This window comes from Perognathus longimembris, chromosome 5 (genome assembly GCF_023159225.1).
Source record: "Perognathus longimembris pacificus isolate PPM17 chromosome 5, ASM2315922v1, whole genome shotgun sequence".
Lineage (NCBI taxonomy): Eukaryota > Metazoa > Chordata > Mammalia > Rodentia > Heteromyidae > Perognathus > Perognathus longimembris.
In genome coordinates, this window is record NC_063165.1 from 59,628,916 (window position 1) to 59,750,811 (window position 121,896).

A 121,896-nucleotide genomic window follows, 5' to 3' on the forward strand; every position below is an offset into this window, starting at 1 on the left:
CCCCCTACCTGCACACAAAAACAACATTGATTAAATCTTTTCTCTTCTGCTCTTCTCCAGATGCTTCTTAAAGCTTTTTCCTAAGGTGACAGCAAGATGCCCTTCTGACCCCATCTCCTGATGATGGAGCAGCAGGATGAGTGAGTGCTGTGTTCTTCTGCATGTGTGAAACATGTGTGTGCAAATGTACATCTGTGTTTGGATGTGTATGGAGGAAGGAAATAATTACAGCCATTCTGAATTAGCAGAATATGAAATCTGGCAATGGGAAGGAGCTGGAAGAGAAATTTGAAAAAAAAATAGACAGACTGTATTTCACAGGACATTACATGCCAAACTTAGATAAATGAGATTTATGTAGAAGATTGACATAGCCAGATGGTCAGTGAAAAGATTATTCTGTCTACATTGTAGAGAAGACACCTGTAGGACCAGGATAGAACAGTCTACTGGAGTACTGTAAGAGTTCAAATAAGAAATGATGAATGATGCCTGAGCAAATGAGGACACAAGATGGAGAGGCACAGAGACCTTCAAGAACAGTTCAGGAGAGAAACTTGGCAAGGCTTCAAGACTGATGTGGAGTTTGAGGTAAAGAGAGCATGTGAGGATTTGGCTAAAGTGATAGGGTAGTGGGCAGATGCAATATCTCCAAATAGTTGTCACCACAAGAAAAGTTTTATCCCACAGCCTCCTTTGAGCCTCTGTAGGAAAAGTTGATGCATTAACTATGAGAGTTGGTTAGAAGCAAGATAAAGAAAACATTACTTACAGGCCAGGATTATTAACCAGCAAGGTTGGGATCAGCTGCATGTAACCTCAGCTCATCTGTTCCTGAAAAATGGTCCAGTGAGGATGCTGGGGGAAGAGTATGGGCAGGACCTTTTGCAAATGCTAAGGGAACAGCTGAGCTCAGACCTCGGTGACACTTGAGCTTGATGGGCTTGGCACTTGGACTCCAGTTACTGGAATCCTCAGGGTACCAAATGCAGGCCCATTGTCCAAATGTCACTCATGCCTCCATTCCACTAATTACTGGTGTCTCCTTTAGCCTTACTGCTGCACTCCATTAGAGGGTGATTGGTGACACACACAGGAAATGGATGGAGGCCATTAGGATATCCAGGTTGAGAAAGGTCAGGTCTTGCTTTCTGAGAGAAAAAAACAAAACATTCACTTTATAATCTAGTGCAGGAACAAGACAAAGTTCTCAGAAATAAAAAGGGGTAAATAAATTCTTGTCCTAGCCCCACCATAGGATGTTGGGCATGTAAACCATTTCCCTTCACACAGCTTCTAATTGCTTCCTCCTACTCCAGAATGTCAGACAATGCCAGGGGCCCTAAATAAATAAGCCTCTAAGTAAATGAGCTAAAAGAGCTGTTATGACTGTTAATGCTATTTCTTAACATAAACATTGAGATATGTTGAACTTGGATTGAAGAAAACAGGATTTTATGTGTATTTCTTCCAGTAACAGTTGTATGGCCTGGACCAATCACTTCTTTCTATGCCTTGAAACTCCCATCTGAAAACTAAAAAAAAAGAAAAAGGAAGTAAGAGAGAAAATTGATTTAGATCACTGATTCTTAGTGAGAGTTTTATTTTAAAAAATGCCCATCTGCACTAAATATATGCTAGGTAGATTCTCAAGGAAGTCAGATCTTTGTGCCAACTAAGAACCACTGAGTGAATATTAGTCTTTGCTCACCTCTCCTGTGCACACCTGCTTCCTCAACAATAGGAACTACTTGAGCACCACTCTCAAGGGGAGACCTACAACCTCCAGCACTGATTCTGTTCTCAAGTTAAAGTTCTGAACTTCAGCCTCTAGGCTACATGACACTGAGTTGCCTCTGACCTGCTGGGTCTTCCCACATTAAAGTCACACCAATGCTCCCTAGGTGAGATTCACGATGGTCTCCTCCAGCCCAGCATTACATGGATTGGTCTTGCTATGTTCAGTCTAAACCCCTGAGTGATGATAGAAGACCTGTGAGTAGCTCACGATTAACTCTGGACCACTTGCTGGTGATCCACCATCATGTGCCGCTGAGCCCCTCCTTTTATCTTGCTATCAGCACTCAACCCCATCCTGACTTCATATGAGACACCATAATGTACTCCCATTTCAGAACTCAACTCCATTTGATCTTTTGCCCAACCAAACCGGTGGCATTTTCTCCCTGTAGGTTGCCTTCTCTAAATCTATGCTTCATTCTTTCCTCATTCCCATCTGAATCCTACCCTGTCAAGTTCATTGCAGGCCCACTGTGCCCCACTGTGGCCCCACTGTGTGATTTTATTGGTTTCTAACAACACCCTCAGCTGAAAAGTCAGAAGCAGACTAGTTGCTCTGTAACTCAGGAAAAGCACTGGGCCTCTATATCTTAGTTTGCTTATCTGTGAAACAGAAGTGACAATATTTGCCTTGTGAAAGCATTACCCAGCTCCTATCCACATCCCCATCTGTAATCGTTGTTTATTAGTTTGTGAAAGAATCCCACTATGTAGCCCATAGTAGCCTCAAACTCACATTTCTCCTGTCTCAGCTTTCCAAGAGCTGGAATAATAGGGATGGGCCACTCTGCCCAGCTGTTTGTGACAGAGTTAATATTTCAGTAATACTATGGTTTGAACTCAGTGTCTCATGATTGCTATGCAGGTGCCCTAGCTCTTGAGCAACACATTCCAGTTATGATGGTTAATCTTGATTGTCACCTTGATTAGATTTAGAGATACCTAGAAGATTAGTAAAATACACTTCTGAGTGAGAAAGATTCTGATGAGAGAGATTTCAAGATAGCAATGGTTGAGGGGGGAGAATGTCTCTCTCTCCATCATGATGTTCTGGCTCCCTGTCATGGAGTCAGCCAATCATGAACTAAAAGTATAAACCAAAATAGATCCCATTTTCCTCTAAGTTGTTTATCTCAGGTATTTTGTCATAGCATCAGAAAACAAACTAACCCAGCATCAATTAGTTGAAGAAACTCTTCATCCTTCAGTCTTAGGTCTTAAACATTGCTTCCCATTGAACCTTCACCAAAATTCTACCCTATTTTGTGCTTTAGTAGGAACCTGTACTTTGATTTTTTTTTTTTTTTTTTTGCCAGTCCTGGAGCTTGGACTCAGGGCCTGAGCACTGTCCCTGGCTTCTTTTCTTTTTTTCATTTTTTTTTGCGCAAGGCTAACACTCTGCCACTTGAGCCACAGTGCCACTTCTGGTTGTTTTCTATATATATGGTGCTGGGGAATCGAACCCAGGGCTTCATGTATATGAGGCAAGCACTCTTGCCACTAGGCCATATTCCCAGCTGTACTTTGCTAATAATCCCCTGGTGATCTCTGTAAGCATTCAGAAGTGAAAACCACCAATCGAATCTAATTGCCGTTTTTCCTATGCGTCTCCTTAAACTCATGTAATAACTAGTTATTGGTTTAAAGTCATTCTCTAGATCATAAATTTCATGGAGCCAGAAACCTCTTTGTTCATCACTATTAAAATCTCCTAGCCTGGCACACAGTAAACTTGCACTATATCTGATTCCCAACAAATAAAATGCTGGATTTTCCCAACATACTGCAAAGGCCCAGTGAATGTTGCTCACTCCTTTCTTTTTGTTCATTTATTTTATGCTAAATTTATTCCTATGCCATAAGTTTTTCTTTCTTGTGGGATACCTTTTTCTTCTGGGCAACCTCCTCTTCTGGTTTAGGAACAATTTGCTTCTTTTCAGTAATAATCATCTCAATGTGACAGAGGTGTTCATGGATGGCTTAATCCTACCATGGGCTCCTTACGTTTGGTGGCTCATCTTGGCTCAACTTTGTTCACCTGGATGTGTTCAGTAGTCACAGAATCTGCATCTACACCCTTCAATTCAGCACTACTTTCTGCATTTTTAAGCATGTGTGCAGCAGAAATTCAACACTCTTTTGGGGCCACCAGCCCTGTGTCCGGCCCCACTGTTTGCCCTGTGCCCACCTGCCAACTCCACCATTCCTAACACCAGAATGGCACGCATTGCTCCTTTAAAGTGATATCTATCAGACACTTGGTAACTTTTCGGATATGCATACCCCTGATGGCCTGGGCTGTTTCTCTGGTGTTCTTAAGGTGAACACAAAGATTTGAACCTCTTGACTTGCATGATTTTGTGGGGGTTTCTGGGTCAAGAGAGTAGAGAACCATTTTGACAGGTCACTTCAGGCCACTTACAGGAAGAGGAAGAGTTGCTCCCTCCTTCCTGCAGCAAATAGAACATCATTTTGCTGGTCACAAAGGGGAAACATGAGTGCTGGGAACACAGGACACACCTAAGTTAATGCTGGGGGGGCAGGTCTGCCTTCCTCTGACCCCTGTGCAATTTGCAACCCAAGCAGGAGCCTCAGCAACCAGAATAAAGTCCAGATCGGTGATTAGTAACCCTGATACTTTCAGAATAACCCTAATGAAGGTTATTTTTAAATACTACAGATAAGGCTGAGTATGATGGCTCATTCCTATAATACTAGTAAAAATAATTCATACATAGGGACATCTCAGTCCAAAACTTACCCTGGAGGAAAAATTAAGAAACTCTCTCTGAAAAATAAATAAAGCAAAACAAGGATGGGGCATGACTCCAGTGGTTGAGTGTCTGCCTAAGTAAGCACATGGAGCTGCGTTCAAATCTTACAATCCTATCTACCAACACCTCCCCCCCACAAAAAAAAACAAACCTATGCAGAGCTTTTCATTTGGTTGGTTTCAAACATTGTCTGGGTTTTTTAATTTTATAGTAAGTCCCGCAGGTGATCCATATATATAGCCATGGATGAAAACCATGTGCCTGGGTTTAATCCCCATTTTTCAGACAGAGAAAAATCTGAGGTTTGGGAGCAAAAGGAATTAGCCTGAGAACCCACAGAGCTGGAGCTAGAATTTAAAGACTGACTTTCTACCCCTGGCTTCTTCCACAGCCCAAGATAACAGAATAAATAAAATCCCATTATCAATGGCCAAGGCAGCTTTCCTGGCATCAGACAAAGCTGAGGGCAGAGAACTTGTTTCATCCACTCTGTCAGTTCTCTTATTAAAAGCCTGTTTATGCAAAAAGGATATAATTATAAACGAATGAGTGTAATTCCTTTATCGTGAAGAATATTAATTGAAAGTAAACACAGCATCAATATTCATTTAGAGAAAGATTGAAGCTGAAAGGCAGAATTATCATACTAAAATTGTCAATCACATTAGAAAACCATGAGATGAGAGAGCCCCAATAGCAAAATATATCTCTATTTTCTTCACATTCTCTTGATTCCAGAAGTTAGACAAAATGCAAATCTGCCAGCAGGCTTGAGTTCCCTAACTGTGCTTGTCTGTTTGGGCACAAAACTGACTTGCTCAGAGCACAGACCTCAGAGAGTTTTGGTCTATAAAGATTACCTGATATGGGGACAGGACACTGGAGGGGCAGCAGGCCTCTTTAGCCTTCCTAGAGAGATGGAGCCAAACAGACCCAGTGACCAGCCATGTTGCTCTGGACTTCCTCCTTCCCAAGGAAGAATCTGTAGGTCCCCAAGGCTGGTAAGTGGGACTCACTGGCACTCAGTGCCAGTACTAGGGCTTGAATTCAGGGCCCAGGCCCTGTTATGAGCTTCTTTGCTCAAGGCTACTGCTCTACCACTTAAGCCACAGCTCCACTTCTGGCTTTTTTGGTAGTTAATTGGTTATAAGAATCTCATGGGCTATTTTTGCCTGGGCTGGCTTTGAACTGAGATCTCAGGTCTCAGCCTCCTGAGTAGGTAGGACTATAGGCATGAGCCACTGGCACCAGACTAATACATTCATATTTTAAAGCTAAGCAAAACATACCCAGTGTAGAAGTTGCAGCAAGTTCAGAAAAGAAAATACATTGAAGGAAAAAAAATCCAAAAATCTACTAAAGCCAGCAATAACTTATGAACTGTGGCTTAGGAAGAACCATCTATCAGGAAGCAGGTAACTGGCCCATTCTCCCTCATCTCAGGACTCTGTTCTCTCTGAAACAGGTGCATCTTGACTTTTTTCCCTATTGCTTGGAGAAACATGATTGGCTACAAAACTGAGTAGACCTACTATCTCAATGAGCCCAGAAGGGCCCCAGTTATGCCCGTTCATGCTCTCTTTCTGTTAGTTATACTGTATGAGTCCCTGATTGCACAGTCTTTCAGAGCTCAGGAAATCAGTCTGCGTGTGTGTGTCAGGGTCTCAGCCCCCAGCACTCTCCTGGCCTGCGGGAGAGACAGGGAAGCTCGCCCCAACAGAGGAGGGCCAAGAAAGAAGGGTCGACAGACCTGCCGCACCCAACCCCCCCTCGCCGGAGGACAATCAGATGGAATCAGGGAGGAAATATCTGCCCTGGCCTCTGCTTTAGTGAAAGAGCTCTGCTCTTAAATAGGTCAGAGAGCGGCAGGAAAGGGGGGAAGGTGTAGGAGGTGTAAGTGCACCTATCTAGGGATTGTGAAGGGAGGCCTGAGCTGTCCATCAAGGGTGGAGGGCCGAAGGACCAATCCTAAGAGACGGCCTAATTCTACGTCATGTCACAGCCCACAGAACCGCCTCCGGGTTCATCACCAGGGCCATCTTGGCCACACGTGGTCCCAAGGCTGGGAGGCTGGGCCAGCTAGAACCGCCTTTCCAGGTTCCACATAATAGCCACACGTGACTCCGTGACCCCAGGCCGGAAGACAGGCGGGGCCAACTAGGACTGCCTTTCCAGGTTGCAGCATAACAGCCACCCAGCCCCAGGGCTGCGAAAACAGGTGGGGCCAACTAATTGCCTCTTAATGTTCCAAGGCGTCGGGCGTGCCCCACGTGTGTGTCTATGTGTCTGTGTGTGTTAGTGTGTCTGTGTCTGTGTGCCAGTTCTGGGGATTGAACTCAGGTGCTGTCCTTGAGTTTTTAGGCTCAGAGGTAATGCTCTACCACTTGAAACACAACTCTACTTCTGTCTTTTGAGGTGGTGTTTTGTTTTGTTTTGTTTTGTTTTGGCAGGGGGGGGGGTTGTTTTAGTTTGGTTTGGGTGCTTAATTGTAGATAAGTCTCAAGGACTTTCCTGCCTACTCCATCTGGCTTCAAGCTGAGATCTCAAGATCTCAGCTTCCTGAGTAGCCAGGATTGCAGGCACCAGCAATGAAGAACCAGCACCTGGCGTTATTCTGCTTTTTGGTTGTATTAAAATACTAGTGCATCTACTTCTTCATTATGGGTGTTGGGGGCATGTTAAGACTGTTCTGGGGACAAAATTATGAGGGTTTCAGAGAGGTCATTATGCCCACACTGCCTGAAAAAACAGTTCTCCAAGAAGTTTCACTATCATGGCCAGGTATAGTGACACATGCCTGTAATCACAGCTACCGGAGAGAGTGAAAATAGGTAGATTTGCTGTCTAAAGCCAGCTCCAGGAAAAAATCAGAGACTCCCTCTGAAAAATAACTACATCTAAATAAAAGAAAGACTGGGACTATGGTTCAAACTATCTAGCAAGGGCTTGGCACTAAATTCAAGCCTTAATTTCACAAAAGAGAAAAGGAATTTGAAATATTACCTCCAACATGAAATCTGCCTTCTATCCAAATATTTGATTAATGCCACTCTCATGTCCCATAGCAATTGAAACATTTGTCACTTATAGAATTTACAGGAAATTTGTTTATTTCTAAGTCCATTCTAGAAAATCCTAGAAAATTTTCTAATATATGAAATGAGCTTAATAAAAGTTTGACAGTGAATGAATACGTTAAACATTTGAATAAATATCTTTTATTAAGAATACTTACCAGGGCTGGGGATATAGCCTAGTGGCAAGAGTGCCTGCCTCGGATACACGAGGCCCTAGGTTCGATTCCCCAGCACCACATATACAGAAAACGGCCAGAAGCGGCGCTGTGGCTCAAGTGGCAGAGTGCTAGCCTTGAGCGGGAAGAAGCCAGGGACAGTGCTCAGGCCCTGAGTCCAAGGCCCAGGACTGGCAAAAAAAAAAAAAAAAAAAAAAAAGAATACTTACCAAATAGTTGTGAGATATTTTGATTAATATCAAAAGGCCTCTCTCAAAAGAAATAAACCAACTTAACCTATCATACTAAACATGATGTAAACAATAGTGTATAAACCATGTGTATATTGTAACTAAAACATTTTGTCTAGTCTTTCTTCCATTAACATACTCATTAATTCCTGGATGTATCTAGAATCAAAAGTGGAAGGCTGTGGTAGTAACTTGCTGCAACATCACAATCATTGATTGAAATTTGTTCTACAGAATCCCAGATAGTTGACCATCTCAGTTCCTGAACTTTCCCAGGTCGATGTGCTTCGACTTTGCAACTCATCCAATTTCAAATTCAGGAATACACTATTTTTCAAAGTATTTTAGGAGCTAGAAACAGAACAGAAGCTAAAGTCAAGGGCTTAGGTTTAAAGTCAAGATTTACTACTATCCAACTGCTGGGTTTGTCTCTTCAGCATTTTTAGCTTTATTATCTTATGGTGAAAGTGGAAGGCTGGTGTTAAAACTCACAGAACTTGGGGGGCTAAGGCAGAAAGATGATGAGTTTGAGGCCAGTATGGCCAGTACATAACAAGACTGTCTCAAAAGAAAAAAATAATAAAACAGGAGTGATAATTGATATCATAAAGTGAGAAATGAATATAAAAGATTTGCTGAACAGTGAGACCCTTCATACTTTTAAGGGAAGAAACAAAAGGAAAATGAAGGTAGGTAGAATAGAATAGAAAAGATCCTTTTCTAAGCTGGGTATAGTGGTGCACATATGTAATCTCAGCTACTCCTAAGGCAAATAAATGTAGGAAGATAGTCATCTGAAGCTCAGGCAAAAATCACAAGACTGTCTGAAAAAACATAAAACAAAGCACACACACACACACACACACACACACACACACACACACACACACACACACACACAATGATGGCTGGGGGTCTGGCTCAAGTGGTAGAATTGGAACGCCTATCTAGCAAACCAGAGACCCTGACTTCAAGCCTCAGTACTGAAAAAAAAAAAATCCTTCTCCAAAGAGGAAAAAAAGTATTGCTGTCATGGACTGTCATAGGACCTAAAAATGCATTGCTTATTTTTACAAGAGTAACTGAGAGAATGATCTCCAGACAAAGATGCAGTGCTATCTTCCTGCTTTTGCCCTGCCATCTTTCCAATTGGTGTCTCTCTTGCAACCAGCTAAAGCATAGGCTCTGAGTCACACTGCCTGGGTTTGGATTCTGGTTCTGTCATGGATGGACTCTCATACAGCCATTAACTGTCCTGGGTTTCCCTTTCCTGATCCAGCATCTCCACATAGTGCCCTTTCTTCCCTCGTACCTAGTATTTCCAGGACCCGTGATTATACCTTCCTATCTCCTCTCCCTTGTCTATTCTCTCCCAAATCCTATACTTACCTGGTAAGACCACAGACCTCCTTACTCATAACTCTCTTTCCCACATGCTGCCGCATGGGGCGTGAAAACAATTTATAAACACATACAAACTGTTCTGCTGAAATTCTAAGACAGTACCACAGGTGTACCTTTTAGACTGCCAGTCTGCCTGGCTGCCATATTGCATTTCCCTAGTCTTCTCTCTTGCCCAGCTGCTAGAAACAATTTCACAACTCCTCTTTCCTCAGTTCACCATCACTCACACCTTCAGCTAACAACTTTGCTTTTTTGTGGAGAAAATTGAAGCAATCAAAAGAGCATTTTTAGGAACGCGCACAAATGTATCTGTAAACCTGGCAGCATTTTCACACAAATAGTCTATTACTCATGATGAATTGTCCGTTTCCTGTCAGAGGCTGTGATGTTTTGAGCTTTGTACTCTGGAAATTCATATATTGGGGTCTTAACCCACTGTACTTCAGAAAATGACCTTATTTGAAAATAGAGTTGATGCAGATATTAGTTGAGATTATCCTGAAGCAGGGGGCCCTGAATTAAATATGATTGGCCCTTAAAGGAATGGAAATGTTTCCTAACATATGGGGAAATGTCCAATAACAATGAGGCTGGGATCACATTGATGTGCCTCTAAGCCAGGTAAACACAGACTACCAGCAAAACCACCAGAAGCTAGCAGTAAAGCATGGAGTACATTATTCCTCCAAGTTCTTAGAAGGACTAGCTAGTACTAGCACCTTGACCTGAACCTTTTTGCCTCCAGAGGTATGGGACAGGGAGTTTCCACTATTTCAGCTGCTAAGTTGGTTGTTCTTCGTGTTGGAAGCTTAGCAGCTTCTCCAGAAGACAACCCAGAAGTATCTGGGTCTCAACACCTTCCCATGGTACCTGCCTGGTTCTCAGAAGCATCCTCATGGGCTCTTACGTATCTCATTCTTATTTATTTGGTTGTTTCTTTGTTTATGGAAATACTAGTGTTGACCCAAGGCCTAAGAGTTGCTATGCTCAGACTCCTTTTCTTGCTTTTCAATTATTGTAGTTATTTAGTTATTTTTTGATATGGCCTTGCACATTTTACTGAGATCCACATAGACCATAACTGAGATAACAGGCAGACACCATCATTCCCAGTTTCTTTTGTTGACATGAGGTTTAATTTTTGCCCTGGGTGGTCTTGAGCTATCATCCTTCCAGTCTCTGCCTCCTGTGTAGTTAGGATTACAGGTATGAGCCAGTATACCCAACTTGGACTCAAAGGTTAACCACATTGTATATGACAATATTCGTATGTTTACACCTTCAGTTGGACTTCTCTGAACTCCCTACACACATGGCCAACAGTCCCTGTAATAGATACCACAAACAGCATGTCCCAAACTGAAGTCTCCATCTTCCTCTAATAGAGCCTGTTGACCAACCTTTATCTCCATCTCAGTAAAGGACAATTCCATTCATCCGGGCTCTCCAGTCAGAATGTGATATCATTTTTAACTCCTGGCTTTCACTCAAATCCACTAAGTCAAGAAGTCTTGTTGGTTCCAGTCTTAAAATGCATGTAAAAAAAGCAGTCCTGCTCACCCTCTCTCGGTGGAGCTATCAGCAAGCCCCTCCCTTATGCCTGTCATCAATAGCTCCCTAACTTGTCTCCCCCTGTCCTGGCATCTTATAGTCTAATCTAACACAGCAGTCAGAGAGATTTTATAAAAAAAGTAACTGTATTAGGTCAGGTCCCTTTCAATGTCAGTGGCCCCCTTTCTTGTTCAATTTGACTTGGAGAGAATGTGGAGCCTTGCAGAGCCTCTGCGGCCTCTGTCCACCAAGGGCTCTGTCCTTTGTCTCTGTCTATACCCTTCTGTTCCTCTCCTCTCTTCACATGAGCTACAGGGTTCCTTCTTGACCCTGAAGCATCCAGATTGCTGTCACCTCAAAATCTTTGCTCTGATAGATCCCTCTGCCACAAACACTGTGCCCTCAGGAACCCCCAGGGATATTCATCTCTGCTCAGATGTCATTTCCTCAGTATTTTCTACCTGGAACAATCTCCACTTCCCAGAACTCCCTTGTCCTTCTCCAATACCCTCTAACATATACTTTACAGATTCATTATGGCTAGGGTATGCTTTCTGTTCCCTTGTTCCAGACTGTAAGCTCTGACTTTTATTTTATTTTGTTTCCTGAGGTATTCAGTGAGTACTCAATATATAGCATAGAATGGGTGAATACAAAAATAGTGAGTGAATGAATGAATATAAAATATTTATAGAGTAGTGTCTGGTACCAAATAAGTGATTAATAATCATTAGCCACTACCCATATTACTATTATTAGATTGGCTTCTTCAGTACAAAGATCTAGGAAATCAGCTGGCAGAGCACCCCAGGAAGGGAGAACAATGGATGAGGGGTGAAATACTGGAATGAGGCAGGGAATACTGGCAGGTTAATGAAGCCTAGCCAAGACTCATTTATTTCCCGTTGACTTCGTAGGGGTTCTTTCAGTTTTCATCCAACTACTCTCCTGTGCCAGCTTTAGATGGACCCCTTGGACCTAGCTTGGCAGGGCTCTGCTAAAATCACTGTTCTGTGCTTCTCAGGAGACCCACTGGCCCAATTTAGCCGGCAGAAAATAAAAATTAATAACCTCAAAGAAATCTCAGCCTATTTCTACTATTACCTCATTTCCAGGATTCTTCAGTCATTAAGAATATATAAGAGAATTAAACCCAAAGCTAAGAGCCAGCAGTGGTTAATGCCACTGAACAAAAGACCAGCAGATTCTGTGTAGCCTGCCAGAACATTTTAATGATCAGCAGAAAATACAAATTTTTTAAAATATTTTTTGGAGAGAAAGGTTTATTGATTTCATGTTACATTTTTCAAGAACATTCTAGCCATGAGTTTTCAGAATGGGGAGAAAGGTTAAGAGGCCATTTCCATCATCCCAGAATGATGATGGCAGCTCTGCTCACAATGGTCATGATACAGGAGGTGAGAAATGGGTTGGTTCTGGGTATGGTTTGGTGGGGATACCAGGATATACTCACCCATTGGATCTGTGGCAGAGAGAAGGAGAGGGGTCCAAAGCAATAGCATGCTTTAGAGGCTGAGCCCTGGAAGGGTAGCAGTGCCCTTAGATTTCATGTAGGAGCTGTCCCACACACAGGAACTCAGGACATGAGACATTTGGGACCTATTGAATTGTTTTGTACATAAGCATGTCGCATTTCCAACCCATGAATGTTTTTGCTTCTGAAACAGAAATGAAAGGGACAGAATCATCCTCAAAGTCTCTAACCTGTAATTCCTCCCCTCCCTGCCTTTGTACTCTGTCCAGGGAAATGACTTTTTTGAATAATTGTCACAGAACAGAAGCTCAAAGGCCAGCACTCCACACATCCACTCTCTCTTCTGGGTGAACACAGATCATGGACATACACCTTTTTCTCAAAAGCTCTAGTGTGGGCTGGGGGTATGGCCTAGTGGCAAGAGAGCTTGTCTCCTATACATGAGGCCCTGGGTTTGATTCCCCAGCACCACATATACAGAAAACGGCCAGAAGGGGCGCTGTGGCTCAAGTGGCAGAGTGCTAGCCTTGAGCAAAAAGAAGCCAGGGACAGTGCTCAGGCCCTGAGTCCAAGGCCCAGGACTGGCCAAAAAAAAAAAAAAAAAAGCTCCAGTGTCCACTTAATGATCCCCAGGAAAGGTAAGTCAATACTTTCATTGTAGGACAAGCAATCAAAGAAAGGTAGAGATAGTATTTTATACTTCTAAACATATGGGGCAAGGGAGAGACCCATTTTCCAGCCAAAAGTCTTCTGGGCAGGTGCCTGTGCTGCTGCTCAGCTGTCATCTGTCCACTGGCATCTCCTTGCCCAGAGACAGAGCTAGCCCTTGGGAGGGGACCTGGAGAGATGAAAATAACAAGTGGGAAATGGAAGCTCAGGGTCTCTGATCTCCTCATTACTTATGTTAGCCCACATTATATACACTGCTTCTGCTTATGGAAATTTAGGAGCATACAAAGCAGCAGGATCAAATGAGAACCCTATCTTGGTTGTTTAGGAGAGTCAACTTGCCTGGCAGGCTTAGGACATGGTAAGTGGGAAAAATGCATGCTATACAAGAATGTGTGGCTGTTGCCGGCACCCAAGAGGCCCCAGTTGAGTTACAGCCAGGAGAGAAAGAGCGGCCCTACATTCAAGAATTATGCTGTGGCAATATTCAGAAGGGAGGTGTGCCGCACAGTTCTCAAACTCACTGACTCATGGCTCTCCATATCAAGGTACAATCGTGATTATTCCTTTAATAGCATCACCCTCTTCCCCTTCCCATTTACCTACTAAAGGTAGCAAAAGGTGCATTTGACTCTTCATACTGGAAGTGCTGGTAATCCTCGATAGCATTTCAGGGAAGTGACATCACTGAAAAAGTGAAGAACGTCTTCAGTGGGACCTCGATCTCCATCTGCCTCTCAAACCAAGAGAGACTCACATCTATGTCCAACCACAGCAAGGGGAAAGAGACACTAATAGGAAAAGCCGCCATGCTTGCAAGACAAAGGATGAACTAATGCAGTGATGCTACTCTTTAGACACTGTGCTGGAAATGAACTTTCCAACTTTGGGGGGGAGGAGGAGATTGGGGAGGGGAAGGTGAGGAGGATAATGGGGAGAATAAAATGAGGGAGGGGAACTGTTCAAAAGAAATGTACTTATTACCGTACTTACATAACTATAGCTCCCTCTTCATCACCTTTACAGTAAATACGCATAGAAAAAAGAAAAGCTGTCATTCTCTAGGCTTGTCACTAGGAGGCGGTGTTTCCATGTGCTTCATTAGAGAGACAGATGTAGTATCATCCCAGGGATATGGTGGTTTGGTTTTGCTTGGTTTCGTTTAGCAATTATCTTTAGGTAGTTATGCAAAGGGGTTGACATTTAACAATGCAGCTTATGAACACAAAGCATTTTGATCAACGTCATCCTTTCAGCACTCTCACCCATCCCTCCCAACCCACTCCTTCCCTTAAATTTCTTCCTTTTTCTTTTCTGCATTTCTTAATTTCACAGTATACATATTGAGCTCCTGACTGCATTCTCCCCCTCCCTTCTCCTCTTCATTCATCTCCCCTTCTCCCCTAGGCCCCACCTGACCCCTTATAAGTACATAAAGCAGTACACTGAAGTAATCCTATACTAGTCGATTCTGACATTTGAGGAAAGGTCTTGAAACTTTTGGAATGCCACCCCTCCCCCCCACCCCCAAGAAGGGATCATAGCCACTCTCTACCAGGAAAGAGGATATGGGTTAACACTTTAGAATGTGAGAGGAAAGTCAGTGGAAAAGAGCCTTAAACACAGAATCCAGAGGTTTGTTTTCTAGTCTTGGGTGAATGAACCTACCACTAAGATGTTGTGGGCCTTTCTGTGCCTCTGCTGTTTCATCACCTGTGAAATGGGTAAGATAATTCTGATGATTGATGTCTCTTCAGTAAAAAAAATTTATTTGATTTACATTGGATTATGGGGATATAGCTTAAAGATGAGTTACACTGAATATCAATGAATTAGGACAACCTAAGAAGGACAGGAAAGCAGCACAGTTGTATCAGCTATTGACTGCTATTTAACAAGTCATCCTGTAACTGTTATTTTTCATAAGCCTACTCAGCAGCTAAGTGGTTCTGCTGGGCTCTTAGATATACTTGACTAAACTAGACCGGGGTTAGTTAACTAGCAGGTTTCTGGGGCTCTGTCTACAACTCTCATCGTGTGTTTATTACACAAGCAGTAGCAGAAGTCCAAAAGAAAACCAAGATCTCCGTAAAGCCTCTGCTGGCACTATGCTTCTGTTCCCATTATAAGCCTCCAGGCGAGCCAGGCCCTGATGACTCATACCATTAATCCTAGCTACTCAGGAGGCTGAGATCCGAGGATCACAGTTCAAAGCCAGCCCAGACAGGTAAGTATGTGAGACTCTTCTCTCCAATTAAACACCAAAAATCTGGAAGTAGAGCTGTGGCTAAGTGGTAGAACTCCACCCATGACCAAAAAACCTAAGGGATAGTATGTAGGCCTTGAGTTAAAGATCCAATATTTACACAAAAGGAAAGAAGAAAGGAAGGAAGAAGTAAATAAGGGAGGGAGGGAGGGAGAGGGGGAGGGAAATGGGGGGAGGGAGGGAGGAAAGAAAAGGAAATAACTGTCTCTTTCGCTGTCTCCATGGTGCTTGGGATAGTGTGTGGTATAAAGCAGGCAAATGCTTAATATTTATTTGTTAAATAAAGAAACCGTGAGGCAAAAACTAGGAGTCATTATCTTCATTGTATATTTGAGACTCGGAGTCCCACAGTTAATAAATGGCAACCAGGATCAGACAAAGCTTTCTAATCCCAAGGCATGGCTGGCTGTGCTGTCCTACGATGCTTCTGGGCTACTGGCTTTGGGAGGCCAAGAACCCCACAGGCCCAGACAGGGATGTACGAGTAGAGCTCTATAGTAGAGAGCAGCAGGCAGAGTCCGGGGGGGGGGGGGGGGCTTGCTAGCACCGTAAGACCCAGGACAGAGGTGTGGATGCAGATCAGCAAAGAGTCTCCCACTGTAACCAGCAGGCAGGTACTGTTGGAGACATGCGTGGCTCTCTAGCACCCCCTGCAGCAGAGCTTCCCCATACAACTTCCCAACAAGGAAGCCAAGAAAAATGGTTGGCTCATAGCCAGGCACCCGTGGCTCATACCTGTATTACAGCTACTAGAGAGGCTGAGATCTGAGGACGACTGCAGTTCAAAGTCAACCTGTCCAGAAAGTCCATGAGACTCTTATCTTCAATTAACCTTCAAAAAAGTGGAAGTGGAGCTGTGCTCAAGTGATAGAGCACCAGACTCAAGTGAAAAAGCTAAGTAGTCCACTACCTGAGTCTCTGGATCAAAGGGCTCAGAGCAGCTAAAATAACATGCACATTGTGAGCCTTTTAGAATGGCAGGTCCACAATACTTCTCAGATCCACAGAGGGGTTTCTGATTCAAGTCCAGCCTCATGACAATCTAGAATTACCACTTCACCTCATAACTGCCCAAGTTTAGCAAGACAGCCATGTTGTTCACGGTGTTCAGGTCTGTTCCCCACAGAGTGGGGGGGGGCGGGGGCGGTGTGAGCAGTTGCTCCCACTTCGCCCAGAGCAAAAAACTTCTTTCCTGCATGTCTACCACGTGGGGCTGAAGCAGCTGTGGAGTGAGAGTACTGGGACAGCTCCCAAATGCACCTGCAGGTACATCTAATGACCAGTTTCGTTGTGTCTCCCCAAATTATTTCTTCATAAGAATTTCTACCCATTTATCTCAATGGCTTTACATTAAAGGTTAGGCATGTCCCCATGGAACACTCAGGAGAGGTTCCAGTACTTCAGACAGAAACACCAACTTCAAGCTGAAAGAGATCCTCGCTCGCCATCTGGTGGCTGCTATTATTACTGCACCTTTCACAGAAGTACATTTGTACCTGCCATGTTTTTTATCTTCTCAAAGATTCCAAAATTGAAATCAGTGCCTACTTTTCTTACATGTGAACTGCGGCTCAGGAATTTTGTAATCAGTGTGGCAATCAAATAACTTGTCAATGGCAGAGCCAAAGCAGGCTTAGACCTTCCCTCTCTTTACAACCTGTCATAACGGCCCCATGTTTAACCTTGCCTATCGTTTTGTTCCTTCCCAGGGTAGGACTTTCCCATTTGAAACAGAGATCTGGCTGATTGCTCCTCCTCACACTATTAGTTTCCTAAATCTCCCTCTGCCCCAGGAGGTCATTACTGACTTTACAGTGTGTCAGCAGGAGGTACCCCAGGGCCCATCCTGGAAGCTGGCACCATACACAGATGAGTGGCTGGCACTCATCACACTGGAAAGCAGCACCCCTCATGACACCTACCATAATGACCAATCACTTTCTACTCTGGAGCCTGGGAAGAATGGGCTGTGGTCCTGTCATGCAGAACTTGCAGCAAGGCAGGAGGCCCAGCAAGCCCACCACTGGTCCCAGCACTGGAAGGTCTCACACATGGCACCCTGAGCACTCAGGCTGTAAAGATCAAGCTAGTTTTGGAGACTGGATGGGATGACTTTGGATGCACCTTGCTAGAGGGGGTTGAGAAGGACCAAGCTAGGCGGTGTGAGCTGTGTATAGGTTGAGGGGTACCTGAAACACAAAATATTTGAGAGTGTAGGGGCTACCTAAGAACGTCACAAGGCCAAATCACAAAAGGTGTGCCAGGATACAGAGCTTATTGCCTGGCCTGGAAATCCACCAAGGATTTGAAGAAGGTTGGGGAAGAGAAGCTGTGGAGACAGCAGTGGGGATTTGTGTGGGAAACATGGTTGGAGCTCATGATTGGAGTTCTATCACTTGAGCCATACCTCCAGTTCTGACTTTTTGGTTTTGTTCCTAGTTAATCAGAAATAAGCATCTCTCAGATTTGTCTGGGCAGACTCTGAGCCCTGATCCTCAGATCTCAGCCTCCTGAGTAGATGGGATTGCAGGTGTGGGCCACCAGAACCTGGCAGGAGAAGCAAGTTATAGTGAAAATTCTTATAGCTCCTCCACAGCCATGGCTTTTTCATTTAAATTAGTTTCCATTTTTCTTTTCCTTTCTTTCTCTTTATCCTTTTAGTACTGGGCATTGAACCCAAGGCCTTGAGCTTTCTGGGAAAGTGTTCACTTGAGCAACACCCCCAGTCATGTTAACATTGTCTTTAATTTACTTTTCAGATGGTGTCTTCTGCTAACATTGTCCCAACCAGCCTCCAATAGCTTTCCTATCACCCCTTTCAAGTTAGCTAGGACTGCAGGCATGTATCACCATACCCAACTTATTTTTGAGACAAAGTCTTACTAACTTTTTGCCCAGATTAGCCTGGAACTGCAATTGTCTTGTCTCTACCTCCTGAACACCTGGGCTTACAGGTATATGCCAACTGCCCCAGCCTTCCACAGCTTCTGATACAGAAGGTAAGAGCTAGGACCCAGAAAGTTGTTGTACCTACAGTAAACATAAAGCTCTTGGGGTGCTTCAGATACAAATGGCTCCTAAGCCATATAGGAAGAAGACTTGAAGATGGCTGAGAGGATAAGAGCCAAAGACAGTGTCAGGAATGACAAGAGAGAATTGGAAAGGAGGTATGTCAATGGAAAACGGGAAAAGTGATGCTGCCAAACTGGAGGATCATAGTTTTTAAAAGGAGAAAGTGACTCTAAGCCCAACAGAAAAGTTAAGTTAGGTGAGAACAGAAGTGACTGGATGTGAGTAAGTGCAGGGTCGTTTATGTTGTCTGGGATAGAAGCTAGACAACAGAGGGGACTAACTAGCCCAAGAACTAAAACGTTGACACTTGGGAGATGGAGTCCTCTCTCCAGATGCTTGGCTAAGGGAAGGAGTGAATTGTTGTTGTTGTTGTTATATTTTATGTGCGTGTGCTCATCCAGGGGCTTAAACACAGGACCTGAGCATTGTCCCTGGGCTTCTTTTGCCCAAGGCTAATGTTCTACCACTTGAGCCACAGCTCCACTTCTGGCTTTTTTTAAGTAGTTTATTAAAGATAAGAGTCTCACAGACTTTCCTGTCCCAGCTGGCTTTGAACACTAATCCTCAGATGTCAGCCTTCTGAGTAGCTAGGATTATAAGCATGAGCCACCAGTGCTCAGCTGCTACCACAAAATATTGAATTGTTTGGGTTTGGCTTAGTTTGCTTAGCATAAGATCAAGGAAGACTGTCCTCATTGATACTTGAATAAATAATTTATTCTTTTTTAACTCTTATATGACAGTCTGAAATTCATCTTTAATCATAGGCGACTGTGTCCTTTGCTCTTTTGTGTGTCCCTCCTCACGCAAGGAGGAGCTGGCTTTCCTCTCCAGACAAAACAAAGGAGCATTCTAGATGCCAAAAGGCTCTGACACAATGATGGCATCTTGCTGAGAATCTTATAAATAACCCCACAACATATGAATTGTATTTCCCTCAACTTACCCAGGAATGTAATAAGCCAGAGCCAGGGAGAAAGGCTGCCACCCAGCCCGTGCACTCTAAACACTTGAAAAGGTTGTCATGTCCTCAAGACCAGAGACTTTGTGCCCTGGAACAATCCCAGCCTTTTTAACTTCCTACCCTCAGCAAGGCTCAGAGCACGTGGCCCTGGCCCTGGCAGGCAGGCCCCCAGCCCTCCTTTCAGAGGAGATGTGTCTCAAGGCTCCCTCTATAGCAGTGTCCTGCACCTGTTCACTAGTTCACTCATCACCCTTAACTAAGTTCATAGTCACTGCATGATGGGTTAAGAACACAGCAAGCAGTAAGCCAGAAGACATAGTCCGCCTTTAAAATTTATCACAATGATATTTTGATCTTGCTAGCACACAGCTTTTGGATAGAGGGTGAATTTCCAACACCACAAGTGTTTAGCCAACTAAAAGTTGGTAGAGGTCCAATGTAAGACAAACAAAAATGGTGGCTGGCCACCAAGATCTCTCCAAAGCAAGATTTCAGGGGATTTTCGGGCTGTGCAAACTGCCCTTGGCTCCTCCTTCCTGCCTGTGCTGGTCTCCATTGCAGTACCTACAGGTGGACACAAGAGGTCTCAGGAGAAGCAGGGATGGGTGGGTCTGCCCACTTTTCCTGCCTGAGAATACCCTTCTATTGGTTGTTTCTTTCTTCTTTCCATTTCTGTCCCCTCTGAAGAGTTCTGGGAGCTTTCTCCTAGATGAGGTTAGGCATGATTAAAGAAAAAACACACACAAAAAAACAAATACACAGGGTGTGAATAAGACATTCTCACCGGGGAAAACGGATCCATAGCTAGTTTCTGCAGACGTCTATTACTTATTACTGAAGGTAAATCTGCAAGAACCTCAAATAAAAAGCTCAAGGTCATCATGGCAGGAAGAATGAGGGAACATAAGGGAACTTAATATACATGATTTTCAAAACTTTTCTACAAATTCAAGATTATTTTAAACAAAAAGTTAAAAAATGGTTTTCTTGCTAGGCACTGGTAGCTTACACTTGTAATCCAAGCTACTCAGGAGGCTAAGATCTGACGATATCAGTTTAAAACTAGCCTAGGGCAAGAAAGTCTGTGAGACTCTTTCTCTCTCTCTCTCTCTCTCTCTCTCTCTCTCTCTCTCTCTCTCTCTCTCTCTCTCTCTCTCTCTCTCTCTCTCTCTCTCTCTCTGTCAGTCATAGGTCTTGAACTCTGGGCATGGACACTCTCCCTGAGCAATTTCATTCAATGCTACTGCTCTACCACTTTGAGCCATAGCTCCACTTCCAGTTTTCTGGTGGCTTATTGGAGATAAGACTCGTCTTATGGCCTTTCCTGCTCAGATTGGCTTCAAACCATGATCCTCAGATCTCAGTCTCTGGAGTAGCTAGGATTAGAGGTACAGGCCACCAGTGCCCTGCTGTGTGACTCTTTTCTCCAATTAACTAGCAGGAAGCTGGAAGTGGAGGAGTGGCCCAAGTGGTAGAGTATATTGAGTAAACCAGCTAAGGAACAGCCCCTGGGCCCTGAGTTCAAGTCCTTGTACCAGCATATTTGTTGCTTTTTTAAATTATATTTTTATTATCTTTAAGTGGTTGCATAAAGAAGTTACTAGTCAACAAATGAGTTTATGAATACAATGAGTACAATCTGTCTTGATCAATATCACACCTTTTGTCATTTTCCACCATAACCTCTTAACACAACCCCTCCTCTCAATTTTCTTAATTTTATAGTATATGAATTGAATATTATGACTTCATTCTTTTGTCTGCATCTCTTCATTCATCTAGGCTCTCCCTTTGACCTCATTTGCCCCTGTCCACATGCCTCTCAAGAACTTGTTTCCTGGGGTTCATTTTGTTCAACTGTGAATTTGTTTTTTAAGGAATTACACCATTTAAATTCTTCCCTGTAAATCCCAAACTTCAGTTAATATGTGGGTGCTCACTTGCATACAATCCTATATGTCTTTATTTGTACATTTATAAATTAGTTCTAGCTTACACATATGAGAACAAAAATGCATTCTTTGGCTCTCTGGGACTGATTTACTTCACTTAACTCAATTTTTTCTAGGTCTATCCAAGAAATTATTTACAGATACACTGTAGGCAGAGCTCTGGGTTAAGAATTCATCAACATTCACTTCCCATGTGATCTTGGACAAGCTCTTCCTCCTTTCTGACTCTCAGCTTCTCCATTTGTTAACGCAAAAGTATAAGCAAGACATTCTCTCCCAGTCCTTCACACAAGATCCATCCTCTGTGTTCCAATCTATGATCCTTTTCCCAAGCCCAGTTCTTCAGGTTCGCCATCTAGAAATACAAACAAATAATAGATACTTTGCAAAATCCACCCCCAACCCCCACTTTTTCTGATTTATCTTGGGGCTTGAACTCAGGACCTGGGCTCTGTCCCTGAGCTATTTTGCTCAAGGCTAACACTCTACCACTTGAGCCACTTCTGGCCTTTTCAGAATCTCACAGGCTTTCCTGCTGGAGATAGCTTTGAAATGAGATCCTCAGATCTCATCCTCCTGAGTAGTAGCTAGGATTATAGGCATGAGCCATCTGTGCCTGGCTACAGAATTCTTAAAGTAAAATGAAAGAGAAGAGTAGATGGCAAGTGCCGGGTCCAAATTGATGCTGCTTTTGCCTGTTCCTCTCCCACGGAGTAGAATCAGCCACCTCTCCCCTACCCTATGTGTCCAGACACGCACACAGCATTTATTGAAAACTTCAAAGTCCGCATGGGGCTTGGCAAGAAGCTAAGTGGAATGCTCAGGCTCTCTGCTTATTTTATAATATTTTCTTAAAATAGAATTCTTCAAGCTTGTTTGTGTGTATGAGTGCCTTGAGGGGCTGGTAAAAACACATAGTGCAACCAAGTGCTAGTGGCTCACGCCTGTAATGCTGCTACTTAGGAGGCTGTGGTCTGAGGATTACAGTTTGAAACCAGCCCAAACAAACAAGGCTCTGGAGATTCTTATCTCCAATTAACCAACAATAAAGCTGGAAGTGGAGATGCGGCTTCAATAGTAGAGCACCAGTTTTGCGTAAAAAACACACACAAAAAAAACCAACAAGCAAGAACGAAAGGCCCTGAGTTAGAGACCCTGAGTTCAAGCCCCAGTACTCTGTGTATGTGTGTGTGTGTGTGTGTGTGTGTGTGTGTGTGTGTGTGTGTGTGTGTGTGTATGACAGATTGCTGGACCCAACCCCTAAAGTTGTCCTTCCAGGATATGGTATGAGAATCAGTGGATTTGCATCTCCACCTGCTGCTGAAATGCTTGAGCCAATGACTAGACAACTACTTCCTTGGGTTCTAGAGTGAGTGCAGACTTCAGGGAAATGAGGCCCTAGGGACTGAGGCAAAACCTCTGAGCAAAAGAGCAAGAGAACCAAAAGCCCAGGAGGGAGCAGAAGTCCTACAGAAATGGGGCAGAGAGAAGAGTTGCTCCAGCTTTTTTTCGTTTCATTCTCCCTTCTGACACATACTCCCATTCTGTCTCCCAGGGAAGAAAGGTGAGGGGGCAAGGAGAGGGGGATGTGGCTGAAATCTCTGCTACAAGGGCAGAGAAAGAAGGAGGGAGAGTAAAGCAAAGGCCCCCAAACATTTAGGAAATCTAAGCTGGGAAGGAAGTGGCAAATGGACTTTCCACACTGAGAGTAGGGAGAAATGCTGCTGGATGGTTTGGGGAACTGTGCAAGTTAGAGGTTGCCCAGGATGGTGTCTGTCAACACCATGAGCTGTAGCAGAAAGTGAAGAAAGTGTTGTGGATGGTGGAGGAGAACAACTATCAGTAACATTTAAGGGAACGCCCCGCCCTGTGCTACATGTTACATATCCTCCCTTCATGAAACGGGTGTTACTCCCATTTACACACAGGGACTGTCTATAACAGAATGACCCAGGCTGGCTAAGTCCTGGCATCAGACCCTTGCTGTCTGCATTGAGTTATTCATAACCTCCTGGGTTCTGTTATTTCTTGCAAGTTATCTGATTGACAACAAATGGACTTTTCTGAGTGTCAATCTTTCTCTGAATAAAAGAAGTTATGGCCAGGCACTAGTAGCTCACACCTGTAATCCTAACTATTCAGGATGCTGAGATAAGAGAATCCTGGTTTGAAAAATCTGTAAAATAAGAAGGAGGAGGAGGAGGAGGAGGAGGAGGAGGAGGAGGAGGAGGAGGAGGAGGAGGAGGAGTTGTTGTTACTGTTTTTATGGCAAATATCCCCCCAAAAGATTTTAAGACTCAGATAAAATAGCAAGGAAAATCTGCTTGCTGAAATGCAGGAGGCTGTGTGAATCTCAAAGGCCAGCCCTAGTGCTAACTAGGATTACCAATGATAAACAAGCCTGGGACTCTCACAATGGTCTCTACTTCATGATTTAACATTTGCTCTGGGCATCATTGAGTTAACAGTTCACCCTGTTTTAAATAAAACCATCACACACAAGTGTAACTAATGTTTTATTATTACTAATTCCAGAACCATTACACCATGGAGCCTAAGTTTCAAAAGAATTCAATTGAAGACCAAAACATGCTCAGTAGCAAATGCCTGGTTTTGTAAATAATTTCTATTCCAAAGTCTAACTGGGTAGAAGTTATTTTGGTATATTCTCTCTTTTTTTTTTTCAGTACAGTGATACACAATGTTTTCATTGTGTCTCTTTGTAGAATTCTGAAACGTCCAGAAAAAAGTCACAGTAACAATCCCTCACATTTGTAGTATGGTACAGTTTAAGCTAGAAGTTGGCTAGGGTTCTGTCATTGTGGACAAGTTAGAAGAATGTGTAGGTCCCAGGCAGGACTAGAGCATGTGCATTCATTCAAATAGCTTTGGGCTCAGGCTCAGGGCTCTTTGCCTTACACCATGCATCTCTCATAGGATAGCTGAGAAAAGCACATTCTATCAATCTTGCTTTTTCCCTTGTAAGGTGCCTCTCTTGTCATAAGGGAATACTTTAGTAATGAGCCAGGACATGGTCCTGGAGAATCAACACCATGTCAGAGCTGTAAAAATCCTTGGAAATCACTTTATGATATGCACAAAGTATAGAAATTCTGATAAATCTAGAGATAACATAGCTGGAAGGGGATGAGACCCCTGACTTGATCACTGTGGGTCTGAGAAGAAGCTTTTTGCAGTTAGCTCCATAACTACCAACAGAAGATGGAGGATGTTAGTGGAGTTGTGGCTCAACTGGTAGAGTGCCAGCCTTAGGCTAAAAAACAACAACAACAACAACAACAACAACAACAAGAGCATGAGGCCCCGAGTACAAACCAGAAAGAAGAAAGAAAGAAAGAAAGAAAGAAAGAAAGAAAGAAAAGAAAGAAAGAAAGAAAGAAAGAAAGAAAGAAAGAAGGAAGGAAGGAAGGAAGGAAGGAAGGAAGGAAGGAAGGAAGGAAGGAAGGAAGGAGAAAGAGAGACAGAGAGAGAAAGAAAGAGAGAAAGGAAAAAGAAAGAAAGAGAAAAGAGAATTGCCAGGTGCAGATGGCTTTTGGCTCTAGTCCTAGCTACTCAAGAGACAGATCTGAGGATCATGTTTTGAAACCAGCCCACCAGGACAAAAAAGTTCATGAGACCCTTTGCTCCAATTAACCAGCAAAAAGTTGAAAGTGGAGCTATGGCTCAAGTGGTAGACTGCCAGACTTGAGCAAAAAAGCCAAGGATGAGCATGAGGCCCTGAGTTCACACTACAGTACTAACATCAAAAGGAAAACAAAAAAACAGAAGGTGTAGAACCAAAAGACTCTCAAGATACAGCTGTTGGTAGATTTCTGGACATAAAAACGTAACTATACAGCTTTTCGGGAGAATGTCTCATAACTAAATTATAATCCATGTCTTTGGGTTATTAGTTAATTTGTAGAACTATCAATGGTTGGAGCTGAATGAGATCTTAATCTATTCATATTCAAATAGAAGTTCAAAGAACAAAGTCCCGTGTACTTCATCATGACAAAGACAGTAATTAGTAATACTGTTTAAGTACAAGATCATGCACTAGATATAGTACCAGGAGATTGTTCCTGTTCTGTTTCCAACAATGCTCACAATGAGAGTCAGAGGTTCAGGGAGTAAAGGCTCCCCGAGGTCAATCATCTAAGAACTGTTCGAGTTCAGATTCATAACCAGCTCTGTTGGTCTTCAAGTTCATGTCTCCAGCACAATTCTGTCCACAATCACTTTTTATCTGTACTTAAGGGTTGACTGCCAGTGGGTGTAGTCAGAGATGCATTGAAAGACAAGAGCCTAGAAAAAGGAAAGCCAGTTCAGACATGCTCACAAACGTCCACTTGATAGCAAGAGCTTCAGTAGGGATGACAGAGTCATAGTAGCATTCATCTCACCTGCCTATTAAGACCTGGCATGGATGCTAAGATGAGTATAAAAGACACTGGCCACAGGAAAGTCCTTATGGTCCATGGTATATGTGTTCATGTTTATTCATGAGATACTGACTCTGAGAAGGATGGTTGGTAGTGTTCCAAATCTTTCTGAGCAGTCTTGGAGTGCATTTCTATTAAAACTGTAACATTCTGTTGCAACTAGGCACAGTGGAGTATATCAATAAAAGTGGCTACAATTTTTTAAATTCTTCAAACCAGGGCAAAGTGTATGGCTCACATGGTAGAATGCCTACCTAGCAAGCACAGAGCTCTTGAGTTCAATCCCTAGTGCTGCTAAGTAAATAAATCCCCCCCCCCATCAACAGGAATACAAATAATATAAACCCATCAGATTATAGATCTTTACCTGCGACCAGTAGTCTCTGAAATATGTAAGTCAATATTATAATAACCATTCAGATACCCTTTAGGTGACTCAACACATTCATGGACTGTGAAGCAATCCCGACTATGTGAAATATTGTAAGTCACCTTGGAGAATTTGCTAAGGAGGTACTTATAGATGCATTGCTCAAGGAGCTGACAGCTTAGTCAAAAGCCTAAGATGCACCTGTAACACCAGGTGACTTTTGATAGGGGACCTAACAGTTCTGAGAGTTTAAAGAAAGCACTTCTGGCTGAAAAGGTGTGAAGGAGGAAGCCTTTTTTCCTAAAGGTGATGGCAAACAACATCAACTTAGAGAATTTTCAAGAATGTTCACTTTGTGCCTTCACAAAGCATCAGGAAAATCTGAAGGGCAAGTTGGGAGAGCACTACAGAGAATGGGACTAAGATCCACGAAGGTGAATTTGTTTGTAAAAGTTCACTGCACCAGAAACAGCACCGATGACTGGAAATGCAATGCTAAAGCCTACATCTCTGTTCCTCGTTCTATCAGGAGTGTGACCATGCCCCTGAAAATATTTGGAAAGTGTACCCCCTGCCCTCAATTTTGTGGAGCCATTCCTCAGAGCCTGGGAATGACTTTGGGCTGGTCTTGACCAATTAGCTATATGGAAGAGCTTTGATGATCTCTCTGGGGAGCTATATGGATTCATAGGGCCCCAGGAGTTTCCTGTTAGGCCATTGTCCCGGAATGACTATTAAATTACTTAAGTTTTTCTCAGAAATACAAGCATGAGGCATTTCCTGGAGTCTCCATTGATGTGTCCCTTGACTATTTATCATAATAAGCAATTGGGGTAGTGTGGTTAATATCACAGACTCTATCATTGCAAGAATGTCGTCTGTTGCTAGATGCATGACTTTGGATAAGAACCTCTAAACCTTGGTCACCAAAGTCTGCACAATGGAAATAACAGTGCTAACTCACAGGGCTTTGGGCTTATACTACATAATTGACATATGTGACCTCTTCTTTTAATTATGCTTTTCCTAACCCCTAAAGTATATAGAGTCATCTACTTCTGGGGGAATATTTTAAAGAATAACATGAACAGAATAAAATCTTTTCCAGATATACAAAACGTTGAAAGAAAATTTATCACCAGCTGACCCACATTAAAAGAAACATTCACAGAAATGTTTCAGACACTTTTTTGAATAACACCAAATGGAAATCTAGAACACACAGGAAAGAAGAACACTAGAAATGGTAACAAGGATAAATGCATGAGACATTCTTCCTTACTATCTAAATCTTTCTAAATAAGTTTAAAACTTACTAAATATGTTTTCCTGCTTAAATAAAATAAAAACAACACATTATGCATGTTATTCATTTAAATTTTATACACTAAATAGCAATTAACAATATGGAACAGGAATATATTCTTGCAGTTCTTATAGTTCACTTGAACTAGGATGCTATCAGTTGAAGTTACACAATGCTAAGTTAAACCATAAAACAAACAAGAAAATAACAAAACAAAGCTAAATAGCTAATAAAGGGAGGTGGAAGAGAGTGCTCTTCGTATTTATTGTGTGTGAGGCCTGGAGTTTAATCCCAGTACTGCAAGAAGAAAAAATTAAAAAGCAATTATCTAATAAGCTAACAGAAGACATAAAAACAAATACACAAATTCTAATCTAAATGAATCTAAAAAAATGTAAGAACAAAGTAGGCCAAAAGAAAATAGGAGTGGGTAATTGGGGAGGAGGGAAGGTAAGAGAAAAATTAAGGAAGAGGTAACAAGTTTGACAGGAAATGTACTCACTACCTTACGTATGTAACTGTAACCCCTCTGTACATCATCTTGACAATAAAAATTTTAAAAATTTAAAAACACAAAACTAAATTTGACAAGTGCCAAGACAATAAAAGAGAATAGGACAAAATAGAATACTAGAAACTCTGTAAAATCGTGAAATGCAATCATATCAATAACCACATAAAATGTTAGCTATCTGGGTAGCATGCTGGTCTCTGATTGTATCCCTGCAGCAAGAAGAATCTGATAAACACACATGGACAAAAAATATCCTTGTGGGGACTTTGAGATCCAGGGCTCCACAAGAAGAGACGACCCCTTGTATTCTAGAAACAAAGGCTCATCTTTGTTCCAGACAAAATGCTAAATTAGCTCCATAGCTTAGCTCTGCAACCTCCCCTCTGTAGTCTGAGAGTGGCCCTGCCTTCCCAGGGGCCCTGCCCAGTGACCCAAGGAAACCTTTCCCGGGGACCCAGAAAAACCACAGCTGTTTCTTACCTGTTACATACAGGTACCAAAAGGATCCAAATAGAAAAGGCTGAAATAGTCCCTCCATGCCAAACTTATTGTCCTGCCTCCCCAGGAACAAAAAAAGATCCATGCCCACTCAGGCCCCTGGTATCAGGCTCAGCACCTGCAGACACCCCTGCACACTCAGCAGAGGGCATGTAACCCAATTCCGTGGAGATCCTCGAGACCACCCTATCTGGAAAGCCTCTAAGTCTTAATTGCATGGGTAGGGAACTGACCTTGACAGAGGTATTCCCAAATGGGGATAAGCATAGTGGTACACACCTATAATACCACTACTGGAGAGGCTGAGTAAGCAGGATCATGAGCTCTGGCCCACCTAGACAACATGCAATGATCCAGGACAACATGGAATATGTAGAGACATCCTGTCTCAAAACTACAATGAGTTATCATCTCACACTTCTTCAGACAACCATTATTAAAAAGACAAGTGATAACTAGTATGTTGACAGGGTGAAGAAAACAAGGGCCTTGTGTATACTGCTCCTGGGCAAGCAAATTGGTAGAGCCATTGTGGAAAATAGAATGAAGGTTCAAAGTACCATAGAGTCCAGGCAATTGTACTTTTTATGTTATTATTCAAATTATGAAATTAGTTTATCAAAGCAATATCTACACTGTCATGTTTATTGAAGAATATTCACAATAGCCAGATACAGAAACAACCTAAGAGTCCACTGGCAGATAAAGATGTAGTGTGGGGGGGGTGGAGAGAGAGAGAGAGAAAGATAGAGAGAGAGAGAGAGAGAGAGAGAGAGAGAGAGAGGATGTAAAAAGTGAAAGATTGACCACCAGTGGCTCACAGTGGTAATCCTAGCTATTCAGAAGCCTGAGATCTGAGTATTGAGGTTCAAAGCCAGCCTGGGCAGGAAAGTCCAAGAGACTCTTATCTCCAATTAACCACCAAAAAGCTGGAAATGGAGCTGTGGCTCAAGTGGTAAAGTGTTAGCCTTGAGCAGAAAATACTAATGGACAAAGCCCAGGCCCAGAGTTCAAGCCCCAGGATGGCAGGGCATAATGATACATGTGTATAGATCCCATCTCAACTAACAAACTAGGTGTGGTGGTTCATACCATGATCTTAGCTAAGAAGGAGGCATAGGTAAAAGGATTAATGTTGGAGGCTGGATCTGGGCAAAAACTACAAGACTTTATGAAAAAAATAACTAATGCCAAGAGCTGAGATGTGGCTCAAGTGGTAGAGATCCTGTCTAGTAAGTGTAAGGTCCTTAGTTCAAACCTAGTACCACCAAAATAAATAAATAGAAGAAATCCTGCCATTTGTGGTAACATAAGTGAGCCCTATGTTCAGAGGACTAAATCAGGCACCGAAAGACAGCTCTGAATGAACTCACCTGTGTGTACATTCTAACATGTTCAACTCACAGAAGCAGAAGCAATTTAACTAGTAGGAGATGGAGTAGGGAGGGAGATACAGGGATATAAATGTTTAACTCTCCAAGAGGAAAAATTCAAGAGTTCCATTGTACAATTGGGAATCTATAGTTAACTATAACCTACAAAATATTCTCAAAATATTTGAGAAAGCTGGATACTGGTGGCCCACACCTAGCCACTCAGGATGCTGAGATCTGAGGATTTGGGACTCAAAGAAAGCCCAGGCAGGAAAGGGTGTAAGATTCTTAACTTTCAATTAATCATTAAAATGCTGGAAGTAAAGCTATGGCTTAAGTGGTAGAGTGCCAACCTTGAGCAAAAAAGCTAAGAGACAGTGCCCAAGCCCTGAGTCTAAGCCCCAAAATTGGCACCACAACAACATCATACGTATATATGTCACATATATATGTTATATATATGCTTTCATTATATATGTATATTTTCCACTGTGTGTGTGTGTGTGTGTGTGTGTGTGTGTGTGTGTGTGTGTAATATGCCTAAGAAATAGCTACTTCCTTAAGGTGCTTTTCTGTGACAAAGTATTTTTATTTTTAAAGCAGCTTTTTTAAAAAGCCTTGTCATCCAGGCATGTGGTATTGTGACAACTGAAAGTGTTTAAATCTGCCCTGTGGTTTGGCAAGCAAACACTGAGGGCCACTAGGCCCACGTGCACCACATGGCCTGGCCCTTGGCCAGAATCCATTCCAGATTGTCTAGCCTGGAGCTCCCTCCAGTTCTTCCCATATGACTTTTGCTTCCTGACATCCTTCCCAGAGTGGAGGATGGGGATGGCTGGGAGGCCCAGGACAGGAGAAGTGATTTGCTCCCTAATGGGTGCTGAGGGGGCTCATCTCCTCCCCATCTCCCATTCTGCTATCAGTAAGGTTTTTTAAAAGATATATTTATTTATTTTTACTAAGTAGTTGTGGGAAATTTCAATTCCAGAAGTTGATATGAGTACATTGTCACCCTTTTCATCACTCTTTCTCATCTCTTCACCATCTCAACCTTACCCTCCCTAAGTTACATAGATCACTTTTTACATAGTATACACTGAATATAGTGATTGCATTTGCAATCTCTTCCTTTCCCCATTCATGTGCCTCCTGTCTCTTTGTCCTCCTCCACAGAACATGTTCAGCTTCCCTGGTATTCATTTGGTTAAACCTTTTGTTAGTTGTTCAAAGAGTTACACCACTGGACTTCTCCCCTAAGGAAACTATCTTTAGTTAATTTGCACATATAGGCATAAAACCTAGTATATGTTATCGTACATGTTTGTATATTAGATCTAACTTCCGCATGAGAGAAAACATGCACTATTTTTCTCTCTGAGTTTGATTTATCTCACTTAGCATGATTTTAGGTCTATCCATTTCCCTGTAAATGACATAATATTATCGATTCTAGTAGATGAGTAAAATTCCTTTGTGTATATATATCACATTTTCTCAGCTCATTCATCCCTTGGAGGGTATCTGGGCTGTTTCCATAACTTGGCTATGGTGAATAGTACAGCAGTAAAAACGTGCAAGTCCTTTTACTGTCTCCTGACTTCTGGGTAGATGCTCAGGAGTGATATCCATGCATGGGAAGACAGTTCTATGTTTAGTTTTTGAGGAATCGCCAAACCACCTTCCAGAGCCATTGCACTAGTTTACATTCCCACCAACAGTGTAATAGGATTCCTTTTTCCACACATCCCCACCAGCATCTGTTATGATACAAATTCCCAATGCTGGCCAAACTTGCTGAGGTGAGATGGAATCTCAATATTGTTTTGATTTGCATTTCCTTTATAGCCATGGATGTTAAGCATTTTCTCTTCTGAGCAGTCTCTGTTTAGTTCCTTTGCCCATTTTTTAATTGAGTTATTGATTGGGGGGATGGGTCATTGAGACTCGAGCTCCTTTTGTATTCTGGATATGAGGCCCTTGTTGAACAGTAGCAAAGATCTTTTCCTGTTCTGCAGGCTGCCGTTTTAGCTTAGTAATGATTTCCTTAGCTGTGCAGACACGTATTAGTTGATGCAGTTCCACTCATCAGTTCTCTCTTTAATACACTGAGCACTTGGAACTGTACTCAGAATGTTCCTACCTGTGCCAATAAGTTCTAATGTTTCTCCTACCTCAATTTTGAAAAGTATTATCTAGTCATGTCATTCCCATTAAAAAATTTTTTTGCTTTTTCTGTGTTGCCTAATAGTCCTCTATTCTAGTCTATTTTCTTAAGATTCTAGGTCAGTTGGCATGGAGGTTGTTGCAGAAATTTGTTTCTATTTTTAATTTTTAATACTAATATTTGAACTCAGGGCCTCCTGCTTGCTAGGTAGGAATTCTATCACTTGAGCCATGCCTCTTATCTTTCTATTTTTAGTTATATTTTGAATAACCTTATATTCTTGCCCAGCTGGCCTTGATGGAAATCTGTTCTATGCTTCCTGGGTAGGTAGAATTAGTCATGTGTTCCTGCATCTAGGATATTGGTTCAAATTTGGTCTTTCTAGTGTTTTGTCCAAGCAAGTTTTGAACTGTGATCCACTGAATCTCTGCTTCCCAAGAAACTAGGATTGTAGGTATGCACCACTATACCCAGCCAGAAATATTTATTTGTAAAGTTCCCCACAGGGTTCTGATGCTCAGCCTACCTGAGAATCATTGTCCTACCTGCTAAGGTTTTAGGCGCAGCCCAGCACTGAAAGATCTCTACTCTCTGGTCCCTTCTTTCCACCACACACACCACTTCCTGATCACAGGTTAGAATTCTGAGTCCCATCGTTGATCTCACTCTGTTCTTCATTTCATGCTCTTTATAGCCAATTTTAGGCTTTTCTACTGACAGAATAGATTTTGCCTCTCCCTTCTTGGCTCCTGCACATGTTGTTGCTATTCTGGACCATCCATTCTTTTTACCCAGGGCTGCTCCAGCCTTCATAATCTCCTTCATATATAGATGTGTGTATGTATATGTATGTGTATTATATATGTACATATCTACACATATATATGCATATATACATATATGTGTATATATATGAAATGATGTTTTAGTGCTATGCCATTAGCACATATAAGCAATATAAGATCAGTTTATTAATAATTTATTCAAATTTTAAAATAAATTAAACATTTTCATGGGCCCAAATTCTGTCCATTATGCCTAATGGCCAAGTGGGCCTGGACTCTAGCTTCTACCACAATCTCCTAACTCCTCCTCTTGCTTCCCACACTCAAAACCATCCTCCATCACACCCAGTGGGATCTTTTTTTCTCATTTATTGTATTTGCTTATTTATTTATTTATTTATGTTGGTACTAGAGTTTGAATTCAAGGTTTTGTGCTTGCTTAGCTGGTACTCGATCACTTTAGCCACATCTCCATTCAGTGTTTTGCTAGTTATTTTGGAGATAGAATCTCACAAACGTTTCTCTCTGGGATAACCTTGAACTGTGAATCTCCAGGTCTCAGCCTCCTGAGTAGCTAGAATTTAGAGGTGCAAGCCACCAGCACCCAGCACCATAGAGGCCTTTTGTAAATGTACATCGCACCAAAACTTGATGAAAAGGCATCAGTGAAAGCCTGTTGTACTGAAAATGCAACCAAGTCTCTGACTGGGACCTACAAAGCTTAGCCCTAAAGTCTTTGTAGTCTTACAGCTAAGGATAAAATCACATCAGGTGGGTGTGATGACACCTGCTTATAATCCCAGTACATGGAAAGGCTGAGGCAGGAAGATCTCAAGTTCAAGGTCAGAATAGGCTATCTATTAAGACGTTGTTTCAAAAAGTCAATAAGTAAATAAATTATTGATAGAGAAAACTACTAACTCATAGTAAATAATTGTAAATAAGTAAGCCTGTCTACACTTGAAAAAATATAAATAAAATCCCCTCTACACATTTTGGTTATGTATGTTTGATATAACTCTTTCCATATTTTTTACCACACACACGTATATATAACACATACATATCATAGATGTGAACAAAATATCTATTGTTCAATGAGTCTATTGATTTACTAAATAAAAGGTACCTTATTATATGCATCATTATTCAACCTGCCCTTTTTGATTCAACAAAAAGACTTGGAGCTAAATCCACATTGATCTTTGTAGATCTTCATCATGACTTCTAGCTATAGCTTACTATTTTATGTTATGGCTATGCCATGGTATTTTAGTTACTCTTTACCAAAGCCTACTTTCTCCTTAAAAGTAATGCTACAATAAAAATACATGTATGCATGAGAGTGTTTATAAGACAGATCTTAAGGTAAAATTACTGTCAAGGCAAATATGTTTTCATTTTATGAATACCCCCAGGGTACTTTGTATTCCCACATGCATTGTATGAGTGTATATCCATTGCTCCACATACTTCCAACATTATTCATCTTCCTCTTGGAGTACTTCCTCCAGCAATTACTTATGAAAGGAGCTTAAAAAGGTTAAATTTTATAGTCCGAATATATCCTTACTCCAACTTCATTCCTGCCTAGTCTGTCATTCATCCATTTCTAGAAAATGTACTTTTGGGGGGCTGGAAATATGACCTGGTGGTAAGAGTGCTTGCCTCATATACATGAAGCCCTAAGTTCGATTCCTCAGCACCACACATATAGAAAAGGCCAGAAGTGGCGCTGTGGCTCAAGTTGGCAGAGTGCTAGCCTTGAGCAAAAAGAAGCCAGGGACAGTGTTCAGGACCTGTGTTCAAGCCCCAGGACTGGAAAAAAAAAAAAAAAAAAAAAAAGAAAACCAATTGTACTTTTGGGGTGAACAAATGCAACAGTGGTAGTCACTAGACACTATGTTGAAAATGAAGTACACAACTTATGGGTGGGAATGGGAGGGGAAAACTGGGAAAGAGGGAGAGAGTGGGAAAGGGTGGCATTGTTAAAAAAGAAACGTACTCTTTATCTAAAGTACGTAACTGTAACCCCTCTGTATATCACCTTTATAATAACAATAAGAAAAAATTTTTAAAGAAAATGTGCCTTATTTTTTTCCTCTATTAACTTGTAAGGTTTTTTTGTGCACAACATGTTGAAATGTTAGCACAAAAGTCTGGGAGTAACATCTCCACTGTGTCCCACTTGGGGCTTAGTAGATCCTTTCGATGTGAGAATTTGGGGTTGTTTTAATTTTTGGAAAATCAAAACCAAAACTTCATCAATGAGGTACTGAGAGCCCCAGGTCACCCAGGGAGACAGGTGGAACTGAAAAGAGAGGCAAACGTTGTTTCCAGGCACCTGCATGGGTTCTTATGATAGGTGTGAAGGAGGGGACCATGACAGAAAGGAGGAGGATACAGAATAGCCCAAGTGAGGAAAGGGTGAGGGAGCTTGGGAAGAGAGAGTGGTGGTTAAGACACAGCAGTGGGGTGTTAGGGAAGTGTGGACCCCAGCTTTGCCCTGATCAGAGTTCTGTCTCCCACAGGGTGACCCAGTCTAAATGCTTGCTTCCTGCGGCCTCCTCCTTCCTACTCTGGGGATGGCCTACTTGACCAAGTGGCTTAGCATCTGGGAACTTCTGGGAGGTGATCATATGAGTGGGCAGTACTATAATTGGTATGATTGGTATAAAATGGACATCAATGTGCAATGGTAAGGAAGGTATGAAAGAATATTATTTGTTCAGGATGCTGTAACAAAATACCACAGACTTGGAGTTTGGTAAGTGAGTGTTTAAACCACAGAAATCTGTACTCAAGCAGTTCTAGGTAGTGGCAGTCCAAGATCGAGGTTCTGCAAGTTTGTTTCTTTAGATTCTAGGCAGGATCTGCAGATGCCTGTTCTCTCCCTGTGTCTCCGCATGATCTCCCATTTGTGTCAGTGTCTTCATTCGCTTTCATAAAGATGCTCATTATATTAAACTGGAGCCCATGTCAAACACCACATTTTAACTGAGTCACCTCTTTAAAAGCCAAATATATGGCAAGAGAATAGATGGAACTAGAGTTTGTCACATGAAGAGAAATAAGCCAAATGGAGTAGGACAAATATCTACCCCATATTGTCTCTCAGATGTAGAATCTAGTCTTGAAAAATGAATGACAGGAATGCAAAACAGGGATAGCATGAGGGATGGTATGAGGAGGAGGGAAGGAGTAAAGGGGGGAAGGCTGAATATGGTTAGTACTTTATATACATGTATGAAAGTAAAATAATGAAGCCTGTTAAAATTATATGTCCAAGGGGATAGGGAGTGAAAAAGAATATTAAAGGGAGGGAATTTGATCAAAAGATGTGGTATGCATGTAGGGAAATATAATGAAACCTCTTTGTACAACTAATATATTCTAATAAAAATATAAAAAGAATTTAAAAGGCCAACATATATATGCAGAGATACTAGGAGTTCAAAGCAGTATTTGATTGGAGGAGAGCACAAAAAAAAAATTCAACATGTATCGTTGCCAAATAGCTTACTTTTTGAACAGAAGTGGTTTTTCTCCTTTACAGGAAAATAAATCTTGTCATCACATGATGCCATTGTTCATGAATATTCAAAGTACACTGGAAGGAACAGAAGTCTGCTGGATGAAAGCAAAGAGCAGGGCTTTAGTTGACATTATCAAGCCAGGGAAATTTTAAAATCACAGGTTCTGGCACCCTTACCTGGATTCTCTGAGTTGAATTTCCTGGGAGGAAGCTCATGGAATGACTTTTTTTTTTTCAAGTTCTTACATTACTCTGATAATCTGGTAAACGGAGAAGCTTTAGCTTTGAAGATACTATTTATTGGTGACTGGAGCTCTTTATCTGTGTCTTAAATATTCATTGGAATCCTGGAGTTGAGGCCTTGCTAAAAATAAAAAAAGTAAAATACCACTGACGGAATTCTTTGCATTTTCTGACACATTCATAGAGTTCCAGACACTCTCACTCAGGAGTTATAAACTAAATGCTCTGGGAGAACATGTAAACCAAAGTGTTCCAGTGACAGGAAAGCTGTAGCATTTCCCCACTTGGTAGCTAGAGTTACTATGGCTTTTGTGACTACTATCTGGGGACAAGGAGCCCACCGGGGTCTTTCCACACTTTGATGATTCTAAGCAACCTATTACTTCCTCCTATGCATTTCCGACCATTTTTGCTGAACTTGTGAAAAACTAATTGAATCCTTTTCTTTTGTATATTACTTTTCTGAATATCTATGACTGAATTATGAGTAAGGATGACACTAATGACCACGGAAAAAGAAGCAAGTGCCGATTATAAGGGACCTTTCTTACCTCCTTGAGCTGTTATCTGGCAAAGCAATCCACCTGCCTGTCTGCTTTGTATTCCCTCCTTCCTCACCCCCCTCTTCTCAACTACCTTAACATGCTTAGGGAACTCAAAGGAGCCCAGTCCTCAGATTTTACAAAACAATAAACTGATGCCTGCCCCCAGAAAACCTGGTTTGATTGGGGAGTGGGGGTGGGTCTCATACACTCTGGTGCCTAGTTGACCCCCCCTTCCAGATCAGCACCCCCTCCATCCCTCCCATCCCCTGGGCTGTATTAACAAAACACAGAATAATATCACCAATGTCTGCCTTTTTGAATCAACTCAAAGGGAAACTGTCCCTGAGTCCAGATTGTTCGAGAAGGGAGAGGGAGCTGCAACTGTCACTGTTTTCATGCATATTTGTCTGAGCTTTGGCTGAGGCCCAGGGAAGCGCACATCCCAGATCTGCTGTATATTGGCAGAACTTTGGCTTAAAACATATTTTACATGCCTCCCATTGAACATTGGCAGTCTTGAGAAAACATGGCTAGGAAACTATTCCAGGAGGACTAATTGCTCTGTGACACTTTACAAGATGAAGCTGATGGCTTTCTGTGTCCCTCAAGCTCTTCACCACCGATCCCAGAGCCACAACAAAGGACACATGCATGTCCTAATGTGAGACCTAAATCCAGGGAGAACTCAGTGGCTGTGGGAATCTCGGGACATCTCCACCGGGCAGAGCTGTGTGTGCACAGGACTGTGTGCATTTTGCCAAATTCTTTTTTCCTTTGGTTTCAAAACCCTGGTGTATTGCAAGAGAAATGTAGTCCATGTGTTTCTGATTCGTTTACCCTTAAATCATTAAAATGTTGTTTTGCCAGACTTATTTGATGTCTGAGGAGCCTAAGAATCTTCTTAATGGGATTTTTAAAGGCTTTTCCTCTGACCCTGTCCGAACACAAATCAACATTTTGCTGAAGTGATACCTCAGTTCAAATATTAAGTTCTCATCTCAGATACTGGCACCTGCATTGTTAACTGTGCCTTCCAACTCATAATACAAGCTGACCTTCATAATCTTAAGCCTCCAATCTGCAGATGACGAAACCAGATCAGAGATGTTAGGTATTGTGCCCGAAGCACACAGCCAACTTGTATAGAAAGGAATGGTTACAGCTAAGTTCTGACTTTGAGTCTCAAGCACTCTTCAAATGATTCAAATTGGATTTTTCAATGGGGTGTTGTAGTGTGGTGTGAAATTCCATCGGCATTAGGATATAATAGTAAGAGGCAATGTTATAAAATGCATAAGAGCTCAAAAACAAAACAAGAAAAGGTCATAGCTAATTTGCTTAACCTCTCTGGAAAGTTTTCTCATCTAGAAAATAAATGGAGATGATATTACTACCACTCAGACAAGCTAGAAAGATGTTGAAAAGAAATAATATATAAAGTGCTCAGAACAGTGGCTGCCCAGGTAACTTATGTACAAACAGTAGTAGTAGCAGGAAATATTGAATAAATAGCTGGATAATGTTTGTTTGCCTCAGTTTCTTCCCTTTTGAAAGGAAAATAGCAGTAAGTCCTTAGTGCACAAAAGTATAGTATTATTTAGCCACAGAGAATGAAATAATGTTATTGAAAGTGGAAAGCATGTTGAGTGAAATATACCAAGCTCAAAAAGTCAAATACTATATGGTTCATATGTGTGTGTCATAATGAAACCCACCAAATACTGTTTGAAAAATGGGAGAGAGGAGGAGCCTAAGGAAATATAATGGAGGGATATAAACTTGCTTAAAGTACATTGTATGTATCTGTAGTATTATCACAATGAATCCCCCTTATGCTATTAATATCTGCTAATTTAAAGAAATTTGGGAAAGCTATTTAGATGACATTTGTGCCTAGAAGAGTGTCAACCACTGCAAAAACAAAATGCTCAGTAAAACACATACAGGTTTCTCCCTTTTCTGTGTGGGCTACCCAAGGGAGTGGGGTTAGGGTTCATCTCAGGTCCAATGCTGATTCTCCAGAAACCACGGGCATTGACACAGACACAAAGTTCATGTCTTATGAGACCCCATGGCTCCTGGTCTTCTGGCTGCAATGCCCCTTTCTGAGCTGGCTTGGGTCTCTGTGTACTGTATGGATAAACAGAGTCACACATTATGCTTCTAAGTGGAAAGAAAATCTACTGGTCTTGAGGTTCTCTCACTGTGAAGGCCAGCAGTATTGTTCCCCGAAAACTATGTAGTTGTCTACAGATAGAATGAGGCTTTACAGTTTGCATCTTGTTCCCCCCCTCCAAGAATAGTTGCTAAAAATTTCCTTCTTAGTTGTTTCTGTTTAAAGGCTGTTCTTTTTCTGGAGGAGAGCAAAAATTATAACCCCATCAGGAAAATTAGACTTTGACACCCCTTCCTTTCCTCTCTCCCATTCTATCACACACACACACACACACACACACACACACACACACACACACAGAGAGAGAGAGAGAGAGAGAGAGAGAGAGAGAGAGAGAGAGAAAGAGAGAGAGAGAGAGAGAGAGAGATACAAATACCTATGCTATGGAGTCTCTCTGTCATTTTCTCTCAAGGACTGTATTCTCTCCCAGAGAGGGAACTGGTGAGCAGAGCAGATCTTCCAAGGAAGGAGACAGATTTTGTTCTGTCAGGTCCCTCTGAGCTTGTGGAAGAGCAGTCAGCGAGGAGAGAGGAAAAGCCAGAGGCTGAGAGGGGGAGAGGGGATCTGTTGCAGGCAGGGGAAGGCGTGACCTGAATGGAGAATGCCAGCCAATTCCAGAGACACACAGGGACCTCAGAACAAAGATAAGGCATTGCCGACACACCAAAGGACGAGCTCCCAGACAGTCAGACAGGGGACCAGAGGCCAGGCAACCAGGCACACGCAGAGGCAGGAAAATGAGGTGAGTGTCAGAGCAGGAGAGGGCACTGTGCCCTTTGGGGGGGGGGGGCGGTAATCAAGTGTTAAACAGCCCGGAGGGTCTGACCTTGTGTCTGAGTAGACTCACCTGCTTGTTCTGGAAGAAGTGGAGGATTGAGGGGCTTGGGGGTCTCAAGGACCCTTGGGGCTCTGCAAAGGGAGCCTTGGACATTGGTGGGCGGGTGATTTCCTGTGGAGACTTCCAACTTAAAACAGGAGTTTTTGCCAATCTTCCTCCCAGCTGCCAGGCGCTGTGGGAGCTCAGATTTCTCCCAGGACAGATTTCTGCCAGGACAGGGTGCTGCCTACTGGCCAATGTGACTCTCCTCCTCTTGCCCACAGGCTGATTTTTTTCCTTTTTCTCCTCAGCAATGAGCACTGATTTCTTTCTCTCTGTGTCTCTCTCTGCACTTTTGAGAGTTAGATATGTGTTTGTGTGTTTGTTCTAACTGGAAAAGAAAGAAACCAGCTTCCCCCCCCTCCCCATAGTTCTGCTTCGCGGTTTTTGAAATCTTTAGAAGTTTGCCAGTTAAACCTCAATTTAGAAAACTAAAAACCTGTCCCCATTTTACAGTTCCCTGTAAATTCTGTGTTGCTCACTGAAATCAGAGGCAGCTGGTGACATGACTCAGGCTATGAATTGCATCAAATGGCTCTTAAAGAGATAGCACATTCTTTTAAAAGCATTTAAAATTCTAGGGAGTGAATTCTATGTGGACTGCTGCTCCTCAACCTTTCCTATTTCTCATCCTACTTCACGCTGCTTACTAGAAATTCCTTATCAGGCTTATTTTGGCAGATCTGAAAACTCAACCACCCTAATTATTTTTGTTACTTATAAGTGTTAATTCAGCTAGAAACTCTCTCTCTCTCTCTTTCTCTCTCTCTCTCTCTCTCACACACACACACACACACGAAAGGTGAAAACAAGTGCTACAGATGTGTGAAGTTCTACACACCTTTTCCCACATTGCTTTTCTTTAAAATCAGGAGTGTTTCTATTTGGTGCTTTTGTACAAAGTCACTAAGAACTTTGCTTTGCGAGTCTGAAGCCAAGGGCTTTTAACTGTGTGATTCTGGTTTACTATTACCTGTGGCTCCAAAGGAATAACCAAGTCCTTAAAATATGAATTCAATCTTTTCCTTTAAAGCCATTGTCTTTTAAAAAAATAATATTATTGTTTCATTTTGTTTGTTGAGACAACCTGTCTATGTAGTCTAGGCTATGTAGCTATGTAGTCTAGGCTACCCTTCAATTCAAGATACTCCTTGGGTAGGGGGGTGCGCAGGGGAGGGGGGCAGTATTACAGGTGTGTGTGTGTGTGTGTGTGTGTGTGTGTGTGTGTGTGTGTGTCCACTTCTGGCTTCATTGTCCTTTTAATACTGACATCAAACTTCCTTTTCCTTCCTCCGAAGAAAGCAGTCTATATGGAATGATATCCCACTCAATGCCTCAACTGTGTGGCTGAGTATCGGTCCTGGATCTTTATCTAGGCTGATCCCAAACTGGAGCAGCCCTTCCACTTATTTTGCCATCTAGAGGACCAGACTGTGTGAGCAGGATCAAATATCACTTCCTCTTCCCCTGTGAGAGATTGTATCTCCTCCTTTGTTCTTCAGAGGGACATCTCTTTCTTTAGACTAACTCCTTATTTAAAGGTCCACCTCCTTTTATAAGGTATGTGATCAAAGTCTTTATCAATGAGCCACTAGTACCTAATATAATGTCTGTTTCCTGCTAGGTATTAAATGGTTCGGGTGAATTCAATTCCTGAATAGCAAAGTGACCACTAGACAAAAATTTCACTCAAAATGTTTCTAATGGGTCTGGTTTCATCTATGTGGGGCACTTAAGAGTTTGGCATTGTCTTTTCTAGTTTTCATGTTTAGGACGAAATAAGGATTAATGGAAACATGAGGATAAAAGCAGTTGAGACTGCTCAATGCTTGAAAAAGTCCAGACTCAAAGTTAGGTGTTTGGATTCCAATGCCAGCACTTAAAGGGGAAAAAAAACAACAACCCTGAACTATATTCCACTAGTCTCTCAATCCAAGCTGCACATTAGAATGGCCTCTGGCACTTTAAAAAATGTCAATGCCCAGGCCTCACCCCCAGACCAATTAAGCCAGAATCTCATGGGGACCAGCTCAGGCATTAGTGGTTTTTGTTTTTTGTTGTTTGTTTTTTTTTAATGTCCACATAAAGCCATGGGTTTTTAAATTATTTTTCACAGGATTAATTATTTTGGCCATATGCCTGGGCATGATATGGGCATAGACCCAACTTTTTTTCTGTGAGCTTTTGTTATTCCCTTCTTTTGTTGAAGTTAATTCAACATATGGTCTCAGGCATGATGTGACATCTCATGGGGGTCTCCCTTTTATCATCTGTCAAATGATTGTGGTGTGTAAGGAGCTTTACAGTCCCTTCCAACTCTTAAACCAAACATGGAGTCTTGGCATTGTGTAGGTTGAAATGAGGGGAGTGAATGGAGAGGCTCAAAAGTGCTATTCATTCGAAATCATAGATACAGCAGACTTCTGAATGCAGAGACTGCTCCTCCAGTGAAGCCTGTGAGATCCCAGCTTTCTATATAACTTTTGACATTTGAAACAAAAGAAGCTCAACTGTTTTGATTAGTGCATGTCAGGAAATTGTACAGCCAGTGCCTGGTAGATAAGAAGTCCAAAACAATCCGAGAGTGTGATGAGGAATGAAAGCTGCCACTTTCATTCTTTATTCCCTAGCCTCTGAGGCAAACCAGCTGCATATGCTTAAGCCCATTTTATGGACAGAGATATTTGCTTCATATGTTTCCAGCTGTCTCAAGATGCACAAGAGAACAGATCACATCACAGGCCATCCTCCCATGCTGACCAGTTGCCTACCACACATGGCCCTGGGTCCCAAGACACCCTGGGTTGATGAGCTGCCAGCCTTTGACTGAATTGAATGAGGAGACTCAGTTTCCTCCATGTGATCTGGATAAAGCAGACATGGAGAAAGCTGACCTTTCAGCCTTACAAAATCCGGTTGTTACTATTGCTGGAAAGTTGGGTGTGGGAGTCAAAGCTCATGACTGACACCTGTTTTTCGGGAAGCAGTATGATGGAGTCATCATTGCTGATGTTTGCAAAGGGCTGGACACTTAACAAAGTACTTTCCAACCATCCTGTGGATAGCAGGAGTGTTACCGTTGTAAGCGATAAGGAAGCAAATGAAAAGCTTCCATCATGTTCCTAAAATGAGTGAAATAGATAAAGTCAAAGGCTGGGAGTTGAATAAGCTCTCTCCTCCTCAGCAAAACTGAACCTGAGCAAGGAGCTGTTATCTGTAACCCAAGTGACCCAGCAGACAGATCTGAGGATCATGGTTCAAAGGCAGCCCAGGCAGGAAAAGCCATAAGACTCTTATTCCTAATTAATCATCAAAAGGCCAGAAGTGGAGCTCTGACTCAAATTATACAACACTAGCCTTGAGGAAAAAAAAATTGCTCAGGGATAGCACTAAGCAACTGGTCCCCAGGATCAGAAAAGAAAATACTCGAACCTCAGCCTTGGGAATAACAGTTGATTTCCTCCCTTGGACAAAGGGGTGCCTGGGCCCTTTAAATTAGAGTTTCTGGACTCCACGTTCCTCCTCATTAACTGGATAACTTGGATCCAAGCCTTCCTTCTTTTTGACTTTTTTTTCATAATTTTTTAATTGCTAAGGAGTTGTACAAAGGGGTTCAATTCCATAAGTCAGGGTATGAGTACAATACTTGTTGGGCATTTCCATCCTTTCCTTGGCTTTCACCCATTTCCCCCATCCCATCCCTACCCACAAGTTGCATAGTTAAATTTTACATGGGGCATATTGAGTACAATTGCTCACCCTTCTGCCATCCATTCCTGTGCCCCTATTTGCCCACCCCCCAGAAAAGAAACACAAAATAAATTAAAACAAAAAAAAAACTCACACACGTTTACATTTCTTAGAATGAATTTTTGTAAACAGTATGTTAGATGGTCAGAGGAGTTACACCTTATGGTTCCTCCCCTTCATAGACCCTCCTTTAGTTTGTTTGTGCACAAATATATAAAGCCCCGTGTAAGTGATCATACTTAGTTTTATTTTAGATCTGGCTTCCACATATGAAATAAAACATGTGCCATTCATTTCTCTGAGCTTAGCTTACTTCACTTAACATGATTTGTTCTTTTTGCCCTTTCCTGACAGATTGGTTTAGAAAAATATTGTCATTAACAATTGGATGAAAACATTTTTGTTTTCTTAATAGCATCCCACAAATTACTGTTGTAGAACCCTTGGAAAAAATAAATAACTATGTTGTCCTTTTAATTGAAAAACTGTATGTAGCCTTCTATACTAATTTTAGCTTTCTTTTTGTCAGTTGTAGGGCTTGAACTCAGGGCCTACCTGCTGTCCCTGAGCTTTTTCACTCAAGGCTAGCAGTCTGCCACTTTAAGCTGTAGCTCCACTTCCAGTTTTCTGGTGGTTAATTGGAGATAAAAGTCTCATAGACATTCCTGCCTGGGCTGGCTTTGAACCACAATCCTCATATCTCAGCCTCTTGAGTAGCTGGGATTACAGATGTGAGCTAAATGTGAGCTTCTTTTAAACTAAAAATAGTCATATTCCCATTTCACAGACAACTTTTCTTAACACCTTTGTGTCTAGCCTTCTAGATCTTTTTATATTGCTTTATCCACCTCTTTTGTAAAGATTATATAAAAACAGCCAAAGTATGTATGCATGTAACTCTCTTGCTATATTTATACACCAAATACTTATGTATATGCATATATATATACATATATATGTACCTGAATACATGGGAAGCAGAATTTTCAGAGAAACAGCTTCCTGATTAGTGAAGATTTGAATAGTTAATCCCACAGTCTGGTATCAGTGTCCAGCTTTGACTTTGTAAGCTAAGACTCTGGCCTGAACTTCTTTCTTTTATTTTTTCATTGTACAATCTACACTAGGTCCTTTACATATATCATCTCTAATGCTCATATGATCCCTATAAATTAGGGTTCATAGTCCTAATTTCATATATAAGATATATAGTGAAGGAAACTCTTGCCAGGAATACTAGTTTCCTGAGTCTTTTTTTTTTTATCATCTGAAGAACAGGGATATGAGCCCAGGTAACTTGCACTTCAAAGGCTAGGCCTGAAGCAGGGCGGTATGGTAACTGATCACAGGGAGCTGTGGAATTTGAAGGAAGGAAGGAAGAAATACTTCATAGCCTATGGATACTCAGGATGGCAGAGATCTACAGAAGAGACCAATAGGTCTCTTCTATGGGCAAGGAAGCTGCAATGGGGCTGAACCATGGGAAGGAATGGCCTGGGGAGCCTTGACAGAGAGCTAGACAGGATGAAACAACATCTCAAAAAGGGCCTCATGGGACATCTTAAGTGGGGTGGGGAGGTTTTTTGCTGCTGGCACAGTGGAGCAGCATGTTCCTATCTGTGCTTTAGAAACCAAGATTTCTCTGATGGTATGAAAGGGAATGTGGAGACAAGAAGATCTGTTCAGATGCTATAACAATAGTCCAAGTAAGAGAGCTGTGAAATTAAGTAACTGGCTGGAAAGGAGAAAGCATAGAAAGCAGAATCAGAAGACCCTGGTGACTATTCTGTGTTGTTCAAAGGGAAAGAGAAATGATAACAGTTCAGATTTTGGGAATTGATAGAGACTATTAAAAGAAACCAGAAACAAGAGCAGGTGTTTATGAAGAGAGAAGTTGGTGAGCAGAGTTTGAGACATTTGAGTTCAAGGTCCCCAGGGTTTGCACAGGAAAAGGGATCTGTTCCACAGGTGCCAGGCACGGTGTGTGTACTGATCATCAGGACTTTGTCAACATTGGTTATTCTGCACATTCTTGCATCATCCCCATTTGGTGTGCTCTGCACATTTCGTTGAGCTTTCCTTGTCCACGCTTGCAATACTGCTTATCAGTTTGTTAGCTCTCATTCTTACAGAAACCAGTTATAGGCGTGTGTGTGTGTGTGTGTGTGTGTGTGTGTGTGTGTGTGTGTATGCCAGTATTGGGGTTTGAACTTGGCGCTTTGCACTTTCACTTGGCTTTTCTACTCAAGGATTGTGTTCTGCCCCAACATAAGCCATACCTCTGCTTCCAGCTTTTTGCTGATTGATTGGAGAGAAAAGCCTCACAGACTTATCTGATCAGACTGGCTTTGAGCCAGATCCTCAGATCCAGACTCTTGAGGAGCTAAAATTATAGACTAGAGCCACTCTCTATCCTTTTGGCCCTTGTAGTAGAACACTTCCCAAAGGGAAGAAGACACATCTTCATTCTGTCTTTATTCATGATGCATACCTTACTTGATTTTTGTGGTAGAACTAGTTCCCTCAACTTGTTTGAGGTCTGCAAATTTCCTCACTGAATAATACTCTCATCCTAACATTGCCATGTTCCTATTACTTATGTCATAGAAAAGTTCATAAAATTATAATTCTTTATGAAGCTGAAGTGAAGAAATAATACCAATGATATTTAGTTAAGAAGGTACATTTTTGAGAGTAAAAGAATATATGTATGAGGCCCAAATATAATACCTTCTGGAATAGTTAGCACTCTTACCAAATTTTGCAATGTGCAGAACTGGAGCAAATCCTTAGAAGAAAATTAGCTACTTCCTCTCTTATTACAAACTGGATGGTATGGCCAAATTAATACAGTGTTACAGTGGGAATCCTGACTCTCATTTCCTAACTGCTGATTTAGGTCAGTGTTGAGGACCTGTATCCATTCATGTAAGCAGAACCATTTGTGTCTTTCAGGTGGCTCCTTTTCTACCATGCCCTGTGCCTCTCCCTGTTGAAGGCTTCTACCCACGTCGTAGAGCTAAATGACATGTTTGGCCAGATCCAATCACCTGGCTATCCAGACTCCTATCCAAGTGATTCAGAAGTGACTTGGAATATCACTGTCCCAGAGGGGTTTCGAATCAAGCTTTACTTCATGCACTTCAACTTGGAATCTTCCTACCTTTGTGAATACGACTATGTGAAGGTGAGGACTCCCCCGACGCCAAATTTTCCTAACAGGGACAGATTCTGCTAGTAGTGCAAGATAGCTCCATGAATTAGATACGACCTGATAAGTTCAATAAAACTTTACCCTCCCTCATAGGGTTGCTTTTACACACAAGGTGACAATGTGATGAATGAACACCAGGGGGCGCTACACCAAGTTCAAACTGAAGTAGACAAGATTATGAGGAAAACGGCTGGTGGGATTCAATTTAGCCAAACACTTTATCTGTTTTAATGTTCAGTTCTCACAGGCTATGATGTTTCCACTAACCTTTGCACCCAGATTCCCAAGCAGAAAAGGGCAGAGACCCCAGAGTAAGCAGTAATCATCTAGAAACAGAGCAGTAATGTCTAAAGTTGAGGTATTAGAAAGTATTGCTTAATTCCCCAAATAATGGCCATGTGTTTGTGAGGACTGTAAGATGTGACAGAAGGGAGGGTGAGAGTGCAGTGCTGAAAGGAGTGGAATGACATGCAAAAACGTTTTTATTTTATCCACAAAGAGAATAAGGGCAAAAGGAGAGTCACTGTTAGAAGGGTGTACAAAAACATATATATGGGAGTTGCTGGGAGCCGAAAAGGGTCATAACATACAAACATACTTCCTGTAATTGCCATGGATGAGAAGTTATCATTAAAGTGGGACTAAGAAGGGGATCAGGGTGTGATTTTGGTTTTCCTTTTGATTTTTTTTGTTTGCTTGCTTGTTTGTTTTGTTTATGCCAATACTGGGGCTTTAGCCCTTTTTATTTATAGGGTGCTGCCAATGAATCTGCAGTGTCCGTGTGAAGTAGCCCAGGGTGCTCTGTAGTGTTCTAAATCTTTGCACTACTGACAATTCTTTCTGAGAGAGCGGTTATGCATTAGGATAATCTTTAGTGTAACCATTAGCCTTGTAGAATTTCTAGCAACATCCATCACTTCTTCCTGTTAGATGTCAGTCAGTGGCAGCTCTCTTCCCATTATGACATCAAAAAATGTCTCCAGATGTTGACAGTATCCCAGAATGACTGCTATAGAGGAAGCTACTCTCAGAGTCTACTAATGACTGTGGGACTATTAGGATGAAAAGCACCTGGTCCCCTGCAGAGAGATGGGCCTAGAAAACATAACCTCTGGGCAAAGACACAGTCTACTTGAGGCATCTCACTGACTGATTGGCCTACTTGAAATGCCCTGGAGTGAATCACTGAATCAGATACCTTTTTCTAATTCTTTTGGAAAAAAGGATTTCTACAAGGGAGGTAGCTTGTATATTTGGGTCTCTTCCAGAATATCTTCCTTGCATTCTCATTCACTTCCTGCCGAGGCTCTGGCAGCCACAGTACATGAGCAACCCTCTCCTTCCAAAGATGCTCTAGCCACATCAGTCAACAACTGGGGCTCGCATGGAGACAGGGCTCTTCTGTACACATGCCCAGCAGAGCTTCACTCCAGGAGTTCAGACTTTCTGAGTGGCAGGCTGCAGGCCCTCTGGAGACTCATCTAGTCCTAGTTTATGGGATTGTCCTAAATGGTGTTGTTATTATTGGTATTTTTTAAAGTGATTTCTCCTAAATGAATACAGTCTTTTAACAATTCTTCATTAAGCCCGACAGAGAAAGAAAACAGAGTGGAACTGCTCAGATTGAGGTGATTTTAGTGCTCACTGCTTGGTCACCCTTGGCTACCTTCTGCAGCACCTCAGTTTGAATTTTGCCACTCTGATCAACTTCCCACAGGACAGGAGAAGGGACTGGAGGTGAGAGTATAAAAAGAGGACTATGCTTCTAAACTCTTAAACAGAAGCCTTATACACATAGTTAAAACCTTTTTATTGCCTTCCCAATTCAGAGTGTGTACTTTTCCTGGCTTTGAATGAGAAAGAAGCTCTTTTCTCTCCATATGTAAATAAAAGTATAACATGCCATGTGCCTCAGGGTAAGCCAACAGCTCTCTCCAGAATTCTGTTTGTTCAGCTGTTCAAGGAGACCGTACAATGAGATGATTCCTAAACTATCTTAAATTCCCGCATTCTCATCTGAACCTTCCTTGCCAGAATTTTCTAGATGACTCTATCAATCCTTCATATCTTAGTTAGGATAACCCCAGAAAATCATTATGGTATGTTTATAATAGCCAATTCTCAGTGCATGTAGTCTTGGAATCCCAATTAAAGGCTATAGTCTTCTGAGGATGCCTTGGTGGCAGGTCATTTAAGGAGAGATTATAAACATATCACATACCACCACTGTCTTTCACCAAGGCACTTTAAACATCGTAGATTTCCCTTTGACAGAATAACTCCTCCTATTTTAAGCCTATTTTAATCTATGAGTGAATTCCTATGGCAGCCAAGGAGTGTGCTTGAGGATCTTCCCAGTCCACAGCTTTAGCCAAGCCCCAGATTTCCCTTCCCACCCACCCATGCCTATCAAGGAGCCTTCCCAGGAACTGCTGACACTGTGCATCAGTAAGAGGAGAAAGAAGCAGGAGCACAAGGCTATGGACTGGATGCTCACATTTATGAGGATTGCTCTCCAGCCTGACTTCCCTCTGTCCTTGCGTTTCAAGGCTCATACACATTTGCCCAGCAGCATCTGCTTCCTTGGAATGTTGCTCCAACTGTGGATTCCTGCAGTGCACAGATGGGGCATAGGAATCTAGGCTGCTTGGTGCTACAGGCGAAAGCAGAGCCCAGACACTGGTTGGAAAATTCAGTGGCCTCAGTACTGGTTATCATTCTTAGACTGCTTCCACAGGACACTGGCTCTTCTCTATCAAATACAGAGTTCAACTAGATGATCAATACCATCCATCTAACCCTCATATTCTAAGACCTTATCAAGGTCTACTTGCATCATTGTTTCAAAAGACCAATAAAGGACAATTAATTGGTCAACATCAGCCATGAACCAGAATTTGTCTTGAAACTCTCAGTATTTTCTTCTTTTAAATTAAACTATCCCCAGTGTCCGCGGTTCATGTCTATAATCCTAGCTATTCAGGAGACAGAGATCTGAGGATTATGTTTTGAAGCCAGCCCGAGCAGGAAAGTCCATGAGGCTCTCCAGTTAACCTACAAAAAGCAGGACTGTGGCTCAAGTCATAGACTGCTAGCCTTGAGCAAAAATCTCAAGATAACTCTCATTCCCTGAGTTCAAGCCCCAGGACTGGCACACACACACACACACACACACACACACACACACACACACACACACACCATTAATTAAACTACAGTGTCATCCCCATTTTGTGAATGCTTCGGTTTTAAGTTATAATTTAAAACACATATTTCCTAGAATCAAACTTACCCTTAACAATCATAATCCCAGCACTAGAGAGGCTAAAGCAGGAAGATTATGAGTTCCAGGCCAGTTGGAGCTACATAGTGAGACTGCTACCTCAAAACTTAAAAGGAAAAATGTATCTTAAATATATCAGAATATTATATTTTGTTTTGCCCAGAAAGAATATATTTTTTCCAGAAATACAGCAATTTATGCTGCCTTTCATGGCTTACTTACAGGGCAGCCAGGGAGAACAGTTAAGGAAAGAGTTATAATTACCAAGACCTCAGAACCCTCAAGAGAAAATCAGATTCGCACTTCCCATTTTCATGTTCACTTCATGGCATCTGTTTACTTAGAAGGGAGGCACAAATCGCCTACAGTTATTTTCTATAGTTGTTTATTCTCTCTTTTCTCCCATTATGTGTAAAACTTTAATTGGCAACTGTGAAGAGTTTGTACAATGCAATACTACAGTGCTTTTGTTAATCCTAATCTGGAGGCCTCCACAACTTCTTCCATCCTTTCCACAGTATCTCTAAGCTCTCTCTAGTTTCTATTCACCTCACTTTCTCCACTGCAATAGCCTTCTAAATGTCTTCCAGGTTCAGCTCTCCCAAAAGTTCACTCTCTTTATAAATATTCAGAGAGACCTTCTTAATACATTGCTTTGATTATATATACTTGAAATCTTTCAGTGGCTTCCCATCTTCTTTTCAATGAAGTCCAAGGATTCTATTAAAAACTTTTCTGAAGCCAAATACTAAACCAAATCTGGGTCCCTAGAAAGGATATGTCCCGGCCATCCCAGAGGACCATGCGGAGATAATCACAGACAGGAGAAGAAGATTGCTAAGGAGGTTTATTAGTGGGGCCATAGTTCCCACAGCCAGGTAGCAGCTTCTCTCTCTGGGGGTAAAGGGGAAGTAGTAGGGGAAGTGAGTAGGAGTGGCTCATTATGTATGGGTGGATCTGGGGGCTAGTGGGAGGAGCTGAGGACCTGAGGCTAGGGAAATGCTAACATCCCTTGTGATGAATTTGATGCATGTGGCCTCCAAGAAGCCACAATTTGAAAGTAAAAAGGGAGACAATTGCATGATTAGTAAATTAAAGGCAACATAATGGTATGAGGTAATATTGTATGTTTGGGAGTAGTCATTTCTGGGTGGTCAAGAGAAGTCTTAGAGATGATGTTTAAGTTACTTCTTAAAGGAAAATAGAGAATTCAGCAGTGCAGTTCCATGAGTGGGATATCTCAGCAGAGCCCCATGACAGAGGAGGCTGAGAGGGAGGGAATGCTGAAGGCAGAGAAAAGCCTGTGTTGGCATGTTTTGAGAAGATATGAAACAAAAGCCTAGAAAGAACATCTGGAGAGGAACTGAGAAAATGTGTAAACCTGGGCTTACACACATGCACCCAAAGTCAGAGTCAACAGGTTGAATTCATTCTGTAAATGTATTTTGTTGGCCAGCCTACTGTTAGCTCATTATGTGCTTTGAAAAACAATAATCATGAAAATGAAAATGAATTAAAATCAACATAAAACTTCTGATTTCCCCCAGAAAACCCCACAGCTCCAAACTCCCTTAGGAAATCAGAGAATCCAGCAGCTTCCTGTACACCAACAATAGCTGGTACCTGGAAGGATAGTATTGTACATGGCCCCCGCCATTCCCTACAGGGCCGCCAATAAAAGCGTTTGTGTGTGTGTGTGTGTGTGTGTGTGTGTGTGTGTGTGTGTGTGTGTGTGTGGTTTCCAGGCACTGGTGGCTCACACCTGTAATCTTAGCTACTCAGAAGGCTGAGGTCTAAGGTTTGAAGCCACCTTAAGAAGGCAATTCCAAGAGATGCTTATCTCCAATTAACAAGCTAGAAATGGAGGTGTGACTCAGGTGGTAGAACAAGTGGAAAAAGCTAAGCTAAGCACTGTGTGTGTATTTCTCTCTATATATAGTATATATATATTTCTCTTTATATGTAGCATATATATTTCTCCATATATACAGTATATATACCTCTCTCTATTTATACTATGGATATATATCTATATGTATATGTGTTTATTAGTATATACATGTATATATGTGAAATGTGTATATATGTATATATAATATATGCATATCATGAAGCTCCTCCCTCTTACACATCATTTTCTATCAAAAGTAGAAATGATGCAAGTGCCTGAGAAGCATGTATGTTTCAAGAAATATCACTCTCAGACAATTTTTGTGATGTAAGAAATATTTTCTTGTATTTAATGTGTAAAGTATGTTTCTGTCTAAAGAAAGCAGAAGCGTGCTTCAGTCTTCATGCTTTCTGCCTGCCATTTTGGGCATTTTAATCTAGGTTATCCAGTTAGAAGCTATAAAATATTTGGAAGCAGAGAAGAGGATATAGGAGGTGATAGAGTCAGGGGATGTTTGAGGAAGTTTGTTATAAAATTATTTATATGTAGGGACAGTTAAGTTAAGCAGTCAAGCCAAAAGAAACAGGAGTCATCAAATGAGGCTATATAGAGGGAAAAGATTGAATGTGCCTATTGGACATAATGATGTCTCAGGGAACCCCCAGGCCTCTAGGGGAGCAGTGGAAACCCAGGTAGAGATAAGTGCAGGTTGATGCCATAGGGAAGAGGGAGAACTGAGAGGGCTCCACCAGGCTCTAGTGGCATAGAGGCTACTTTCTCACAGATTATAGATTTAGCCATATTTAGAATGACTGGGAATAGTGAAACACACTTGTAATCCAGGCTACTCAGGAAATGCAGATAAGAGGATCATAGTCTGAGACCAGGAAGCCCTGTATGAAAAACAAACTAAAAGAAAAAGGACTGGGTGTGTAGATCAAGTAGTAAAGGACCTGAGCCCAATACCCAGTGCCACAAAAAAAAAAAAAAGTAAAGAGAAGAGAAAGGAAAGGAAAACAAAAATAAGAAAAGTATATATATATATAGCTGATGTGCACTGAGTTCGGAATCTAGTTGCAAATGCTAGTCCAGATGTGTTGACAGGATGTAAAGAGCCATAGAAGTAAAATCTAGCTCTGCCACTGAATGAGATCCCTGAACCACATTTGTTTATCGCCTCTGCTTCATTAATGAAATAAAAATGTTCACAATGGATGAAATGTGCTACTCAGGTTGTGGGAGGACTTAAGTGAATGATGGCCTCAGGGGGAGTCAGTACAGCCTAAGGCCAGGACTGGTGGTTGGGCCCAGCATTCAGAGGGACAGACCAAAGACCAGTCCTATCTCTGTCTCTCACTGATGCCAGTGTTTTCACCTTTGCCTCTCTCCATTGTAGCATGAGGAACATAATAATTCCCTTCTCATGGGCTTATTGTGAATGCCAAATGAAGTAAATCCTGAAAGGCATCTGCCCAACACATATGTAACTAGCCCAGTAAGTGGTGGCAACAGTGGTGACAGTATGAGCAAGACTGCCTGCCTGCCTCAGCAGATGCTCTATGTATGTGAGCTCTCTCCTCTCCTGACTCTACCACTGCCAGAAAAGATGTAGACACCCTTGTTTATATTACTCTATGTTTTCAGCCTGTATTTGCAATGATTTCAAAGAATTCTTCACACACACGGGAGGCTGGTTATTGTTCCTAGATGTTCATTTTATAGCAGCTCCTGGGGAAGGGAAGTATTTACCTATCATCTCATTTGATTCTCATGGCATAGGAAGAGCAGAGATTGTTACTCACAGAAAAGGCCACTGAGGCACAAATAGATTTGTCCCAGTTTCTCCAGAAAAGCCAGGTCTTGACTCCCAAGGCATAGTTCTGTTTCTCTATGGGGCCACTCTCTGGCTGGTTCTATTCTGGAAGAGTTCTGCAAAGGCTCTTCCTATGCCTTCTTTTGGACAACATCATTTTGCCTGTCATAGTAATATTTAGCAAAATTGGTAAAAGGATCTCCATGATTCCCGCAGGTTCCTGTGTTGTATAGATTCTGTTAAAGAACTTACTCTTTTTTCCCGACTTTGAGAGGAAAATTATTTTTAGAGATGGAATCTGAGCAACCTAGTATGGGAAAACTCAATGGATTTGTCTGTGGTGTACAAGTTCTAAGAGTGAGTTCAAGGTAATTCCCATTACACTACCAGCCCCCTGAGTTCAAGACCCCTGTCCAGATTTTCTCAGTAGCAAACATAGTCCCGGGGACAAAGAAGGAAGGGCATGCATCAGCCCACAGAGTATGTAAAGGAAAGGATTCTGGCCTAGAAGTCAGCCTCTGACTCGTGATGAGACTTGAGCAAGTCACCAGTCCTTCTGGGCCTCAGTTTCCCATGAGGGAATTGGATTAGCTGGTCTCTGCAAGCCCTTCCAATTCTGACTATCACCCTCCCAAGTCCAGCCTAGGGCCTTGCTCCCAGGCCACAGGGGTCAATCTACATCCTGCTGTGTAACTGAGAGATAAGTACCTCTGACCTCAGCTCCTAATTTCTGTGGAGCTCTGTGTTTACTTAGAACATGCCCTCAACCTTCAGACAACTCTGACCTCAGCTACTGCAACTGCTCTGTTCATTCTCTGCAGCAGGCAGGAGGCCTTGGCCTCAGAAGGAAAAGAGAAGTGGATCCACATTTCTCATGAATTTCAATTGTAGTCCCCAGTGGGATGCTTCCCTCCAGAGACACCAATTCCAACTACTGCAGAAGAATCAGCAATTGAAAACGAGCTTCAGAAAAGGGTGATCAGAGCTCATTTTATGCAGGAAATCAAACATTTCCTGATGTGTGGGGAGAGGAAGAGGGCGATGAAACACAGAAAGAAGCTTCCAGGGTTGGAGCAGAGAATGCAAGTAAGCTCTCATCAGTGAGGGGTGGATGTGCTCCGGGAGGATGAGGGGCCTGTGTGTTTATGTGCACATGAGACCCTCTCAGAAACCTCTTAGTATAAAGTAGATCTTGAATTTGCTTTCCCTATAGAGGGTAAAGGTAGGAAAGGAAAGATACTCATTTATCCATGAATTATTTATAGAGTCCCTCTAATTTACTTATTAGAACTTCAGGTTGAGAAGTATGGAACACACAGAAATCTCTGTCACTATGGTGCTCACATCACAATGAGGCAAGCAGACAATAAATACTAAACCCAATCCGTAGCAAATTATGCCATAGCAAGTTCAAAGGCAAAGAAATGAAATAGAGAGGATCAAAGGGATTTGCATCAGTTGTGTTTTATGATTTCAATATAGTGCCCACTCTAGGTTTCATTGAGAGAGCAACATTTGAGCAGAGACATAGTAAAGATGAAGACATTAGTCTTATGCTTTATGGACCAAAGCCTTCTAATCAGAGAACCGGAAGTGTAGTCCGGAAATGGAAAAGTACCTACTGTGCTTGTAGAATGCAAGGGAAAGGATGACAGTGTGGCTGGAAGGAGAGGAATGGAAAGGAAGCTGCGAATGCAGGTGGGGAGTGGGAGGAGGCTGAGAAAAAGTTCCTACAAATTGTTACCAGGTGATGACTGACTTTATAAGATATGTCCATACCCCGTCTCCTTTGATATTCTGATTCTTATAGAACAATATTTATGTACATGATTTTATTTGTGTGTGTGTGTGCACACATACGTACGTGCATGCATGCAAGTGCAAAGGGCTTGAACTCAAGGCCTGGACATTGTTCCTTAGCTTTTTGTTCAAAGCTGATGTTCTACCACTTGAGCCACAGCTCCACTCCCGGCTTTTTGCTGGTTAATTGGAGATAAGAGTGTTACTGACTCTTCTGCTTGGGCTGGCTTTAAACCTTGATCCTCAGACCTCAGCCTCCTGAGTAGCTAGATGGCAGGCATGAGTCATTGGTGCCCACAAATGTCATGTTTGGGACAAGTAAGGCCTGGAGACACTGGGGTGTGTACTTGTAAATAATGATCAACTAGACTGGGGTGGGGAAGATAAATGAGAGAGAAGACATGAACCCAAGCACATCATTCACCATTGAGATACAAAGGACACCAATAGCCTGAAGGACATAAGTAAGAGGACTGTGCTAACATACTTAGGAAATGATGGTTTTATGTACTTTATTGGCTTCTAATGTAATTTATTTAATTGTAAGCTTATGAAACTTAATCTTCTAAGAATGTCTGTGCTTAGCAACAGAGTAGCAACATTTCTGAAAAGTTGACAATTGGCTCTTGTAAGCTAGAAGAAAATCCCCCAAGCTCCAGCACAGACCTGCCTAGGGTAGACTGAAATAACATGTGAGGGACAGAGTAGTGACCAGAACCTAGGGTCCTTTGGTCCTATTTCCTGTGTTCTTGAAAGATTTCCGGGCAAAGGTTTGAGGGTAGATTGAGACACGGTCCTGGATAGTGGTGGAGAAACATACCCCCTCACATAGTGTGGGAAGCTACCTTAGGATGATGCCTTCGGTGTTCGGTGCTCAGTACAGCTCACCACAGCCTTCCTTGTAATTCTAAGTGTGACACACCAGGCAGATCAGGCTGCAGAGGAACACAGCAACCTTTTGTTGTTGTTATCTTACCATCCTCAAGTTATTTTCCTGAACTGAACTGTTTGGAGCCCATCCCCAAACAGCTGAAGAGATTTGCATGTGAATGAGCTGTCCCAAAGTCCAAGAAGGTATGGGATAGGGGAGTCTGAGCCTTTCACAGGCACAAGAGTGTCTAACTCCTCCAGGGCCCTCCTCCTCTGCAGGAATTCCTGACTTTCTCTGCCTGCTGGGGAGACCCCAGGCCTCCTCTGAGATGGTAGGCACTGCTGGTTTCCCACCTGCGGGATGCCATTTCCCAGGCTCTGGGTGAGACCTCTTCCCTACCAGCTTTTTCTTCCTGAGAATGGGCCAACATGCCTGGCACCAGTGGATTTTTGTGCTCTCTGTAGCTGGGAGAACTTTCTTTCACAGGCCTCCTCATTCTGGTATCTAGCCTTTGCATGTACTTAATGCTTTATCATGGGCTCATACAGCTCAGTTAGGAGGGATTTTCTCCCTTGTGATTAACAAACAACAAATGAGTACACTGTTCTGCAAAGAGCAGGATATCTGGTCTTGGCTGTAACACTAACTGGCCATGATTTTGAGTGAGTGTCCATTTTTCCATATCTAAAAAAGAAAAGAAGAGCATATGTTTGTGAGCATTGAATGCCTTTCCCAGCTTTGACCACCTATATAGTTGTCTGATAGTAATTACGGAACCAGCCCACAAGTCCTATCTCAGATCTGCTACTCCTGGATTGCATATCTTTGAGGAATTCAGATACTATCTCTGTAGACTCAGAATTCTAATGTCTGCATCAAGTACTTTCATGACCTGCTTGCTGATAGAAGCAAATACAATAGAGATGATAATGTCCTATCCACTGGAAAGAGAGAGAGGTCATCATTGTTATCATCATCATTTAGTTTTTGTGGCCAGAAATGGAGCATCAACCTCCAGCACTTCTTGTCTAAAGCCACAGCTGTGCTCTTAGTATTTTTACATGCATGGCTTTGAAGAACGTGTGTGCGTGCACGTGCATGCGCGTCAGTGCCAAGACTGGGCACTGTCCTTACCTGCTTTGCTCTGACTACACTCTACCATTAGAGCCACAGCTCCACTTCTGGCTTTTGGGTGCTTAAAGATGAGTCTCATGTGTTTGCTTCCTAAACTAGCTGTGAATCATAGTCCTCAAATCTGAGCCTTCTGAGTAGGCCACCCTTGTAGGCATGATCTCCAATGATGTGTCTCTGTTTTTATTCTAGACCTAGATTCTTATCTTGTGTCTGACACCTTCCACCTTGGTGCTTTAATTGAAATTTGGGGCCATTCATAGAGTAGTATGATTGGGTCATCAACCTCTGGCGCAGCCCTTGGAAGTGAAGCAGAGAACAAAGGTCCCACCTGAGAGCGGAAGCCCTGGGCACAGAGCTGTCACTGGATTAACAGGACACACACACACACACACACACACACACACACACACACACACACCTACAAATATTTGTATTAGGGACCACCTAAACTCAGTGTGATATCATTTTAGCTTGATTACATCTCCAAAGACCAATTTCCATATAAGTTCACATTCAGAGACGCCAGGAGTTAGGACGTAAACATATATCTGGGGAGAATACAATTCAATCTACAACGCAGAGTTTCATTTTCCCAATGTCCAACAGTTGGTAAAGACCCTGGGCAGCCCACACCCAAATGAGTTCCACATGGTCCAGTCCCTGCTGATCCCAAACTGCATCTTAGGAAACAAAAAACTGAAGAAACGGAAAGCAAGTCACAATTTCACTCACTCTCACTCTCTGGAGAAACCAAACAAAAAAGGCTGAGGTGTTCTTATTTCAGTCTTTCTTATAATCTCTCTCTCTGGCCTCCAGTCTAAGAAACTCTTCTATCTTAATCTTTATACCTATTCAATTACTCCTTGGATTTTTTACCACTCTGCAGAAGACAGAGTAAAATATCTTTAGGATCAAGTTTATTTTTAAATATAAATACAGAGGAAAAAGAAAACATACCTTTGATTCCAGTAGTTATTGCTAACAGTTTACACTAATTCCTTGTGTTTTCTGTTTTCAGTGCATGCTTTCAGCATGTTTGACTATATAATTACACAATTAAAATGTATAAAATTATGTAACTATAACATTGTATGAAATTTTATTTAAATTTTATACAATTGTATAGTTATAAAATTTTACAATTTTTCCTACTGTTTCACTTACTAAATATCTTTGCCAAGTGCTATTACCTCAAACCTGTGATCCTAGCTCCTCAGGAGAAAGAGATCTAACAATCACAGTTCAAAGCCAGGCCAAGTACAAAAGCCCATGAGATTCTTATCTCCAAGTAACCACCAAAAAGCAGGAAGTGGAGCTGTGGCTCAAGTGGTAGAGAGCTAGCCTTAAGCCAAAAAACAAACAAACACCCCTAAACAAAACAACCTAAGGGACAATGTTCCTGAGTCCAAGCCCCAGGACCAGCTCATACATATACATACACATATGCATACACATAAACACACGCATACACATACACACACATCTCCTACCAAGAATACTTGCAGATTATTTATACTCTCCATTAATGTCTGCCAAGTATTGACTAAATTAACTACCATAAATATCTTTGTTCATAAAAGCTTTTTTCCTGTTTGTAATATTTTTCTGTAAATTATATTTCCAGGTACAAAATCAAGACACTTTTTTTACTTTATCTCTTTTTTGTGTGTGTCAGTTCTAGAGCTTGAACTCAAGGTTTCTTGCTCTCATTTGGCCTTTTCACTTAAGACTGGTGCTCTACCACTTAAACTGTACCTCTACCTCCAACATTTTGCTGGTTAAGAGTCTCACAGACTCTTCTGTCTGGGTTGGCTTTGAACTTCAGATTTCAGCATCCTGAGTAGCTAGGATTACAGGAATAAGCCACCCGCACCTAGCAAGGATATGGCTTTTAGGGACTACTGTTCTTTGTTCAGTAGTCTCTGAACCCCAAAGAAAAGTTCTTTGTGATCCATATACACTATATCTTTTTCCCCCTTCATGATATAAGCATAAGATAACCACAAAGAACTCTCTCTAATGAATGACTTAAAAGGCCAACAACTATTTCCTCCAGAGTAATTCTAAAATTGATCCAGGTATATGCTGTGTTCTCCAGAAACCAGGGATATTCCTTGATGAGAGTCCAGTTCTGTTCCTTGGGAATGGTTCCCAGTCCACTGCTCTCTGTGACTCTGGACCCTTGCTTTGGCTTTGCCTTTTGGCTTCTTAGCTTCGTCTTGTAAGACATTCTCTTCCATGAAGTGGCTCATGTTTGCCAGTGAATGCTCCTTTCAACCCTCTTGCTACACATAGGCACCTGGGCCTAAAGGCCTCTGCACATTCTGAACTGTCAATTTTTCCAAGTTCATGCATTTCCTTTAAAGCTCTTTTCAGTATATAAGAATATGATTCTCTTCTTTAGAGCAAATGATGACAAAAGAAAAACCACTCTGTTCTATAGGGTATGTCAGGGCCCTAAAATTCTTCAATACTTTTTCATCTCACTGACAGGGAGTACTAGGAACTGCCTTGAATTTTCTGGGTTTTAACAAATGTAACAGCCACACTTTTAATTTGACATTTTCCCTGAAGCTGAGTAGCTGATAGCTGTGAGCCACTGATGCCCAGCCATTTTTTTTTTTCCTTCTTAAAGTCATTTGGGAAGACTGCTTTTCAACCAAACTATCCCTAGGCCCTCTGGATGTCCTTTAAGTTCTGCTTGCACAGCAAAGTCTGGAAATGTTATACACAGCAAGCAGTGTATGCTGTCACACTTGGCCTTCTGTCCAGAGGTCTTCTTAACCATACCCACAAGTCCATTATGAACATTTGCTTTACCTCCAAGCTGCCATAGGCAAGTTTGTGAATTGTCTCACCACCACAGAAATCCATTGGCTTTCTCCCAAGAATTTCTTCACTGATGTTCTACCACCTGCTTATTGGCCCACCTGAAAACAAGGCCTTGAGTTCTTGCCTTTGATGACTGCAGCAGCACTTACTCTGCTACCAACAACCAATTAATTCAATCAGGCAAATAGTCTCCAAAGTGTTATTAGATAATATATATTCATGAATTCATAAAATCAGAGAAAGAGTTGATGAAGTTCAAGTTGGAGGTGGGCAAGTTAGCGGATCACAGAAAAAGGTTCTCCTGGAGCCCTAGCATGGGTGGGAAGGTTGGCATTTGCAAGAGAATATGGTAAGTTTTTTAGAAGTTTGAAGGGGTCTATAAATGTAAAATACTTAGAAAAAGGTCTATGAAAGCTGTTGATTGAGAGAACCTCTACCACCTCCGTGGATGCACACACATGCCACGCAGTGGTCATCAGTAGCTACTATGGGCAGCCAGTAGTTACAGGAAAGAACTGGATACAGGGAATGAGAACACAAGTTATTGCCTACATTTGCCTAAAACAACTTTCAGACCGTAATACCTACTGCCTTCCACTCTTCCACAAATTCCTCTAACTTAAAACTGTAAATGGAAAGAAAATTCTGGCTTATATACTTACAAAACTAACTAAACTATAAATAAAATAATGCCACACTCTTCCTGAATGCCTGCCTAAATATAATCTAAACTCATTCTTCACAGGCCCAAAGTAGATTGCAGAATGACTCCAGGGTGTAGCTTGTGAGCAGGCACAAGCCAAGCCGTGAGACATCTCCACTACAGAAGAGCCTTTGCTTTTCCAATGACTTAAAAGAGTTCTGGCCAGGGAGTCAAGAACACTTGGAGAAGCTTTGGCCAGGAAGTATGGATGCTGCAAATTGTGGACCTAGATCCATCACTTACTACATTCTTGTTTCACTAGATAATTTATCACTTGGTTCATTTAAATTATCTGGGCTTTGACTTCTTCATCTACTAAAGGAGAAGAATCACTCTTGGGCTACTTTCTCCCTACCATTGTTGGAGAAACTGATTGGTAGGTAGCCTGGCAGGCAGCCACAAATTTGTGCATTGAAATCCTGCTTCCCACCTTACAGCTGGTTTATTTTTTTTTTCCTTGTTGATATTTCTTTTTTTTTATTTTTTTATTATTAATTGAACATAAATTTTTTACAAGGTGTTGTGCAAAGAGGGTGCAGTTACATAGTAGGGCAGTGTGTACATTTCTTGTGATATCTTACAACCTGTTTTTCCATCCCTTGTCTAGGTCAGGTAGACCCATATGCAATATACAATGTATCAAGCACATATACAGTGTTCACAGACTTGGTCTCTACTGTCTCTCCGTCTCCCTTTGTTAACAGTCATATATCAGGGAGATCATGCCCCTTTGTTTTCTGTGTTCTAGGCTTGTCTCACTCAACATTATTTGTTCGAGTTCTGATCATTTCCCTGTGAATAACAATATTTCACCATTCCTAATCGCTATGTAGTATTCCATTGTGTATAAGTACCATATTTTTTGGATCCATTCGTCTGTGGAGGGGCATCTGGGTTGTTTCCAAATTTTGGCTATTGTGAATTGTGCCATGATAAACATGGAAGTACAAATGTCCTTTTGATATCTTGGGGTTTGCTGTTTAGGATAGATGCCTAGGAGTGGTATGGCTGGGTCATAGGGTAGGTCTATATTGAGCTTTTTGAGAAACCTCCATACTGTTCTCCAAAGTGGTTGTACTAATTTGCACTCCCACCAACAATGGAGAAGGGTTCCTCTTTCCCCACAGCCCCTCCAGCATTTGTTGTTGCCTGAGTTCAGAGTATAGGCCATTCTAACTGGGGTGAGGTGGTATCTCAGGGTTGTTTTTATTTGCATTTCCTTTACTAGCAGGGATGTTGAGCATTTCCTCATGTGTTTCTTTGCCATTTTTATATCTTCTCTTGTGAAGTCTCTCTTTAGCTCTTTTGCCCATTTCCTAATAGGTTTATTGGGCTTGGAGGGGCTTAGTGTTTTGAGTTCTCTGTAGATGACAGATATCAGGCCTTTGTCTGTTGCTGTGCTGGTACAGCTGGTTTATTTAATGTACGGTAATAATGGTGTGTTAGAACACACTAGTATATTTCTGGGCACTGGTGAATCATGCTTGTAATCGTAGCTTCTCAGGATGCTGAAATATAAAGATTGAGGCTCAAAGCTGGACCAAACAGGAAAATCTGAGACTCTTATTCCCAATGAGTCCCCCAAAAGCTGTAAGTAGAGCTGTGGCACAATAGGTAGAGTACTAGCCTTGAGCAAAATGCTAAAGGACAGTGCCTGGGCCCTGCGTTAAAGCCCTAATACCAGCGTGTGTTCAAGCACACACAGACAACACACACACACACACACACACATGCACACGCACACACACACACACACACACAGAGAAGGGGAGAGAAGGAAAGGGGAGAGGAGGAGAGAGGGGGGAAGGGGAGGGGCGGGGGAGGGGAGGGGAGGAGAGGAACTAATGTGTTAGGCTTGGAAGGGCTCAGGGTTCAGCAAGTTCAAATTCCTGTTTTGCTATTAATCAATGCAGTTTTGCAACTGTTGTGCACAAATGGAGAGCAGCCTTAGCTAACTTTCCACAGAAATGTGGCCAACATCTTGCTGCCCTGCCTTAGTTTTCTTTAGGATATTTGTGTTTGGAAAAAAAACACAGTTGCTGGACTCTTTTCCAGATCACTTATTTTCCCAAATCACTTATCCTCAACAGAGCCTTTTCCTACACCAGCTGGTTGGACATTGGGTGATGTGGAACTTGGTTGAACAGCCCACACCTTCACTATTCTCACTGCCTAGATGCTCTTTCTACCAGGTCAACATTTCACCCTCCCCTTCTTCCACCTGCCTAAATCTTATTCCAGTGCCATTCCTCAGCTCAAAAGACATTCTTCTTCCTAAATGCTGGAGATCAAACTCAGGGCATATGCTAGGTGAGTACCTAACCACTGAACTACATCCCCAACCCCTAAATGTTTCCTGATCCTTCTCAACCGTGTGAAATGCTGTCTCCCATCAAGCCCCAATGCTAACTATCTTTCATTGCATTTACCATATTTTGACAAAACCCCAACATACACATTGGAATACTTATCTTGTTTTCCTTGTGAACATTACATTCCCAGAGACAAAGGACCTCTGTATTAAGTTCATGCCACCAAATAAGTTATATCTGGAATTCTCTATGTTATGGTGGAGACAGAACTTGGTGCATCAACAGTTGTGGAATTGAGTTAAAAGAAGCATACTGATGACATATGACCACTTGTTGGTACCTTAAACAGCAATAGTCTACACAGACAAAGATGCCCCACAGTAAGAAATAGAGAAAGCAAGAGTAAGTATAGGACCCTTCACCACAAGGGTCTCTACTGTTAAGAATTTTTGTGTTTTCCCTTCACAAGTTCACTCTACCATGCTGATATGATGACCCCAGAGATGGAACATTCCAGACAACAGCCAGAGTTCCATCCTTCTATACAAGGAGCCAAAAGATCTCTGTAGAACTTTAGAACCCAGCTCAGGGGATGTGAAATACCCACCAGGGTTGGTGACCCTTATGTTTGGGTTATGGCTGGAGCTGACACTGAGCCACATCCTTTCTGGGAGAAAATCCATGCTCTCAAGATAAGGTTTCAACAGGCTCTTGAGGCAGGAAACTTGTTTGGCCAAGTGTCTGTGTCTTTTGTCATGCACTTACTTTCTGGGCTTGTCCTTCCCTTCTCTACCCTCCAAAGAGTTCCCAAAGCTAATATCCAAAAGTTATCACTCTACCCTTATGCAAGCCACTTCCCCTTTCTGAACCAGTTTCCTCTAGAATAAGGGAGATTGAAATAATTCTCAGAGGTCTCTCCCAGCCCTGATATTCACCGATTCTATTCTAGGCTACACACTGAGTTTCCAGGGCTCCAAGCTACTATCCTCTTCTCCAGTTCTAAAAGTGTATATGACTCAGTTTTGCCGTGCCTCTCACCTGGGCATGCTTCCCTGATCTCTGGAACAGTTTGTCTCTGCAGATAATGACTATATATCTGTCATCCTGAAAAGGTCGACAAGCCCACAAAGTGTAAGGAGGGAAGAAAATCATCATCACACACCCACAGGAGGTCTCTCTCCCATCAAAACAATCTCTAGTTGATTTCATTTTAAAGTGTCTCTGTTTCAGGTGCTACAAAACCCAAGAAGGCATGGCTTTGCTCCAGAGGAAGGTTATAGCATGGAAGTTGATGTGGCTGGAACTGTTAATGCTCCAGGCTTGAAAATTAATCAGTAACTGATTTTTTATTATATAGCTATGGGTCACAAGCTGAAGTTCATCAAGCTCATCAACAGACCAGCCATATTTGTATGTTGAAACTCCAGTTCACCATGTTATGAGTTCATTTATTTAGCATATAGCAATTGTGGCTCATTAGACCACGAGTATGTTAGGCTTGGAAGGGAGTTCAGCAAGTTCAAACTCCTGTTTGATGGAGAAGGGATAGCTGAGATGGGGGTTGGTAATAGAGAAGCTTGTGGTAAAATGAGGGATAGGACCCTGGGCTTTGTACACTTTACACCAAAGCAGAGGTCAGCAGGATAGCTCTCTGTTCATATGATTATGAAAATCTCAAGTTCTCACTCAAAATCTATTTAGCCTCTCTCTCTCTCTCTCTCTCTCTCTCTCTCTCTCTCTCTCTCTCTCTCTCTCTCTCTCTCTCTCTCTCTCATTTTCTTCCTTTAGTGTTGGGAATTAGACTCAGGGCCTCTACCACTTGCTTTTGTTCTTTTGCTTTTAGGGTGTGGGGGTGTGGGGGTGTGGGGGGTGGGGGGGTGGGTGTGTTTTGTTTTTCTGATAGGGTCTTGTGCTTTTGCCTATGTTGTCCTAGGACTGATATCATCCTACTTCTTCCTCCAAATTAGCTGGGACTATTGGCATGCACTACCATGCCTAGCTTGTTTTTGAGTTAAGATCTCATGAACTTCTGCCTGGGCTGGCCTTGAACCACAGTCCTCACAAGCTCTATCCCCTGAATTGTTGGGACTAGAGATGTGTGAAACAATACTCTTGGCTTATTTTCCTTTTCATTAAATTTCCACATAAGCAGTTTAAGTGGTTCCAAATTCATGATACACTAAAAATAAACAGAAAAGGGCAGCTATGAGACTGATGAAAGACAGAAGGAAACAGAGCAGTCCATAAAGGAGACTTAAGAACTGCATAGGCATGTAGCCTGACAACATCGCATGGAGGAACTAAATATCCCCCAGGGTCTCACTTAAATATACTATCACAAAAGTTGAAATTCATAATGATACCCTGGATCACAACGAAAAGGTTAATGTGTTTCATTTAAGACCATAGGGACTTATATTAAGCACTTTTGCAACAGAAGCATTATACCTAGAAGGAAAACAATATTTAAAGAGTTTAGCTATCTGGGAAACTCAGCTATCCAAAATAACATTGCAGCTGGGATGCTGGAGAAAGTGGCTTGTCAGAAAGGCACATTGTACAGTAAGGATCTGTGGAGAACAAATAGCAAAGCCCTGACCTCATCTTCTGTTTACATGTCCATTCCCAGCCTTAGTGATTAATTGTTCTTGTGTGTTGTTGCCAGAGCGAATTGTTTTTCTTTAAAAACTCCTTCTTATTTTAAATAAATAAACCATTAGTTTTGAAACAGAAGTGTCAAATGTCAAGATACTCTGACATACTAAGCTAATGAACTGAACAATGAATTTTGGAGAGTACAAGAGATCCAGCCTTTGAGAAATTTCCTTTAATCACTTTGAAGGGCAGTAGAAACCACTGTTGGTAAGATTTTTCTCATGAGTCTTGAGTACAAAAGCACTCCAGAGATGACAAACAGAAATGCAAGCTTGAAAGAATTGAATTAGGAGTAAGAAGATAAAGAGATGGGTAGATCATATTTGCAGTCAAAAGTTTCTCCAAACCACTTCCTAAACCAGACACAGAAAATCCAGCTGAGAAGATCTTGTCTCCTCTCTGCTTTGCACTCTCAATTCACACAGGACTTGTGGATCTTTCAAAATGTAGAATTACTTTAGCAAGTGGAAATTTTGTTTTGCATCTAGTCTCAGCACATCTATAAGTTTTTTGGATGTTGCAAATAAGTTCTGTATTTTTCTTTCTTTGTGACAGTCATAGGGCTCAAAGTCAAGGCCAGGGGGCTATCCTTGAGCTTTTTTATTTTTATTTTTTTGCCAGTCCTGGGCCTTGGACTCAGGGCCTGAGCATTGTCCCTGGCTTCTTTTGTTTGTTTGTTTGTTTATTTATTTATTGAGCCACAGCGCCACTTCTGGCCATTTTCTATATATGTGGTGTTGGGAAACTGAACCTAGGGCTTCCTGTATTAGAGGCAAGCACTCTTGCCACTAGGCCATATTCCCAGCCCCTCCTTGAGCTTTCTTATTCCAGGCTTGCCACTACCTACCACTTGAGCCACAGCTCCACTGCTGGCTTTTTTGATGCTTAATTGGAGATAAGAATCTTATATACTTTCCTGCCCAGGATGGCTTCAAACTGAAATCCTCAGATCTCAGCCTCCTGAATAGCTAGGAGTGAACCACCAGCACCAGATAATTTCTTCTTCTTTGTATTATAATTAATTAATTTGTTTTCCCAGTCCTGGGGCTTGACCTAAGGGTCTGGGCTCTGTCTCTGAGCTTCTTTTGCTCAAGGCGAGAGATCTAACACTTGAGCCACAGCACCACTTCCAGCTTTTTCTGAGTAGTTTGGTGGAGATTTGAGTCTCTCAGATTTTCCTGCCTAGGTTGACCTGGAACTCCAGTCCTCAGATCTCAGCTTCCTGAATAGCTGGGTTTACAGGCATGAGCTACTACTGGCTCAAAGAAATTCTCAAAGAAAAACAAAGAAATAATTTTTTGAGACAATTTATTTTTAAGAGTACCTATTAAATAGTCATGATTATATGACTTCTTGTTCAAACGTGCTCAGTGTCTTCTACTTACAGAATTAATGATGTTTAAGGTCAACCACTATCTACTTTCCACATAGTTTCCAAGCACATCTCCTCCTACAATCTCCTCAGACTTTCTGGCTTCTCCTAGCTTTGAGATGGACCTTGTACTTTTAGTTCTCATTAACAAATATTTATAAGTAAGTACTCTGTGCTGGGTCCTATTCTTGGTCTATGAAGAACAGTCCTAATTTCCTGGACCCTCTTTGTTCTGGTAGAGGGCTTCACCTTGAGTGATTCTATTGCAGTGCTTGTCGGGCTGTATAATAGCTCTGTCTGTGTCTGCTCCTCAAGCTGAATACTGCCTTCCTAAGGCCCACAGAACTATATCATATCTCTCATCACCCCATCACATACCGTGTCCAGTGACAAGCACATACTGGATGCTCCATGAATGACATATTGTGTCTTCAGTCTCTTTTCTTTATAAATGCAGTAAATGGCTGTTACGTATAGAATTCACCTGCAAGGTTATCTTGCTCTTTTGGAATAAGAATTTGTTTTTTTATGATTAAGTCACTTGGTTGGCAACAGGAATGACAAGTATCAAGGTACTTCTGATGGAACACACAAAATGAATGAAATGAATCAGATGGTCCCATTGGCTTACTTTGTAACATGTCTTTCTCAAATCCAAGAGTCCCTAATTCCTTTTCTTTGAGTTTCCCTACTCTAACTAATGGGCATGCCATTCCTTTTGATTCCTGGAGATTATGAGAGAAGCCCAGATGGGAAACCACTCATCTTGTTCCTTTTCACTTTGACCTCAAAGGTAGAGGCTGAAGACCAGGTGCTGGCAACTTTCTGTGGCCGGGAGACCACAGATACAGAGCAGACCCCCGGCCAGGAAGTGGTCCTCTCCCCTAGCTTCTTCATGTCCGTCACTTTCCGGTCAGATTTCTCCAATGAGGAGCGATTCACTGGCTTTGACGCCCACTACATGGCTGTGGGTAAGTTGGGAGTCGGAGTGGCTTTTCCTCAGGTCTTTTTCTCTAAAGATGAAACTGCCTCATATCCTCTCCTTGACAGTGAACACCTACATTCTCACCACACTAAACTCTACTTTGGTGCCTTACTACATTTGCTCCATTGTATATCTACCCATATATCTACTATCGAACCAACAATCCATCTTTCTTGAGACATTTCAAAGCATTAGCAAAGGTTAGAATCCTTCTTCCTAAATACTTCAGATGTACATAAAATATGTATAGTTCAATATCTATTCATGGTTCCTTTTCTTGTAATGTGAAGTTTACATACAATAAATTTTAAGTATACATTTGTTGAATTTTGAAAATTTGGTTTTTGCAGGTAACCCAAAACCCTAATAAGATTTGAACTTTACCATTAGCACATAAAAATTCCTTCATATGCCTTCCCAATCAATTTCTGCTCTCAATTCCATAGAAAACAATAATTCTGATTTTCTCATGCTACAAGTTTAGCTTTACATTTTCCAAATCTTTACAAGAATGAACATGCTGGGAATATGTTTTTGGAGTGAAGATTCTTTTAGTTAGCATGATGTTTCTGAGATGCGCTTATGTTGATTTATGCATCAGAAATTACTACTTTTCTCGATAGGGAGATGTTCCATTGTATGAATCCACTATAATTTCTTTTTAATCCATTTCTCATTGAGGGAAACCTGGGCTCTATCAATTTTTGATTCTTCTACTTACAGAATTAATGATGTTTAAGGTCAACCACTATCTACTTTCCACATAGTTTCCAACACATCTCCTCCTACAATCTCCTCAGACTTTCGTAGTTTCCTCATTCATAGTTTCAATGAACATTCTTGCACAAGTCTTTCTGTGAACACATATTTCCATTTCTATTGGGAAAATATCTAGGAATCATATTGTTGGGTCATAGGGTAGATTTGACATATAAGAAATTTTACTTATATAAGGATTTTTCAAACTTTTCTGAAGCAATTCCATCATTTTTCCATCTGCCCACCAATGTATGAGAATTCTGCCGGCTCCATATCCTTGCCAATGCTAGAGATTGTCAATTTAAAATTTTTTAACCTCTCTGGAGGGTATGTTTAGTACTACCTCAACATGACTTAAATTGTATTACCCTGCTGACCAGTGATGGCAACCATCTTTTGCATGTGTTTCTTGGCTATTAATATGCCTCTTTAAGAGAAATGAATATTCATATGCCTAGGACAGGGACTAAGCCATTTTAGTTGCTTGGGAAGAAAGGCAACAAGGAGTACAAGTTAGAGGACACACTCTGGAGCCATCCCACCCAGGGCATCTAGGTTCTAAATTTCACCATCTACAGTCTGAGGATGGGAATGGCCCTGATAACTAAGAATATTGTGTGGCTCAGTACTGCCACTGTCAAATGATAATGCTTTTTATCAGAACCTGGTTTTCTGTAACCTTGGGTAAGTTGCCTAACTTCTCTGAGTCCTAGTTTCTTGCTTTGTAAAATGAAAACAAAGGCTGCCTCTAGGTTTTATATAAATGAAAGAATGTATGAGCCTTCCAGTCCAATAATTGGCTCTAACAAAATGGTCTATAAATACATGCATCCCTAAGCGAAATGAACTCCAAGTAATGAAAACAAGTGGTTTCTCCTTATTTTCAACATACCATGTGAAATTATGCCCTTTTTCTTTTGTCATTCTTTCCCGTGGTTTTACCCTTGATATCACTGTAACTGATTTTAGTACCCTGGATATTGTATATTTGTGTATTGGAACTAGGGAAGGGAAAGGAAATACCAAAATCAAGAAACAAAGGATAAAAAGACAAACCAATGCAACAGCAGAACATACAAAACTATATGGTGTAAACCAATGGTACTAAAACTCATAGGGGAGTGGAGAATAGGAGGGAATGGGGAAGGGGAGGCAGGGGAAAAATGAGGGAGGAGGTAACAAGTTGGATAAGAAATGTACTCACTGCCTTATGTATGAAAATGTCACCCCTCTGTACATCACTTTAACAATAAAGAAATGGGGGAAAATGCATGCGTCCATCACTTGACTAAGAGGCTCTACCTGCACTGCAGATGTGGACGAATGCAAAGAGAGGGAGGATGAGGAGTTGTCCTGTGACCACTACTGCCACAACTACATTGGTGGCTACTACTGTTCCTGTCGGTTTGGCTACATCCTCCACACAGACAACAGGACCTGCCGAGGTAGGGTCCTGGGATAATTCTGTAAAGCACCATGATACACTACCTTTAGCAATAAGACTAGAAGAAAGGCAAATATGCAGTAGGAATCAGGTCAAAGACTTACTACAGATAGTAAATGTTGGGGCTGGGAATATGGCCTAGTAGTAAAGTGCTCGTCTCAGATAGTAAATGTCTTACCTGGAAATATGGCATCCAGGTCTCAGAAGAACACAGGTGGGAAGTTCAGACTATCAGGTCACCTTTTCCAACTGAAGGCTACTACATTGACCACGTTAAGGGAAAGCTTGGTTTCCTAGTCCTTTTTGAGCCAGAAACTATGCCTCACCCACAGGTTCCCTCGCCTTAGTCCCTCTTTAGCATAGAGAACCTCGTTCTAAAGGACAAAAAAGGAGAGAAGAAAAGGCAAAGATAGAGACAGTAAGAAATCTTTCCATTCCTTCTATCTCCCTTTGTTTCCATTTTCCACCAACATGGTTCCTTTTTGTAGACTCGGATTGGATCAGAGATGGAGACATGAAAAGACTTAGTTTCTCTGTAGGAATAGTGTCTCCTGTTGGTGGGGTAACAGCTGCATAAACTGTTAGATGACATAAACGCTTATTTATTACATGTATGTAAAGGAAATATGGTCACAGCATAGTCAGACTTGGGCTGTCCTGGAGAAATGGACAAATGTTTGTCAGAGATGATGATCATTGACAAAGATTAACTAAAGTAGGGGAAAGAGGACACTGCACACAGGAAGAACAGCTTCTGCAAACATTCATAGGTGTTATAAAACTTGAGATATTTGGGGAACTGCTAGTTGACTAGTGTGACCTAGGGTGAGAGAGCTTGCCTCCAATTTGATTGGAAACTGAGTGAAGGGTTGCTAAAGGAGGGCAAGACTGGAGACAAGAGGTCTTTGTTTCCTTTCTTCAAAATCTGCTGCTTGTAATATAGGTATTCCTATATTGCCCATCAATATAAAGTAGTGGATTAGGGTACTTTTGCCTGACTCATACCTGATAGAAGCAACTTAAGGAGGAAAGATTTGTTTTGCTCATGGTTTCAGTCCATCATGGCAAAGAGGGCAGGGATGGTGGAGCAGAGTAGTTCACATAATGGTAGACAGGAACCAAAGCAGAGATTTAACAGGAAGTGGCCAGAGCAAGATAAAACCTCTGAGGACACGCTCCCAGTGACCTACTTCCTCCAACAAGGCCCCACCTTCCACAGTTCCATCACCTCCCAACAACAGTCTGTTCAAATTGTGATTTTAGCAATGGATTAAACAATTGATTAGATCAGAACCTTCACTATCTAATAATTTATGAAAACACTTTCAGGACACCCTCAGAGATGTGCTTTACTACTCACCCAAGCATTTTTCAAGGCAGTCAAGGTGATCATCAAGGTTAACCATCAAAAGCATTATAAAACAGAAACACAGACACATTAGCAATTGCCTTACTCTGCAGCTGTGTCTCAGTGGTAAGAATATCTATACCACAAGTGTTAGTCTCTGGGTTCCAACTCTAGTACTGCCGAAACAAAAAAATAATTGTCTTGAAGAGGGTTATATTTTCTATTGTTTACATTTAGTAAATATGTATTGATTATCTACTGTGTACTGAATGCATGAGAGCTAAAAGCTCAAGCAGGTTGAACAAGAATCCTTGCTTGATGTTTGGTTTTGTGCCTGACCCTCAGGAGACCTTTTTAATCTTTTCTTTTTGGTTACCATAGACATATATGTCTGTAGATTATATGTGCATTGTGCAAGAAATGATTTTATCCCTTTGGGATGAGAGTAACCCCATAAGAATGCTTAGGGTAGAAAATAAAAACAGATGGGGATTCAGGAGACCTTGATCTAGACCTCTTTCAGCAATTCATTGCTCTGGGACTTGAAGTTAGTCATGACTGCTTTTCTGGGCTACAGTTTTCTCATTTGCAAATGAGCAAGAGGAACAAAAGGCTTAGAAAGTGTGGACTTGCCAGCACTAGAATGGGTCAGCCTAAGGCCAAAGTTCAACAGCAAATAAAGGCACAGTAGGGTTAAGTCAGGGCCAGGATCCCAGGACTTTGAGTCTTTGGTGACTGTAACAACAGTGGAGAACAAAAGCAGAGGCCCAGAGATCATAGAAGGTATTTAGTGAGGACAGAAAAAAAAAAAAAATCAACAAATGAGTATATGACATTGCGTCAAGTGGTAGACAACACTGTGAAGCACAGAAGGGAAATGGCTAGAGAAAGAGGGTGTGGGACCTTGCATTATGTGAGAGTCAAGGAAGACTTTGAAGTAGGGTGCAAGGGGCTTACATCTATAATTCTAGCCACTCCAAATCTCAGCTGGAAGCTAGCCAGAGCAGATAAGTCTATGAGATTATCTCCAATTAACCAGCAAAAAGCCAGAAGTGAAGCTGTGGCTCAAGTAGTAGAGCAGCCTTGAGTGAAAAAGACAAGCAAGAGGCCCTGAGTTCAAGCCTGAATACTAGCATACACAGACACACACACACACACACACACACACACACACACACACACACACACAGGATCTTGAGCAGCAAACTATTGATGTCTTTGTGAAAGAGAAATCAAAGGCAAAAAGGCCAAAAAAAGAATATATATGATCATGCCATCTCAAAACTCTCCCTTTTAGAGTCCCTGCCCAGTCCCCAGGTTCCAGAAAAATATCCTGGGAAAGAAGGGTCATCACAGAGGGTAAACAGCTCTGTACAGAGAAATAGTCTCAGCTGGAGTCTTGGCAGACAAATTACTTGGTTTGTGACCATCCACAGATCATTTATTTTCATGGGGCTTCAGTTTGTCACCTATTATAGGGAGATGATTCCTTCCCTGCTTACCTCATGGGGACACAGAAATGTACGGTGGGCAAGAGCTTTCTGGGGCTGTGATGGTGTTATCCCATTTTCTCTGCTGTTTCCCCACAGTGGAGTGCAGTGATAACCTCTTCACCCAGATGACTGGCATGATCACCAGCCCTGACTACCCTAACCCTTACCCCAAGAGCTCCGAATGTCTTTACACCATCAATCTAGAGGAGGGTTTCATAATCAGCCTACAATTCGAGGACACTTTTGACATTGAAGATCATCCTGAGGTGCCCTGCCCCTATGACTACATCAAGGTGAGCTTGCAATGGACATTTGTCCTGGGGTTGCTGGAAAATCTTGGCTGAACCAGCAACATTGATACCCTACCTATTTCACCTTCTGATAGGATAGAGAGTTAAACCAATAGCTTTCTAACAACTCATTATTTAAAGTAACATCTTGATCAGATCTACTGTAAGGATCTTTCCCAGTCAAAACTAGCTCTTTGGCTACCTCCCTGCTTGTTGGGAAGGTTCATTAGGGCAAGTTGGGGGAGGGGGGGGTGTCAGACTCCCACTCAGCTGTGGGACTCTGTCCTCTAACTTATACTTGGTTTATTTGCTGCTATTGCCATCTTGAGCTTTTAATATGTTTTGAACAAGGAGTCCACATTTTCATGACAAACTAGACCTCACAAATTCTGCAGCTGATTCTTCTTGAAGGAATTATTCAAAAGGCAAATAAAGAGGAGAAAAATGATACAGCCCAATCACCACTGAATTTCAAATGATTTCAATAGTATAGGTGTGATGCAAAGGCAATTTCAGCCATGTCTAGAATAGTGGAGGAGATAGTTCTTAGATATATAGGAAGGAGAATGAGCTATTCTTAGTGACTTTCTAAAGCATGTAAGTTGAGTTGCCTAATTGTGGTCTGATCTCAGAAGAAATGCTGAGCTGGTGAGGAAGTAGGGTGCTATCAAGTATACAAACAGATGCTTCTTTAACCCATGTGGACAGTGACCTCTTCTAGAGAGAAAAACAAGCAGAAACTAGAACACAGTAAGTTCTGAGAGTTACACAAAGGAAAGAGAGCCGTGAATGAGATCAGAAAGAGCCATAAATGAGTTGCCCACAAAGGGAGTTGTCATTAGTAGGAGAAACAGTAAAATCAAAATCTCCAGAAAGAAATGGGACTCTTCTCTGTTTCTGTATTGCTTTTCTTAGATTAAAGCTGGTCCAAATGTTTGGGGGCCCTTCTGTGGAGAGAAAGCTCCAGAACTCATCAATACCCAGAGCCACAGAGTTCAGATCATGTTCCACAGTGACAACTCTGGGGAGAACCAAGGCTGGAGGCTCTCGTACACAGCTTCAGGTAACATCTCCCCTCTCCAGTCCCTGCTACTGCAGAGCTCAGTGCTCACCAGGAGGGTGGCTAAAGGAGGAGGAGGTGTGTGCCTAGAACTTCTCTGGAGACTAATAGGATATGGAGCTGGGGAAAACTTAAAACTGAGGTATATGTTCTCTCGAGACTCAGTTTCCCATCTATAAAACAGGATCAAGAGCAGTGATGAGGTTGGGTTGAGCTGGTTGTTCTCAAAATATCTTGTTGGAGATGAAAAAAGTAAATATTGTTTTCTGAGCCCCGCTCTCCACACAGCCATTTGTTACTCGGTTGGGCCCTTTGGGCCTTCTCTAAGTCAGGGACTGGAATTTGGGTGTGTCCCAAGGCTCTAAATCTTTCATTATGGTGGCTTGCCTCCATGTGAGCTCCTAGATTGGCAAAGCCCACCACTCCCATTTTTAATGTCCAAGACAGCCAGCTATGGCCCTTGACAAAGCTGACAAAGCCACTTGGCTTAAGAAGTCTGTAATCACTCAAGGAAGAAGAATGTGGATATCACACAGAAGTGACTAATCCTTTTCATAGCCCTTGAAGCCCTGGCTTCCAATGCCCAGTCTGGGAAGAAGCATGGACCGGAAATTTACAAGAGTTTGCCCTGGAAAAAAAGTGCCAGAGCTTGAGGATCTCATCAGAATTAACCTTTAGAAGAAAGGACTCAGAAGCATATGGTTGCAGTTGCTAATACTTTGAAACAGGATCGTAGGAAGTAAAAGGAAATTGGGGTCATCCTGGGTGGCCCAGTGAGTCAATTCACAAGGAAGGACATCAATTTTAGTTAAATGAGAAAGCATTGTTCATTTCATCAGAAGCATTCCTGTGTGGAAAGCATGGACTTGAGCATAATTGAGACCCTTGTCCTTACAGAAGTGCAAATATGTTGGAAGCCTCACTTTAGTGAGGCTTGGACAAGGATGAATTCAACGTCATTTAATACTTCTCCCAACAGAGTTTTAATGAAATCATCTGGCCAACGACCTCACTTTACAAATGAGGATATGGAGAGCTACGTTAGAAAGCGACTGGCTTTTGGTTGCAGAATAATTTTCTCGCAGGGCTTAGAAGGTTCAGATCTCTGATCGTCAGACCTGTTGTTTGATCCTCCTTCCGGCCTTGCTTCCTAGGGTCCTTGATGCATACACTTCATTTTCTCACATGCTGTTGTTTCATTTACTTCCCACTAGGAAATGAGTGCCCAAAGCTAAAGCCTCCTGTCCATGGGAACATCGAACCTTTGCAAGCCACATATTTCTTCAAAGACCAAGTGGTCATCACCTGTGATACAGGCTACAAAGTGCTAAAGGTAGAGGCTCCTGCCTGAAAGGAGAAGGGAGTGGGCCAGAGAAAATTTCTAGAGCCTTGCAGAACAAGTGAGCTGCTGTGACTTGCCACAGTGCCAGAACGGTCTCCTACCAGCCCCAAAGCCTCCCTCCCAAAGGCTCCAGAGATTCTGAAGCATGTGTCCCAGACTCTCTCACTCCTTACCAGTGACACAAAATCCTATTATCAGAGCATGGGTCCTGATAAAAATATAGTTCCAAACGGCTCTATAATCAGGACTAATAATCTTAACAAAAAGTGGCAGATGAGTAGTCCTTAGTCTCCCATCTTCTGAAACAATGTTTTCAATGATAAGCAGTATCTATAAGGCTGAATGAAATCAGGGTTGATATTTCTTTAAATGTTCTCCAGGGGCTGGGAATGTGGCCTAGTGGTAAAGTGCTCACCTCGTATACATGAAGCCCTGGGTTTGATTCCTCAGCACCACATATACAGAAAAGGCCGGAAGTGGTGCTGTGGCTCAAGTGGCAGAGTGCTAGCCTTGAGCAAAGAGAAGCCAGGGACAGTGCTCAGGCCCTGAGTTCAAGCCCCAGGACTGGCCAAAAAAAAAAAATGTTCTCCAGGCAAGCCAAATATACAGTGAAGCTAGAGGACCATGGCTATCAACAATTAGTTCTCAAGGAAGGGTCTCTGAACCAGCAATATAAGCATCATCTAGACATTTGTTTGCTATTTTAATTCTTTGGTGGATCTAACACAAAAATGAGAAATTCTGGGAGGAGGGTGCATCAGTGTGGCATGACAGGCCCTCCAGGTGGGGCTGGACACGTGCCCAATGTTGAGAACCACTTCTCTGAAAAAGAAGTCAAGGCTAAATTTCCCCCCTTCAGAGCCTATGGTCTAAGCCCCTTGTACACAGCCCTTGCCTGTCTCTAGAGTACACACCAGAAACTATGAATTTAGCATCTGTCTTTCCCCTGTCTGCAGGCTTGCCCTCTGAATTCATATGGGTAAAAAATGCTAGTCCAAATGAGCCAGGTATGGAGTTTGAATTCATTGTGCTGGTCAATAACCACTAACCTTGCTCTCTTTTTTTTTGTCCTCTTTTTTTTTTTTTGTCAATCCCTTCTGGTTTCTGCTCAGGATTCTATGGTGCTAGACATATTGCAGATGGAATGTCTGAAGGATGGGACCTGGAGTCATGAGATGCCCATCTGCGAAAGTAAGAAAACCAAATGGATTGATTATAACTTTAATGAGTTTCCCCGTGCTGGTGGGATAGGAACAGAGACTATGTCAGTGGAAAGCTTGGCCAGAGCTGATGTGCAGGCATAGGACAGGAAGTCCATAGACATAGGGGAGCAGAACAGAAAAAGAGATAGTCTCTTCTAAAAATCAGACTATAAGATCCAAAGAGAAACATTTTGTGAGCTCCAGTTAACCTTCTAAATACTAATTGTTTAAGTCAAATTGTGAAACTTTATAAAGAAATAGTGTCTTCAGATTTGCAAGGAGCTTTGGCCATTTCCAGGGTTGGATGACACCTTGCATATGGCCATTACCCACACCCACTACATCTTCTGGGTTAGCTCTGATTCAGGGATGTGAAGGAAGGGTGCTGTGACCGCACAGTGAGCCTGTGTGAAAGAAGGGACACAGCTCTTCACAGGCTCTTGGAACCCAGAGTTCTTGCCTTGTATGCCCCTAATCCACTCAGTAACCAGGGAAATGATCCTTTGCTTCAATTATCAACTCAATAGTCTATATTCATTGTAACACTTTACAATTTATGCCAGTGATTTTTAAGCAAAGTTCATAAGAATCATCGGTTCTGCCTATAGAATTCCAGATTTCCAGCAAAGAACCCTCTTCCCCTCATACTCAAGGATTTCAAAGTAATCTTGTAAGGACCATAATTTTACAAACTTACATATAGCAACAATGATGAGAAGAGGCATACATAGTCACAGAGTTAGGGAAGGAAAGAGAGGAGAGGAAAGGAGGGAGGGAGGAAGAAGGGAAGGGAAGAAAAAGGAAAAGAAGGGAAGGGAAGGGAAGAGAAGGAAGAGATTTAGTATACAATGGAGATTTGAGAACTCAAGAATTAGGGCTGGTCCCACCAATCTCATTGCATTGCTTTTCATGTGAACTTTGAAGTTCTGTCCTCCTCCCTTTCTACTGATTGGCTCCCATCAGGCAGGCGGACAAATCCCCTCTGTTTTCCCCAGTGGGCACTCAGACAAGAGGTCTCTCTTGAGGCAACACCAGGCCACACTTGGTAGCATAATAGGCTTGTTTACTTTTTCTATATGATGATGTGATCCTTACATGGAGAAGAGGATTTTGTAGGTTTAGCAGAACATTTCAGTAGTATGGCTATGAAGAATACCATAGAGAATTCGGATTCCAGACAGGAGGAACTCAAATGCTCCTCTAGTAGGTAGCCTAGTGGGTAGTGTGATAACTGGGTCCTAAACCAGACCCTTTGCTGGATGAAACAAGGTCACTTTGAAGAAGGTAAAGGAGGGTTTCAGGCACTCAGGACAGAACCTGGCTCTGGATTAGGAAAATTCCACATTCAAATGCAATTTCTATCAATTGAGTTTCTCTAAGCAATTTACTTCTGTTCATTTTTGATTCAGTCTCCTATCCTCAAGATTATTGTGAGGACCAAGCTAGTCTATTGACCATATCTATAGAGTGATGTTTAATAAAAGCTTCATTCCTCACAGTTAAACACATTCACTAGCAGTGCACCGATGGCTCATGCCTCTAATCCTAGCTACTAAGGAGGCTGAGATCTGAGGATCGTGGTTCAAATCCAGCCCAGGCAGGAAAGTCTGGGAGACTCTTACCTCCAATTAACCACCAGAAAACTGGAAATAGTACTGTGGCTCAAGTGGTAGAGTGCTAGTGTTGAGCTGAAGAGTTCAGGGACAATATTCAGGATCAGAGTTCAAGCCCCACGACCTACAAAAACAAAACAAAATAACGACAAACAAAAAATGCCTTCACTAGAAGATTTGATATTTCTCATTCATACTTTTGCAAAGTAAGAAACATTATGAATTATTTTCTCATGATGAAACATGCACACACACTTTTATTGTAATGGACACATTGACAGAGCAAGGCAGTTCTGTAGTACTGGTTTATGTGACAGAATACCTTATCACTTTGTACAAAGACAATATAGCCCAATTCTGCATTATGACTATTGTAACTCGCATGTGGACATACCCAACATTTTCACACACTCAATATTTGCTGTTGAGTATCTCTCAATTGCTATATGTTATTCTAAGATCTAGGGAAGGTACACAGACCAAACTTAGGAGTAGAGAGTCCTAGGGATTGTGGAGAAGGGCTGAGGACAGACAACACACATACAGTGTGTGATAAAGAAATGTGCCAGAGCAGGAAGTGGGAATCATAGGTTGTTATTTAGGTTCTGCCTTCACACTATTGCAGTGAGAGAACCTGCTGCATTCTGAATTCTACATGTCAAATGAGGGCTCAGACCAGAAGAATTGTAAAGTACCCTGCAAAGAAAGAAATCTTATAACCTCAGGAACCAGGATGTAAGATGGTGCAAACTTTCCCAGTGGTACAGACCATTCTAAACTGTCCTTCACACTGGCTCTTCCTAAACTGTGCATTCTGAATCAATTCTGATGGAGCATTTTCTGTATTTCCTTCAGGAACTATTTCTGCCTTGCTTGCTAATTTTTCTTTCTCTTCTTTTCCTATCTCTCTCTTCCTGTCTCTGCTTCCTTTCTCTTTGTCTCCCAATCCCGATTTGACTTTATAGTGGCAGAAAGCGAGATCGATTTGGAGAGCGAATTGGAGTCAGAGCAAGTGACAGAGTGAAGGACGGAAACCCCACACAATTCAGACATCCAGGAGTGGATCACGCACAAAGATCCCCAAGTCCCAGCTACTCTGCCCTCCCCACCTACCAACACTCCCATTGTCCATTTCTGTGTGGATTAGAATGAATGCCAAGTAAGCCACACAGCCTCAGCTGTTAAAGCTGTTGCGTGTGCATGAGAACAAAATCATGCCTTTGAGGATTCTATCATCATTCAACATTGATCCAAAAAGCCATGAAAAGACAGTGGGTGGTTTTTTGTTATTGTTGTTGTTGTTGTTGTTGTTTTTAGGACCTTTAAATGGACAAAACACTTCTCCCATGAAAAATGCTCTCAGTTCTGGAAACATAAGATTTGATATACAATCATACTGTCTTAGGCTGAATAGACCAACACTAGCCCTGGCTTCTGGTCTAAACAAGCCACACTCCAAGTTTAAATGTGCCAGAATGTCAGTGAGTTTATGGCTATAAAAAATTTTATCAGTCACGAATTTCTTAATAACCATAAATAAGTAATGTGAACAATAACTTGTAGTGTGGATTTTTAAGAATCTGGATATTTTCTCTTTCACAAAATATCCCTTTTACTGTTATTTACCACAGGGCTTAAATTCTATTGTTAGAAGTTTCTTCTGAGTTTACAAGTTTTATGTTTCTTCAGATTTACTGATTAAAAACTTTTTAAAAGATAGGCATCACATGAACATTGTGGTCCTCCATTCTGGGGTCATGGACAACCCTGAGTCATAAGGAATGGCGAAGAAGGGCCTGAGGAACAACTGCCTGTGTTGCAGAATCTCGGCTTCTGTCTAAACAAGGTCTGGTCACACATCAGGGAATCCCATGACTGTGACTAAATCTGTTTCAGAATTCGATGTCCACATCATGCACATGAGAACACTGATCAATCTAGAGGCCCAGATTATAGAGGTCCTCCAAGAGATGAGACAAACAGATGATTGCAAGTTGAGAAGATAGTCACAGACTTATACCCAGCATAACAGAGAATATCATTTCATAGGCATTCAAATAATTGCAGTACCAGGCAACATGAGATAAACACCATAACTTTCATCAGAGAGACATCAAGAGAAAGTTCCAACATAAGGAAACTACCCTTTCCAGGTAGAAGGAATAGATAAGGCTTTTAAGAAGGACTAGTGTTTGATCAAGGTCTCAGAGGAGGCCACATGGACATGGTGTCCCAGGTACAAGAAGGCACAAGACCAGGAATGGAGGCAGCAGAGGTGATCCTGGTGGTATTAGAGTCAATGGGAGGGGAGAAAAGAAGATGAGTCTTGGAAGGGGTGCTTGGACCCAATTCTTGGTCTTCTGTTCTAGGAAGAGCTGCTTGCCTGTGGTTTCTCAGAAGCCACTATAGTAAAGCATGCTTGATACTATAGGCCAAAGAAAGATGTGTCTGAAGTAACATAAATGGCAGAAAGAGATAAATGGGAGTGGTACAGTCAACACCAGAGAGTGGGAAAAAGGGATGCCAAAAACTGGGAAAACAAAGGAAAATGTGTGTGTGTGCACATGCATGGGCCCTATCTCTTAATTTTTTTTCTCAAGGACGGTATTCTATCACCTGAGCCACAGCTCCACTTTCAACTTTTAATCTGCTGGACTTTCCTGCCCTGGCTGGCTTTGAACAGTCTTCAGAACTCAAGTCTCTCAAGTAGCTATAATTACAAGCTTAAGCCAGTGATGCCCAACAAAAAGGGCCTTTTTATCCCAGGGTATAGATGGCACACTTCCTAAAGCAACACTGGACTAGATGAGGGCACAAGATCTGACACACAAGGATTGTGCAGCAGAGATGCTGGAGACCTCTTGAGAAGAAGTGGTTGCCTCCAGTTTCTCTTCTGTTGTCTCCCAAGGCCTTTTGCTAACATTATACACTTGGGATGGAGGTTTGCCCATTCCTTACTCACTGTAACTGAGCCAAAGTTGTGAGCCCCACTATGTCCATGGGCAGATTACCTTTCTGGAAAAAAGTAAAAGCAAGCTTTATACTTAGATAATGTCTCTTAAGTCTAAGTCCAACCTGGAAATTCTTCTAGGAAAGAGCAAAAGGTAGTTAAGGAACCAGCTAGCTATATCTCAAGGATATTTTAAGTCAAAGGAACTGGTAACTGTTGACAGAAGCAAGTAATATCAATACCGAAAACCAGTCAAGTGCATTTCCCAGAGGGAAGGAAAAAGAAATCTGATGAGTCTTGGAAGAAAAATAAATTTAGTATTATTCACAACTTCAAATAACCAATACTATTCCTTCTTATTATCCTGACATTAATCTTTACACATTTACCTCACAAATCAGAAGAGTGTTTGTACTTTGACATGATGAACAAATGGAAATGATTTCTCTAGGGACATCAGAGGCCAAGGCAAAACCAGCCCTTTTGACTTTTGCCTTCTTTGTTGACAAGTACTCACATTTACTCCCTTCCTTCATCCATCTCTTTCAGCCTGGAGTGCCTTGGAATTACACATATTTTAAGTTACATAACCCTCTAACAATCGAAAGGATCAATGTGAAGCTCTAACCTGATAATCATGGTGTCTGACTAGCACTCAAGGATAAGTTTCTCCTCTCCGTTTCTCAAAGTACTCAAGTAAAATTCTATAGGATACAGAACTTTGAAAATTCTTCTGGACCTCTGGAAAGATTGACAACTAAGGTCTACTATTAGCCAGCTAATACCTAATATAAGCCATTTAAATGGGGGATAAGAAAAGATCTTAGGGACTACACTGAAAGAACACAAAGTTCAAGTTCAAGTTCATTCAGTTCTCACTCTGACAATAATTTTGGATTTGTCAAATCTCCTATCCTATCTGAGTGGATTATTTAAAGACATTCTCGGAGTCCTAGGTCAGGTTACTTTCTAACTATGAAATTCTATAATTCCTCTATAATTCTCCAGCTCTATGACAAGCGGTTACATCTAAGATTAGGATTTTCTTAGAAATGAGCTCCATCATCCCCTAAAGGAAACCCCTAAAACAACATTGATCACTTTAATCCTTAGCTTCCAATGTGGCTGTGAAATGTTGACCTAACTCTGGGTCTTTGTGCATACCAGCAACTCCCCTAAGACCTGACTAGCCTGCCAAGCTTCCCACAGGCCATCTCTGAGAAGAAGAATCTTTGGTCATATCCTATTCTATGACTACAGTCATCTCCAGTGTCTAGTCACTAGTGAATGGAGAAAACGAGCAGCGTCCACTCCTGACCCTCTATTGCCTTTGTGGCTAAATAAGCTCTTGATAGAAAGACAACAGAACTGTGGACTTTTGGAGGAGCCTGGATTTTGTTTTGGGCATTTTTTTTAAAATTTTGTTTGATTTGGGGGATTTTTTTTGTGTGTGCCAACCTCCAATATGAGCATATTCACTGTTGTTAATCATCCTGTGGTTGGGACTGGAAAAGTGGAATGTTCTTTGGTTCAGGTCAGCCAGGATTTTCACACTGAGTCAGTTGCTTCGTGATTTGGCAGAAAGAGCAGAGAAGATTGCATAATAGAACTAAAAATCAAAGAAAGACACTATGGTAGGAAAGTGACTGGGGCTCCTTAAGTCTCAACAGATCTACCCCTGCCATAAACTTGACACCAGGCCAGGTGAGTTGACCATACAGTACTAATGTCATAGTAGAGAAACCTCCAAAGCAGGGATACTAACAACTGCACAGGTTGAACACTGTGCAATTCTTTGGGAAAACTATAACATTGTTCTATGCAGTTGTGTGCAATGTGTTATCTTCACATCTACAGAAGATGGACCCATCCTGTTTCCTCACGAGGAAGAATATAAGGTGGTTAAAGGGTCTCACTTCTTTTCTCACAGCTATAGACTGTGGAGTCCCAGCAGGGGTGGAACATGGGATGATCACCTTTTCCACAAGCAACAACCTCACCACATACAATTCTGAGATCAGATATTCCTGCCAGCAACCTTTTTACAAGATACTTCAAAATACCACAGGTAAGCCCTCCATGCTAAGCTACTTCTTTGAAGGGCACACTCTGAGCCTCAGGGTTCAATTTGGGGCTGCAATAGCTCTGTAAGGAGTAGCTACCTACAAGTATGTGGAGTTCATAATACATAAAGCACCCACACATGGCACCACCTGGGTCTCACTTCCTGTGAGTTTGTGTTATAATGTCCATTTAGACATGCAGAGATTGACTGTCAGAACTAAATCCCAGGGTTGTTCTTTTAACTTGAAATTCAGCACTGATTCTACTAATGAGTCTAGACCTTGAAGCATGGAGTCTTTCCTGACAAAACTAAAGAAATAAAGACCTCAAGGAAGCCCCAAATCTCCAAAAAAGTATTTCCTTGGGTTTCCTGAGGAAGACCTAAGGTTTCCAGAAAGTAGCAAGTATTGCTACTTCAGCCAGCCTTTGCCTTGGCTTCTGGCTAACCAGATTAGTCATTCAACAGGCCTGCCTGCTAGGAGCTCTTCCTTCAAAGACATACCCTTAGTGTATGAAAGTGGAGTTTGAATAGAATGGAGGAGAGAGGAGCAGACCAAAGAGAGTGCAGTCTATTTTGCTAAATAACCTATCCCCAGGCCAAGATTCAAATTTAGCTGCAACTGATCATGCCTTTCCATCCTACTGAGAGGAAGATTCTTGGTTCATTCCATGATGGGCAGAGGCACACAGGCCTGAGAAGTAAAGAGCCAGCAACAGCCTTGTTTGAGAGGACTTGAAGACATGCCCTGCTTCTCTCCAAAATGAGTCAGTCTGATACCCTTACTTAAACACTCACAATGGCCAGCAGAAAACGAGCCCTCAGGGAAAAGTAAAGACACATCTCTGTGTCACATGAACTCTAAGAAAACTCCTCTAATTTCTTAAAGGCTCCACATTCTCATGTTTCAATAAGATAATGGGATATCATTCCCAGAACTATTATGAGATTCAAATGAAGCAGAGCACACATACTTGGCCTATTAAAGAGAGTGGTATTAACCAAGGTCACTGTGACTAATGGGAGGACACTTGTTAGAGAATGGCAACACAAGACAGGGAGTGGTTCTCAGACCAGCAGGAGTGAGATCCACAGAGCTGTGAGCACTGGACTGGAGAGTGGTGTTTATTTTAGGACAGTGAGGATCCATTGATCATTCTAAGCTGAGGAAGCACATGGTCAGATCTCCTTATTAGGAAGCTCCCTCATATTGAGGGAGTCGTATTGAGGGAGTCAGTCGGCTCAAAGGAAAAATAACAGACTATTTGGAACACCTTTGCCATGGTCTGTACTGAAGGAATTGAGACGTCAAACCTATGTTCTATGTGCTCCATGGCATTCATTTTCTTTCTTTTCTCCCCCACTCACCCAGGTGTATACACCTGTTCTGCTCTTGGGACCTGGATGAATGAAGCACTGGGGACAATTCTTCCCACCTGCCAACCAGGTACCTCATACACCCAATCCTCTGCTTAAAACTCAAACTAGGCTTGGGGGCCCCAGATGCTTTGGCTATAAATAGAGAATTTGTAGGGAAGAGGCTTTGATTGTTTTTTAAGAGATGTAAGAGATGTTAAAGATTAAAGGCCTACCCTCACACCTTCTCAAACTAACTGGACCCTATCCTCAGTCTTCTCCATTGTGCTTGGAGCACTTCAGTCTCCTCTCTGTCCAATTCCAGTCACTTCCCACCAGGTTTTTCTTTCAACCCTGTGAGTGTAAGCAACTGTTGTTGCTCAGGAAAATCAAGAAAGTGGGCCTTCCTTGTCTTTGCACACTCCTAGGCTATAAAGAAGATGAAACATAAAACAAATAAATAATCTGAAGGACAGAGTATGAACTTCAAGAGCAATGTGTACAAGTCTTTCTGATTGTGGCCTCCTCCATGTTTTACTTACTAATTCCAATTTAAAATGGAAAGAGAATTTTGTGGTAACAGGATGTATCTGTGCATCTAGATTTAGGAGATATTTCCTTTAACATTAAAACTATAGATGATTTGTGTTGAAATCACTATATATATATATATATATATATATATATATATATTCAAATCAAGCTACAAAGTACAGCCCCAGCACACATACACATTGTAAAGCTAAAGAACCCACAAAAAATTTAAACATTCTTTAAAAATTCCATAATAATGATAATTAAAGGAAACAACCATTTAAGTCAGCACTGCAGAACGCTGAAAAAATACTATCCTTCTTGGTTTCATATGCATTTTTGCATGGACAACAGGAACTTTACAGTATGGTGATATATTGGGTGGCCTTTGCATTTCACTGAATTCAAATTTATTAGATGAAGGACATTTTACTAACTCTCACTATTCACTCAGTAGCCATTAGGCTAGCCTCTAGAATGGAAAAGCTATGGAGTTTTCTACCATTAACCTTTATGGAGTGAAGAACATGACAACATTTGAGAATCAGTGCCCAACCATCACAAGTGCAATAGGACCCCAGAGGAGGAAGTAACTGCGCAGGCAGGTTCAGGAATGTAAGATAGGTACCAGGAAGGAACACTTGACATAGAAGATATTTATGTCAAGGAAGAGCATGAAGATGAAGGGAATTAAAAAATAAAAAGGTCATCTCATCTCCACTCTGCTGATCCCACTCAACTTGGCTGCAAACCTGAGCCTGATACAACTGCTTCCAAATCGGAATGTTTACTAGGTAATCTCACCTCTCTTGGGGGCTGGGACTCCATGCCACAGAAAGAAAAGGAAGCTAGATCAGGAAATCCACAACATCCTATTACTCTGAATGTGATTATTTTGGACAATGTACAAAGCATCTTGGATATTGTGAATCATGAAATTCTTATAATAACCAGGGTTGGACAAAATCATGATGGATTATTGGACCAGTCCCAAAATTTCTAAAGTCTTTCTTTTTGAAAGGCTGGCCTGGAAGCGTGATGTAAACCAAATGGAAAATCTGCTTCATCTAGTATCATGATGTGAACCCTTTTAAGAGGCCTGCTAAGAGGGATTATTTGCCCAGTTAAAAACTTGTGTAGTGATTTGTGCAAGACTACTTTCAGAAAGCTAGAGGCAAAGTTGGAAAATGAACCCAAGACTTCAGATGTCTTCTCTAATGGGCTGTGTTTTATGCCATCCTCATGCGTTCAGAATCCTGGAGTGTAGATTGTTTTAAGAGTTTTGCCTCTATATCCACCATCTACTAGAGCCCAAATCTGAGGAGTACAGACAACATTGTAACATTTCAAGAATAATCCTTTTAGAGGAGAGACTAGGAGTAGAATAGCAGCAACCAATAAGGATGATCTCAAATTTCAATGTGTGATCATCTTGAATAACTGCTTTATTTCAGCCACGTATAGAGCTTCATGCCTATTGTCACAGCTACTTATGAGGCTGAAGCAGAAGGATCTTTTGAGCCTAAGAGTTTGCAGCCATTCTAGGCAAAATGTGGCAAGACTTCAATCTCCCCTCCCCCCCCCCCCCCGACTTAGAAAACAAACAAACAAGGATCTGGAAACCCAGGATGTACACCTATAATCTTAGCTAGTCCGAAGGCTGGGAGCTGAGGATCACAGTTCTAGGCAGATAAATTCAGAGAGATTCTTATCTCCAACTAACCAGCAAAAATTCAGAAATGGAGGTATGGCTTTTAAATGGTAGTGTCCCAGCCTTGAGCAAAAAAAGTTAAAAAAAGAAAGTGAGGCCGTGAGTTTTAGTACTAGCGCGCGCACACACACAAGCACCTCATTTCAATTAGCTCTCACAACAAATAATTGTTGCAGTTTTTAATTTAGTGGAGAAATTAGGAAAAATGCATGTCACTTCATCTGGCACTGATATTGAGTGAATCACTGGCCTTTTCTCTGTATCTCCATCTGCAAATTAGCTATTTCCTAAGCTTCCTCTGGCTCTGACCTTCTGTGATCTGGAGTAGGTAACGGGCATCTTGTGCTGGCCATGGGCTTTGTTGTGACCATGAACTGAACCATCACTATATCCCTCACGGCTATATAAATTCATATGCACAGATCTATCTTGAGGTTCCATCTTATAGACTGCTGCTTGTAATTGGAGGTGGGCCCTCAACTTTGAAAGACCAAGGCCACCAACAGTTACAAAGACCCATTCACATCTGCTCTGGGGTGAATGGCATTGTGGCCCCAGAATCATGGAAGAAGCACCTGGCATCATGAAGAAGAAGCCATCAGATGGTTGAAAGCCTATCCCTCCATAATTACCAAAAAAATACAAATGTTCTATGGTCTCTAAAGGACTAATGAAGGTATCCAAGGACAAGGACTGCTGTCTTCCCATTGCAACCAGAAGGAGAGTCACAACACTCACTTCAAGCTCACTTACCAGGCTCTTGGAGCCTGCTGGGGAAGGGCCCATGTGAGCTTTTAGCCAGGGGGAGTAGGGGTGGCAGTACAGAAGATCCTCTGGCTCATGAGTCAGAAGCATTTGGCTACAGGAGGCTGGTGGTGCATGTGCATGCTCGGGTTGCAGCTCAGTGGAGTGAAGTTTCCTCAGACCTTTCGCCTTCCCTTGAAGGTACTACAGGGCTTCGGGGTGCAATGATGAGTGGACCTGAGGAAGGCCCATACATCATTGCGTGTAGATTGTGCCACCTTTTCCCTACTTGGTCTGTCCTAGGCTCAATCCACAAGCATCAGTGAACCTTTTAAGTCAGAGAAGAAAAGATGAGAAAGCCTGTGACCAACATCTTAATATAGCCCAAGGCAGAATGGTGTACAGAAGATCTTAGAATCTAAAACCTTTCTACCCAACTTGATAGCTATATTACCTAGAGCTAATCTTGTAACCTCTAAAAAAAATTTCTGTCTATAAAGTAAGGTTGGCAAATGAAGTAATAAAGACATTTGAAATTTGGAGATTATCTTGACCAAAATTGAAATGAAAAAAATTGAAATCAGCCAGGTACCAAGAGCAAATGCTTATAATCCTAGTTACTACAGAGGCTCAGCTGAAGATCACAGTTCAAAGCCAGCCTAGGCAGACAAATCCATGAGACTCTTACCTCCAATTAGCCAGGAAAAACTGTAAGTGGAGCTGTGGCTCAAGGTGTAGGGCATCAGCCTTGAATGACAAAGCCAAGTGAGAGCACAAGGCCCTGAATTTAAGCCCTAGTACAATACACACATAAAAAGTATTGAAATCCACAGAGGGATAAGTACTGCCTTAGAGTCACATGAGAAATGAAAAGGTGAGGCCCTGGGCCCCAGGTGTGTTGGTTTTCAATTCAGTATGGACTGTGAACTAATTGATGGATAGTGTTCTAGGCTCCTTCCACTTCTCTGTGCCCATGGACAGGGAGAGAATACTTCCAGTTCTCTGGGTGCCACGGTATGGATGACTTCTGAGATGTTACAGACATTTCTAGGAGAAACAAACAAACAAAAAAGTGGAGAAGTGACCACTGTTAGTTATAGGCCCAGCTGAAGGTGGTTGAGGCAAAAAGTAGCCTAACACAGGCTGGTTCAGGTTGGACAAGGTGCAAGCATGAATTGATCTGTTCCAATCTGCTACCATGGAGCCAGATTGGAAATAGGCCAGTCACAGAAACTTAGACCCAGACTGTCCTCGGAAAGAGTTCTTCATAGTTTTAGCAGGTTAGAATTCCAGGGTGGCATAATCTACACTGGGGTAAAATATAATTTGATCTTAGTAGCTCTTTTAATATGGCTGACCTAACAGAGCTTTATTTCTTTCCCTACTCCTTTCATCTCCTCACAGTGTGCGGTCAGCCTTCCCGCTCCCTGCCAAACCTAGTCAAACGGATAATTGGAGGCCGGATTGCAGAGCCTGGGCTCTTCCCATGGCAGGCCCTGATAGTGGTGGAGGATACTTCGAGGATACCAAGTGACAAATGGTTTGGGAGTGGGGCCCTGCTCTCAGAGTCCTGGATCCTCACAGCAGCGCATGTACTACGCTCTCAGCGCAGAGACAACACCGTCATACCCGTCTCTAAGGAGCACATCACAGTCTACCTGGGCTTGTACGATGTACGGGACAAATCAGGAGCTGTCAACAGGTCAGCTGCTCGCGTGGTACTCTACCCCGACTTCAACATCCAGAACTACAACCATGACATAGCTCTGGTACAGCTGCAAGAGCCTGTGCCTCTGGGACCCCGTGTCATGCCTGTCTGCCTTCCAAAATCTGAACCCGAAGGCCTGATCCCACACATGCTGGGCCTGGTGGCCGGCTGGGGCATCTCCAACCCCAATGTAACCGTGGATGATGTGCTGGCTAGTGGCATGAGAACATCTACAGACATCCTGCAGTACGTCAAGTTACCCGTGGTGCCTCACACCGAGTGCAAAGCTAGCTATGAATCCCGCTCTGGCAACTACAGTGTCACAGAGAACATGTTCTGTGCTGGTTACTATGAAGGTGGTAAGGACACATGCCTTGGAGATAGTGGTGGGGCCTTTGTCATCCTGGATGAAGTGAACCAGCACTGGGTGGCCCAAGGCCTGGTGTCCTGGGGAGGGCCCGAAGAATGTGGCAGCAAGCAGGTGTATGGAGTATACACAAAGGTCTCTAACTATGTGGACTGGCTGTGGGAGGAGATGAACTCCCCACAAGATGTGGGAGAGCTCCAGGTAGAGCGGTGAGCTGACTAACTTCCTTGGGGCTTACCTGTGCTGGCCAATCCCAAGTGACACTGCACCACACACTTCCGGCTACACATTCCATGTTACTTACTAGACCAAACAGATGGAATATACTGACTGACCTAGCAGGGCAATCATGCTCCCGAGACAGCCCCAGGACCCTGGGAGGCAGCACTGTGGTACAGGGGAAAATACAAGGCAAGACCTGGACCAAGTCCTTTCCCCTTCCTGAGCCACATTGTCCCAACAACACAGTGGAGGAGCTGAGCTAGAGGGCCTCTAGCTCTACCCAGCACTCTTCTCCAAGACAAGCTTTACCCTGCTGGCCTTTATTCACTCCTAACCATTTTTCAAACCCACTGGGGCCACTATTGGTGTAAGGGATCTTAGACCTGATAGGAAATGATTCCTTACATTGAACTGAAGTCTATATCCATATATTTTCCCAGCTTTGCTCTTTGGTCTTACACAATGTTAAGTCCCTCCTCTTAACCATTCAGCTTAAAGGAAGGAGATCAGAGGCCCTCTCTCATGATATAACAGACTGGGCCTCTCCACAAAGCTCCTTGCAGTGCAAGTATTATCTTTTACATTCTCCATTAAAGGAATTTCAAAGGAAGCTAGAAAAAGGTTTGTGATGACTGGGGAAGGAGAACAGCAGTGGGTGGCTCTCCATGCCCCTTGAATTCGTATTGCCCGCTGAAAACACATCACTAGGGCCCATATGACACTCTCAAATACCAGCTGACCCCACAGTGTATCAACACCTGCCACTTCAAACACAAAGCAACATTCAAGCTCCGGGATGCATCATCTAAAAAGACTGCATGTCCAGCCCCACATATGGAGACTTAGCTGTTACTTGGGAAACAGTGGGATCCACATTGAATCCCACCAAGATGGAAGAAAACTAGAAGAAAGAGTTGACTTTGGATCTTAGAAGGCAATCAAATCCTACCAGGCTACTATATAACCCTGGGACCTGAGCTCAGTGGAGAATACACCCAGCAGGATGGTGAGAAGGGCCACTTCTCTGCATAACCATTTTCTTCTCTGAGCCTCAGTTGCCCCATAAAAGGAAGTCCTGAAACTCACTTCACCATCTCTCCAGCTCTTGTTGTCAGCAGCCAGTGATGGCCAGAAGCTTCTCCCAGGCTCTCATAGGGAGATTATATTCCCATCTCCTGGGAATTTCCATTAGATAAAGGCAGCTAGAAGAGCCCCCTGAGAGGGATTCCAAGAGAACAGTAAGGAAATGTCCGTTATTTTTTTTCAATGGATTCATCAAAACACACTCCTGTATCTATGAATTGTACATGTAGAGGATGCTATATTTTGTATATTTAAATACCACATGCTTCGCTACTGTGTAGGGGGCCTTTGCATTTTGTTTCTCCTGGGCAGGGGTCTAATGTGGAAATAAACCCTCTGTGGATAATCAGTGACCTTGTTTTGGTTGTTTGGTTATTATGGATGAAGGATAGTCATTGTTTTAACTTTTTACAGTGCAATTAGCCCTTTGTTCAGCCATAATCTCTTTCTGTATAGAAACAGCTTGTGGCAGCTAGACAGCATCTCAAAAGAAGTAGTAAGGCCAGGCACTAGTGGTTCTTACTCTTACCCTGGCTACTCAGTAGGCTAAAGCTATCCCAGGTAGGGAAATCCATGAGATTTGTTTCTCCAATTAACCTGCAAAAAACCAGAAGTGGAGGTGTGTCTCGATCGATAGAGTGTATAAAAGCTAAGCAAGAGTGTGAGGTCCTGAGTTCAAACTCCAGACATGCACAAAAGAAAACGAAGGAGGAAGAGGAGAGGGGGAAAAGAGGAAAGGAGGAGGAGGAAATGAGGAAATTAGTTGGTTATTGATATATTTCCTTATCAAAAACTTTTTTTCATCATTTAAGTGCCTGTCATTTAATTCCTTGGTTTCAAAAAGCTCACCATAGCAAGAAGATAAGGTATGTGCATATAGGTCTTGCATAGGCAAAAGGAGTTGAATGTATTGTATGGGAACTTAATTAAATGAAGGCATGATTTTCTACAGCTGAAAGGGATCAAAATGACTCCAAGGAAAAATCAGCATACTGTTACCAGAAGAAGCAAGGGATGCTGGGATACCAAAATTAAGAGATGATCTTAGCAGAGTGATGCTGAGCTGACGATAGACAAGACAGAGCCCAGAGTGTGATCTGTTCCTTCCTCCTGGCTGCAGTGTGTGGTGTCCCGAAGTTCTCCCGGAAGGTGACATCCAAGATCTTCAATGGATACCAAAGCCAGAGGGGCACCACTCCCTGGATGGCCATGATGGTAGAGCAGAATGGACAGCCCTTCTGTGGGGGCTCCCTTCTAGGTAAGCAGAAGGTGTGAAGGTCAAGGTCCCACAGTGGGGGGGGGGGCAGAATAGAAGCTGAAGGACCCAATCATTTTCTTCATTGAGAATCATTGACCACTCAGTGGGGAAGAGCGAGCCCCAACTGGAACTAAGATATATGTCCTAGCTTGTGCATGACCTTGTGAAGGGCTCATTCATGAATGATAAGAAACATGAATGATAACAACAGGTGTGTATGTGTGACAAAGGCAGAGTCACCTGAGCTTTGAGATCAGGTAGGTTATCACCTTTGGGAAGTTAGGGAAGGAAGATTAACCAAAGCCCTGAAAGCCAGGCTTAAGAACTTAGATCTTTATCCTGTACTCTGATGTAGAATATAAGCATATCCTGAAAAGTTCTTTCCACATGTAGCAGGGGGCAAAAGGAAGATAATCTAGAAGCTACTTCCCTAGATAGCTGTTGCAGTCATGGAGATAAAATTCACTAGTCCCCCCCCCACCCCCAGTAAAAAAGAAATGGGACATAAAAGATGAAAATAAAGTATGCAGGTTCCTAAATATTGGAAAATATAATTACTAACTTTGTAAATGGGAATGGGAATAAACATAGGAAAGCACAGATCTGGATGAGCTAAGGTTCATTCAAATTCTGAGATATTTAGAAGAAAAGGGTCTAGAATTCTGAACTAGTTGCAGGTCTGACCACAGCACAGGGGAAGAAAGCTCCTACTGTTGCACTTCTAAGTGGGCTTCCATGCTGTGGGCCATGTCATTTCCTCAGCCACATCCACTTCCTCACTGTAGTCAGGGCTGGACAACTTCAGGCCAGGGATCCTTTGAGACCTGGGCTAGGGCTGTAGTCAAGGATATCAGGAGATGGGAAATGGCAAACAGCAAGTGTAAAACATCTGTCTGCCTCACTCAATGAGCCTTTGCAAGGGGGAAGAAAAGTGAGTGAAGTTATAAAAGGGAGGAGTGTGCCAAGCATTGGTGGTTCACGCCTGTAATACTAGCTACTCCAGAAGCTGAGATATGAAAACCCTGGGTCAAAAACAGCCCAGGCAGGGAAGCCTGTGAAATTCTTATCTTTAATTAACAAAAAATTCCAAAAGTGGATCTGTGGCTTAAGTGGTAGAGTACCAGCCTGGAATGAAAAAACTAAGGGACAGCACTCAGGCCCTAATTTTAAGCCTCAGTATTAACACACACACACACACACACACACACACACACACACACACACACACTCAAAAGAAACATGTCTGAGAGGAAGGTAAGACTGGAGCTGAAAGCAATCCAGTAGGGAGAAGGGCAGGACCAGGAAAGAAAGATGTTGAGAATCAATGACAGAAGGAAAGACAGAACAATGAGACCTAAAAGGATAAGAGGTGGGGGGAAACTGAAGGGAGAATAAAAGGGATATGAAAGACCTAATGAAAGGATATGTCCGGGCCATCCCAGGGGACCATGCGGAGATCATCACAGACAGGAAAAGAAGGTTCATAAGGGGGTTTATTAGTGGGGCCATAGTTCCCATGGGAGAGGGAGCTACATGGCGTCTGTACCTTATCCAGGTACAGCTTCTCTCTCTGGGGGTAAAGGAGAAGTAGGTAGGTAGTGAGTAGGAGTGGCTCATTAGGTATGGGTGGATCTGGGGGCTAGTGGGAGGAGCTGAGGACCTGAGGCTAGGGAAATGCTAAGAGTAGGGAAAATAGAGCCTAAGATAGATGCCAAAGGGAGAGAAGCAATCAGGAAGCAAGAAACGGAGGGAGGAATTCTCTGAAAAGACCGAAAAGGTAGAAGAGAGAGTAGGAGAGAGCCAAAGGGTAGGTAAAAGGAAGGGAAGGCTGCTTCATCAGACATTTCCAATGTCATTGGAAGCCAAGTTGAAGATGGATTATATATCATTGTCTTAAGACTTAAATGAGTTTTAAATCCACAATTTTGAAGCTGTATTGGTATGCATTGCATGCTTATTCCCTATGATCTGTGCTTCAAAGTTGCTTGAAGTTCACTTCTCTGCCCTGTCCAGATGAAAGATTCTTCATGCTTCATCCTCTTCAAAGCTCTGCAGATCTATAGTCCTTTCCCTGCTGTGCTTCGGCCTTGTGGAGGGAGGTAAGGAAAGAAGAAGGTAGAGAGAACCAGAAAGAAGCTAAAGTACAAAGGAATGGGTGAAGTGTGTTCTCCATGTGGACATGAGGCTAGATGGAGAATCAACAGAGCTTGGGGTATGGCCTAACCAGTGTGCTCACTGGGGCTCCTCTAGATATCCCAAATCCCTCCTCTAGCAGGATCTCTTCACCTGGGTACCTCAGCCCACCTTACCCACATGAGAAACCAACCTGGTCAATCCTGGCCATAGCCAGGATCAAAAATATCCCAGGAGAAAGATGGTACATTATGTGAAACTCCACCCACAACCAGGAGCTGGAGCCCCTAGCTGCTTCTGAGAGAGTCAAATGGAGCCTGGAACCTGCTTGAGAAAGCACCTGTGCCCTTGATGCTCAATTATATAATCTGTAGCCCTGAATCTTACCCCTACTCCCCTACCTTACAGCCTTTCCTTCTGCTTGGCTCCTCCTGGGTATACCTCAGGTCTCTGTCACCTATGGGTATATCATCTGCTCCACTAAAGAGATAAGGTTCAGGTATATATCCATCCAGGGGAAGAAGCTAAGATCCAAGAAATATGCTAGGCTACCTCCGGGAGACTCAGGGCTACCAACCTCCCTAAATGAGAGGTCTGAATCAGAGCAATGGTGCTCAGCCCTGGTGACAGCTGATTTACCCAAGGAACAGTGAACACATGCCTGTGCTGAGCCCCATCCTCATAACTTCTATGGTCTAATGCAGCCCCTGGTACTGACTTTTCTAATTACCCAGGAAATTCCACGTGCAGCCACATAGCTCCCCCTGTACTTGTCAAACTGAAATATGCACGGGAGCTATTTGGGCATCTTTCAGGGTCTAATTGTGTCATCTGAGGTGGACCATGATATTCTTTATTTCTAAGTTATTCTCAGGTGATGTTGCTGCTGGTGGTTGTACTATCTCATTTGAGAGGCAAAACCAGATAGACAGCCAGTGAGCATGGAATTTTTATGGAACTGGTTTGGGTTTTCCGGCACTTACCCACACCATAAGGGTTTCTAGGTGTACGGGGGCCCAGAAACCCTCATTAAAATATTTAGGCCAGGTATGTATGGTGTATGAATTGATGGCTCACATCTCTAATCCTAACTATTCAGGAAGCTGAGATCTGAGGATTGCAGTTCAAAGCCAGCCTAGGCAGAAAACTCCATGAGGCTCTATCTCTAATGAACCAGCCCAAAATTTGAACTGGATACATGACTCAAGTGATACAGTACCAGTAGTAAACAGAAAAGACTGAGCAAGTGTGTGAGGCCCTAAATTTAAGGCTGATACTCCCCTCCCCCTCACCCCCAATCAGTCCGAGCCTTGGTTAAAATAGGCAATTGTGCTGAATGCTGGTGGCTCCCTCCTGTAATCCCAGCAGCACAGAGGCTGAGATATAAGGATCACAGTTCAAAGGCAGCCTGGACAGGAAAGTCTGTGAGACTCTGATCTCCAATTAAACTGCCCAAAAGCCAGACACAGAGCTATGGCTCAAAAGTGGTAGAGCACTAGCCTTGATTTTAAAAGCTCAGGGACAGCATTCAGGCCATGAGTTTAAGCCCCAGAACTGGCACACACACACACACACACACACACACACACACACACACACACACACTCACTCACACTCACACACACACAAACATAAATAGGCAGTTAAGCTAAGTACCAGTGCCTCATGCCTGTTATTCTAGTTACTCAGGGGGTTCAGTGGTGTGAAGTAGTGGTTTGAAGCAGAAAAATCCATGAGATTCTTACCTTCAATTAACCACCAAAGAACCAGAAGTGAAGTTGTATTCAAGTAATAGAGCACCAACCTTGTACACAAAGCTCAGGCTCTGAATTCAAGCCCTAGAAGTGTCATTAAAAAATAATAAGCAGTTGATTTATACCTCTATCAGAAAGAATGGCATTGTCCCATTTGTAAGGAAATGGAAGGACTTGGAAAAAGTTATACTAAGTGAAGTGAGCCAGACCCAAAGAAACATGGACTCTGTGGTCTCCCTTATTGGGAATAATTAGTACAGGTTTAGGCAAGTCATAGCAGAGCATCACAAGGCCCAATAGCTATACCCTTATGAACACATAAGATGATGCTAAGTGAAATGAACTCCATGTTATGGAAACAATCGTTATAACCCAGTTGTAACTACTTTCAACATCCCATGTGTATCTGTAGCTTCTATTATTGATGATGTTCTTGTATCACCTTCCTGTGGTTGTACCTACACTATCTCTGTAATCTTATCTGAGTATATTGGAAACCATGTATCCTGGTATTGGATGCAGGAAATTGAAAGGGAATACCAAATTTGAGAGACACAGGGTAAAAAAAGAGAAATAAGTACAAAAGCAATACTTGCAAAACTGTTTGGTGTAAGTGAACTGAACACCTCCGGGGGGGGGGGAGGGAAAGGGGGAGCAGGGAGGGGGGTATGAGGGACAAGGTAACAAACAGTACAAGAAATGTATCCAATGCCTAACGTATGAAACTGTAACCTCTCTGTACATCAGTTTGATAATAAAAATTTGAAAATAATAATAATAATAAGCAGTTGAAATTACAGACATTATACCCCATCTTCAAATGATACCATGTTACTTTCTGACTGTGGGCATGAAATTCAGTGGAGGGGAATGTGCCACTTGCAGGGTCTTGAAAGGTGGCCTGAAATAGGTTTAAGGCCCTCAGCTCCAGACAGTTGGAGCCAGGCAGGGCAATGAAGGCACGGCATCTGAATGTTCTTTTCTCCAGGCTCCAAATGGATTGTGACTGCTGCTCACTGCCTCCATCGGCCATTTGATCCTGAAGACTCAACCCTAGATGCCTCATATTTGCTCAATGCTTCTGAGTTCAAAATCGTCATGGGTGAGTGAGGATCACACTGACCTCTGACCTCCTCAAGTCAGTTGTAAGTTTTGGAACAGGTTCAATGGCTGCCACTTTCCAAGGCCTTTCTTAATAAAATCAGGACATTCATTGATTCAATCAACACATTGAATGTCAATTCTGTCAGCACATACTTACCTGTCAATGCTCTGCCAGAGTCTAAGGATACAGTATAAACAAGAATGAGTTTCCTCCCACAAGGAGTTTACAATCTAATGAATGAATAAGGTATAGGTCTGGAGCCCTGCATTGTAAGATTAGAAGTAGAAGGTTCTAAAGGAGAGGGGCAGATAGAGTGCTATGAGAGTTCACAGGGGAAAGATGTCTACCCCAGGTGTCCAGAACTTCCTGATTACTGAAGGTCATTATGTAGATTGGATATACCAACAGCTATACAAACAAACATTCTAACACAATGATCACTTCATGAGGAAAGACAGAGGTGAGAGGCCATGATACTCTAGGGGAGATTTCAGGTTGGCCTGGAGGGCTGGGCTGCTGGGAAAGCCAGTGAGCTTGGCTGAAAGGGTTGAGTCTGAAAGCATGTGTGCCATAACACTAGATGGCTGACCAGACAGAAGCGAGGTGTGGCCTTCTCCAATGCTTTCATGACTCACACACCTTCTTCTTGTCTAGGCAAGTATCGAAGGATCCAGTCAGATGAAAATGAACAGCATCTCCAAGTCAAACGTAGCTACCTCCATCCTCGTTACAACCCTTCTATATATGAGAATGATGTGGGTTTGGTGGAGTTAATGGAGGGTCCAGCGTTGAATAACTTGGTGATGCCCATCTGTCTGCCGGAAGACTCCACCCAGGAAGGTACCATCTTCTCCTTACCCCTGACCCTATCTCTGCAGGGACCACTGAGTCAGCTGCTTCCCCACACAACAGCTAAGTCAGAACTGGTTCTGAGATGGTAGAAATACTGTTAGGCATGACTATGGGCCCAGACAGGAAAACAAAACCAAACTAGTGATTTTAACAGAGAGAATTGAACAGAGCATATTAGTGATGTAAATAAGTAAAGAGAAAAGCTGAAAATATAAGAGATAGTACTGCTAGAAGAAACTGAACCCTCTAGGTCTTGGGGGAATCAAAGTAAGCAGCCTAGAAGCTTGGGAAAGGGGCCTTTTGGATCCAGTACTTCTTTAGCTAAGACAGATATGCTAAGAGAAATAGCTGGAACCATTCACCACAGTGGGAAGAAACCATTTCCAGATGATGTCAATAGTGAGAATCATCCAGACTCCCCAAAAGTGTCCCTTGGTTGAAGGAAAACAGCTAGCCATGCAGAATTTCCATCTCAGGACCTCTTCCCTCCCATCACAAAGCAGAGTGTGGAAGAGCAAGTCAGAAGCCAGAGAACAATAACTTAATCACCAGCACAGGTTCAAATCCTGCTGCTGGTATTTTCTAGATGAGTGATCTTGTAGAAGATCACGTGGACTCAGGAAGCCTCCATTCCCTTATCTCCAAACTCAACACAAAATCTCTGAGAGTTGCTGTGATATTTAAGTAAGATAGTATATATGAAATATGCCTAACATAGCAGATAAGGCCAACTCATCTTAGATGGCTTCTTTTTCATTCGATATCTGATTGGGCCATATCATGACTCGTTTTCATTAGCTCAAAGGTGTAAACAATTGCTGATATGGAATGTGAGAATACTGAGAGGAAAGAGTGCAAGCACAGCTGTTTGGAGTTAATGGAGGGCCTTGATATCACCATGTGCCAGCTGCTTTATGTTCATTACCTTACTTGGTAGAGATTAGCTTGGAGTACCATTTTACAGATGAGAAAACTGAGGCTGACCCACCAAAGATGCAGCTTACATGAAGCTCTAGGACTTGGGTTTGAGTTTTCTCAAATAAATCCCAGTGTTTTCAGTTCTCTATCAGCACTCAACTCACTTTCACATTGCCCTCAGGACTGGAAGCTTTATAGGTTTCTAGAATAACCAAGCTTGAAAACATTTTAAGAAATACCAAGTCCTTCCTCTTCATTTTATGGATAAGAAGTACAAGTCTTTCAGGGCAGGAGAAGAGAGAGGGGTTGCTAGAGGTAATCTAGCATCTTGTTGACTAGGCTGGGCTTCTTATTATTCAGCATTATTAATTGAGCACCTACTATATTAAAGCCCTGTTATGGTCATGGGGATAAAATGGAGAACAGGAGAGATGAGATCACAGAGTTCATGGAGCCTAGGTTCTTTGCTACCTGGGGAATGGGAGAAAACAGACAGGCAAATAAATAATCATCCAGTATATCATAGAAACAAAGGCCCCTTGTGGCTGCAGGTGACCTCTGCCACAGAAGCTTTCCCAACCTTCCTCCCTCTCTCACTGCCTTTCTCTGAGGAGGCAAATTCAGCCCTTCTTCCTTGGGCAGAGGAGGACTGAGCAGCCAGGTGCAGGCCTCCGCATGCCCTCCACACAGCTGTTCCCTCCTCTCCTCCAGGAACCATGGCCATCGTCACTGGCTGGGGAAAGCAGTTCCTGAGACGTTTCCCAGAGAAGCTGATGGAGGTGAAGTTCAACGCATACCCCATACACAATGACACTTCCAGCCCCACACAGGGCCTGCCAGTGTGGGCAGGGGGAGAGAGATGCCAGGGTCTAGACTCATCCATAGAGTTTAGGTAGACTTTGAACCACAGCAAGTTTTATTTGTTTGTTCTACCCATGGACTCTGCTCTCTAAACACTCTCCAATGTCCCTGGTAGCTTATGCAAGCCTCACCTTACAAAAATTTCCCCAGAAAACAGCAGGGTTGGATACCCACACAGGCTTCTGATTTATTTGCATGCCTTTTGTACTACAAACCAAATTAGCATGAATAGTCTAGGCTCAGAGAACCACGGAAGTACACTTGATTATTGTACTTCAAGTTCACATTCCTATTATTTCAAAAAGGAACACCAAACCAAACGTAAAGGTCCATGGCTCCCAGTCCTGACGTGTACAGATTTTCTGGGTTGTCTGAAACAAGTCTTTTTTTTTTATATATACATAGTGCGCTATCCCAAACTGTAAAGTTAACAGCAACAGCAAGAACTTCCTAGCTCTTATCTCTCCTGGTTTGGTAACACAGCTAGGTTGCAATATACAATATAGACTATTTATTGTAATATACTTTAAAGTTTTAGATTTGGGCAGAACTGGTTCCTGGCCCCCTCGATCAAGTGGAACAGGCAGAAAGTCGTGGATACAATAAAGAGGTAGAGAGGAAGAAGCGCAGAATATTCTAGAATGTGAGGTCTCATCTCATCTTGAGAGTTCAGGTGGACTTCCTAAGAGATATGCCAATGTGTATTGAAGTGAGGTTATCCAGGGACTTGATAGGTAGCTGACACGTGACCTGTGACAGGGCTTCGTCTCCCCACTTACCTGGGGAAATACACTGGAAATGGACTCTGGTTCTCTCTTAGCACCAGGTGAATGTGTTTGTTTGGAGTATGTCGTTGATTTAACTCTTGATATGGCTGCATAAGACCCAAATGTTTCTTCTTTTTATTCTAGATATCAACTCCATGCTTAATCAAAGCAATCATAATCATTTATTATTTATATGTAGCAGTTTATCACCTTAATTTTTAAAAGTATTTTCTAAATACCTATTATTTTCCAAGTTCTATAACATAGAAATAAACAAGAGGCAGACATAGTGTCTAGGAATTTACCTTAGTGTCTGTGTGTGTGTGTGTGTGTGTGTGTGTGAGAGAGAGAGAGAGAGAGAGAGAGAGAGAAAGAGAGAGAGAGAGAACAATATAGGTGAATGCTTGCTTTATAAAAGCAGTGTGAACCCTTGAAGTCCCTAATAATCTGTATAGTATTTGCATTTTACAAAGTACTTGCTTATTTTATTTCCTCCTTGTATTGTGTACAAATACTATGGCTTCCACTTTTAGATTTAAAAAAACTGAGTTTCAAGGGTCTAGACCCATTGATTGTGCTACATGTCCCAAAAGAGGGGAAAAGAAAAACTGACCATGGATTTTGTATATATTGTGATATTTATTTTATGCCAATCCTGGGACTTGAACTCAGGGCCTGGGCTCTGACCCTGAGCCACAGCTCTACTTCTGCCTTTTTCTTTTGGGTGGTTAATTAAAAATAAGGGTCTCATGGATTTTTCTGCCTAGGTTGGCTTGAAACTGCAATCCTCAGATCTCAGCATCCTGAGTAGCTAGGATTACAGGTGTGAACCACCAATGCCCTGCTTACATTGTGGTATTTTAAATAATCAGTGTGGGAGGCTGAGATCTGAGGATCATAGATCAAATAATCCCCAAGAGTCTTATTTTCAACTTGACCAATAAAGAAAATTAAATAAATAAATAAAACTGGAAGTAGAGCTATTGCTCAAGTGATAGAGTGCCAGCACTGACCTTGGTGCTGTCTTTCATTTCTTTACCTTTTGCCTTGTATGTAAGTTTATCTGATTTGGAAAGGGGAAGGGGAAGCATAAAAATGGTGGGACAAAGGGTGAGCTAATTTAGCAGTGAAACTTACTAGACACTATGTTGGGAATTAACTATACAACTGGGAAGGCGGGGGAGGGGGGAAAACTGGCAGAAAATGAGGTAGGGGGTGACACTGTTCAAAAAGAAATGTACTCATTACCTGACTTATATAACTGTAACCCCTCTGTATATCACCTTTATGATATAAATTATATACATATAATATATTATATATACATATATATTATATGTATGTATATATCAGAGCCATCTCAGCCAAGGATGGAGACCAATGATAGCCTTGTATTCCAGATCGAAATTCCAATCATTGGCCATCATACCTGCCAGAAGAACTATGCCCAGGCAGGTAATAAAGTGACGGAGGACATGATCTGTGCTGGAGACCTAGAAAGTGAGTCGGGAATAGATGTACATGTGAGCACTGTCTGCCAGGGGTGATGTGCAGTCAGCAGTGGGAGGATAAAGACTTCCTCTCCTGGGAAGAGAACCCCACTACAGAGTATATTCCTATATCTAAGACAACAGAGTGAGGGTGGGGGGAGGAGTTGGCAGTCAGATCGTGGAAAAGAGATTCCACTAGAAAAGCTACATCAGAAACAAATGCTAAGCAATCTCCACCATTCCATTCCCGCATTGGCCTTTTGTACAATTTCCTTGAGCTCTCTAGGTGGGCCGGCTTGCATCTGCTCAGCGCAGGGACTTGGGTCCTGTGGTCTGTTCTGCCCTCTGGTGCCTGTTTCTCTGAACTATGAGTCAGGCATCAATAGAAGAAGGGCTCCCTTAGATTTGGGCTAGAGAAAGGGGTATTTGAATCAATGTGTCTTTTTCATTTAGGTGGGAAAGATGCCTGTTTGGGCGACTCTGGAGGCCCCATGGTGACCTTGGATAGAGAGAGAGGACAGTGGTACCTGGTGGGCATTGTGTCCTGGGGCGATGAATGTGGAGGGAAAGCCCACTATGGAGTGTATTCCGATGTCTACTACAACAAGGACTGGATCCAGAGGATCACTGGGGTGGTAAACTGAGTTTGGAAAGTCAATTGACCACAACTGACTTCCTGTTGGAGTCAGTCAGCAGCAGAGGATGATCATCTGATGCATGGGTCCTTTCCCACATGTGCCCTTAGCAATCAAAGCAGTGATTTCAGTCCCAATTAACCTCTCTTTAAAGAAACAAAACAGCAGAGGCAGAATCCAGGCTTTGCCACTTATGAATTTTGCAATACTGAACTTCATGTCTTTGAATCTCTTTATCCATGAGATGTGAATGATAGACCTTACCTACCTCATAAGAGTGTGATTAGAATAAAATTAATATATACATAGCACTTCCTCCAGAGAATGACCTAAATTAAATGTTCTATAAATGTGATTTAAGCCACGTGTCTGTGGCTCCTACCTACTTGGGAGACTGAGATCTGTGGATCTGTTCAAAGGCAGCCCAGATACAAAAATCCACAACACTCTATCTCCAATTAACTAACAAGAAAGCTAGTAGACATATGGCTCAAGTAGTATAGTACCAGCTTTAGGTGAAAACACTAACCAAGGGTGAGAAGCTCTGAGTTCAAGTCTCAGTACCACTATGAGAGAGGAGTGAAGGCAAAATGCTGCTACTGTTCCAATGTTCACCTGAGCTTATCACACTCTGGTACCCAAAGATACAACCCAGGCAAAGTACAGCCAAAGTTGTTTCCTTTCTACTTCTAAGCAGAGCATTTTCTTCAGGCCCTAACCTCTTTCCCTTCTTAGACTTGGCCTGCATCACATGGACTCCTTGGTAGGGTCAACCTCAGGCCTATTGAAAGACAGGGGAGGGGAGCGCAAATGAAGCCCATTCTGAAGCCCATGCTGCTCTTCTGAAGATCTCTCTTCTATGCAACCAAAATCTACCTCCCTACAACATAATTAGTATAACCAAAGCTGTGATTTCATACCGTGAATGCGGCTATTAGCAATAATAATCATGTCTGGATTTCATTAACAGTTGAAGCTGATGTTCTTATGGGAAAACACACATTTGTTCCAATAAACATCTGCATTGAGTCAGAGATCCCTGTTTAGTTTGTATGTTTTTCTCATGCACTGATGAGTTTGATGAGTTGTTTCCATGTTTCAAAATTTTCTCTCTTCAATTACAATGACTGTAGCATGAAGAACAAAAATGATTATAATGAGAAGGTTGCATTCTAGGTACAAAACATTGTCTTGGGTTTTGGGGTTCATTTGGTTCAAGTCACATTGTACTATTGTCCCTATAAATTACCAAATATGTCATAATGCCAGTGTTTCAAGACCCAAATTCTATTTCTTAAGTGCTGCTCATACTCAGAAAAAAAATCAGATGGCATTTCAAGTTTCTGCTTTAGGAAATATGACAATGTAGACAGATCAATATGTTCTAGACTAGAGTATATGCCTTCCTTCTGCTGTGAGTTAATCTTGTACACAAGGCATGACTCAAAGAAGCACCATCCTTAAGGGACCTTTCAGGAAGGAAATTGGCAAGAGTTCGGGTTGGGAAAGCTAGACCACTTACTCCCGGCAGAGGTTCATCCAATCTTATTCTACAACAGGTCTTGAAAGCCAGAGAGTTAAGTTCTAGTGCAGTTCTGGGTTAACTCTCTTTGTCTTGGTAAATTGTCCATCTATTAAACGGATGGATAAACCTTGGCCTCTTCTACCTGAAGTTGTTGAATCGTAAAATCATCAGATGGGGAAAATCTCTTTTTATTTCTGGTCCTTGGGCTTGAACTCAGGGCCTGGGTGCTGTCCCTGAGCTTCTTTGTGCTGAAGGCTAGTACTCTACCACTTGAATCAGAGTGCCACTTGCAGCTTTTTCTGAGTAGCAAGGAGCACATGTGGTGGTCAGATCCTGGTGTGGAATAACAAGCTCTAATGAAAGCAACAAAAGACCCTGGAAGAAATGGTTGATTCAATAGTTGATTGCAAATATGAAATATACAAGATAAGCCTAGAGCATCTTGTAGTGCTAAGGAACTGTTCCATGAACTCCTCTGTGGTGGGGTTGTGTCAGCAGGACACAAAACTCAACTGAAAGTGGTTCAATAGCCAAAGCTGGAACAATTTGAGGAACAAAACTAACAAAGTAGCATTGGATAATACCCAAAATATGACGCAAATACTCATAGTACATGCTTGCATGAATAAATTATTGAACAAATATAAATATTGTAAGAATAAATGAGTTCTCCATGTAGAAGGATGCCAAATAATGTGAAAGCAAAAAATGATTCTCCATCCATCCAGTGTAGACAACAAGATGTGACTTCCTTTCCAGATGAGTTGGAAAGGAGGAGAACAATAGCTCTATGTGGAGAAACCCAAGCAGCAATGTCTCAGCCAGGTAGTCAAGGTTGGTAGGAAGTGTTGTTATACTGACCTTATATGACCTTCATATGTTACTCTGACAATAGTTCCACAATTTGTGTTCCCCTCTCCACTCCCACCCCCCAAACTTCATAAGCCCAGTCTAATCATAAGAATCACATCAGAACAATAGTGATTTCTACAAAGTACCTGACGAATGCTGCCCCAAATTGTTCGGGTCATCCAAAATGAGGATAGCAGAGTTGTCTCAGCCCCCCCAAAACAAACAAACAAACAAATAATGCATATAATTGTGTCCCCCCAAAAGATGTTGAGGCTCCACTGTGAGCATCTCTAAAGGTGAATTATTAGGAAACAAGATCATTGCAGGTGTAATTAGTTAAGAAGCTGTATACTAGAATGGGGTGGGCCTTTAATATGTAACAACTAGTGTCCTTTAGAGAAGAAGAGAGGGAAGAGGAGGGGAGGGGAAGGGAGGGGAGGGGTGGAGAGGAGGGGAGGGGAGGGGAGGGGAGGGGAGGGGAGGGGGAGGAGAGGAGAGGAGAGGAGAGGAGAGGAGAGGAGGGGAGAGGAGAGGAGAACAAAAAGAAAAAGGCAGAGAAAGGTGGGAACACAAGGAAAGGAAGAAGAGGAAAGGGAGGGGAGGGGAGAGGAGAAGGAGAGAGGAGGAGAGGAGGGGAGGAGAGGAGAGGAGAGGAGAGGAGAGGAGAAATAAAAGAAAGGGGGGAAGAGAAAGAAAAGAAATGGAGAGGAGGAGAAATGAGACAATGCAAGGTGAGAAGAGGAGGGGAGAAAGAAGAGGAGAGGAGACCAGACCAGACCAGACCAGACCAGGGAAAATATGTGATATAGAGATAGAAATCTTACAAAAATTGCCAGCAACCCCCACAGGCTACAGCATGTAAGAAAGGATTCTTTGCTACAGCTTGTCAGAAAAACCTTGCTTTCTGACTTCCAGCTTCCTAACTGTACAACCTAAAATTGCTGCTGTTTTAACCTGGCAAGTTTGGGGTGCTTTGTTACAGCAGACTTAGGATACTCAAGTGAGAGACATGCCATCTGAATACCATGTGCCTTCCTGTATAGGATCTTGTCCTACAGGAAAGACTGTAGGAAACAAAGAACTGAGGAAGCTCAGATAAAAAGCATGGGTTTGGATTGGGAATACGGCCTAGTGGTAGAGTGCTTGCCTCATATACATGAAGCCCTGGGTTCAAGTCCTCAGCACATATATAGGAAAAAGCAGAAGTGGCTCTGTGGCTCAAGTAGTAGAGTGCTAGCCTTGAGCAAAAAGAAGCCAGGGACAGTGCTCAGGACCTGAGTTCAAGCCCTAGGACTGGCAAAAAAAAAAAGCATGGCTTTAGTGAATAATAATATAGTCACATTAGTTCATTAATTGTAACAAATGTCCCAAACTAATGTAAGATGCTAATAATGAATGAAACTTGTATAGGTATATATCTGTACCATGTTCAGCACTTTAAACAAATAAATAAATCTAAAATTATTCTACAAGGGTTAGAGGTGTGGCTCCAGTTGGTAGAGCACTAGCCAATGAGTAGAAGCACCAGGTAAGGAGTTCAAATCCTGATCTCTGACAAAAATAAATAAATAAATGAAATTACTTTACAAATGAAAGGATCATTTTAAAAAAATGTGATTCAAGATCCCTCAGGTAGGAGACAAAGAAATCAAGTCTAAAGCCAGTTCCTGGACTTGAACCCAAACCATGAACAGTATTTAGTAAACTCAGTCACCACCTGGAATCAAGTCAAGATTTTAAGGAAATACACACATTGTTTTAAAACAAAAAATTCTCAGATGATTCAAATGTGCATCTAGCTTAAAAATCCCAAAAGAATGGTGACAGCATCTACTTTTTAGGCTTGGGTCTTTGAGATCACTCAGCGGATAAAAAGCAAAGGTAAGTTAGTGCTGTTTCTTTTGATTCATCAGAATTTCCTTGAGGTTTATCAATAGCAACACCATTGCTAAGGCATATCTGCAGTAGTGTTTCCCTGGACAGAACAGTGTTCTTTTCTTCTTCTTTTCTTTTTTTTTTTTTTTTTGCCAGTCCTGAGGCTTGAACTCAGGGCATGAGCACTGGTCCCTGGCTTCCTTTTTTTTTTTCCCTTATTTATTGTCAAAGTGATGTACAGAGAGGTTACAGTTTCATATGTTAGGCCTTGGGTACATTTCTTATACTGTTTGTTACCTCCTCCCTCATTCCCCCCTTCCCTTTTCCCTCTCCCCCCCATGAGATGTTTTCCCCATGAGATTTTCAGTTGGTTTATACCAAATGGTTTTGCAAATATTGCTTTTGGAGTTGTTTGTCTTTTTATCCTCTGTCTCTCAATTATTTTTGCTCAAGGCTAGCACTCTACCACTTGAGCCACAGCACCACTTCCGGCTTTTTCTATATACGTGGTGCTGAGGAATCGAACCCAGGGCTTCTTGTACATGAGTCAAACACTCTACCACTAGGCCATATTCCCAGCCCAACAGTGTTCTTTTTACTTTGCAAGGACCAACCCAAGAAGGGAGAAAAGTCTATGAGGAAAGAGGGAGACGAAAGTCCCTGGGTGTTGGGAAAAACTGAGTGTCACTATGTCCCCAGAGAGGCAGACATGTCTCTCCATCATGTTTATACCATCTGAGTAACTGAGTGGGTTCATGGAAAGGCCTGGAGGAGCAGCTCGACTTGGAGAATGGGGAGAAACTCAAGGAGAGATGTGATCAGTTTACCTTTCACATGAATTATGAATCCAGGAAATGGCTGTGGAACAACAGGAAGGAGATCTAATGGTCCTGAGGGAAGGCAAACCTGTGCAGAGAGAGGAGAGGTGTCTACATCCAGGAGCTCTAGGAACCTTGATCAGATTCCCAAGCTCTGTGAACACCTCTGAGTAGATTAGTAGGAAATGGGGCAGGAACCCAAATCCCAATGAAATCATGATTCTCCAGGCTTTCTGTGACTTGCTGGCATCAGCACTTGTCTCTACAGAGGAAGCTTAAGGATGGTCTGAACTCAAGAGAAGGAGATCGAATTTTGTTAATGCTCTCTTGCATCTGGTATGCATTGGCCTTTTCTTTTTTTCCAGCAAGATTAAGAAAATGTCATTGCGACGCAAAAACACAGGCTCAATTCCCAGCAATGAGCTTCTGATCACAGGGAGAAAGAGCCAGGACATTTCAACATCTAGGCAGAACACAAGGACTCCAATAGATTTCCCCCTCCCCTCCTCAGAGAAATGAATATGAGGACAATGCAGTATTGTGACAAAGAGAAGGTGTGTCAAGCAGAGAAGTTTGGTTGTGCATGCATCTACCCCACCAATTTCTGCTAGCTCCAGGCCTTTGCAAAGTAAGAGGGTGCTATGGTTTCAAAAGTAGTAGTATCCCCCAAAGGTCCAATCTGACACATAGCCCCATGATACCATTGTCATTAAGAGCATTCACCAGGACTGGAGTATAGAAGCATCATGCTTATGAGCCCAAGTAAACCTTTCTTATCTTTATAATTAGACTGTGTCTGGTATTTTGATGTAGTAACAGAAAGCTATAAGATAAAGACATTGTGAAACTCCAGTCTATACCAAAAGGTAAGGAATAGGGAAGGTAGAGAAGGTACAGTGTGGATGCAGCCCAGGCCCATGATCTCCGAAGATGCTGACCTATTTGGGTTTGAGAAATATGAAAGACTCTTGTCTTCGCCTTGGGCTATTTTGTCCTGTGACATTATTCCATTTTGCCAATCTCCTGGGACCATGTGGCTTATTTAATCCATGACCATTAAATATCCACATGTGGCCAAAGCCTGCCAATGGGATCCAAGACAACAAAATCCTTCCTTTTAAGCCAATCTGACAACATCTCCCTCTGGTCTGAGTTTGTGTACCAATGCTCAAATCCATGTTGGCAGACTAGGCCTCCCACAAAGTCCTTTTATTTTAGTGCAGCTTAAAATTATGAAATACTTCAAACACACTGGAAAAAAATGGAGACAAAAATTCATGTCCTGCTCAAACTTGGCAAAACAACACACCCCGTGTAAAGAACACCAGCAGGATCCAATCCAAGGAATAAGTTGGCTCCAGGAGAGTAGGTGCTTTGAGTCAGCGGAAAGCATTCTGAATGCTGATTTGGAGAAATCCAGGTGCCTCTGAAGCTTCTTTTCCTAGATTTGGAAAGCTGTCACATACACTGTCTGTGCCTCAACTCCAAACTCCCTGTTGGCTTCTCCTTACATTTTTAGCCCCTGTACAATCCCTGGGGCTCTTTTCTATCTGTCATCATGTTCTCTCTCATCTCACTCTGATTTCATATCTGGGTTGGATCTCTTCTCTGAACTATAGCTATGAACATTCCACAGCTACCTTGTGTTTCTTATAATCAGTATCCAAGCGATTGTATAAAGAGCATCCACAACCTCATGTGCAAAACTGAGCTCCTAATATTTGCCCTCAAGTTGGGTTCCTCACCATCTTTCTCATCTCAGAAAGTTGTGACTTCACTCATCCAGTTGTATCAGCTAAAAATCCCAGGACCCCTGACTCCTCTCTTTCCCTCACAATGAGCATCAGCATCATCAGAAAATCCTCTTCACTTGCCTATGAACTACATCCATTCAGCCACAGTGGCTACATCAGAGCATGTGCCATCATCCTGGAACAGGCCTCCACCAGCCCTTACCTGCACAGCTACAGCAGCCTCCTTGCCATCTTTCCTCTACCATTCTTGCCCCTCAGCTGCCAGAGTAAAGAGAAATTAGATAATATCACCCACTGACCAAGTTCTCCAGTGGTTTCTAGTCTAATTCCTATTAAATACCAATGGTCTGGTGTCAGTGGCTCATGCCTACAAACCTAGGAGGCTGAGATCTGAGGATAGTAGTTCAAAGCCAGTTTAGTCAAGAAAGTCCGTGATACTCTTATCTTCAATTTACCAGCAAAAAGCCAGTAATGGAACTGTGGCTCAAGTGGCAGATCACTAGCTTTGAATAAAAAAGCTCAGGGACAGTCCACACCTCAGTATTGGTAGTGCACATGCGCGCATGCACACACACACGGTGGTGTGACAATGTCCTAGATTTATGATTAGCCACAATGGCCTTGTCCTAATCAAATCTTTTCTGCTGTTCCTACAATGGCATTTGTTTTTCAGTACTATTCTTCATATTCACTTTTTTTTTTATCTTTTTAGCCCCCAAAGTCACCTTCTTAGTCAGACCCTCTCTAGGTACCCAATCTGAAACTCACTCTGTCCTTCTTGTTCACATGGTATATCTTTTTCTTCTCAGTACTGAACATTTCCTAATACACCACACATCCCCATCATTTACTATCTGGTTTACAATAATAATGATTCAGAGTCTTTGCCTAAAAAAGGTACTATGCCTAAAACAATGCTAACAAATGATCTGCCCTCAATGAACATTTGCTGGATAAACACATCTTAAAACTGTAGAGTATCTTATTACATCTCAAAATATCACTTCAACCCTCTTAAGACAGGAGTATGAATTAAAAGCTTGTTTCTTAAACAGGAGTAAGACACAGGCTGAAATTCTGTCGCTACTAGGCAAGCCTTTATAAAAGGCTTTCAAGGTAACTAGCCTTAAGTTCTATGGCTTGCATATCTTGAGAAAAGTGAGATTAGTAAGCTTGCTTACAGATAGCAAAGGAAAAGAAAACATGATGAATGTTTTGGGTAAGAAGAAGAGACTCCAAATGGACCTAGGCAGATGACCCATTGGAAGGATCTGGGTCAGGCTACCACCAGATATATGCCAAGACAGAGAAGGCTAAGCAGGAGTGTGTGCGTACATTTAAAACTGGCAGGAATCTTTCAGATTACTTTAATATTTTGCTTTACAAGTAGGAAAACAGAGATTTGGAGGGTTGAAACACTAGTCACTTCAGATGGAGAGTCGCCAATAGCTAAAGCAGGCTGGATCCCAGCCTGCCTGACTCCCAGGCCAATACGATTTCTATACCACAGCCTCTCATCTATGCACATTCACCAGAGCAACAGGAGGCTTTCATTTTCCTCCTGCATGTGGCAGTATACCAGCAATGCCAAAAATGACTCCAAAGGAAATTCTTTCACTAGAAGTCCTACAGAGAAGCAGAATGGGACTTGGAAAAGAACTGAATTCCTTCTGGGGGCATTCCAGCCAGTAAGAATAGAGCCCGGAAATCACTGGTGTTTTCTGTTTGAAAAGATTTTTAAAATAGCTATCTTTGAAGAATTAAGTGTGGTCACCATGCTTCTGGGAAAAGGAAGTCATTGCTCTGAAATAAGTATACAGAGAAAAAAAGAAAGGAGTCCATAATGCCCTGAGATAAACCACTTCTAAACTTTAGGAGGAGAAATGATTCCTTATCTTCCGATTTTTCCTAAAGCATTCACCATCGATCTTAAACTGAAGTTATAAAGAGAGTCTCTCAGGGTTCAAAGAAGAAGTTGTAAGCTGAAAAAGGAAGTGGAAGAAAGGAGAGCACAAACATTGTACAAACATGTACCGTGTGGCTCCCTTATCTCAGACAGTACTGTATACTATTCCTCAAGTAACCCTCCAGGGAAGATAGTATTATTGTTACTTTGATGAGGGAGAAAATGAGGCCCAAAGAGCTCCTGCCTAAACTAATAGGACTGATAAGGTGCAGAACCAGCCCCTAAGCATCTCCCGATTGCTTAGCCCATGCTATATAATGCTGTCAAGGTGTCACTTCTTCTAGGCTTCAGGTTGTCATCTAGAAGATAAGGTCTACAGGCTTTTCTTCTCCCAGATCTCTAATTTGATAGCTTACTTAACAGTTTATGTACTGTATTGTAATTTTTCTTCCATTGGCAGTCTCCTCAGTTCTTGGGGACTCAGGAGAGTTCTCCCATATGGCTGGTCTCAGCCCTGATGGGTGTGAGGAAAGCAATCAAAGCAGCACTTCTTGCTGACCCTGCATTAAGAACTCCAACTCTGGAAGTACCTATAGTTCTCCTTTTGGTGTGAACAATTAGACAGTGTACAGATACCTGGCAGGAGGATCAAGATTCTGTATTGTACTTATGAAGTCCATTTATCACACAAAAAGAGTATGTCTAAAAATTTCATCATGTGACATGGGGCAATGTGTGCAAAGAAAGAACCATCCCAGGGAAGTCTTTACCAAGTCACGCCCATGAGCAGGCCTAGAACTCCCATCTCAAGAAAGCGTATATACTAATGAGAGACACAGATGAGGCCTTAGCTTGCCTTCATCTTCCTAGCTGAGGAGGAAGAGTTCTTAGACTCCTTATTCTATACTACCTGATGGGTTTGGGGCTAGCCACTTCCACACTGGTTGTCTGTGTCCTCTCTGAAATAAAGTAGCATTCCTAAATTTCATGATTCTGGGAACATTTGCTTCTATAAACAGGCTTTCCAAACCACAAAGCCTTAGAGTTGGGAGGAAAAAGTCTATGGAATGGAAAGTGAAGGGAGAGATAAAGTTCTTAGCAGAAGCATCAATTCTATTCTTGAATGAATGCAATGGAGGGGAAATAATGTCATTCAGAAACTGAAGAATGAGCTAGAATTTGCCTGTGAAAGAGCAAAGAGGACCAGATGGAACGGCATGGATGAATAACTATCCTTATGGCCCCCATGAAGATGCTGGCTCAGATGAAGGCAAGAACAAGCAGAACTAGAGAAGCCATTGAAGCAAATAGGCAGAATAGGAAGCTCTAGCCCATGCTTTAAAAGAGACATTAAAAATGAACCAGACCACGACCAAAATGACCTTATAGAATCTCTGAGAAAGGTCAAAGGTCTACATCCTACCAACTCAATGTCCAATCTCCTTGGTATTTTTAGTCACTTTGGCCCACTCCTCTCTTAAATGAAGCACAGTTGTGGTCTAGAGGAGGTAGCAGGCCAGATCCCCACTTCTTCTCTTGGAGTAGAGGTGGCAGAGTGGGCCTTATCTCAAAGCACAGACTTTATTTGCAAAGCTCTAACCTGTCTGGTGTCTGGTCTGTTTTACTAAGATCTCAACAGGAGATCCACTTTTGAAAGTGTGTGGGGAGATTGCAGATCTGTAAGCCCTATGGCAGCATATATAATAGATCATCCAAGTCCCAGAGAAGAAGCTGGGGTGAACTCTGGGAAATGAAGAGATTCAAAGCCAGCTTTGTATGTGGAGTAATTGGGAAAGACACAGGCCCAGGCAAGATACACACTCAGAAAAGACCCAAGAAAACTTTTAAGCTTTTACCTCTAGCATGCCTGGCTAAATAGTGAAGGATTTCTCTGACACAAAACTAAGCCTCCACCACTGGAAAACAAGAGACAGAGGAGAAATACAGCCACCCTCATCTTCAACAATCCTCAGGTGTGTCTCTTCTGCTTTGCACAGAACTACCAGTCACCAGCTGAGGTTGCCAACTCGATATGACTTCTCACTTGCTTTGCCACTGACCTTGATCTACCTCTGTCCTCCCTCTTGCTTCCTGGACTCACATTCTTCCATAAAGTACCAACACCTAAGCCTCTGACTAGCTTTGGATTTCTAGGGACCAAGGCCAAACTATTGGAGCAAGTGGGTAGGTGGAGTCAGTTTATGTGTAAGAGTGTGTTTAGCTGAGGAGGAGACTTGAACCAAAACTTGATGGAGGTCAGTCAGTGAACCAAGGAAGTTCCTGGGGAAAAAGCCATTCCAAGAAGACAGAACAGGTAGAATACGGTCTGAGCCAAGAACAGGACTGGTGCATTTGAAGAATAACCAATGTAGCTGCAGAAGTAGGGGAGAAGAGTTCCAGAAGGTGTCAGCAAGATGACAAACTATATCATGGCTGGTCTTGTGAGGCTTGGCTTTCATGGGATGGCAAGGGAGCAGAAGAAAGGTAGGGTTTGCCTTGGGTTAAGATGAATGCTCAGCTGTGGTGTTGGGAAATGATCTACATAGGGAAATGGAAACAACCCCCTCCTGTGGGGTGGTCCCACATGTGAGAACTAAACTAGTGTGACAAATAGAAATCTGTTTGGAGAATGTTTAAAGGAACGGGCCTTATGTAGGATTTTGTTTTGTTCTCGCAGTACTAGGATTTCAAATCATGGCCTCACACTTGTTAGACAAGTACTCTACCACTTGAGACATGCCTCCATGGACACTTGAGACATTTCCTCCCTGGAAAAAAATCTTTTATAAAGGCAGAGATGCCAGTGGCCCTAGCTCATATCTGAATTCCTTGCTACTGAAGAGGCTGAGATGTGAAGTTCATGGTTCAAAGCCAGCCTGGGCAAGAACATCTGTGAGATTCTTATCTCCCTGTAATCACTAAAAAGCAGGACATAGAGATATGGCTTAACTGCTAGAGCGCCAGTCTGGCAAAAAAAAAAAAAAAGGCTAAAGGACAAAAGAGCAGGCACTGAGTTCCAGTCCCAGTAATGACAAGATAGATAGATAGAATTAACTGTACAGCTATCCAAAGATAGCCTAAGCTACCTTTGACGCATACAAACACCCAGGCACCAGTGGCTCATGCCTATATTCCTAGCTATTCAATAGTTTGAGACCTGAGAATCATGATTCAAAGCCAGTCTGGGCAGAAAAGTCCATGACACTCTGTGTTAAGCAGCAAAAAGCCAGAAAGTGAAGGTATGGCTCACATGGTAGAGCACCAACCTTAAGTAAAAAAGCTAAGAAACAGTGCCCAAGCCCTGATTTCAAGCCCAGGACTGGCACATGCGTGTGCGCGCGCACGCACGCACGCACGCACACACACACACACACACAGCTTTGTATGAGCAGGTACAGGATGATTCAAAGAACTTCGGGATGTTTTTATTTGAGACAGGGTCTTGCTATGTAGCCCAGGCTGGTCTCAGACTTGTGGTCTTCCTGTTTCTGCCTTCCAAGTGCTGGAATTATAGGCATGTCCTTATACTACTGGCCTCCACAGGACCTTTTAAACCGTAAAATAGAGCATCTGAGGTTCAGAGAAAAATGTACACTTGCAAGTCCCAGGGTAATCAGTGTGAAAGTAAACCACAGCTCCCCACTGCTTACAGAGTTCAAAGCCCCTTATATAGCCCCTTGCTACCATCTGAAACAGAAGCCATTCTCCAAATGCTTTGATTTAACATTTTATTTAGAATATAAGAGTATAAGGCCTAGGAAAAAAACTAAAAGACTCCAAATATTGTCCCAAACATGGATGTGCTAAGGAGGTAAGGGATCAGGCTGGAAATGGCCTACCTCATTGATTGGTTTATTCATTTAACAATATTTTTATTGAGTATCTGTTATGTGCTCAGTAGAGATGAATAAAATGTTTGTGCTTCTGTGAACTTTCATTCTAGCAGAGAGGATTGCCAAAAATGAGCAATTACAACTGAGTTTGATGCGTGTGATAGAACTCAGTAATGGACTCTTAGATGAGGATCAAGTCAGTATGCAAGCAAATCTACAGATGCAGGGAGGAGAGGGGGAAGGGAAGGTCCCCAGGGTGAAGGATGAATAGGCTAGCTGGAGAGAGAGAAAAAAATGAGCCCTAGGCCTCAAGAACCCAGGGCAGGTCATGAAAAGAGATCTCAGGGCTAAGTGTTTCCCAAACTGCTTACAAAAGGGAGCACTAATGGATTAGCTGAAAGCGAATTCAGATGCCCAGGCCCTGCTCCCAGAAACTGATTCCACTAGTGTGGAGGCTAAGCACTGGTAGCTGTGAAAAACCTCCCTAGGTTTTCTACTGGGTGGTCCAGGGCTGAGAACCACTATGGTAAACAGAGGGAGACCTCAAAGAGGCAAGGCCACCCCTGGGTACACACATATGCAGCACCTAAATCAGGACTTGATCAACGGCAGGTGCTCAAGGTCTGTCAACTGGGTAGAGAGATGAATACTGCAAGAGTAAAGGAAACCACAGCTGGTTACTGAAACTAGAACAGAGGAAAGAGAAAGACCGATCTCAAGCTGTTCCTTGCATCCCTCCTGATATGGTTAGGATAGGCCCAGAGCTGAAGCTGGATAGATCTTGTGGGGTCCCAGCAAGAAAGAGAGGGCAGGGAAGGAAGAAGGAAGATTGGGTAGGAGGGACCAAGAACCCATTGCAGAGCACAGGGTGCAGTTAATTGTAGTTTCAGCAACACCACAGGGGGCTAGGCCCCTTCCCCTCTGTTCTGGGCATCAGAACTACTAAGAATCCCAAATCTGAAAACCTTCCATTATAAAAAGGAATCATTACGTGTTTTTTCCAGGAATTGTGTGCTTTGTTTCTAAAACTGTTTTCTAACCCTTCCTGACTTCTGTGCTTGTTGATGCGCTGTGAATGGAGGCCTGGCTTTGGAGGACTCTGCCCCCTCCGTTATCTTTCAGCCAGGTAGAGGCCAGGGTTCTCCTAAGTGGAAAGCTGGAAATTGAGAAGCTAGGGAATAAAGCAAGGGACTCTGGGTTCCAACAGCAGACAAGCTGATGCTCCCATCTCCCTCCTTGCAAGGGGAACCTCTGCCTTACCCATGAGGCTGAGTTGTGGGTGAGGCTCATACAGTAGGCAAAAGCAGCTAGGAAAGGTGAGGAAAGGGGGGAGGAGGAGGAGGGATGGGAAAATAAGAGCAAGGTCAAGCTCATTGCTCTGGGAAGGCTTTGGGGAATCACTTAGTCCTGTCCTGGTCTTGTCATTTTCAAACCATTTTTAAAGGCAATTAAACCTTTTTCTTACAAAAGTCTTAAAACTCAATCTAAGGTGGAGCTCTCCTGATTAAAGCAAGCAGAACTGGAGATGGATTTGGGGGATGGGTTGCTGGACTCAGTAACCCACTCAATAGTCTACCTTTTAAATCCAAAAGTCCCTGAGGCACCTATGCAACACTCCGGAGTCCTCGACTTTTCTTTAGTCCCAAAGATCTAGCCCACACTCCCCTTTTCCCCCATACTAGAGCTCAAACCCCAGGCCTGGGAACTGTCCCTTAGCTTTTTTGCTTAAGGCTGACACTCTATCACTCAAGCCACAGACCCACTTCTGACCTTTTGGTGGTTAATTGGAGATAAGAGTCTAGGGGATTTTCCTGTCCCATCTGGCTTCCAACCACAATCCTCAGATCTCAGGCCCTTGCATAGGGTTATAGGAGTGAGCCACCAGCACCCAGCCTCCCTGCCTTACCTTTTATAATTGGAAAAATTGGGCCAATTGTCCAAGACCGCCATCAGCACTAGAAAAGAACTTGACCCCATTCCCAGCCAAGATCCCTTCTCACCCCATCCCACCTGCTCCCTGCCTCCCTCCTTCAAGCTTCAGGCCCACCAAAGGAATCTTAGAAGGAGCTGCGGAAGGAGAACTGCAGGTAGATGATCAGCAGTAGGACAGTGGCCCAAAACAAGCACCAGGGGATAGAGCAGAAGTTGCAGCCCGAGCCCCCCTCTTCCTGTGGCTTGGTGGGGCTGGGCGCCCGAGAGAAGGTGTAGGTGGTGGCTTCCTCCTCCAGCAGCTTCTCGCTGGGCTTCCAGTGCACGATGCCTTCCTGGCAGGCCTCGCAGAACTCGCCGCGATGCCGCCGGTTGTCCTGGCGGCTGGCCACATGGATGCGATAGTGGCCCCCGCGCTCCCCGTAGCACTGCTCGCGCAGGCTGGTGATGAGGTTGTCCACCAGGCTCTCGATGTTCTCCTCCAGCATGCTCGACTCGTCCAGCCGCGCTGTGCCGCACTCGTAGCACAGCTGCTTGAAGACACGCATGCGCACAGACCCCGCGCGCTGGGCCCGGTCCAGGTACATGTGGAAGAGGATGACCACGTGGGGTGACTGCCAGGTGTGCCAGCACCAGGAGCAGTGGAACCTGCAGGGAGGGTGTTGGAAAATAAATCCGGGTGGAGAATGATGGGAGGGTGAAGGGCAGGGTGAACAGTGCCTGGAGATGGGCGTGGTGTGTTGGGCTTATTAGCTTTCCCCAGGAGGCCATCTCACCCGCCCCCTTGTGGGTACCCCTGGGACTAGAGCAGGCTCCTCCGATGCCACCTGGCATCTACCTGTGCTCTGCCTGAGGTGCAAGACACCTCGGCTCCATCTAGGTTAGTTTCCTCAGGCCTAGGACCCTGGTGCCCTGAGTCCTTCCTGCCCACACCATTGGGGAGTATGTGAGCTGGAATGGCCCTTATCAGCTAGGAAACACATAATCCATGGCACCTTCCTATCTGTCCAGACTGTGAACAGGATAGACTCAACTTGGGACAAAATGAGCCCATTGTCACCCATCAATCTTCTAAGCTTAGGCTAGAGTTAATGCATCCTAAGGCCTGGGGCCAAGTGACCTTTCCCCCAACACCTATGATTTCCCAGGCTCCCTGAGGCCAGCTGGATTATCACAGGTCACCAGCCAGGTTTCAAAGCGCCACAATCCCTCCCACTCTGCTAGGTCAGCCTCCCAGGTCCTTATACAAGTAGAACCTCGTCCAGTATCTGATTTTGAAGCTTCAGGTGCTCATTCTCATTCTTTTGTTTAGTGACATATCCTTTAGGAACTGTTTTCCCTCTTACACCAGACTACAAAACTTGGATTTAGAAAGTCAATCCCTAATTATTTCTAAGAGAGAACGAATAAAAGAACCATCCAGGTACACTCAGCTAGGGAGATGCAGAGCCAGTACCAAACCCATAGCAGATACCCAGGAATGGAACTTGATTTGTATTGAACAGAACTGAGCTGACAGAACCAAGGCAAGCAGGATGGCCTTTATTCTGATGCCCAAAACGGCATCTCTATGCCTCCCCATGCCACACCCCAAAGATGAATCTTCACATGTAAACTGACCTTTATATAAGAGTTGTAGAAGGTTGCCTCAGATATTATTGTACATACAGATCACCTACGGACCTTCTTAAAGACTCTGATTCCAGTCCAGTATTTTACAACTCTAATAAGTTCTAGATGATAATGGCAAGAATCTTTCTTTTGCAAATGGGGAAAGCAAGGTTCAAGAAGGAAATTGAATCAATCAAGGGTTATGGAGCTAACAATAGAGCCAGTTTCTAATACATCTCTTGTGTTCAGTATTTTAGGTCAGATCAAGCTGAATTAAATAGATTTAAACTGAACTGCTTCAAGACTAGCACACAGGCCTCTACTGAAATCAATACACCCTCCTTCTCTTGGTTTACAAGTACTTTTTAAGAGATTCTCAAACTCTGAAAAGATAGTACATGCCAGCGTTTAGGACTAATTGGTCTACCTCTTTATTTTCTACATGGGGAGATTGCAAGAAGAAAAGCTACACAAGTGACTGGTGGTAGAACTGGAATCAAATTCAAGTGACCCAGCTCCCTGTCAAGAACGCTGCTTGCTAGTCTACATGAGCCTACCACTGAGATTGAAGCTAAATGCTCAAGATCTACATGTTTTCACCTCTCCTTAAAAGATACTTCAGAGTTAGGGACCTGGATTAGTGGCAGGGCCCCTGCTTCTTGGGCTACTCACCGGCCTGAGGCATGCAGTTCCAGGTATTGCTTCCAGCCAGGGGCCAGCACATTGTGTTTGAGGTTGGGGTCTATGATGAGATCCCAGCTGTCCGCTGGCTTTGCCTCCTCCATCTTCTCATAGAAGACCTTCTTCCACTCACCTGTGGTCACACTTTTACACATATCCTCGTCAGTCGTGAGGGAGGGCAAGCTCCACTTTAGCGAGAACACAGGGAATGAGGGCAGGTGTAGGGCTGGGCAGCGCAGTCTCCACGGTCGAAAAATCCTCATTGACAGGACCAGGAAGAAGCAGGACCCAGCTCCCTCCTTTGTCCGCAGTGGAACCTGTTTCCAAGGCAACCAGGCAGGGTGCCAGAAGACAAGACTGGGAGAGAAAGGAGTCTCCAAAGAGATGTTGTTGGTCCCCAAACTGAAGCTGAGAAAGCAGGGTTTATGGATCTAGATGGTGCAGGAAAGGATGAGGAGCTGACAAGAAGCTAAGCTTCAGACCATCTCAGCCAGGCCTGCAAAGGGCATGGAGGAGTGAGGAATACAGAACTGGCTCAATTTCACCTTGCTGCCCCCTAGAGGCATCATCAGCACCTAGCTGCTATGGTAACCATGATGCCTTAGGGAAGCAAGGAGAAAGGGATGGGAAGGAAGATGTAGACTTGTTGGTAGTAGAGCATTAATAATACTTTCCCTCTACACTCACACCTAACTTAAGATTGACATCACCATTTTAAGAAAACATAATTGAGTGTCTCTCAAGTCATAATGTCTATTGCCATGTATCCACCAGGAGCCTGTGAGTCATTTAGCCTATAAATGACAGCACTCCTATCCAACTCTAACTGTTGACCACATACCAAGTCATTTATTTACTTACTTCAAGCATACTCATGTATCAGGCTCTATGCCAGCCTCTTATAATTGAGTCCACCCATAACTCAATGAGATTGATGTTGTAAAGGCCAGCTCCATTAGCATCTAGCTGTGCACAAAGGTAGAAAGCATTGCATCAGCCAAGTGAGAATTTGCAAGCTGATTACAGAAAAGTAGAAGAGTGCTATCACACAGGCACAACTATCTTTATTATAAATATCTGCAATGCTTTAATGAATTGTTTGTCCTTTAAAGATTAATATAAAAGCTGGGACAGCCCCACTTCTGGGTATCTATCCAAAAGACCACAAACAAAAT

General features: G+C 42.5%; 2 protein-coding genes and 1 long non-coding RNA gene across 5 annotated transcripts; 1 reads left to right on the forward strand and 2 right to left on the reverse strand.

The window, feature by feature from the left end:
- Positions 1 to 21,122: 21,122 nt before the first annotated feature.
- LOC125351892 lies at positions 21,123 to 39,857 on the reverse strand. Of its 2 annotated transcripts, none has more exons than XR_007211049.1 (4): positions 39,761 to 39,857; positions 36,598 to 36,784; positions 36,409 to 36,515; positions 21,123 to 21,785 (listed from the first exon to the last, which is right to left on the reverse strand). It is a non-coding gene; the product is annotated as an uncharacterized LOC125351892 (long non-coding RNA). The 2 variants fall into 2 exon arrangements; XR_007211050.1 differs by lacking the exon at positions 21,123 to 21,785 and adding an exon at positions 25,520 to 25,738.
- Positions 39,858 to 40,003: 146 nt separating this feature from the next.
- Positions 40,004 to 103,946, forward strand: Masp1 (MBL associated serine protease 1). 2 transcript variants are annotated; one of them, XM_048346979.1, is made up of 16 exons: positions 40,004 to 40,126; positions 46,967 to 47,198; positions 68,685 to 68,862; positions 70,949 to 71,080; positions 74,017 to 74,213; positions 75,126 to 75,273; positions 76,485 to 76,603; positions 77,725 to 77,803; positions 84,308 to 84,445; positions 85,812 to 85,886; positions 93,285 to 93,422; positions 98,298 to 98,411; positions 99,069 to 99,254; positions 100,896 to 100,963; positions 103,213 to 103,312; positions 103,756 to 103,946. In XM_048346979.1, exons 1-16 carry the CDS (start codon positions 40,122 to 40,124, stop codon positions 103,944 to 103,946), a joined length of 2,100 nt encoding a protein of 699 aa, XP_048202936.1. In that variant the 5' UTR covers positions 40,004 to 40,121. The 2 variants fall into 2 exon arrangements, with proteins under 2 accessions (XP_048202936.1, XP_048202935.1); XM_048346978.1 differs by lacking the exons at positions 93,285 to 93,422; positions 98,298 to 98,411; positions 99,069 to 99,254; ... (1 more) ...; positions 103,213 to 103,312; positions 103,756 to 103,946 and adding an exon at positions 90,189 to 92,473.
- Positions 103,947 to 118,557: 14,611 nt separating this feature from the next.
- Positions 118,558 to 120,984, reverse strand: Rtp1 (receptor transporter protein 1). Its single transcript, XM_048346007.1, has 2 exons — positions 120,713 to 120,984; positions 118,558 to 119,077 (listed from the first exon to the last, which is right to left on the reverse strand). Exons 1-2 carry the CDS (start codon positions 120,982 to 120,984, stop codon positions 118,558 to 118,560), a joined length of 792 nt encoding a protein of 263 aa, XP_048201964.1.
- Between the last annotated feature and the right edge of the window lie 912 nt (positions 120,985 to 121,896).

Excerpts from the sequence above, each read along its gene's own strand:
- Masp1 (XM_048346978.1), top strand. Across the intron at positions 75,274-76,484 it reads GCTCTCGTACACAGCTTCAG|GAAATGAGTGCCCAAAGCTA; the intron begins GTAACATCTCCC and ends ACTTCCCACTAG. Across the intron at positions 84,446-85,811 it reads GATACTTCAAAATACCACAG|GTGTATACACCTGTTCTGCT; the intron begins GTAAGCCCTCCA and ends CCACTCACCCAG.
- Rtp1 (XM_048346007.1), bottom strand. The coding sequence starts at position 120,984 with ATGAGGATTTTTCGACCGTGGAGACTGCGCTGCCCAGCCCTACACCTG. Across the intron at positions 119,078-120,712 it reads GAACTGCATGCCTCAGGCCG|GTTCCACTGCTCCTGGTGCT; the intron begins GTGAGTAGCCCA and ends CCCTCCCTGCAG.